General features: G+C 43.5%; 5 protein-coding genes across 6 annotated transcripts in view; 1 reads left to right on the top strand and 4 right to left on the bottom strand.

The window, feature by feature from the left end:
- Positions 1 to 13,897, top strand: part of LOC143418699 (uncharacterized) — a 20,762-nt gene extending 6,865 nt beyond the window's left edge. Inside the window, exons 2-9 of the mRNA XM_076884415.1 lie at positions 9,941 to 10,028; positions 10,290 to 10,417; positions 10,460 to 10,549; positions 10,939 to 11,107; positions 11,176 to 11,261; positions 11,497 to 13,241; positions 13,389 to 13,497; positions 13,883 to 13,897. Of these exons, the coding sequence (XP_076740530.1) occupies positions 9,941 to 10,028; positions 10,290 to 10,417; positions 10,460 to 10,549; positions 10,939 to 11,107; positions 11,176 to 11,261; positions 11,497 to 13,241; positions 13,389 to 13,497; positions 13,883 to 13,897 (2,430 nt within the window). The remainder of the gene's footprint in view (positions 1 to 9,940; positions 10,029 to 10,289; positions 10,418 to 10,459; positions 10,550 to 10,938; positions 11,108 to 11,175; positions 11,262 to 11,496; positions 13,242 to 13,388; positions 13,498 to 13,882) is intronic.
- Positions 13,898 to 38,937: 25,040 nt separating this feature from the next.
- Positions 38,938 to 41,848, bottom strand: LOC101474572 (acidic mammalian chitinase-like). The gene is made up of 11 exons (XM_004574480.3): positions 41,758 to 41,848; positions 41,644 to 41,670; positions 41,338 to 41,542; positions 41,147 to 41,203; positions 40,744 to 40,909; positions 40,427 to 40,551; positions 40,192 to 40,315; positions 39,923 to 40,105; positions 39,690 to 39,806; positions 39,462 to 39,594; positions 38,938 to 39,260 (listed from the first exon to the last, which is right to left on the bottom strand). Exons 1-11 carry the CDS (start codon positions 41,780 to 41,782, stop codon positions 39,004 to 39,006), a joined length of 1,419 nt encoding a protein of 472 aa, XP_004574537.3. The 5' UTR covers positions 41,783 to 41,848; the 3' UTR covers positions 38,938 to 39,003.
- Positions 41,849 to 61,939: 20,091 nt separating this feature from the next.
- On the bottom strand, positions 61,940 to 63,951 carry LOC143418700 (uncharacterized). Its single transcript, XM_076884416.1, has 7 exons — positions 63,770 to 63,951; positions 63,535 to 63,612; positions 63,199 to 63,353; positions 62,850 to 62,986; positions 62,679 to 62,772; positions 62,216 to 62,548; positions 61,940 to 62,137 (listed from the first exon to the last, which is right to left on the bottom strand). Exons 3-7 carry the CDS (start codon positions 63,235 to 63,237, stop codon positions 61,940 to 61,942), a joined length of 801 nt encoding a protein of 266 aa, XP_076740531.1. The 5' UTR covers positions 63,238 to 63,353; positions 63,535 to 63,612; positions 63,770 to 63,951.
- A 6,779-nt stretch (positions 63,952 to 70,730) lies between these two features.
- On the bottom strand, positions 70,731 to 75,623 carry LOC101474852 (acidic mammalian chitinase-like). Of its 2 annotated transcripts, XM_004574481.4 has the most exons (13): positions 75,598 to 75,623; positions 74,808 to 74,872; positions 74,608 to 74,667; positions 74,489 to 74,515; positions 74,180 to 74,384; positions 73,989 to 74,045; positions 73,586 to 73,751; positions 73,269 to 73,393; positions 73,034 to 73,157; positions 72,746 to 72,928; positions 72,513 to 72,629; positions 72,285 to 72,417; positions 70,731 to 71,924 (listed from the first exon to the last, which is right to left on the bottom strand). In XM_004574481.4, the coding sequence occupies exons 1-13, from the start codon at positions 75,606 to 75,608 to the stop codon at positions 71,677 to 71,679; spliced, it is 1,521 nt and encodes a 506-aa protein (XP_004574538.2). In that variant the 5' UTR covers positions 75,609 to 75,623; the 3' UTR covers positions 70,731 to 71,676. The 2 variants fall into 2 exon arrangements, with proteins under 2 accessions (XP_004574538.2, XP_076740563.1); XM_076884448.1 differs by lacking the exons at positions 74,808 to 74,872; positions 75,598 to 75,623 and adding an exon at positions 74,744 to 74,798.
- Positions 75,624 to 131,766: 56,143 nt separating this feature from the next.
- LOC101475341 (acidic mammalian chitinase) lies at positions 131,767 to 140,260 on the bottom strand. The gene is made up of 12 exons (XM_004574483.3): positions 140,212 to 140,260; positions 139,842 to 139,930; positions 138,147 to 138,176; positions 137,821 to 138,025; positions 135,464 to 135,520; positions 135,209 to 135,374; positions 134,612 to 134,736; positions 134,340 to 134,463; positions 132,665 to 132,847; positions 132,376 to 132,492; positions 132,127 to 132,253; positions 131,767 to 132,032 (listed from the first exon to the last, which is right to left on the bottom strand). Exons 2-12 carry the CDS (start codon positions 139,858 to 139,860, stop codon positions 131,824 to 131,826), a joined length of 1,362 nt encoding a protein of 453 aa, XP_004574540.1. The 5' UTR covers positions 139,861 to 139,930; positions 140,212 to 140,260; the 3' UTR covers positions 131,767 to 131,823.
- Positions 140,261 to 144,179: the final 3,919 nt, after the last annotated feature.

A 144,179-nucleotide genomic window follows, 5' to 3' on the forward strand; every position in this document is an offset into this window, starting at 1 on the left:
ACCTATAGCCTCAGTTAGAACTAACAACATCATATCTAGACCATTCTATCTAGGTAGAGGTACACGTCAAGGCTGTCCCCTTTCGCCTCTGCTCTTCGTCCTAGCAATAGAACCATTGGCTATTGTGATAAGGAACAATCAAAATATCTCTGGTATTAGAACAAATAATATTGAGTCAAAAATTGGATTATTCGCGGATGATATTATCTTAATGCTATCTAAGCTAAAGAGCTCAATTCCCCAGCTACTTAAAACAATTAACTCCTTTGGCAAGATCTTCGGTTATAAAATTAATGAATCCAAATCGGCCATCCTCTTCTTTAATCATTCTGAAAGAACTAAACCACCTATTCAAACAATGTTCCAAATTGCCAGAGACAGTCTTACCTATCTAGGTATAAAAATCACTCCAAAAATTAACGATTTGGTACAAGCAAATTACTCTCCTATTATCAACTCTGTTGTTGACTTAATCAATCGATGGTCTATGTTGCCAATCTCATTGATTGGACAAGTAAATATTCTCAAAATGAACGTCCTTCCAAAATTTCTATATCTCTTCCAAGTCATTCCTCTCAGCCCTCCAGATGACTTCTTCACAAAGGCAAAAACAATATTCATTAAATTCATTTGGAATAACAGACAAGCCAGACTGCGTCTTTCGTTACTATATCTTCCGTATGATAGGGGAGGTCTTTGTGTTCCAAACCTCAAATGGTACTACTGGGCTGCCCAGCTCTCCGCGGCCTCATGCTGGTTTTCAACAACAACCCTACCCTGGGTAAATTTACCCCCTTACCACTCAGCATGTACTTGTACTCTGCAAAGTATAAAGATCTGATGAAAGATACATCAAACCTCTTTGTTAAAAATACCATTCGTGTGTGGTTCGACGCACTCAAATTTAAAAATGAAATGCCAGCACTATCCCAATTCTCATCTATCTGGGGCAATAGGGCCTTTAAACCCGGTTGGAAAGATTTGGGCTTTAAAATGTGGGCCGACAGAGGCCTGTGTAAAGTTGCAGACCTATTTGACAAGGATACCTTACTACACTCAACAAAAATATAAACGCAACACCTTTGTTACTGCTCCCATTCCCCATGGGATGGACGTAGAGACCTAAAATTCATTCCAGATACACAATATAACCATCCCTCCCAAACAGTGGTCACAAATCAGTCCAAATGTGTGGTAGTGGGCACATCTGCCATATTGAGATAATCCATCCCACCTCACAGGTGTGCCACATCAGGATGCTGATCTGACATCATGAGTAGTGCACTGTGATGTAGCATAACTTAAGCAGCAAGGAAGGTGATAAGTAAATAGCATTAGCAGACAATTGAAGTTCTTTTTAAGCATACTTTATTGCTAGCATCTCCCTTTTACCATAAAACAATCAATCAGGCATGCAAAAATCCCACTGGCTTTATACAAGACTTTGCCCACACCTGACCTCGTTAGTCCCTACCATTGAACAAAATAGGTCAAACCAAATAATACAATTCTAAACAAAGAACAGGAATAAAGTCATGCATGAAACTGACAAACTCATTTACTCAACTAAATGGTTTGTAAAGTAAAACACTGCATACAATATAACTCAAAAGGCTACTTTAAAGAAAACAAACAATACTATACAAAATGAAAACCCTCCATTTGGTTACACCCAGTGATCCAATCATTGACCTCATGACCCTATATAAACAGGAAGTAGTGGGCGGCCCTTCCCATACACCCGTCTCACATACAGGACCTGAATGCACAACATGGACACCATGGTAAGTATAACCAAAGCAACATAAAGAAACATAATTTACTAGACATGTGCCTGTAAACAGAAGAAAATTCAGATGATCTGATGGTTAGTAGTGTTTGCTTTAAAACACATGCATGGATGTAAAGAATGTAACTACTGCTACCACAAACAAAACCCGGGATATTGTGTGTTAAGAGAAGTTACACCAGCACTGTCTAAATTAAAGCATTATGGCTGACTGTAAAATAACAGAACACAGAATAACAATATACGCAAGTGACAAATGGCAAATGAATTCTGTCCTAGCCACTTTGTCACATGCACAGGTGTACCTCAGACTGCCCACAACAAAAGGCCACCCTGGAATGTGCAGTTTTGGTTCACAGCAAAATGCCACAGATGCCACAAGCAATGAGGGAGCGTGCAATTGGCATGCTGACAGCAGGAATGTCAACCAGATCTGTCGCCCGTGCATTGAATGTTCATTTCTCAATCATAAGCCGTCTCCACAGGCGTTTCAGAGAATATGGCAGCACATCCAACCGGCCTCACAACCGCAGACCTCGTGTAACCACACCAGCCCAGGACCTCCACATCCAGCAGGTTCACCTCCAAGATCGTCTGAGACCAGCCACCCAGACAGCTGCTGGAACAATTGGTTTGCACAACCAAACAATTTCTGCAAAAACTGTCAGAAACCGTCTCAGGGACGCTCAACTGCATGCCCGTCGTCCTCATCGGGGTCTTGACCTGACTCCAGCTCGTCGCCGTAACAGACTTGTGTGGGCAAATGCTCACATTCGATGGCGTCTGGCACGTTGGAGAGGTGTGCGCTTCACGGATGAATCATGGTTCACATTGTTCAGGGCAGATGGCAGCTGAGAATGTCCCAGTTCTTGCATGGCCAGCATACTCACCGGACATGTCACCCATTGAGCATGTTCGGGATGTGCTTGACCGGCGTATACGACAGCGTGTACCAGTTCCCACGGATATCCAACAACCTCGCACAGCCATTGAAGTGGAGTGGACCAACATTCCACAGGCCACAATTGACAATCTGATAGACTCCATGCGACGATGTGTTGCACTGCATGAGGCAAATGGTGGTCACACCAGATACTGTTCTGGGTCCCCAGACCCCCAATAGCACAAAAAACTGCACATTCCAGGGTGGCCTTTTGTTGTGGGCAGTCTGAGGTACACCTGTGCACTACTCATGATGTCAGATCAGCATCCTGATGAGGTGGGATGGATTATCTCAATATAGCAGATGTGCCCACTACCACACATTTGGACTGATTTGTGACCACTGTTTGGGAGGGATGGTTATATTGTGTATCTGGAATGAATTTTAGGTCTCTACGTCCATCCCATGGGGAATGGGAGCAGTAACAAAGGTGTTGCGTTTATATTTTTGTTGAGTGTAAGTTCCAGAGAGACATTCGGGACTGCAACCTCCTCTGCTTCACCGAGACTTGGCTGAGCCCAGCGATACCAGACCACGCCGTGCAGCCGGCGGGGTTCTTTTCGGTTTACCGCATGGACAGGACAATGGAGTCGGGGAAGAAAAGAGGTGGTGGAGTGTGTTTGATGGTGAACAACAGATGGTGCAACAGCACAAACATCTCCCCACTCACACGCTCTTGCTCGCCCAATCTGGAACTTTTGATCGTTAAGTGTCGCCCTTTCTATCTCCCTCGGGAATTCACTGCGGTCGTTGCCTGCACTGTTTACATTCCGCCCCACGCGGACTCGGACACTGCCTTATGTGAGCTACATGAGGCTCTCACACATCAACAAACACTTCACCAAGCTGCCGCACTCATTGTTATGGAAGATTTTAACAGAGTGAATCTCAAACGGACATTTCACAACCTTCACCAGCACATCAACTGCCCCACCCGGGGCACGAGGACATTAGACCACTGCTACACCCCGTTCAAGAACTGTTACAAGGCTCAGCCCCTGCCGGCATTTGGAAAATAGGACCATGCCGCCATCCTCCTCATGCCTGCTTACAAACAAAGGCTAAAGCAGCAACCACCAATCAGGAGGGAGGTCGCTCGCTGGACGGACCAATCGGTGGCCGCGCTGCAGGACGCACTGGATGACGCAGACTGTGACATGTTTCGGCGCAGCTCTGATGACATCAACATGTTTACGGAAGCGGTTGTGGGATTTATCGGGAAACTAGCGGACGACACAGCAGAAAGAACTATCATCCGAACGTTTCCCAACCAGAAGCCGTGGGTGAATAAAAACATCCGCGACGCTCTGAGATCACGCACCGCTGCCTACAATGAAGGGCTCGTTTCCGGTAATATGGACCTATACAAGGCTGCGTCTTACAACGTGCGCAGCGCGGTCAGAAAGGCCAAGTGGAGATACGGGGAAAACTAGAGTCACAGCTCATAGTGCGACTCCAGGAGCCTGTCGAAAGGACTGCGGACAATAACGGACTATAAACGACCAGCTTCTTCAATGATGAATCCCGACTCTTCACTGGATGATGAGCTGAACAAGTTTTACGCTCGCTTCGACGCCGCAGCAATTAAAACAACAAACGGCGCTGCACGTGCTCTGAGTGCACCAGTGAAGACAATGCATTCATCATCACAGAGCATGCCGTGAGGAACACCTTCAGGAGGGTGAACACCAGGAAGGCAGCAGGACCAGATGCAATCCCTGGCCGGGTCCTTAGAGCCTGCGCTGATCAACTAGCACCGGTGTTCACGGAGATCTTCAACCTCTCCCTGGCCCAAGCTGTGGTTCCCACGTGCTTCAAACGGTCCATTATTGTCCCTGTTCCAAAGAAACAACAGCCTGCTTGCCACAATGACTACCGTCCAGTAGCACTGACTTCAATTGTGATGAAGTGTTTTGAAAGGCTGATGAGAGATCACATCACTTCTTCACTTCCTGCTACCATCGACTCACTTCAGTTTGCTTACCGGACTAATCGTTCCACAGACGATGCCATATCTCACCTGCTCCACACATCCCTGAGTCACCTGGACACTGGCAGAGGGAATTATGTTAGGATGCTGTTCGTGGACTACAGTTCAGCATTCAACACAATAATTCCCTCTAAGCACCAAGTTGAAGGATCTAGGACTCAGCTCATCACTGTGTCAGTGGATCCTCAACTTCATCACAGACAGACCCCAATCAGTGAGGGTGGGAAAACAAGTCTCCCCCTCCATCTCACTCAGCACTGGAGTGCCTCAGGGCTGTGTTTTAAGCCCCCTGCTGTACTCACTGTACACTTATGACTGTGTAGCCACATCAGACACCACCTCCATTGTCAAGTTTGCTGACGACACTGCTGTTGTGGGCCTGATCTCCGACAACATCGAGACGGCCTACCTGGAGGAGATTAGGAACCTGGAGACCTGGTGCCAGGAAAATAACCTCCTCCTAAACATCAGCAAGACTAAGGAGCTGATCGTGGACTTCACTACAAAGCAGGCGAGGAATTACAAACCCCTCATCATCAGTGGCACGCCAGTGGAGAGAGTGGACAGTTTCCGATACCTGGGTGTCCACATCACTCAGGACCTGTCATGGTCCTGCCACATCAACACCCTGGTTAAGAAAGCCCGTCAGCGTCTCTTCTTCCTCAGAAGACTTAGAGACTTCCATCTGCCACTGAAGGTGCTCAAGAACTTCTACTCCTGCACCATCGAGAGCGTCCTGACGGCAAACATCTGCACCTGGTTTGGGAACAGCACCAAGCAGGACAGACGAGATCTGCAAAGGGTGGTGCGCTCGGCAGAACGCATCATTCAATCAAAGCTCCCTGACCTGCTGTCCATCTACACCAAGCGGTGCAAAACCAAAGGTAGGAAGATTATGATGGACCTCTCCCATCCCAACAATGGACTCTTCTCACTGTTGAGGTCTGGGAAGCGCTTCCGCTCCCTTAAGCCCAAAACAGAGAGAATGAGGAGGAGCTTCTTCCCCCAGGCTATTCGAGCCCTGAACCAGGTGTAGGACTGGACTCTCCCACACACGTCACTATAAGACTGGACTCTCCCACACACATTACATCACCACACGCACTCTGGTTTTTCTTCATGCACACTTCCTATAATTTATAATCTCTTTCTGCTATTTGCACATTTTTTTACTGTAAATTTCTAAGTTAAATCTGTAAATTTTGTATAACCTGTAAATTGTAAGTACTGTAAAACTACTGTCATTTAATGGTCGGGCATTGCACAGCTACAAGCATTTCACCTCATGTCATACTGTGTATGGTTGTGTGTGTGACAAATAAAATTTGAATTTGAATTTGAGCTCATTTCCTGTGTTGATGTCTTCTGTTTGGACTTCTGATGGACACAGAGATGGATTGGAGAGTGGCCTGAGGCAGGTAGACTCAGGTAGGCCACGTCCTGCTTCCACAGCAGTGCCAAGATGAGCCATACCAGACTCTTTGAGGACAGAGATGGCAGGAGAAATGCATCAAATGCACAGGTATTGAGCACAGAGATTATTGATTCCCCTAATCTAATAGGCTGATGAAGGTTTCCATTTTTAGGTTTTAATAATAACCTTCACTCTTTTGGCCCCAAAAGATTCATCTGCATGGAGCAATTCGGCACATGAAGAGAGGTAAGAAGTCCTCTTCCTTTTTTTGGGTGGAACAGCTAGGCCCCTCCAGTTCTCAACTGCATCTTCATCAGCCTGGGGAATGTTTGTGGCAGCATCAGATCCCACAAACGGATGAGCATCCATTCTTATTTTGTCTTCTGCACTATGAGTCGTCATGGATCCTGAATTGGCATCTGTGACTTTCAGTGATCCCACTGTTGCCTCATCTTTGACCTTTTCTTTTACAGAACAAATCTGCATATTTCCCTCAATGAAAGAAAGATGACGAGCAATGAAGCGATCGACTCAAACAGGCAAGTTTTCATGTTTGAAAAGGCCATGTTTTATGTTTTTGAACTCAGCTTCAACAGTGGCTGAACTTGCTGTGATGCTGGTGCTTTGGAAGAGAGGGACCATTATTCCTGTCCAGAGTGGCAAGTAACTTGCCAGTCTTATTATATGAGGAATGATCTCAGGGAGAAAGTGAATATTATCTCTATCCCTGTTTTCTGCAGCAGGTGACCTGCTCTCCTCACATATTTCTGTTACCCACTGTCGTAGGTCAGTCTGGATCTCATCAACTGAATCCACTCTCTCACTTTCCTCTGTCTGTTCATCTGGAATGATGATGGAGTCTTGAGCAATTTGGGCTTTCAAGTATTTCTTGCACCTTTCTGAAGGAAGAGGGGCTCCAGAACTGTCATCACCTTCTGCCTCACTGAGGGCCACAACAGTGATAGCATGTAGGAGCTGTTTTGCATGGTCCAAGCATTGAGGCTGAAGAAGTTTTGCTAATGACCTGACAAAGAAATCTTTAACACGATGTGTTTTCTTCTTCAGGCAGTCCCACTGGCATATCATCTTGATGCAGTGCGCAACATCAACCCTGATAAAACAAGGGGGGAGTTTGGCAGACTGGGTTCCAAGAAGGACATGAAAGCATTCATTAAGGTAGGACTTCAGATCAGGATGAGGAGTGAAAGCCTTGACCAGAGCTCCCAGAATTGCCAGAGAAAAGTCACTCACAGCTTCCTTTGGCACAGGTGCACCTGCACAAATCCATTCTGTCAACCAGTTTGCGATGGCATTAACATCATGTTTCTCTGACAGCATTTGCACCACTGGGACACTGGGGCAATTGTTTTCTGTTAGAATGCCAAATCTGGAAGATATGGCCAGATTTGCCATTTGGTCTCAGCAGTCTTTTCACAACGGTTGCATCAAAACACAGTTGGGGGAGATTTTTTTGACAATGTCTTGTAAACATGCATCTGAGTTTGACTCCAGTAGTGACAGAAAAACCTGTCCAGTCCAATATCTCGGATGCTACCACTGTGAGGAACACTATATTTTAACAATTGCAGAGATGCAATGGGGTCTTTATCTCCTAATTCCAAGTCTTTTGTCTTATTTGGGTTTTCGCAAAGTGGCCAAATTTGTAAGGTGGCTTGGCTCAGGATCTCCAACATCCATCAGATCTGCTGCCCTCGCTGACCTCCATACAGCTGGTTCCATTCTGCCCTCACACAGCTCTTCAGCGATCTGTTCACGCAGGTTTCCAGACATGAACCGCTTGGAGTAGCCAGCAGGGAGAGATCTGTATTTCTCATGAAACACTGGAGCACCATTGGACTATTAATTGCTGGCTGTCTGTCACATGACATTTCTAACTGGCCATGACACTCCTTACAGTCGCCTCTAATGTCCAGATAATTATTGGTGACAGCTGGATGGAACTTTGCTCTTCGGAACACAAGTGTACATGCATTTTTGGTTTTGGAATGGTTAAAAAGCTATGTAGGGAATAGGCAACAATATGTACAAATAAATGAATATAAATCTAATTTGATGGATATAGCTTGTGGAGTACCTCAAGGTTCAGTATTGGGTCCAAAAATGTTTATTATGTACTTAAATGATATCTGCAGAGTATCGGAGATTTTAAAGTTTGTAATATTTGCAGATGACACAAATATACTGTGTTCAGGTGTGGAGTTGCCACAGGTTTTGGAAATGATCACACAGGAATTAACGATATTAAAGAAGTGGTTTGATATGAATAAATTATCATTGAATCTAGATAAAACCAAATTTATGTTGTTTGGAAACCCAAAGAAAAACATCGAAGTAGAAATATGTGTTGACAATGTATATTTAGAAAGAGTAAATGAAATAAAATTTCTTGGGGTGATCATTGACCACAAGCTCTGTTGGAAGCCACACATTACTTATGTTCGGGGGAAATTGGCACGGGGCATTGCCGTCCTGGGGAAAGCAAAGCATATGTTGGATCAGAAAGCACTGCACATTTTATACTGTGCTTTACTACTGCCATATATGAGCTACTGTGTAGAGGTCTGGGGAAACGCATACAAAAGTAACACACAAACAATAACTATAATACAGAAAAGGGCCATTAGATTAATAAATAATGTAGGGTACAGGGACCATACAAATGCACTCTTTGTCAAAATGCAAGCTATCAAATTCCAAGACTTGGTGAAGCTTAAAACAGCGCAGATAATGTATAAAGTAAGAAATAAACTGCTTCCCAAAGAAATCTGTAAATTGTTCATAGAAAGAGAAGGTGGGTATAACTTAAGAGGGAGATGGAATTTAAAAATACAAAGTGCTAGAACAACTTTAAGAACTATGTCTATCTCAATTGCAGGAGTTAAATTATGGAACAGTCTAACAGAAGAAATAAAAGACAGTCAAAACATAAAACAGTTTAAAGTAAAATATAAAAACCTAATTTTAAATAAGTATAAGAATGAAGAAAACGGGGTTAACCCAGGACGGTAATGTTGCTGGTAATGGTGTTGTGGTTCTTTTTTGTTTTTTTGTTTTTGTTTTTTGTTTTTGTTTGTTTGTTTGTTTTTCCATAACTTGTCTATCTGCAAATATACACATTCTGTATTTTTCATATGAAAGAAACTATACTGTGGTGGGGCTTGCTAATTTCTTGTTTTGATTTATGTATGTTATGTTTTGTTTTACTTCATATGTTTCATATGTTGTTTGTTTAATTTAAGACAAAAAAAAATTAAATGAATGAGAGGTAAAACTTGAGGGGGTAGGGACAAATAAGTAAATACTTCAGCCTACTCCTTTTCAAACAAATAATGGAATGATATTTTGTAATGATTGTGAAGGCACATGTTTGAAATGTTTGAAATAAAAATGAACTGACCTGAACTGAATTTTTGATCTTCTTCCATATAAGATCGTTGATGATATGAGTCCAAGTGCCAGGCTTCAAAATTGTGTATTCCCGTTTTTGGGTAGGAGAAAACTTGTCATTGTATTCAACCTTTTCAGGAATAAATTTAACCCAGTCCTCAAAAGGGACATCTAGTTCAAAACCTTGACAGTTTTCTTGTCCAGGAGAAATGCAATGTGAATCTAACTGTGAAAAAAAAAACATCACCTTCGCTCCGTTACATAATTGGCGTTGTTGACATAGGATACGGAGTCAAGAGCAGTTGGGTTAGTCAGGGGAATAGCAAAGATGATGTATATCCCGGAGCCCCGTGGCTGCCAAAATTTAAAGGACCTGATCAGAATGTGCAATATCAGGAGTGGAAGGAGCAGATGTGGGGGCTGCTGGGATCGCAGGATTTGCCTGAAGTGAGTAAAGTTGCTATTGTGTTGGGAGTGCTAGCAGGTGAGGCTAAACGTCAGGTCAGTGTTCTTGAAACCAGTGAAAGAGACCAAGTACAAAAAACTTTTCTTTTTTTAGACTCTTTATATGGTGATCGTGTCCCCACCCCAGTTCTTAGGTCACAGTTTTTTAGTTGCACTCAGAACCCAAGTGAAACCGTATCTTCATTTATTTTGCGGTTGAGAGAATTATACTGTAGGTTGCAAAAGCATGATCCAGATAATGTCCCCTCTGATGCAGCCCTGCGATATCAATTGTTGCTAGGATTGCGGGAGGGCCCTGTAAGTCAGGCACTGAAGGCCTATGTGCGGCGTAACCCAGATCAAGATTTTGCTGCCATACGCCAGGAGGCACTGCTCCTAGACTCAGAACATGTACAGCCCCAGTCTGAGGTAACCTGCCTGTCTGTAAATAAGTCTCATGCTCCTTTTAAGGTTGAACAGAAAGAAGATTGGAGACAGGTGTTAAAGCAGGAGATACTGGAGGATGTCAAGGCACAAATGAAGGGATTGGCACAAGAGCTAGTAAGGGAAATTAGAGGCTCCACTCAGCCAGCTGTAGCTACTCTTCCGCCTGCACCTCAGTTTAGGAGAAGATCGCGACAATCAAATGCTAGCTGGGATGCACAAGGTCGGCCTATCTGTCGGAGTTGTAAACTAGCAGGACATATACCTAGGTTTTGCCAGACCTCCATGTCTTCTCAGCCAAGTTTAAACTAGATGACCCTGCTGCTGAGGTCCGAGGGGCGGGGGCTTTTGGTTCACCTAAGGAATTAAGGGCCACAGAAACATTTCTTGGGCAGTGTCCAACAGTGAAGATAGTGATCGAGGGGGTGGAGCTTCAAGGCTTGTTAGATACAGGATCACAAGTGACTTTGATACAGGAGAGTTTGTTTAATGAGCATTTTTCCCAGGCTAGGCTTGAGAAAACTCCAACCGCCTTTAAGCTGAGAGCCGCCAATGGTCTGGGAATTCCCTATACCACCTATGCTGTCCTGGACATGGAAATAGAAGGTGTTAAGGCTCCTGGACGCGGGGCTGTGGTGGTAAAAGATGACCATTGCACGCACCCACTGATTGTTGGTATGAATGTTGTGACTGCCTGTTGGAATGTATTTAAGTGGCCGGAAAAGACTGCTCCTGTCCCACAGCAATTAACGAATCAACAGGCCTGGAGGACTGCCTTCGCAACATGCAGACGGATAGAAGCAAGTACAGTGGAGGACGGAATGGTGGGGTATGTACGGTTAGCTGGCCGAGGCAAAATTAAAGTTCCCCCAAGGAGTGAAATAATGGTGTGGGGCCGGGCTCAGACGGGTCCGCAAGGAACGGATTATTGTGCCCTGGTGGAGGCACTGCCTGAAACCCCTGATGTGGGGGTGGCGAGAACCCTTGTCATGGTAAGGGCCGGGAGAGTGCCAGTGAGGATTTGTAACCCGCACCCCTATCCTCTTTTTATAGGTCGCTAACAGAAACTGGGAAAGCTATCCAGCGTGGATGAGGCCAACGTACATGGCTCACAGGACCTGAGCCTGTCCCTTGGGACGGATGGTGTGGTGGAGGTGGCTCTGGTCGACAGTGGCGCCCCCACGGAGGAGGAGAGATTACCTGAGGAGATGAGTAAACTGATTGAAAGACCTGATCTGTCTGAACTGCAACAGGGCGAGCTACGTGCTTTATTGCTTAAATGGGAGAAGGTGTTCTCTAAAGATGACAAAGATTTTGGGAGGACTGACCCGGGGCATCATTGTATCCCCACAGGTGATCCAGCTCCCATTAGAGAGAGGTATCGTCCTTTGCCCCCTGCAATGTGTAAAGAAATGAGGAGTCTCTTGGCAGATATGATGGAAAAGGGAGTTATCCGGGAAAGCTGTAGCCCGTGGGCTTCACCCATTGTTTTGGTGAGAAAAAAAGATGGCACCTGGAGGTTCTGTGTGGACTACAGAAAATTGAATGCGGTGACGCATAAAGATGCTTTCCCCCTGCCACGAATAGAAGAGACATTGACAAGCCTTACTCGAGCGCAGTGGTTTTCCACCCTGGACTTAGCCAGTGGATACTGGCAGGTCCAAATGGACCCGACGGACAGAGAAAAGACTGCTTTTACTACCCCAGTCGGGTTGTTTGAGTTCGAGCGGATGCCGTTTGGTCTGTGCAATGCACCTGCTACATTTCAACGGCTGATGCAGCACTGTTTGAGTGGACAGATTGCAGAGTCTTTATTGGTGTACTTAGATGACATTATCATTTATTCACCTGACTTTTCGTCTCATTTACAGCATCTAGATGAAGTGTTTCAGAGGCTGTGGCGTCATGGGTTGAAGTTACAGCCGAACAAGTGCAAGTTCCTGCAACAGGAGGTGAAATTTCTGGGGCATGTAGTGGATAAGTGTGGTGTAAGACCAGACCCTGATAAGATTTCTGCAGTGATGGATTGGCCGGTCCCTGAAACCATCAGACAAGCCAGATCCTTTTTGGGCCTGGCTGGCTACTACAGACATTTTGTGTCCGGCTTTGCACGCCCTTTAAATGCAATATTGACAGGGGTCCCTGTGAACAAGAAAACAGACCGTCGCAAAGTGCAGTGGTCCCCAGAATGTCAAACAGCATTTGAGGCACTCAAAGCAGCTTTAACGCAAGCACCTGTTTTAGCATACGCAGATTACTCTCTTCCCTTTATTGTGTATACTGACGCCAGTGGTCGTGGGCTGGGAGCTGTTTTGGCCCAGGTTCAAGAAGGCCAAGAAAGGGTAATAGCGTACGCCAGCAGAAGCTTACACCACACGGAACGGAATGACGCCAACTATAGTTCCTTCAAGTTGGCGCTGTTAGCCCTTAAGAGGGCAGTTACCGAAAAGTTTAAAGACTATCTGACTGGTGCACGATTCGTTGTGTATACTGATAATAACCCTGTGACCCATTTACAGACTGCTCGCTTGGGCGCAGTAGAACAACGTTGGGTTGCCCAGCTGGCCTCTTTCGACTACGAGATCAAGTATCGTTCGGGTAAGAGCAATATTAATGCTGATGCCCTTTCTCGATTTCCCACTGTCCCAGCAGAGCACCTGGAGGGGGCTGGATCAGAGCGTGGAGTCACTTCAGCAGCCATTGAATTGACCTGTGAGGTAGAGGGGAGTGACTGGGCAGAAGCACATGCTCGTGATCCGGATATTCAAATGGTAAAGCAACTTCTGGAAGCCCAGGTCGCACCCACAAAGTTAGAACGTCAGACATTGTCACATGGTGTGCGACGACTCCTGCAGCAACAAAAAAGACTTTTTATTAAAGACGGAATACTGTGCCGTAAAGTGTTGGACAAATATACCCAGGAGACTTGTTATCATGTTGTGTGTCCTAGTTCCAGATGCCATGAGGTGTGGCGGAAGATCCATGAGGCTGCTGCCCATGCGGGGGTAGATCGAACCCTCTCTCGGATACGGCAGCGGTTCTACTGGGTTAACATGGAAGGGCAGGTACGTCAGTTTCATCTGGGTTGTGTCCCCTGTAGTTTACAGAAGGAGAGAGTAGAACCTAGGGCTCCACTACACCCTATTTCAGTCTCATACCCTTTGGAGGTTGTAGGCATGGATTTTCTGTCTTTAGGCCGGCCCACTGACACTTATCAAAACATACTTGTGGTGACTGATCTGTTTACACGGTTCGCTTGGGCTATCCCTACAATAAACCAAACAGCAGAGACTACAGTAAAGGCTTTGTGGAAGTATGTGATACAGCCGTTCGGTTGCCCAGGCTGACTCCACTCCGACCGTGGGTCTAATTTCGAATCTGCATTAATGAAACAACTCTGTGATACCTATGGTATAACTAAAAGCCGCACGACACCTTACCACCCTGCAGGGAATGGTAGTGTAGAACGTTTCAATCAGAGAATCAGTGACACATAACACTGGTGGAGCTTGGCGTTAGAGGGAGGAAGATAAAGCGCTAGTGACCAGGGACGCGGAGCGAGCGGTCCGACTGCTGCAGCAACAGGAGGCCAGATTACGCGTCTGCGGGAAATTAGAGGTGGCGAGGCAGGCCGGTGCCGATTGGCGGTTACAAAGAAGTGGCGGGCAGGGGGTCACGTGATGTCAATGGCGGAGTAGCTGTGTTTCTCGCCCGCTCCCGCAGCTTGGCATTTGTTTAGGCCTTTATATATGTCTTATTTGGTTGAAGTCTCTGTTTATTTCGACTTTTAAACTTCGTACGATGCCAAGTACCCAGAAGAAGCTCAACCTCGGGTCAAAACCGGGAAAATCCAGAGAAAATCACCCTCCGCTCAGCGATCATGCTGCAGCGGTAATGGCGGAGGCCCAGTCGTCCCCACTTCTCGGCCAAATGGACGCCGACAAATTGGTGGAGAGGATATCGGCGGAGGTGCTGAAGGCTGTGGAGGCCTCCTTTGAGAAGAAGATTGACCCAGTTCTGAAAAGACTGGAAACATGCGCAGCTAACATCTCCGCATTGGATGTTAAAATGAAGGAGGCAGAGGCGCGTATATCAACGCCGGAAGATGTTACAGCAGGATATGGCGCCAAGATTTCTGAAGTGGAGCTTAAGCTGGAGGCCGCTTTGGATAAGATTGATGACTTGGAGAACAGGAGCCGACGGTGTAACATACGTGTTATTGGGCTACCCGAAGGCAGTGAAGGTACCAACCCTGTGTCTTTTTTCAAAACGTGGTTACCGGAGTTGGTGGCTGTGAGTTTCAAGGGTGGCGCTGTTAAAATTGATCGCTGCCACCGGGTGCTTGCACGCCTCCCTTCCAGTGCCCAGCGGCCCCGCGCAGTCATCATAAAGCTCCACAACTTCCAGGATAAAGCACAGATCATGCAAGCGGCTAGGAGGAAGCCGTCCTTATTTCATAACAGCATTCCTATTATGATATTCGAGGACTTCTCCGCCGCTGTTCTGAAGAAATGCCAGGGATTCTACCACGTCAAACAACGCCTCAGGCTAATGGGTGTCCCCTTCGCCATGATGTACCCGGCTGTCCTTAGGATCAAGATCAATGGCCAGGAGAAATCTTTTAGAACTCCAGAAGCAGTCTCAGCTTACCTGGATAACGTGCCTCAAGGGGCGGGACCGTGCTCATCCTCGCCAATCCCTCGTCTCCTCCTTTCTTTTTACTTTTTTTTTTTCCCTGTTTATTATTATTGTTATTTTTTCTGTTTGTTTTCTTTTTTTTTTTTTCGGGAGATAATAACTGTATACATATAGACTATTTTATTTAGCCATTTATAATCCGAATCCTTGTTTTAGCTGTGGGCGGGCAGCTATTTCACGTTACTGATTAAGAAAAGACTCATACTCTGGTCCAGCATCTTTCTATGTCCAAGTTGGAAAGTTTGCTTGCGCCCCCCGCTGGGCGTTGGAGACCTTTGTCTGACCTCCATACTCTCTGGTTTCTTGACAGTTCTGTTTCTTGTAAATAGTTTTTTGTTAATTGTTACCAAAGCAGGACGTTTGTTTTTCTATGTGTATTTTACTTGCCACTGGTGTTGTAGAGCAGTGTTTGGGAGCCCTACATATCAGCTATGCTTTGGTCACCTGAGCGTGGTTCCATGCTTATTTGAAATATTGTATGATCTGGTCTGCAGGATTACTTTCAGATGGTACATGATGCCACTGCCGTGGGTCTGTGAGTGACCGTATCCTTTGAATCCTATTTGCCACAAACACGTGAAATCTCTTTGCATCATTATTCACGTATCCCAACACTACCTTGGAATCTGTCCAGAAGTGTTCTTCAAGATCACTTATCTCCAGTTCATTTCTTAACATTGCACTTGTTCTTGCAGCAACTACTGCAGCCGTTAATTCAAGTCTAGGGACAGTAGTGACCTTGGTTGGGGCTACACGTGCCTTTCCCAGGACTAGGGCACAATGAACATCACCCGTTGATGTTACTGTTCTTAAATAACTACACTCTCCGTAGCCTGTCACACTAGCGTCTGAAAAATGGTGTAATTCACACTGTGCAATGTCTGTGTTTGCAGGTAAGACATGTCTTTGAACTTTCACCTTTGACAGGTTTTGAAGATCTAGGAGCCAGGATTCCCACTGTGTGCTGAGATCATTTGAGAGTGGCTCGTCCCATCCAACTTTCTCTTGACATAACTGTTGCAGGATTTGCTTTCCTCTTAGGATGAACGGTGCCACAAATCCCAGTGGGTCATACACTGATGCTATTGTGCGCAGAATTCCTCTTCTTGTCATTGGGTGCTCTTTTACAGTTATTCTGAACTGAAATTCATCAGCAGAAACGCACCACTGAACACCAAGAGCCCTTTCCATTAATGGCTCTCCAAGTGCCAAATCTAAATCCTTAATACTTTCTGCACACTCTTCTCTCGGCAATGACTTTATCACATTTTCACTGTTTGATATGAACTTGTGTAATCTTAGTTTACCTGTGCTACACAGTTCTCTTGCCTCTTGGACTAGTTTTATGGCTTCTGACTCTGACATAACACTAACAAGTCCATCATCTACATAAAAGTTCCTTTGAATGAACCTTACAGTGTTTGGAGTGAACTTTCCCTCACCTTGCGTGGCTAGATGTTTTAACCCAAAGTTGGCACAGCCAGGAGAAGAAGCAGCGCCAAAGAGATGAACCTTCATTCGAAAGACTGAGGGTGGAACGCTTAGGTCACCATGCTCCCACCACAGGAAGCGTAAGTAGTCCTGGTCTTGAGGTGTTACATGAAACTGGTGAAACATGCGTTCCACGTCACACATTACAGCAACGGAGCCCTTCCTGAACCTACAGAGCACTCCCACCAAAGTGTTTGTGAGGTCAGGCCCTGTAAGCAGGTGCATGTTCAGCGAAGTGTCTTGATATTGTGCAGAGCAGTCAAAGACTACACGTATCTTGCCGGGCTTCTGAGGGTGGTATACCCCATGGTGGGGGATATACCAAACAGGTGTATTACAGTTCTTTCTCCGGCACTTTCTCTGCGTCACCACATGCTATCATGTTCGCCATAAAATTTGCATAGTCTGTGTAGTACCTTTGGTCCCTTTTGAATCTGCGTTCGAGACTACTTAAACATTGCATTGCACTTGGCATGTTATTGGGAAGATCTGGCCTGTCACCCTTGAAAGGCAGTGGCATTTCATAGTGTCCATCTAGCTTTTGCTTTATTCCTTCTTGTAGCTTTGTAATAAAGCGGACATCTTCTTGCAAAATGCTTGTCTCTTCCACTGCTCTCTCTGTAAAGTCTGATTCAAGTGCTTTGATTACATCTGGAAATGTTACTTCCTTTACTTGTGTCTTGCAGATGTAATGAACCTTATTCTTTAGTTTTGTGGGTGACTCAGTCTTTGGTATAACTTGTTTTACAATGATGCGGTGACTTACTCCAATTACATCATTACCCGTATCACATGAATCACAGTAGCTGATGATGCTCCAACCCAAATCTGTTCTCTGAGCGTATGGCTGGTTTTCTTCACCACATACGACCTCTCTGGGCATTAAGGCTTGTGTGCAGTTGTACCCTAAAAGGAGTCCTATTTCACAGTCCAAAGGGGGTGCAATATGTTCAGTGAGATGCTCCAAATGTGACCATGCCCTTGCAGTGTCTGGAGTAGGAATATGACTACGATTAGCGGGTATAAAGTCCCGTGTGTAAACAACTGGTACAGTGAGTTTCTTCTTGGAAAACAGTCCTCTTATTTGCAGAGCTTCAAGTTTTGTGCATGGTACAGTAGTTTTCTTGGATGACATTGTAGATAGATTGAGCTTAACTTGAGTTTTGGTTGTGTCCAAGTTATTTGCTACTTCATTAAGAATAAATGAAGAATCACTCTGTGTGTCCAGCAGAGCGTAGATCAGTACTTCTTTACTTGGCTCATTTTGTGTGGATACGTAGACTGGGGACTATTGCGGATGTCTGTGTGTTTTTACTTTCATGAGTCACTCTATTAGATGTGGTCTCATTGACTATGTCTTGTGACTGTGTTACCTGATGCTGGGTTTCCTTCAGTTCACTTACTTGTTGCTCTTTAGGTGGTTCTTTCTTTGCCTCTTGTCTTTGTCTTTCTTCATGCAGGCATGTAGGATGCCGTTTTGAGCATGTGTTGCATGTCATCTTGTTGCTGCAGTTCTTGGAGAGATGGCCACTATTTAAACAGCCAAAACATAATTTTTCACCTTGAATGAATTTGACTCTCTCAGCGACAGGTTTCTCAGTGAACTTATGACACTTGTGTAAGCCGTGTCCTGCTCTTTTACAAAACACACAAGAGACCATGCTTCTTTCAGTAGAGTTAGTTGTGAAGATTTTCACTGTATCTTGTCTCTTAGGAATGGGTGTAGGTTGAGGTTTTGTCTTTGGTTGGTCAAAGTCACTTTGTCTTATGGCTTGGTATGATGTAATGGGATTACATGCGATACTTGCCTCCATTGACAGGAATGTTACAAAGTAACTGAAACGTGGGAATCCTTTGTGCTCCAGCTGGTACTCTGTAGCCTTTCGGTTCCACCTGTTACTTAACCAATCTGGTAGTTTAGCAGCAAGTCTTTGATTCTCAATGCCATCATTGAGAATGTTCAGATTCTCATTATTAGTCATTGCAGATTGGCAGCTTTGTAAAAAGTCCACAAACTTTCTTAGCTCTGCACTATCCTTTCCTGTGACCTTTGGCCAGGTGTGTAACTTGTCTCCAACGGCCTTAGCAATGACAAAAGGCTCTCCATAACGTTCATTGAGCATATTCCATGCTGCCTCATATGAGTCTTCAGAGCCAATCAGAAAATAGCCATCTAAGGCTTCCTTAACACAGCCACCAACATACTTCTGTAGAAAAAATATCTTTTCGGCAGTGGGAATGTTCTTTCTCTCTATTAGAGTCTGAAAGGACGCCTTCCAATGCTTAAACTTAAGTGGATCCCCACTAAATACCGAGGGCTCTGGAATAGGCAGTCTATTAGCTGACATAGCTTCTGCCAAAACCTTTACAAGCTCACCTGTGCTCTCATAAGTGACATTTAACTCTCTTCGTGGTTGTAAGGGTTGATTAGCAGTATTCTTGGACTCTGTTACCTGTAAGTTTGCAGGGTTTAGAGTGACTCTTTCTTGCTTTACTGAAACGTAGTCTTCCTCATAAACTTGTAGTTTTGCCTGTGCTGCCTTGAGTCCTTTCAGATTTTCCAATCTTTCAATTTCTCTTCTTAAGTCCTCAACTGACTTTCTCCTTGCAGCACTTTCCTCTTGTTGTCTCTTTATCACAGCCACTTTCTCCCTTTCTCTTTGTAACTTGCGCTCAGTTTCCTCCTTTTCCTCCAGGAGACGTTGTGACATTGCAGCAGCTGCTTGCTCTGCGGATATGCGTTTGTCTTCTTCTTCAAGCATTTGCATTCTTTCTCTGTACTTCTCTTGTTCTGTCATTATCTGAAGCACAGCCTTTGTGGCTTCATACTCTGCTGCAGCTTCTTGTCTTTTGGAGGAGGAACCATTAGAAAGAACTGTATTGGCTTTAAATGGACTATGAACTGAGACACTAACAGAGCTAGAGGATGTAAATATAGAGCCTGCATCAGGCCATACAATCTCCTCTTGAGTTTCTCCTTTAATGTGACATTTGATCTTTTGCAAAACTACTGTAGTCACTGATGTGCATTTGTCTAGCTTGGAATGCATATCATGAGGTGGTCCATCCATTGCTCTGTATTCATCATAAATATCATTAAGCTCGGCTGCTTCTCTTTGTACAACGTTCATGTGACCTTCAAGAATGTCAGGTGGATCTCCTTTTATAACAGATTTTTTTGCCACCTTGATTAATGCTTTCCATCTGTCATAAATACTGTCAAAGCGACGTTGCAACCCTTGTAACCTTTGATTATGGAATTCTTTTCCTTTTTCTGTGAGCATGCGAGACCTTTCACTTCTACGTTGCTCTATTTGCACTGTTTGCTCTAAAGAGGTTTCATCCACTTGCCTTGCAGCTTGTTCTGCACTGGGAGCTTCAATTTCTGTCTCATTTGTGTCTGACATTTTGTTTTTCTTGTAATGCACTTATTTGTTGATGCAAAATCTCCCTTTAACTTGACTTGAGTAATGAATTGTGAACTTGGGTGCATTAATTCCCTTCTTGCTAACTTGTGATGCTGTTGTTGTCAGGCTTAACACAGTTCCTTATTGTTTCTCCTTCCTTGTGTCATCTTTCCAAACATAAACTTTAATGTCTGGCTTCTGGACATCTTTATGAAGAAGCAACTGTGAACTTGTGTGTCCATTAACATTTGCAGCAGCTTGGTCCTTGGTGCACTGGCACGATGTTGCCACCAGGGGGCCGGGAATCATGGAGGTCCGAGTTCGACTATCACTTCTACCTCTTCTTAAAGTCAATAAAGAGTTCTTTTACTGATGGCATGAAGTTGGCTTTAATGTTAGTTGTAAGATCTTGGGGTTGTCACAGCTTCACCTTGATCACAAACTACGCCACCGTCGAACTAAAACATAACATAAAATCCAATGAGATAGTAAGACGAGTGAAGTAAAGACATAAAATGATCTATATAACATACAAACATACCTCGCTGGCTGACCCATGCTTTGAGGCAGAAATGAGCACTTTACAGATACTTTTAAGAAACAACTTTCTCTGAATTAAATTGGCTTCTCTTGCTTCAACTTGCCATGCTCACACATCAACATGGGCGTGCATCTCCCTCAGGTGCACCAGTGGAACCAAAATGCAGTACAATAGTTCCTACATGAGAATTTTCACAATAAATGACCTAATGGCATATAAAATATGCATAGTGCAAAACAAAATACATTAACTGAAAGTAAGGCAGTAAAACTATTACTCTTGTTCTCTTCTGCTTGTTTTCTTTTTTCTTTCTCAGCAGGTGATCCAGGTGATCGATATATGCATTTTTTTTTCTCTGCCCGTTCTGTTGGTTTTTGTTTTTTGCCCTTCTCCCCCGTCCCTCTTCTCAGCTGTTTCTCTTTCCCTCTTTCTTTCTCCCCTTCTTTCCCCCAGTCAAGTCTGTCCCGTATTCAGCAAGTGAAAATAAAATAAACAATAAAAGGTGAATCAAATGGACCATTACGGCAAGGCTGGGATGGTCAATTTGGTAAAGTAAATCTGTTGGGCATCTTTGTTTGCCTTTAGACAACAATTCTGATGGCAAAAGAGCCAAACGGGACAGGCCAAAAAAAAAGAAGAAAAAAAAAAAAAAGAAATATTTTTAAATGATCAGCTTGAACATTTTTTTAAAGATTAATGCAACCCCTGAAGTTTCTCCAGGCCTGCTTTGGGACACCCTGAAGGCTTACACCCGTGGACTGATTATATCATATTCAGCAGGCCTGAAACAGAAAAATCAGATGGAACAACGGAAATTAGAAATGGAATTGCACGAACTGCAAGATAAACATAATGAATCACCTTCAGAGCAATTAAGGAATGAAATTCAGGTGGTTAAAACAGCTTTGGAGGCACTATTGACAAGAAAGGCTGAGAAATCTCTTTTCTTCATGAGGCAGAGGTTATGAGTTTGCTAATAAACCTAACCGCTATCTGGACAATCTTCTTCATAATAAGGGTTCTGGTTGTAATATCCCATGTGTTAGAGACTCATCTGGTTTACCTAAATATTTAATTATTAATGATACTTTTAAAACTTTTTATAAGCAGTTATATACCTCCCAGTTTAAATCAACATTGGAACAAGGTATGCATCACTTCTTCTTAGGACTAAATTTACCTAAAGTTACTGAAATCCAAAGGGATGATTTATGTAAACCTATAACGCAAAGTGAAATTTTGAAAGTTATTCAGATGCTTACAAATAACAAAGCCCCGGGTCCAGACGGGTTCACGGGGGAATTTTTTAAGAAATTTAGTACGATTCTGACTTCCCCACTGTATAAGATGCTTCTGCCCTCTTTTGAGGCAGGCACTCTCCCCCCCTCCTTAATGGAGGCTAATATTTCGCTAATTTTGAAGAAGGGGAAACCTCCTGAAGAATGCGCCTCCTATAGGCCTATATCTGTTTTAAATCTTGATTTGAAGATACTTGCTAAAGTCCTGGCTGTACGCCTTGAGCCAATACTACCTTCGATCGTTGAGAATGATCCAACTGGTTTTATACGGGGGCGGTATTCCACACATAGCATCAGGCGCCTACTTAACATTATTCAGCACTCGTCTTTGTTTAACCCTGAAGCTCTAGTCATCTCACTTGATGCTGAAAAGGCCTTTGACCGTCTGGATGGCCGTTTCTTCTTTTCACACTTCAAGAATTTGGTTTAGGTGACAACTTCGTTAAATGGATTCAGATCCTTTATACTTCCCCTCTTTCGGCAGTGATTACCAATGGTTATAGGTCGGACAATTTCAGTATCGAACGTGGCAGTCGGCAGGGCTGTCCGCTGAGCCCTTTGTTATTCTCCCTGGCTATGGAACCCCTTGCCACAGCCATTAGGAAGGATGCTGCTATTGAAGGACTCTGTTTGAACAATTCTCAACATAAGATTTCACTTTATGCAGATGACGTCTTAATTTTTCTAAATTCTCCTGCTCACTCAATTACTAGATTAGTTGCGTTAATTTCCCAATACGGCTCCTTCTCAGGCTACAAGATCAATTTTTCTAAAAGTGAGGCTATGCCCCTCTCTGTTCTAAATGAGGTTGATCCAAACATTTCTCAGCCTTTTCCTTGGTCTCCCTCCGGTTTCACTTATTTAGGGGTAAAGATTTCACCGAATCTAAAAGAAATGTATAGTCTGAACTACACCCCTTTAATTCAGACCATCAATCGCGATTTGGATAGGTGGTGCAGCCTCCCTCTGTCTCTCTTAGGTCGTATTCATCTGGTCAAGATGAATATCCTCCCTTGCCTCTTGTATTTATTCCAGATGTTACCGCTTGCTCTGTCAAAAAGGTTTTGTCAAAATTAAATGGTTCAATTATTTCTTTTATATGGCGTAAGAAAAGACCTAGGCTGAGATACAGTTTTCTGTGTTTGCCGGTTCAGAAAGGTGGTCTTGCCGCTCCCTCCTTCCCACAATACCTCTTGGCTGCACAGTTTAAATTTCTTACAGAATGGTTTATGGACGATCCGGATTCCATTTACCTCAGCGCTGAGTCCACTTCTTTAAAGGGTATCCGTTGCGGAACCTGCTATATATTTCCTCAGGTAAAGCCACAGTTCTAACACAAGATAATATGGTGCTAAAGAATATGCTCGTTATTTGGCGCAAAGTCAGGCGCCTGGAAGGATATTATAATTGTTTCTCCCTTCTTACTCCTATTCATGAAAACCCTGACTTCTTACCTGGTCTTCGGGCTGGTTTTGCGGACTGGTCTCAAAAAGGGATTAATACAGTGGGTGATCTTGTTCATGAGAACTCTCTTCTTACTTTTAATCAACTGAAAAGCAAGTTTGGTCTGACCAATAAGGATTTTTTGAAGTGCTTTCAGGTAAAGCACTATATTACTTCTAAATCGAAGGATTTTAATGGAGGGTTTGGTCTTTCTCCTATAGAATCACTCATGGTAAAAACTACCCAACTAAAATGTATCACTAAAAAGATTTATAACATTCTGTCTGATCTTAGAATGGATAATTCTAACAAAATCAAGGGCCAATGGGAATCAGACGTAGGCGCTATAGATGCTGAAGCTTGGGATGAGTTGTGTTGTCGTCCTTTTAAAGCCTTGGCATCTAATTCTATTTGGGAAAGGCAGTTTAAACTTATAAATAGGCTTTATATTACACCTGAGAAGAGACACATGATGTTTCCAGCTTTGCCTGGAAACATCTGTAACAAATGTCAGTCTGCTGTTGGTTCCTTTTTTCATTGTCTGTGGAGCTGCCCTGTTATTCTACAGTTTTGGAGATCACTCATAGATAAGCTATGTACTATATTTAATTGCCGACTGCATCTGGGTCCAAGGACTTGCTTGTTAGGACTAAATGATGAGCTACCTGCCGGCTTTCGCAGCAAAGATCTCCTTCACATACTGCTACACTACGCTCGAAAGTGCATTATGGTACTGTGGATTTCTGATAAGGCTCCATCTGTCAACCAGTGGCTACAGTCTGTGATATGTATTGTGCCAATGGAAGCCTTCTCTACAGCACTTAAGGACAAACCTTTCCTTTTCTATCGCATATGGGACCCTTTTTTGGGCCATCTGGGCACTCCCTCTGCTCAGAGGTTGAAATCGGGCTTACGGGATTTAGCCTGGCAACAAAGGGACGATTGTTAACCTTTTTCATTGTTTATTACTATTGGCTTTTTCTTTCTGCCTCCCACGTCCTGCTATACATGTAGATGCATCTTTGTCCTGTGTATGTATATGCTGGTGACTGCTGTTTTCCTGCTTTGCAATTAAAAGTTCAATAAAAAAAAAATAAAAAAAAAGAAGCGGCAGGCAGAGTTAAGAGCTCTGCCCACCCGGGGTAAGTCTTTTGACTTGTCCCCTTTTAGTGAATGAAAGCTGCCTAAAAGAGTAGTGACTCCCGCTGCCTCCCTTTCTTTAGTGCACCGAGGGCGCAGAACGCGGAGAGGAAGGCGAGGACGCCGCCGGGTTTCCCTCCTGCACCGCCTCACTGGATTTTTAATTCTTATACCGTGGCGGACGCCACTGGACTTTTAATGTTGTGTTTTATTGATTTTTATTGTGTTGTCCCCTGACCAGGGTTGTTTTAATTCATTTTACATTTTTAACTATTTAAATATAATAAATTATATTTTAATTATACAGTTTTTAATTCGTGTGCTTTCCCTTGGCGGCTCCACTGCTCTGTCCGTTTGGAGGAAGGTTTCCCTCCTTTAAAAACTCTGTGGAAAAAAAACATCACCTTCGCTCCGTTACAAAAGCAAACCACCTGAAAATTTTTAGCATTTTGTGTATCCCACAGATGTTGATTACCTTCTGCCAAAATTGTAGGGTGTGGGTTAACCAGGGGTTCCCCAGCTTTTCCAGCCGGCACATTAGACCCTTACCTGCCATTACAGCTTGTAGGGGGAATCGGTCCAACAGGCTGGACTGAGTGCCATAATAGTAATTCCTGAAGCAGGGGAGACCCAATCCTCCCTTTTCCTTGGAGAGCTGGAGGGTAGCATATTTAATCCTTGGCTTTCGGCCCTGCCAGATAAATCTGGAGATCCATTTGTCCCACTCAATAAATTGGTAATCGTTCACTTCTATTGGCAAGTTTCTAAAAAGATAAAGCAGTCTGGGGAGCGTGTTCATCTTGATTGTGGTTACCTGGGAGCTGAGACTCAAAAAGGGGACCAGATTCCATCTGTGCAAATCAGCTTTTATACTTGCAGATATTGGCTCGTAGTTTGCCTGAAAGAGCCCCAAGAGGTCCGCAGTCAAATATATTCCCAGGTACTTAATTTTGTAATTATCCCAATTTACTTTAAATTTCCTACGTAAAGCTGCAGAAGCTGTATAATTTAAAGTCATCACCTGTGTTTTTGAAATATTGACCTTATAACCAGATAACTTCCCCAAATCACTTAAAGTAGACATTAACTCACTAAAAGACCTCTCCGGCTCCCGCAGGTAGACCGGTACATCATTGGCAAACATTACCACTTTATGTTCAACTCCTGACAATGCAATACCCCTAATGTTATGATTTTGTCTAATCGCTTGGACTAATGTTTCTATGAATAAATCAAAGAGAAGTGGCGAGATTGCACAACCCTGCCTACAGCCACGTTCTAGAGCAAGCGGCTTGGAGAGATCACCATTCACCTTAATACAGGCTGAGGGTTGAGCATACAGACCTTGGATTACTCTAATAAACTTGTCTTGAAAGCCAAACTTCCCCAGAACCTTATACAGAAATCAGTCCAGTTTTCCATGTGGGAACAGCGTTTACACTGGAATCTGCCTTTGACGGCTTTTTTAGAGCAAATATGAATTCAGCAGTATAACTGACATACAATACAAAACAATACCTACACAACACACTAAGTACAGCCTCCAAACACGCTAAACATCACTAATGTCTCTTTCGCTCGCCCGCTTTCCGTTGCGGGTGTCACTCCTAAAAACTTCCCCTTCTCCCTAAACAACCAAATGTCACATGTTACCTTATCACTTTTTTTTGATTGGCTGACATGGTAAACTCTAACACCAATAGGGAAGTTTTTTTTTTCTCTTTCTTTTTTCACTCGCAAAGGGAGAGTGTTTGCTAGTCTGTAGAAAACGCCGATTTTACTGTTCTTCCCGCTGTAAACGCCACTGTTTTGTTCAGAAAAAAACATCGTGTGTAGTTTTTATCCTAACTCTGGTTTTACGTGGCCCATTGACACAATTCAAAAACTGGTATATAGTTTGAAGTCCACACTTTCGACCAGTGTTGGGAAGGTTACTTTTAAAATGTATTCCATTACAGAATACAGAATACATGCCCCAAAATGTATTCTGTAACGTATTCCGTTACGTTACTCAATGACAGTAACGTATTCTGAATACTTTGGATTACTTAATATATTATCATGCTTTTTACAACAACGTGAATGTACTATTGCTGTGTGATTTATTACTATTACTGAAGGTCCGCGACTCCGAACTGTAGTAAAGGGACCTCTGACTAATACGGCGGGGTCCCTGTCGGCTCGTAGCCGAAAAATAGCTTTACTTTGTTGTGTGGGTCAACTTTTCTTGCGAGAGACAGAGAGAGGCGTTGAAAGGCTGCTCCAACGAAACTTATTGTTTTCGGAGGAAAACACAAACACGGTGTACAGTCGAGTCTTAATAGCTTACTTACAACTGGGCTCGTCAGGCTCTCTTCTTGGCTGAAGTGGTTATTATTATATTTACATGCTTCCAGCTCCCGTTTTTCCTCGATGACAACTCCTACCTTTCCACTCCCCTTTTTCTCTCTCCCTCCTCGCGCTCACAGACCCATAACGTGTATGGCAGTCCATTCTCCCTGCAGCACGGACTACACTGCCCATGATGCTACATTCTTTAGAGCTATGCTTGTAGCATTCTGCCTGTTAGCTTAGCACAACAACAACAACAACGAAAAGGCGCTCTCTCACCCAGGAAACACACAGTCGCAGAGAGAGAGAGAGCGTCGCCCTGTAACCATGGCAACCGTAGCGCTGCCGCCTGGAACAACAGAACGTAGCTGTCAAACAAACCCAAACAGTCCTGACCCGCGACAAAATGAAACAGGAAAGTACCGCAGTGTAATCCATTTATTTCAACAAAGTAACTGTATTCTGAATACCACCTTTTTAAACGGTAACTGTAACGGAATACAGTTACTCATATTTTGTATTTTAAATACGTAACGGCGGTACATGTATTCCGTTACTCCCCAACACTGCTTTCGACCCAAGCTGAAATAGAGACTCTGAATCGCTGCATCTTGTAGCTGTGTCCTCTTAAATTGGTCATGGGATTTTGACACGCCCGGCGACCCCAGAGGGTTAAGTGGGAGGCGATAGAAATTAATTTACCTCTCATTACCGCTTTGAGCGTATCCCAAAGAATAGTTGGAGATACCTCCCCTGTGTCATTAACATCTAGATATTCTTTAATGTCTACCTTTAATTTGGAAACTATGGCAGGATCATTAAGGTTAAATTTCAACAATGTGGTACGTTTTTTCCTAGCCACCTGCAAAGATAGAGATAAGACTGTGGTCAGATAGATCTCTTGTTAATATGTCACAGTCCCTGACCCTACTTTAAACTTTAAACATGAAAAACTAGTCCAGCCTTGCATACACTTTAAATGAACCAGAGTAATGAGTGAAATCTATGGTAGATGCCTAGCGGTCCCTCCATACATCTATTATCCCCATCTCTACCATATAGGAATTGACTTTTCTAGTAAGTGCTGTTACCTAGTTGGTCGGGGTGGAGGAGTCTAGTTTAGGGTCAAGTCTAAAGTTAAAATCCCCCCCAAAGACAACTATCCCCTGAAAATCCACCATTAAATCAAACATATTCCTATAGAATAGCCAATCGCTCCCGGGGAGAGCATAAACATTTAAAATTGTGATTTCAGACCCCTCTATCCTTTCTGTTATTGTAACAAATCTGCCTTCCTCGTCACAGAGTTCTTAGATATGTTCATAGTTAAGTGTACCAGAGATAAGTGTAGCCACACCCGTCTTGTGTTTGGACTTAACGGAAGAGGAGAATACATATTTAAAACCCTTTCTTTTCAATCTCAAGTGATCTACTTGGTTCATGTGTGTCTACTGAAGTAGTGCAATCTGCAATCTGGGCCTTCTCCTTCCTTAGTTTGGACAGTATCTTATTCATCTTAATCACGTTCAGAACCCCGTTAACATTAAAAGAGATTACTTTCACTGACTCACTTCCCATAAAGATATATTAAGTTACCACAGCGCATAAACTCAATAGCAGCAGGCAACCCCCTCTTAAAACAGTAACAAGTGAAAAAAGTTAAGAATAAACAGAAAACATTTGAACATAACTGGATCTTGAAAGCTCCAAAGCTGGCTTCTGACAGTGGAGCACTTCCACTGACACCCTCACAACTTGAAGGGAAACCCCTTATTACTCCCTGAGTTAGGGGGCCTTCCACTGCGACGGCAGTCACAGCACGAGAAGCCCCACCCATTTTAGCTCGACAGTAACCATAATTCACCATGTTGTTGTTAAGGTTCACATAATTGAGGAAGGAGAGTACAAACAACCAGGTCCAGAAGATCTTGGTCAAACAATTGATTTTAATGAATACACGCGTGGGAAGACCAGTCTGTACGCAGACAGGGATTGATCTTCGACTTAATCAAAGCATACACAGATTTTTATACCATCAGGGTTTGAATTAATGACGCCCCTTCATACGTCACAGACAGAATATATACATACGTCAAATCAAAACCACAATGACTTTTAACACAGTTTAAAAGAACGTTGTCTTCGTCTTGATGGCAGGTACATCCTGTCACTGCTGGATGCTCTCTTGTCATCTTGACACCTCAGCAGCAGTTCTGCGACAAACTGCTCTTTTTGCAACCCCAAGCAAAACATGATTAAACTTCCACCTATAAATGGTTCTCTTTAACTGAGTGTGTGTGTGTGTATGTGTGTCGTCCTCAAATGCTCTCTCATCTCACCTGTTGCACTTCGGACCTTTTACCAGACCAGAGGCTCATCCTTATGTGTAATAACCTAACTGAAACTACATGTACTATGTTGAATAAATGTTTTAATCAAGAACTTCTACTAAGAGCTTAGTAAAAGAATATAAAAGTATAACAGACAATTTGAATAAGCTAGTAATTCAAATAGCCTTGTCTAACCTGCTCCTCAGAATAACTTAGACTCTGCTTTCACTTCTGCAAACTCTCTGCAACTTCCTGTCAGCCTGCAACTTAGTCTTTCTGAAAGACACACACACTGTTTAAACCTCTGAATACAATATCAATACTGTAAATTATATTATTAATGCAATGGTTTACTTACAGCTGGGCTCGTCAGGCACTCTTTTTGGCTGCAGTGGTTGTTATCATATTCTATCTCCTGTTTCTGCTCGGTTTCAACTCGTAATTTTCGACTCTCCTTTTTCTCCTTCCCTCACGCTCACACACACACAGTGGGGGGGGCAGTCCCACACGTTCTCCCTGCAGCACGGACTATACTGCCCGTGAGGCTACAGTCTTAAAGGGCCATGCCTGTAACACTCAGCTCATATTGCCTTTATATTAAATCAATTTGTGAATAATACGTTTTAAAAGATTTCTTCACATCAATGTGCAAGTAGAGGTGACGTAATTTAGTGATTCACCTGATTCACCTGATCCAGCCTTAACTATAAGCTTTTTCAAAAAAGAAAGTCTTAAGCCTAATGTTGAAGGGGCTGAAGGGTCTGCTTTCCATACTACTTTTAAATATCCTAATAACCACAAGTAAGCCAGCAGTCTGAAAGTTATGTGCTCTAATTGGGTGATATGGTACTATGAGGTCTTTAAGATGTCTGTCAAAGGACTGTAAGGCCAGTATGTGGAGTGGGCCCAAAAGCAGGCTCAGTTGAAAGCAGGGACGATTTTAGCCCATTTTTGGGGGTGCTTCATGTTTGCTGCCCTACAATCCGTCCTGCTCTGTAGTAAAATCAGCGACATTTGACTGTCCTGTTGCTCCCATTGAAATGTATACAGCCTATTTAAAATCTAAAACTTAACATTGTCCGTAGCCTGCTGTTGTTATCACTGTCCTGTTTGAAATGTAATGAGAGAAACTGGTTATTTTGTCACATGTGCTGATATTGAACCCAAGGTACTAACTAGCTAATTGACTGGATGCCCATTAACCTTATAACTCCTGGTGTGTGTGTGTGTGTGTGTGTGTGTGTGTGTGTGTGTGTGTGTGTGTGTGTGTGTGTGTACAGAGAGACAGGCAGGTTCATAATGGATATAAGGAAGTTTTTTTAAAAACAAGAGCCACGTTTAGGTAAAAGTGTGAGATCACATGATCTATCAATAAAGGATAATGTTGGATCATCCATCCATCCATCTTCATCGGCTTTATCCGGGGCCGGGTCGCGGAGGCAGCAGCCTAAGCAGAGAGGCCCAGACCTCCCTCTCCCCAGCCACCTCCTCCAGCTTATCCGGGGGAATACCAAGGCGTTCCCAGGCCAAGCGAGAGATATAATCTCTCCAGCGTGTCCTGGGTCTGCCCCGGGGCCTCCTCCCGGTGGGACATGCCTGGAACACCTCACCCAGGAGGCGCCCAGGGGGCATCCTTGTCAGATGCCCGAACCACCTCAGCTGGCTCCTTTCGATGTGGAGCAGCAGCTGCTCTACTCTGAGCCCCTCCCGGATGGCCGAACTTCTCACCCTATCTCTAAGGGAGAGGCCAGCCACCCTTCGGAGGAAGCTCATTTCTGCCGCTTGTATCCGCGATCTCGTTCTTTCAGTCACTACCCACAGCTCGTGGCCATAGGTGAGGGTAGGGACGTAGATCGACCGGTAAATTGAGAGCTTCGCTTTTACACTCAGCTCCCTCTTCACCACGACGGACCGGTGCAGCGTCCGCATTACTGCAGCTGCAGCCCCAATCCGTCTGTCGATCTCCGGCTCCCTTCTCCCATCACTCGCGAACAAGACCCCGAGATACTCGAACTCCTCCACTTGGGGCAGGAACTCATCCCCGACCCGGAGTGGGCACTCCACCCTTTTCCGGCTGAGAACCATGGCCTCAGATTTGGAGGTGCTGATCCTCATTCCCGCTGCTTCACACTTGGCTGCGAACCGTTCCAGTGCGAGCTGGAGGCCCTCACCCGATGAAGCCAACAGAACCACATCATCTGCAAAAATCAGAGATGAGATTCTGAGGCCACCAAAGCGAAAGCCCTCCGCCACTTGGCTGCGCCTAGAAATCCTGTCCATAAAAATTATGAATAGAACCGGAGACAAAGGGCAGCCCTGGCGGAGCCCATCACCCACCGGGAACGAGTCCGACTTATTGCCGGCAATGCGAACCAAGCTCCTGCAACGGTTGTATAGGGATCGAATGGCCCGTCGCAATGGGCCAGACACCCCATACTCCCGCAACACCTCCCACAGGACACCCCGAGGGACACGGTCAAATGCCTTCTCCAAGTCCACAAAACACATGTAGACTGGTTGGGCAAACTCCCATGCACCCTCAAGTATCCTGGAGAGGATAAAGAGCTGGTCCAGTGTTCCGCGACCAGGACGAAAACCGCATTGTTCCTCCTGTATCCGAGGTTAGACTAACGGACGAACTCTCCTTTCCAGCACCCTGGCATAGGGAGGCTGAGGAGTGTGATCCCCCTGTAGTTGGAACACACCCTCCGGTCCCCTTTCTTAAAGATGGGACCACCACCCCGGTCTGCCAGTCCACAGGTACTGCCCCTGATCTCCACGCAACATTGCAGAGGCGTGTCAACCAGGACAGCCCTACAATGTCCAGAGCCTCTCTCTGCTTCCTCCTCAGAAGACGTGTCAGTGGGATTAAGGAGGTCCTCGAAGTATTCCTTCCACCGCCTAACAATTTCTCAGTCGACGTCAGCAGCGCTCCGCCAGCACTATACACAGTACAGGTAGAGCACCGCTTTCCCCTCCTGAGACGTCTGACGGTTTGCCAGAATCTCTTCGAGGCAGTCCGAAAGTCTTTTTCCATGGCCTCTCCGAACTCCTCCCACACCCGACAGCAGATAAAGGATCTTTATCTGCAGTAAAGATCTTTTCATACATTGTATACATTGTACCATAAGCCAAGGTGTCTCCATTTTTCTAATTTTTTTAATAATATTTTGTACATTTCAAGGACTCTTCTATTTTTGGAGTGTAGTTTTTTATGTATCTTTATTATATTATACACACACATTAAAAGTGAATCTCTGTCCAAAAAATGCACTGTTTACTTTTTACTCACTGTGAGCATCATTCATTATTCTCCCGCAGTAATTAAGGTTAATGTCAATGGAAAATTGTACTTAGTAGTCAGTATAATCTTTTAATAATATAAGTTTACATATGGTAGTGATAGGATGTGCAATCCTTAATAGTCTGCAAAAGCTTTGCGTGCATTCCAGAGTGCTCTGGCATTCACACCCACATCCTAGGAGCATGGGAAAAGTCGTACCTTGTCTTATTGTTTTACGGTAGGATTAACGTAGCTATGTCAGTTTTAGTCTAAGTGCCCTTTTTTAAATATAGATTAACTGTTGGATTTTCCAGACCAGCAGGTTAAGTGAAGTCGTTTATGGGGTCACACTCTGACACACACACACACACACACACACACACACACACACACACACACACACACACACACACACACACACACACACACACACGCACACACACACACACACACATACACCTCCACATTCCAATGTAAGGAATAAACGCCCACTGAAGTATAAATAAAGACCAGGGCAGTCTCAGCGTGGCGAGTCTCTGAGCCCTCACTCTCTCGTGCGAGCGTTCTGGTGACTGCCCTTGCTAGCAAGAAAACTGTGTGTTTCTCTGTGTGATTCTCAGCTGAAGAAGTGTTAGAATATATTTCTTAACAGTTAGGATATGTTTTTTTTTTTTTTTTTTTTATTCCAATCCATTCTTCTTTGGCAGCATTTAAATAGCCATTATCAGATTTGATGATTTTGTTACAGACTTTTCAAAAAGTGTTTTGCTTTTGTTTTCACAAACGTGGGATTAAATTGTGTTAAAATGTACAAAACAGTGATGTCATGTTTTGAGAAGAGGACTCAGGCACAGAGAGACTTGATGAATTTAAGAATCTTATGATTTAATAAAGAAATTTGCAGACTTGCACAGAGAGGGTAAAATTATGATGACTGATAATGGAGATGAAGACAACAGACGATGAGGACAGGGAGGAACAGGGGTTTAAATGCACCAAGGAGACAGTCAGAGAGAACTCGGGACAAGTGGAGACATTTAGGGATGCAGGGACTGACAGAGACAGGGAAGAAGTCTCATTGTGACGAGTAAAGTTTGGGCACCTCTTTGGGTGCTCAGCACCCCCAAAGCTCTGATCCTAGAATCGCCCCTGGTTGACAGACTGGTTCACAATAATTTATTTAACTTAGGAGTTTCAACAATGAAAACATGGCAGAAGCGAGAGTCTCATGTGGGTCAGAGGGAAAGAAGGGTTGTTGCCAGGCAGAGAACACGGGCAGTAAGTAAATCTTGATAGAGTCAATCCTTACTTAAAAAGCAGCAAGGAGCTCTTGGAGGAAGCAACAGAGCTAATGTTCAGGTGAGTGGTGAGAAGGACTCTCAAGACAAGAACTGGAATTAAAAAGCTCCTCCTAAGCTCAGCTCTGCTGAGCCCCCCACGGTCCGCAGCGCTGTTGAAAAGGCTGTGGAAGTCCCTGTATTAAACACGTAAACCAGGGGCCCGTTCTTCGTACCTCGCTAAGTAGGTTAGCTGGATTAGATTGTTGACGATTTCGCGTGATCCTGGATCGTTCGGTTCCCCGAAGCTCATCCGGGACTTGCTGTCATAGCAACAGAGCCGTAAGCGTAACCCTGCTCGGGAGCAGGCTTACTTTATGTAAACAGGATTAGATCGCGGCCACGCAGGTATGTCCGCTTCATTTATACGAAAGCAACAGCGATATTCCACCACTGTTTCACCATAAATAAATAACATCAATGTAACTAAAGACAATGCAGCACCTGATCCATTTATTGATTTCACACAGATACATACAGGTCATTTCCTAAAAAAGGGAAATGTACTATTAACATTCTATTACATGTATGTTGTTATTACAGATGTAATTCATATTTCAGAGTAGTAATTGTAAATTACTTCGTGTAATCAAGATGAGAGACCACGGCTATAAAAGCGAAGGTGGATTTGGGAACCCTGTCGCAGCCATGTCCTGTCCGTATACGCGAGACACCCATTGCGGAAGGTGCAAGATTGATAAGGAGAGTTTTCAGAATTCAGCGTATATTGCGGGATAGACAGGATCCTTTAGCTCAGCGCGACAGTGTGCTCATAGAGAGATATCGATTTTCCCGTGAGGATATAATTTACTTAACCAACTTGTTGACGAGGGGGTGCAGGACCACCACCTGTCTTTTTTTTTTGCTCTGCCCTTTTCTTGGTTGCTGTTATAAACAAACAGATCATTCCAGGGTCTCTTTCCAAGAGACGAAAAGCAATATAAGTGATAAATATTACCATTCTGTAGAATATTCTTATATTGCACTTTTACTTGTTCCCATGTTCTAGTGGGTCCTGTTGTGGCTCTAATGTGAAAGAGGATATAATATAACATATTATAATATAATGTAATATAATATTGGATAATATAGTGTAATATAATAAATCTACCCTACCGCCTACTGGTGTTGGCCAGAGGGGCCGATGGCGCGATATGGCAGCCTGGCTTCTGTCAGTCTGCCCCAGGGCAGCTGTGGCTACAACTGTAGCTGCCTCCACCAGTGTGTGAATGTGAGAGTGACTGAATAGTGGCATTGTAAAGCGCTTTGGGTGCCTTGAAAAGCGCTATATAAATCCACTCCATTATTATTGTTATTATTGAATTACTTACGAGTTTGATTTGTCAGCAACTTTCTGCCAGCCCTCTCTCCTTGCTTTTGCAGCCTTTGCAGTGTTCCCTTGCGTTCTGATTAAACTCTGAAACTCCTGAAAATCCCTCACTCAAGAGTTCTTGCTCTGCTGCCGAAAAATACCGAGCACGCTCCGTCGACATTTTCGCCGACCAATCAGAGGGTTGCCGATCAATGTTTCCACTATCGATGCGTAGCCCCTTTTACGACACCCAGACGTAGAGACCTAAAATTCATTCCAGATACACAATATAACCATCCCTCCCAAACAGTGGTCACAAATCAGTCCAAATGTGTGGTAGTGGGCACATCTGCTATATTGAGATAATCCATCCCACCTCATCAGGATGCTGATCTGACATCATGAGTAGTGCACAGGTGTACCTCAGACTGCCCACAACAAAAGGCCACCCTGGAATGTGCAGTTTTTTGCGCTATTGGGGGTCTGGGGACCCAGAACCGGTCAGTATCTGGTGTGACCACCATTTGCCTCATGCAGTGCAACACATCGTCGCATGGAGTCTATCAGATTGTCAGTTGTGGCCTGTGGAATGTTGGTCCACTCCACTTCAATGGCTGTGCGAGGTTGTTGGATATTCGTGGGAACTGGTACACGCTGTCGTATACGCCGGTCAAGCACATCCCGAACATGCTCAATGGGTGACATGTCCGGTGAGTATGCTGGCCATGCAAGAACTGGGACATTCTCAGCTGCCATCTGCCCTGAACAATGTGAACCATGATTCATCCGTGAAGCACACACCTCTCCAACGTGCCAGACGCCATCGGATGTGAGCATTTGCCCACACAAGTCTGTTACGGCGACGAGCTGGAGTCAGGTCAAGACCCCGATGAGGACGACGGGCATGCAGTTGAGCGTCCCTGAGACGGTTTCTGACAGTTTTTGCAGAAATTGTTTGGTTGTGCAAACCAATTGTTCCAGCAGCTGTCTGGGTGGCTGGACTCAGACGATCTTGGAGGTGAACCTGCTGGATGTGGAGGTCCTGGGCTGGTGTGGTTACACGAGGTCTGCGGTTGTGAGGCCGGTTGGATGTGCTGCCATATTCTCTGAAACGCCTGTGGAGACGGCTTATGATTGAGAAATGAACATTCAATGCACGGGCGACAGATCTGGTTGACATTCCTGCTGTCAGCATGCCAATTGCACGCTCCCTCATTGCTTGTGGCATCTGTGGCATTTTGCTGTGAACCAAAACTGCACATTCCAGGGTGGCCTTTTGTTGTGGGCAGTCTGAGGTACACCTGTGCACTACTCATGATGTCAGATCAGCATCCTGATGTGGCACACCTGTGAGGTGGGATGGATTATCTCAATATAGCAGATGTGCCCACTACCACACATTTGGACTGATTTGTGACCACTGTTTGGGAGGGATGGTTATATTGTGTATCTGGAATGAATTTTAGGTCTCTACGTCCATCCCATGGGGAATGGGAGCAGTAACAAAGGTGTTGCGTTTATATTTTTGTTGAGTGTATATAAATAAAACTGAATTAAATGGAACTGATAGTGAAGTACTGGTTCAGGATTTGTCTTCAAAATGCTCACAATAATTTATCATTTATAGCTTTTTCTCTCTGTAGCACTAAAAGAACCATAGTTTTCCACAGCTGCATACCAAACAGATAAATAGCGCACTTAAGTAACACAATGTAGTATTTCATTCAGTGACATATATTATTATTATTATTATTAAACTAATAAAGTTTGACAATGAAAGTTTGATAATACCAACCATTGAATAAAATATCTTAAACCTTAAACTTGAAAGAAATGCCAAAAAACTAAAATTGCTTCCTCATACCCTTTTTTCTTTTGTGTTTTCTTTTTTATATTTATTATTTTATGTGATATGTTCTTTGTTTTGAAGTTGTTTCATCCCTGCAGGATCACTTAACATATTGTTAAAATTTTTCCTAGTTAGATCACTAACAAAAACAGGCATTCACCTGTTATTCAGAGGAGATGTGATTCCTGTCATGACTCATAAATGACTTTTTTTTCTGGACTGCTAAATCACTATCAGACTCTGGATTGAGACTTGCCCCTTTGATGTTGTGACTATACAGCACAGTTGTTCCAGGCTTACTGAAAACAATTACCATTCACTGCTCACGATATTGATAATATGTCTGTGAAGGTTCTCAGTCATCCAGGTCATCGTAGTCAAAGGAGCTTGCAAAGAAAAGCATCTGGACTTCTTTAAGTTGCTTGAAGACGTTTCACCTCTCATCCGAGAAGCTTCTTCAGTTCTAAGGTCAAATGGTGGAGAGTCCCAGATATAAACCTAGTGGGAGTTTCCCCCCACAGAGGGACAAAAGGACCCCCTGATGATCCTCTAATCGCCTGAGCCAAGGTGTGAAACTGGGTGTGGGTCCCAATCAGCCAGAGTTTCGGGTGAGTTCATTGTGAAACCTGGCCCCACCTTATCATTCCTGAGGTCAGATGGCCCAGGATGTGAGTGGGCGTTAAGGCGTCTGGGAAGGGATCTCAAAACTGGATTATAGATGGCGGAGAGTTGGTGTCGTAAACCCCCGCCTCTGTTCAAAGATGGTCGCTCACAGTGGACATAGATGGCTTCTTTCACTCCTCTTTCAAACCATCTGTCCTCTCTGTCCAAAATGTGAACATTGGCATCCTCGAAAGAGTGACCTTTGACCTTTAGATGCAGATGGACTGCTGAGTCTTGTCCTGTGGAGGTGGCTCTTCTGTGTTGTGCCATGCGCTTGTGAAGTGGCTGTTTGGTCTCTCCAATGTAGAGGTCTGAGCATTCCTCGCTGCACTGTACAGCATACACCACATTGTTAAGTCTGTGTTTTGGCGTTTTGTCTTTCGGGTGAACCAGTTTCTGTCTGAGCGTGTTGCTGGGTCTGAAATACACCGGGATGTCATGCTTGGAGAAAACTCTCCTGAGTTTCTCTGATACGCCGGCTACATAGGGGATGACAATGTTGTTGCGTCTGTCCTCCCTCGCTGGTGTCTGATCTTCTTTTCTGTGCCTCTTTGCTGACTTTAAGAACGCCCATTTAGGATAGCCGCACGTTTTGAGTGCTTCCTTTACATGTGTGTGTTCCTTCTTTTTCCTTCAGGCTTAGAGGGAACATGTTGTGCCCGGTGGTGTAGGGTCCTGATTACTCCAAGTTTGTGTTCCAGAGGGTGATGGGAGTCAAAGAGGAGGTACCGGTCCGTGTGTGTGGGCTTCCGGTAAACTTCGATGTTGAGTTTGCCGTTCTCTTCAATGTGCACAGCGCAGTCCAGGAAAGGCAGACAGTTGTCCTTTGTGTCTTCCCTGGTGAACTTGATGTTCTTATCCACAGCGTTAATGTGCGCAGTGAAGGATTCCTTAGAACTGAAGAAGCTTCTCGGATGAGAGGTGAAACGTCTTCAAGCAACTTAAAGAAGTCCAGACGCTTTTCTTTGCAAGATATTGATAATAGTTTTTATATAACAGAGTGAACTACTTCCATAAACATTAATCTGGCAGTTCAAATCGATTATGATATGATTATGATACAATGTCTATTATGTTACTATTATGTACACTCAGTTTCTGTGACTGAAATGAAATCCCATGAGTGTATATGTAGTTAATAAAATCCATTATATTATATATTACTGTTGCATAGATGCTTAACAATAGTTGTAAGAGGCAACTTTTTTAAATAAAACTTTTCAGAAAAAAATATTATATTTTATTATTAATAAATATAGCAAAATAATAAGCCAATTTGTAATAAGGTACTTTGAAGATTTTGTTTTGGAATTTGCAACCTGTATGAGACATTTAAACAAAAAAAATCATTTAGGTAAATGATTGTACGTATACAAGATGAGTTTAATGATGATGTTTAATGAATGATGTTTGCATCAGATTTAATACACACTGCCTTCACTCTTGGCTCATGGCCAGCCACAACACTTGCAACTGTCATGAAAGACAGATCCAGATCCACACTGGGAAACATGGGTCACGCCACCAGCACAGTTGTAAAAGCTGCTTTGGTCATCTGGGTTTGGGTAAAGGCCATCTGGTTTCCCATTGCAGAATCCCGGTCCCGGGGCATGGGTGGTAGTGGTTGTGGTTGTGGTGGTGGTGGTTGGAGTGGTGGTGCTCGCTCCAGGTTTTGGGGTGGTGGTTGGGGGTAGTGTGGGAAGCTCTGGAAAATACAAAGTTTAAATTCATGTTTATATAAGTCACTGCTTAAAATCAATTCTACCTTCTGAAAATATGCTTGTTTAGAAAATATTACGTCTTCATATCTAAATTTCACAGGTTCTTATGATACCAGTTGCACACTGTTTTTTTAAACATAGAAAGACTAAAAGAAATCATTGGCGTTAATCTGCTTTGGGCATACCAATTTCAAGAAGGTTGCGCAGATGAGAGAGCAGAGGATGGGGACCCTCCCCGCAGAATTTTCCTGCAAAGTCATCCAAATCAAGAGCCCACACAAAGGCCCCGCCAAACTTCTGATCTTTCAGGTAACGTACCTATTGGGGAAAAATTAAACAGAGATTGATATCACTACCTTGTACATACATAAATGTGTTAAACATAAAGAAATGATGCGAGTTTTCTCGCTTACCTTGGTTTCATAGCTCTCCTTGTTGTCAAATCCTACCCACTCATTGTTTTTGAAAGCATAGGGGACTTTCTGGTCTTCAATCCAGTTAATGGTGCTGCCTTTCACAAAGGTACAGATCTACAGCACAGACTACATGGTTAACATTTGTCGTTTTATAAATATCATTAGATATCAAAGCAACATATGCTATACATCATGAGGCAATCATTAAATTCCAGCCTTAAGAAATGTACCTCATAATAAGACCAGAATCCAGCTTCACGGGTGTATGGACCAGCTGATGCTGGGCCGCTAGCTGGAGCACCAACACCAGTGTTTGATGATGTCAGGCGGAAGGTACGACCATAAGATGCAAATCCCATCCTCAGCTTCTCCAGTGGGGTGCCATTGTCTCTCCAATATTTCATGGCATAGTCCTATAGAAGTTAAAAAATGTGAAGTTTGTGTTCATAAGAAGGTATGTCTCAGATTCCTTTTATTTCAGTTTTAACTGTTTACGTACAATGTTGAAATAGATAAGGTCACCAGCGTCAAATGATCCACGGTACAAAGGGCTGTTGTGTCCAGTGAATTGCTCCCAAGTTCCATGGAAGTCGTAGGTCATTATATTGATGAAATCTAATTCTCTGCAATAAGGAAATAAACATAAACAGTGACTTTCATGCTTACATTGCACAACTGTCAGATTTCTAAAAGTAGTAGATGAAGTAAGATGGTTTATAAAGCAGGACCCTCACTTGGCTATCTCAGCGATCTCATATCCAGCATCAATGGTTCCTTTTCCAGCAGCAACAGCAGCAGTTAGCATGAGCTGGGGATTGCCGGTAGCTTGGGCTTCAGCTGCAAAGGCAGCAACAAGTTCCTATAAAAGTTCACCACATAACAGTGTAAGAATGGAGTCCATGGGGTGGCTGTAGTTTAGGAGGTATAGCAGATCATCTACCGATTGGAAGGTTAGTGGAATCAGTCCATTTAGCATTTACCATTCAAGTATGATACAAACGAAACAACATCAATGAGATGTAGATTTTAAAAAATGGAGATCTATACCCACCCTGCAGAGCAGAGTAAACCTCTGTTTGTCCTCAGGAGGACTTCCACGGGATCCAGGGTACTCCCAGTCCAAATCCAGACCGTCAAATCCATGAGTCCTCAGAAATCTGATAGTAGACTGGATGAACTTCTGACGATTAGCTGCAGTAGAAACTGTGATGGAGAACCTGCAAAAAAACAAAAAAACACAAAAACCAAGTTAACATTTGATCTTTATAGTAAAATCTGCTTAGTGCTTTATGTCTTTAACAGGAGAATTGTGATTAATGTTTGCTGTGTTTAATAATGGAAACTTCTTTTTGATTTTGATTTGATTCAGACTGATGGTTTACACACAATATTTGGTTAGCTACGTACCATTGTCCTAATGTGAAATAATTTTCTTTCTTTAAAGTATTTCTTACTGTGTTGACCCAAAGTTCCATCCACCAACGGCCAAGAGAGTCTTCAGGTGGGGATTCCTGGAAACAGCAGAAAACTTGTAATATCATTAAAGAAACTGTAATATCTTAGTGGAAAACTCTTAAAGACACGATACGCTCAAGAGGTATTGTGTTTTGCTTTACCTCTGACCTATAGGATAATATCCACTTACTTGGTCTTCAGATCATTGAAAGACTTGTAGAGGACGTCGTCATTCCACTCGTAGGTAACCAGCTCATTGTTGTAGTTGATGATGGAGAATGCATAGATGAGGGTGGTGCATAGGAAAGGGTCCACATTTTGTGGCAGAAACTTTCCATCTCCAGGCCTGTACTGGGACCAGTTGGTGAAGTAGCACTCCATCCTGCTGGCAGATCCTGTGGCGGTGCAAAGTAATATTAATAAAGCACAGGTCCCAGTAGTGATACACAAGTAGTGATCAAAATGTCAGTTGTTTACCAAAGTAAACCCAACTTACCCAGCTGGCTTATCACCAGGCACAAACCTATGGAAATTTTAATATAAGAGTAAGCAAAATAAAAACTTGCATGATATACTTATATTACATAGATCCAGTAAATTCTTAAAATACCTGCTAGAATTGTGAGCCTGGCCATCTCAGATTCACTTCTTAAGAGTTCACTTAATAAAAATGAAGTTGGTTCTACAAATCAGGCAACACTGTAAGACGTATAAAAGTATATATAAATAAATAATCACAATTACGAGAGAATAACTTCGAGAGACTGTTCCCCTTGTTTACTCACCTTGAGACCAGACGAAATACCCAAAAAAGCTGCAGCGAAGGTGGGTCTTTTATACACCTGATTGTATTATGAAAACCAGGAAGGTATAGCACTCTTTCGTAAATCCAAGTCATAAATGGTTTCTTTATTAGGATGTGCTTTGATAAGAGAGTGCTCAGTCTTAGCCATAAGTAGACAATAATTTACTCTATGTGGTATTCTTTTTATGTATATGACCCTGGTGTACTTTAGGTCACTAGATATATCACATTATCATCAGTATTCAGTTAAACCAATCTTAGGACACAATAATCTCCTGATATAACCTTGTTTTGGATACAGAGCATATTGTTATGCTGTCATGGTAACCTTACCTGGGGAAATATAGGTATGCAATTTTATTTTTTGATTATTTTTGATTAAAATAAAGAAGAAAATAACGAAATGGATTATAAAACAATAATACACATTGAAATGCACAAAATGAAAATGTAAACTTTAATATTTCAAGATTAAAGTCAATCTTCAAAGTACAGTGAAGTGTTTATATAAAAATATTCTGCACATTTCAAGTTTATTCTGACAATACAAGAAAGAAAATCCTTTCTTACTGATTAATGATCTACTGATCTACATTATACTATATTTGCACACTTTGCATCTTGCACATCTTCATCCTGTCTTGTCTACAATATCCTGACCATAACTTGAACCTGGTATTCAATACCTACTGCACAATCATCTCACTTTACTGTAATTACACATGACCATTTCGTATTGTCTCTGTCCTGTCTTTGTTTATTGTACAAAGATGTAGTAAGTAATAGTACCTTTTTAGCTCTTAATTTCAATCAAAGCTTTATTCGTCACATTTACCCAAATTTAGCAATTTATTATTTATTTGTAATTCCTAGTTTTATATCTCTCTGAGATTATTTTTTTTTTATATTCTTATAAATGCACCATGGGGCTTGGGGCGAAATGGCATTTCGGTACGCTGTATACTGTGTATATTATTATACTGACAATAAAGACCTTGAATCTTGAATAATGCCTGGAAATAATGGTGAAGGTTTGAATTTCTCAAAATCTGTTTGTTTTTCCTTTAAATGGTCTGTTTTTGAGTTTCAGGTTGTTATTTAAAATAGATGTTGTCAGGATCTGACGGCGCCCTGACCGGTGGACCTGCCAGTGTGTATATTTGTGTGCGTGTGTATGTGTCTTCCCCTCCGGCTCCGCTGTCATGTGATATATGTGACATATAGATAACAAGGAAGACCTGAACAACAGCAAAAGATGTATTTGTTTTCCATGATAACTAATTTCTTTAAAAAGGGAAAATAAATCAATTCATTCAGGAATCTAACTAAATATCTAACCAAAGTATACTTATCTCTAAGTATGCTTTGGTTAGAAAGGTGGCAATAATCAAAAGAGAAGCTCGTAAACTCGTAAAGCTGTATTATGACATATGACATTTATTTCTTTATATCATATTATGGCATTTATATCTTTTGTTGAAGACTAGCCATGACCTTTGATCATCAACCATAAAGCAAAGCAGCAACAAAGTAATTCCTTCATATATATATATACACACACATGAGTGCGTACATGTGTGTGTGTGTGTTTGTGTGTGTGGATAGGTGCATAGGTATAACATAATATACCTACATAATAAGTAAATAAGTAAATCACAAACAAGTATTTTTTTTTTTAATGGCTCTCACCTATGGCAGTTCTTACAATCCATTCAAATAAATTTGATTCACTTCAATTCAATTTTACTTATATAGAGTCAGAATAATAATACTTATAATAATAATACATATGGTTAATGCTCCAAGAAAATAAGATAGTAACTAATTAAACTAAATAAAATAGTACAATATATTGTAAAGTTACAAAATATAGAATAGCTTTAATTATAAATATCCCAGTAGAGAGAGATATTAGGCCCCTTATGTCAAACAGAGTGATTTGTGGCCCCAATAAAAATGATTTGTAACCCTAGGAAGTAATAAAGGAAGTAATATAGGAAGTAACAAAAATATGATATTCATAAAAATATGATATTCATCAAAAAGTATGATATTCATCCAAAATATGCTAGTTCATAGCTCATTGCTTTTTTTCCCTCCAAAAAAGAACTAATTGATTATTTTTAAAAAAAAGTTTTTATAACTAATAGCATTATTTCATTTTTAAGCCATTAAAATACGTTTTTTTACTTTTTATGCTTAAAAACGCCATCTGGTGGTGGGTGTGTCTGGGACCGTGCTTGTGTCTTGGGTCTGTGCTTGTGTGTTTAAAAATGTGTTAAACCAGGGTAAAAGTGCTTAGTTAAACTTTTGCTTTGTAACGTTCAGTATGGCCAGACATACAGGTTGCATGCCTCGGGGGAAAACTTTATTTCAATTTATTTGCATTTGTTTAATCCGAACAAAGAGATTTAGAATCAAACTCAGAATCGCAAAAAACTCTCGCGATCCCCGAAAAACTACCCCAAGCATAAGCGCACCGCTGCGGCACACCTGCACCAGGGTAAACCTCCGCCTATCCCACTCCTGCTTTACAGGTGAAAATAGAGCAAAAGCACCGCTAGTCTTTGACTTTATTTATGTTCTGCTGTGTCTTACTTGCATCTATTTGAAAGACTGAGTGTAAACACAAAAAATATTTTATTTTATGTGCTGGGATGTGCAGAAAATAGGTTTAAATGTTAAACAAATTTCTTCCAGTCAGAGAATGTTGCATATAATTAAATTTTTGCTTGATGCATAAAGTTAAAAGATTAAAACTAATAAAACAAGTTTAAAAAAAAAGAGACTTTTCCATTTGATTACATTTTGTATGATGGATTATGCAGAAAAAGTAGATTTGGGCTGAAAGATCTATCGCTTTATCACCTCTTCAGGTTGTAAATCGTGTTTTTTAAAAAGTAACTAAGTAACTAATTACTTTTGAAAATAAGTAATGAGTAAAGTAACTGGATTACTTTTTAGGGGAAGTAATCAGTAATTAGTTACTGATTACTTTTTTCAAGTAACTTGACCAACACTGATTATGACCCATCTCACCGTGGTAGTTTTTGCGGTGTGCAAAAATTGATTAAAAGCGTACAGGATGAGACTGGTACAAAGATTAACGCGCAAACAGCTCAGCAGTTCCTGTCAGAGCAGGATGCTTACACCTTACACCGAGCTGCACGCCTGCGCTTTCCGAGAAACTGTGTGTTTGTCCCCAGACCTCTTAATCAATACCAAGCAGACTTTTGTGATATGAGAGCATTATCCGAGCATAACGATGGCTATCAATATTTACTTACAGTTATAGATATTTCCTCTAAAAAGGCTTATGCAAGAGTCTTGAAAAACAAAACAGGCGTTCAAGTCACTAAGGCTTTTGACTCTGTCTTAAAAGATAGCCAAATCCCTCAAAAGCTACAAACAGATAGCGGTATGGAATTTTTTAGTTCCAGTTTTCAATTTTTAATGAAAAAGCATGGTATAAATCATTTTGCTACAGGGAGTGATCTAAAAGCCTCAGTCTGTGAAAGGTTTAATAGAACTAAGTAAAGGAAGTAAAATGTATAGATATTTTACAAGATTTATTACACAGCTATAACACTAGTTATCATCGGTCCATAAAAATGGCCCCGAATCAAGTAAATTCAGACAACACAGCATTAGTATTTCAAAACCTATATGGCACTTCTTCTTCTTGCTGCAGAAAAAGCCCATGAAATTTAAAAAGGGAGGTCACATGAGGCTGTCTAAAGTTAGAGGTGTGTTTGATAAGCGGTATGAGCAAACATTCACCGGTGAGATATTTACTATTGACCAATGCATACCTGGAGACCCTCCTGTTTATAAAATCAAAGATTATGATGGGGAAGAAATTATCGGTAGTTTTTACGAGCATGAGCTGCACAAAATCGCTCTTGTCAAGGAAAAGCTCTATCACATAGACAAAATTCTCCCAAAGCGTAAACAGAGGGGACAGGTTTATTTCCTGGTCAAATGGAGGAACTGGCCTGATTTTGAATGGAGGAAAAAGGGTGATGCTGAGCAGAGACCTGATGACGTGATTAAAATGAAAATACGCGCCGGCTTTTATGAGGACACGTTGAGAGCAGAGATTGAAGCCTGCCTCAGGCGTATCGACTCTGATATTTATCTAAAATATCACCCGATTGTTAAAAAGTTTGAATTCACAGCTGGGGGCATATATCAACTTAGGTTTTTCCCGCCTCTCGCATATATGCTTGGTGTCCCAGCAGGTGTCTGGCAGCGATTCGAGCGCAAATTTGCCCATAACCTGCAGATATAAAGGCAGGGTGTTATCATCTATTCTGTTATTCTGATATAGCTGCGTTACAGCTCATGGGTGATAGCTACTCCCCCCTACTGCGTACGGAGATATCATCACCCTGTGCTTTAACAAACCAGACTACATTCCTGTGGCTCGCAAACACATCGAAAATATCCATATTGAAATCAAAACCGATCAGAACGAGCCTGTAAACTTTACCTACGATAAAACGATAGTCAAGCTACATTTCCAGCCTGTCAAGGATCTGCCATAACTCATAGCAATATGGATAATAATAGATTTATACGGTATTAGGAAACGCAGGCTGGTAACGGCCTGCCCGGCTTTTCAGGTGCGCCAGTAATTTACGGACGAGGAATAGCATCTATTTTCTCAAAATTGTTTAGATTTGTGACCCCGTTCATAAAGCAGGGCGTGAGCATCGCAAAATCTCATCTGAAAGCTGCTGTCAAAGGCTTTGCTTCAGATGTTGTCACCTCCTCACTCTCAAATTTGACTCGTTCGAACACACCAGAACAGCAAGAGGGCTCGGGGCTGAGCCCTCTAATAACGTAGACCCTTAAAACGGCCTCCGGGTCAGAAGCTGACAGAGTTTAAAAAGCAGAAGAAAACGGTGAAAAAGAGGCAGACTGGTAAAACCATCAGACGGACAGGACACAAGTCTAAAGCTGATATATTCTAAAAAACAACAACTAAGAAACAAACAGCAATGTCTTTACTTCACGAGAGATCAAGTGAATGCACCTTATAAAAACACCTTGTGTGTACAAGAGATATTGAATTGAGGATGAGGAAAATGATTTGACCTGATTACGGTAATTTACAGGGCATGGTAATGCTAAAGAATTCGCTGGCATGAAGTTTGTTAAATAAGTTTTCAGGCACGCGCTTGCAAGCGTGCTGCGGCTGAAAGGATCTACTCCTGTCTCTTCAATAAACCCGTTTCTGAACAATGTGGAACCCCGAGCTAGAATTTCAACATCGTTTTCACAGTATGAAAGGGCCTCTTTCATGAAATTAAAGGTGCCGGAGCTGACTGAATGATACCATTCGTAAAATTCCTGCCTGCCTTGGGTCGTCATCCATTCCAGACTATAAGCGGAGGGGGGAGGGTAAGGGCCTGAATAAGTTAGGTTTTGTTTCGAACTGAAACAATGGGGGGAAAAGCCTTTAATGCTGTCTGAAAAACCCATTGCTTTGGGTATAGCTGACAGTGGCAGTGTTGCCAACTCCTCAGTAAGGAAAATTGCTATTGGTTGTCCTAAAAGTCGCTAGAAGTCGCTAAATGACGTCATCACCTAATTTGCATAATTGGTCATGCTAATCTAATTGTAACCTACGTTGTTGGAGAGAGAAATAACATCGTGGAAGAGACATAAAGTGAGTAAAAAACGTCCTAAATGCATTTAGAGTTTATTTAGAACTACAAATTTAATTTCTTTTAGCAATTATTGTTTTTTTATAATAATAATAATGGATTGGATTTATATAACGCTTTCAAGGCACCCAAAGCGCTTTACAATGCCACTATTCATTCACTCTCACATTCACACACTGGTGGAGGCAGCTACAGTTGTAGCCACAGCTGCTCTGGGGCAGACTGACAGAGGCGAGGCTGCCATATCGCGCCAACACCAGTAGGCGGTAGGGTAAAGTGTCTTGCCCAAGGACACAACGACCAGGACAGAGAGCCCGGGGATCGAACCGGCGACCTTCCGGTTACAGATACGCTTCCCAACCCCCTGAGCCACAGTCGCCCCAGGGTTGGAATTTTAATGTCACAATTCCAACCCTGCTCCTTTACCCGGGCCTGGACCGGCAAGTGACCTGAAATAGGCGCTCTGGTGGAGTTACTTTGTGTGTGTGTAAGTAGTTTTAAACCTTGTGATCCACAAAACAGCATAAGAGTAAAAGAAGAACTGACTGCGTTACAGCACCCGCTGCTTGTTGAGAGTAAAAGCGATACGCGCTTTCACGTCTTTTTTTAGGGGTCTGAAAACTCGCTAAATATAGCGACAAAGTCGCTAAGTTGGTAACACTGGACAGTGGCATAGGGAGAAAGCAGGAGGAGTCAATATAGCGCTGATTAAAGTCTGGGTCTGCAAAGCTGCATGATCAAGTTTGGTTTTAAACCTTGCTTAACCATGACCCTGAGAATAATGTACGCGTCAAACCCCTTAGCATTATGAGCGACAAAGATAGAGCCCTTAAAGAGAAGGTGTCTAAAATGTGCGAGGAACTTTTCAGCACAATCCTCACCCTGACAGCTCCAAGAGCGATAGAAGCGAGCTGGTTTCGTCTGCGTTTTTGCCTTGTGCTCCTGTTCCTCCTTATGAGATGCCCTTAGAATTTGAGGGTAAGATAGAACATAGTTAATCATGTTAACTACAAAAGGGATAGTTTTTATAAAATAAGAAAAAAGTGAGAACCTAGAGAGACTGACCGTGATTGGATCTCAAAAGCCGGCGCCGTGAGTTTCGCCTGCCAGGGGGAGAGGCAGCATTGGCTGGGATGCTTCTCTGGGAGCCAGGGACACGGGGACCCAGCGCTGAGTGCAAATCTTGCCTATCCCTATCGGACAGACAGATATTTTTTTCCCCTATGGTCGCGGGAGAGAACAAGTGCCAGTGGGGATGGAACTGTGGCCGGAAGAAGAAGAAGAAGCCGACCGACCTAGCGTAGAGAGCAGGCCTTGCCTGTCGCGGGTCGAGAGATGGATGTTCTTGTCTGTGGATCGCTGGAGCTCTGGTGGAGAAGAACTCGGTGAGCTCGAAAAAAGAAAGTTGTCCAAATCTGAGATGTCTAAAAAAAAAAAAAAAAGTTTTCTTTTGTACAATTAGCTTTTAATACGGGGAACAAGAATGAAACAAACCTACCAATTCGATCGAGAGAATCAAAAAGAGAAGAGTTGAGCACGCTTATTTCAGAGTCTAAAAAAGAAATAGCAAGGAGTATTTAAAAACAGGAAAAAACAGTAAACATATAAGCATTATATGAACAAGAGTAAGAAAAATGAGGTACCGGATGAGGCCATGATCGCTGCTATAGAAGCACTTTTAGCTCCGAGTGTTAAACTCGAGTTTATATACATTTTAAAAAGTGTATTCCAATTGTTAAACAAACCCTATTTGCATGGTTCTTGAAGATGAAAAGCTTTTTTTGACAGAAAATGGTTAAAAGCAAAGGATGATTAACACTTACCGATTGATATGCACATAAGGAAAGAGACGCCAGTTGTTGAAGCGGTCTGGAGACAGGGGTCTTATGCGAAGTCACAAACAGTCTGAGCGGCGCTAGCTGTCCATGCTTCCGAAGTCAGACGTCTTGTGGGAGCGCCGTGCCAGTCTTAACCTCAACGGGGAATCATAAAAATCCAAGCTGCGTGCGATTGGCTAACCGGGGTGCGAGGGGAGCCGCCCCTTTGTTATGTGATTGGCAGCGGGGTGAAGTTAGGCGGAGTTGGTCTCCGGCGCAAATTTCGAACGAGGTAAGCAAGCATTCCGGAGCTGAGCCGCGGAGCAATTAACAAGGAAAAAATTGTGCGCTGGCTGTGGTTCTATGCGAGTAAGAGCGAGGTAGAACTTAGGCTGTGCGCTGAATTTGAGAGGAGCTAGTAAGAGGTATCGTTTTGAAGAAAAAAGACAAAGGACTTTTCAGGATTTTTCCCGTTTTCGAATATAAGGTTTTGGGTATAGGAGGCTGCTGCATTGAGCTGCGGCCGCAAGGTGGTTGGTGCCTGCCGTGGTGGTAATCCCCGAACCAAATGGTGGACACCAGAGGTGAAGGGAGCCACCAGGCTGAAGAAGGAGTCCTATCGGGCTTGGTTAGCCTGTGGGACTCCGGAGGCAGCCGACAGGTATCGACAGGCCAAGCGGAATGCGGCTCGGGCAGTGGCTGAAGCAAAAACTCGGGTGTGGGAGGAGTTCGGAGAGGCCATGGAAAAAGACTTTCAGACTGCCTCGAAGAGATTCTGGCAAACCGTCAGACGTCTCAGGAGGGGAAAGCGGTGCTCTACCTGCACTGTGTATAGTGCTGGCGGAGTGCTGCTGACGTCGACTGAGAAAATTGTCAGGAGGAGGAAGCAGAGTCTGGGGATGAGGGGAATGACCCGCCAATTTCCGGGGGCGAGGTCACTGAGGCAGTTAAACAACTCCTTGGTGGCAGAGCCCCTGGTGTTGATGAGGTCCGCCCCGAGTTCCTGAAGGCTCTGGACGTTGTAGGGCTGTCCTGGTTGACACGCCTCTGCAATGTTGCGTGGAGATCAGGGGCAGTACCTGTGGACTGGCAGACCGGGGTGGTGGTCCCCATCTTCAAGAAAGGGGACCGGAGGGTGTGTTCCAACTACAGGGGGATCACACTCCTCAGCCTCCCTGGGAAAGTCTATGCCAGGGTGCTGGAAAGGAGAGTTCGTCCGTTAGTCGAACCTCGGATACAGGAGGAACAATGCGGTTTTCGTCCTGGTCGCGGAACACTGGACCAGCTCTTTATCCTCTCCAGGATACTTGAGGGTGCATGGGAGTTTGCCCAACCAGTCTACATGTGTTTTGTGGACTTGGAGAAGGCATTTGACCGTGTCCCTCGGGGTGTCCTGTGGGAGGTGTTGCGGGAATATGGGGTGTCTGGCCCATTGCTACGGGCCATTCGATCCCTATACAACCGTTGCAAGAGCTTGGTTCGCATTGCCGGCAATAAGTCGGACTCGTTCCCGGTGGGTGATGGGCTCCGCCAGGGCTGCCCTTTGTCTCCGGTTCTGTTCATAATTTTTATGGACAGGATTTCTAGGCGCAGCCAAGTGGCGGAGGGCTTTCGCTTTGGTGGCCTCAGAATCTCATCTCTGATTTTTGCAGATGATGTGGTTCTGTTGGCTTCATCGGGTGAGGGCCTCCAGCTCGCACTGGAGCGGTTCGCAGCCAAGTGTGAAGCAGCGGGAATGAGGATCAGCACCTCCAAATCTGAGGCCATGGTTCTCAGCCGGAAAAGGGTGGAGTGCCCACTCCGGGTCGGGGATGAGTTCCTGCCCCAAGTGGAGGAGTTCAAGTATATCGGGGTCTTGTTCGCGAGTGATGGGAGAAGGGAGCCGGAGATCGACAGACGGATTGGGGCTGCAGCTGCAGTAATGCGGACGCTGCACCGGTCCGTCGTGGTGAAGAGGGAGCTGAGTGTAAAAGCGAAGCTCTCAATTTACCGGTCGATCTACGTCCCTACCCTCACCTATGGCCACGAGCTGTGGGTAGTGACCGAAAGAACGAGATCGCGGATACAAGCGGCAGAAATGAGCTTCCTCCGAAGGGTGGCTGGCCTCTCCCTTAGAGATAGGGTGAGAAGTTCGGCCATCCGGGAGGGGCTCAGAGTAGAGCAGCTGCTGCTCCACATCGAAAGGAGCCAGCTGAGGTGGTTCGGGCATCTGACAAGGATGCCCCCTGGGCGCCTCCTGGGTGAGGTGTTCCAGGCATGTCCCACCGGGAGGAGGCACCGGGGCAGACCCAGGACACGCTGGAGAGATTATATCTCTCGGCTGGCCTGGGAACGCCTTGGTATTCCCCCGGATACGCTGGAGGTGGTGGCTGGGGAGAGGGAGGTCTGGGCCTCTTTGCTTAGGCCCGCGACCCGGCCCCGGACAAAGCGGATGAAAATGGATGGATGGATGGTATAGGAGGGTTCCCTACAAGTTATTCTAGGGGTTTTTGTGCATTTTTTGGAGAAATACAGAGGTTTTTTCGGGAGTTTTTTCCTTCTTATTAGCCTAAGGGATGTGGTAGGAAACTGCGAGAGATTTTATCGAGTTATTCTAGGGTTTTTTTTGTTGTGCGTTTTTGGAGAAATACGGAGGTTTTTTCAGGAAGTTTTTTATGTTGGGAGCCGCGGTGCGCTTATGCTTGGGGTAGTTTTTCGGGGATCGCGAGAGTTTTTTGCGATTCTGAGTTTGATTCTAAATCTCTTTGTTTGGGTTAAACAAATGCAAATAAATTGAAATAAAGTTTTCCCCCGAGGCATGCAACCTGTATGTCTGGCCATACTGAACGTTACAAAAGCACAAGTTTAACTAAGCACTTTTACCCTGGTTTAACACATTTTTAAACACACAAGCACGGTCCCAGACACATGCGCTGACCCACCGCCAGATGGCGTTTTTAAGCATAAAAAGTAAAAAACTTTTTTTAATGGCTTAAAAATAAAATAATGCTATTAGATATAAAAACTTTTTGATGAATATCATATATTTATGAATATCATATTTTTGTTACTTCCTTTATTACTTCCTTTATTACTTCCTGGGGTCACAAATCATTTTATTGGGGCCACAAATCACTCTGTTTGACATAAGGGGCCTAATATCTCTCTCCCAGTATATTACGTGAAACTCAATATAGATATAGTTGGAATTGAAGTGCCTCTCCTATCATATTGACTTTATTTTTTCTGTGGAGGATGTACAGATATTAAGTGTATGCAAATATTGGTGTCACGGTACAGGGTCTGAGAACCAGAATGTGTAAACTCTGGTTTAAATTAATATTCTTTGATTTATTTTTATGAATGGTTCTCTTTATTGTTTTCTACTTATGTTATATTTATAGTTTCTAGTCTTTAGGTTTCTGCCTCTGCCTTCCCTCTGTTTCATGTTTCTCCTTTTCTTACTTGTTTCTATGATCCATCTTCCCTCTGTCTCCCCAGTCAGTCATGTCTCCATGTCAAGTCTGCGTCTAAGTGTGTGTCATGTTTCCTGTTTTATTTTGACAGTCTTGCATCCTGTGTTAGTGTGCTCAGATTTCTTTCCTCCCATCTCGTTATGTTTTATCTCTCTCAGCTCTGTATCCCATGTGTTTTTTTTTGTTTTTTTTTCTACCTGTCTCGTCCGGCACTGTATCAGACTTATTGTCTGAAGGCCAAGAAAAATGCCCAACAGATTTACTTCCCCAAGTGCATCATTACAGCTTTTGCCATACTGATCCACTTGATTCTCATAGTTTACTCAATGTTTATTTTTTAATTATTTTTTAATTTTTAAGATATTATGATTAAAATGTACAGAATCGGGGGAAAGAAAAAAGACAAAGAAAAGTTACATTGGGAAATGGCTCAACAGAAACATCTTGATGCATGCTCAATCATCCAGGTAAGTAAATCTCCAAAAGTTGATTCTGTTCATCTGGGCTTCACTTCACTTGCATCCCAGTCACAGAAGCGTTGGAGGTCGTTCGTAAGAGATTACAGGATGACCCCAACTTCAGCAACAGGACCACTCTCAGCATTGACCAAGTGTGTTTGCTCTTGGAACTGTGTCTAAATTCCACCTACTTCACATACAAGGGTCAGTTCTACAGGCAGAAACATGGGTGTGTCATGGGCTCCCCAGTTTCACCCATCGTGGCCAATTTGTCAATGGAAGAAGTGGAAAAGAGGGCTTTGCTATCCTACCCTGGAACACCACCAAGCCATTGGTTCAGATATGCGGATGACACCTGTGTGAAAATCAAATCTCAGGACGTACCACAGTTCACATTAACTCGGTGGACCGACGCATCAAATTCACCAGGGAGGATATGAAAAGTGGCAGGTTAGCCTTCTCAGACTGTGAGATTTCCATCAGTAATGGAGGACATCTAAAAGCTGACGTGTACCGTAAACCTACACAAACAGATCAGTATTTAAGGTTTGACTCTCATCATCCACTGGAGCACAAACTGGGCGTCATCAGGACACTACAACACAGAGCGAACACCATCCCCACAGACACAGCGGCTAGGGAAGCAGAAGAACATCAAGAAGGCCTTGAGTAAATGTGGTTATCCCAGCTGGACTTTTGTCAAAGCTGGGAAGGCTCCTAAAGAAAGCTCCAGCCGATCCAGGAGAGAAGGACAACCGCTGCCTAAACGCAAACCTGTAGTGATCCCGTACATGTCAGGAGTATCGGAGCAGTTGAGACGCATTTTCTCTAAACCCCAAAACACACTGCGCCAAAAACTGGTCCACCCCAAGGATCGGGTCCCCTGACACAAACAGAGTAACATGGTGTACGCTGTTAAGTGCAGGAGGATTGGCAGGATTTATACATCGGGGAAACCAAACAACCTCTGGCGAAGTGGATGGCACAACACAGAAGAGCCACCTCATCAGGCCAGGACTCTGCAGTCTATTTACACCTACAGGCCAGTGGACACTTTCAATGATGAGGATGTAACATCCTGGACAGGGAGGAACGCTGGTTTGAGGGCGGAGTCAAGGAGGCCATTTACGTGAAAAGGGAAAGACCATCTCTGAATGGAGGAGGGGCCTAAGGGTCCATCTGTCACCATCTTACAATGCTGTGATCGCAGCCATTCCCCAACTCTCTGTGAATGGGACTCATGGCCATTGATCATTTTTTTCTTTCTCTCTCTCTCTCTCTCTCGCACTTTTTTTCCGCTTCACTCCGCATGCGAGCCTTGTGCTTTGTGCTGGGCAGAGGGGGGAGGGGCAGTAGTTACAGTTGCAGTAGCACAGGAACAGAGCGGGAGGGAGAGGCAGAAAGAGTCAGGGACAACAACGTCACATTAGAAAGGTATAGTAATCATCCACAACTATTTTCTTTCTTTCTTTCTTTTTTTTTTTTAATAAACAACCTAGAAGAACACAAATAAACCAAAATAAACAAATATTCAAAAATAAACAAACGGGTGTGCCATCTAGTGTGTATATACACACACACACACACACACACATACACACCCATATAATTAGACATACATACACATACCTACATACATATGTATTCACCTATACCCTCATACATACTGACATATACATATATACACATAACAATTCAGAAATGTGGCATACATAATTACAGAGATTCAAACAAAATCGGGTCTCCTTGACAAAATGTAATGTTGCCATTTAACCCAAATATCACTAAATATGTCATATTGGAGTCTATTAATGAAGGTAATTCTTTCCATTTTAAACATCCCATAAACAGTCTAATGCCAGTCATTTAGTGATGGAATTTTCACACTAAGCCATTTCTTGGTAATAGTCCTACGGGCAGCCAGACTCAGAATACCATACAACAGCTTGGACGTTTTATCTACATTCACTGAGTATACAGTGGGGCAAAAAAGTATTTAGTCAGCCACCGATTGTGCAAGTTCCCCACTTAAAATGATGACAGAGGTCAGTAATTTGCACCAGAGGTACACTTCAACTGTGAGAGACAGAATGTGAAAAAAAAATCCATGAATCCACATGGTAGGATTTGTAAAGAATTTATTGGTAAATCAGGGTGGAAAATAAGTATTTGGTCAATAACAAAAATACAACTCAATACTTTGTAACATAACCTTTGTTGGCAATAACAGAGGTCAAACGTTTACTATAGGTCTTTACCAGGTTTGCACACACAGTAGCTGGTATTTTGGCCCATTCCTCCATGCAGATCTTCTCGAGAGCAGTGATGTTTTGGGGCTGTCGCCGAGCAACACGGACTTTCAACTCCCGCCACAGATTTTCTATGGGGTTGAGGTCTGGAGACTGGCTAGGCCACTCCAGGACTTTCAAATGCTTCTTACGGAGCCACTCCTTTGTTGCCCGGGCGGTGTGTTTTGGATCATGTTGGAAGACCCAGCCTCGTTTCATCTTCAAAGTTCTCACTGATGGAAGGAGGTTTTGGCTCAAAATCTCACGATACATGGCCCCATTCATTCTGTCCTTAACACGGATCAGTCGTCCTGTCCCCTTGGCAGAAAAACAGCCCCATAGCATGATGTTTCCACCCCCATGCTTCACAGTAGGTATGGTGTTCTTGGGATGCAACTCAGTATTCTTCTTCCTCCAAACACGACGAGTTGAGTTTATACCAAAAAGTTCTACTTTGGTTTCATCTGACCACATGACATTCTCCCAATCCTCTGCTGTATCATCCATGTGCTCTCTGGCAAACTTCAGACGGGCCTGGACATGCACTGGCTTCAGCAGCGGAACACGTCTGGCACTGCGGGATTTGATTCCCTGCCGTTGTAGTGTGTTACTGATGGTGACCTTTGTTACTTTGGTCCCAGCTCTCTGCAGGTCATTCACCAGGTCCCCCCGTGTGGTTCTGGGATCTTTGCTCACCGTTCTCATGATCATTTTGACCCCACGGGATGAGATCTTGCGTGGAGCCCCAGATCGAGGGAGATTATCAGTGGTTTTGTATGTCTTCCATTTTCTGATGATCGCTCCCACAGTTGATTTTTTCACACCAACCTATTGTAGATTCACTCTTCCCAGTCTGGTGCAGGTCTACAATACTTTTCCTGGTGTCCTTCGAAAGCTCTTTGGTCTTGGCCATGGCGGAGTTTGGAGTCTGACTGTTTGAGGCTGTGGACAGGTGTCTTTTATACAGATGATGAGTTCAAACAGGTGCCATTCATACAGGTAACGAGTGGGGGACAGAAAAGCTTCTTACAGAAGACGTTACAGGTCTGTGAGAGCCAGAGATTTTCCTTGTTTGAGGTGACCAAATACTTATTTTCCACCCTGATTTACGAATAAATTCTTTACAAATCCTACCATGTGGATTCATGGATTTTTTTTTCACATTCTGTCTCTCACAGTTGAAGTGTACCTCTGGTGCAAATTACTGACCTCTGTCATCATTTTAAGTGGGGGAACTTGCACAATCGGTGGCTGACTAAATACTTTTTTGCCCCACTGTAAATATCCAAACAAAAGTTCATCCCAATTAAAGGGGAGTTGCATACTAAAAATGATCTGTAACTCAGAATGAATAGATACCCAAAAGTGTTGATCAGTGGCAGGACCAAAACAAGTGGAAGTGTTTTATTCCTTGGGCCCCACAGTTTCTCCAGCAGCTAGAGTGATTAGAATAATGTTTACTTTGTGCAGGAGTAAATGGCCTGTATTTTATATAGCACTTTCCCTAAGGACCCCAAAGCGCTTTACATATCCAGTCATCCACCCATTCACACACGCATTCACACACTGGTGATGGCAAGCTACATTGTAGCCACAGCCACCCTGGGGCGCACTGACAGAGGCGAGGCTGCCGGACACTGGCGCCACCGGTCCCTCTGACCACCACCAGTAGGCACCAGGACACAATGACCGAGACTGTCCGAGCCGGGGCTCGAACCAGCAACCTTCCAATTACAAGGCGAACTCCCAACTCTTGAGCCACGATCGGAGTAATAAAAAACCCACAGAGCCTCTTCCAACCAAAACATCTCCATATATTAGAACTAGAAATTCTCCACTGAAAAGCACACTGCTGATACCAAATGTCATTTGAAATTGCTGTATTTGTTTCCCTTTCCCATTTTTTTTTAATGTAGGTAGTATTCCGCTTCTTAACCTCTTGTATACCCTTATACAGTCTAGAAATCACCTTGAGGCCGGGATCTGCCTGGTAAGCCTTGACAAATATACTCAAAACAGGTAGAGAGAAAAGATCTGTTCTCTTAGGTATAAAGTTATGTAGGTGATGCCTAATTTGAAGAAACCTAAAAAAAATCCGTTTTGCTTAACTGGTATTGATCTTTTACTGATTGGAAGTCCCTAAGAATTCCCTTATCGTAAAACATACAGTATGCCATTAAGCCTTGTCCTGCCCATTTTTTATATCTTACATCTAACTTATTGGGTAAAAAATCAAAATCAAAAGCGCACCATTTTAAAATCCTGGCCTCTTCATTCCAATCATTCTTATTAAGAAATTGTAACTAAAGTTTTAAAGGCAAGTTAATCCATTGGTTTCGTTGATTAATTTGTTTTTAATGAGTGTCACATCCCCTAAGCTTGCCTGAATGGGAAAACCTCTTAAGGCCACTGTTTCTGTTTCTATTTCTTTCCATCTCGCTTGGTAGTCTACATTACACCAACACACTAATATCCTCAATTGAGCTGAAATATAATAATCTTTCAAACATGGGAACCCCAACCCTCCTTTGTCTTTAGCCAACTGGATAGTTTGATACTTAATCCGTGGTTTTTTTCCCCTGCCATATGAACCTAGAGATTATTTTGTCCCATTCCTGAAATTATTTATCAGTTATTTCAACTGGGAGTGTTTGGAACAAATAAAGCATCCTGGGCAAGATATTCATTTTAACTGTATCAATACGTGATTCAAAATTTAAAAATGGTAATAAGTTCCATCTTTTAATATCCTCATTTATTTTATAACACAAAGGATTAAAATTTGCATTATATATCTTAGAGAGATCTTTAGTAATATTTACTCCAAGATACTTCATCTGCTCCGACTCCCAGTTAAAATTGACATTAGACTTAATTTCCTGATTTGGCTTATAATTAAAAGTTAATATCTGAGTCTTCGATATATTTAGTTTATAACCTGATAGTGAGCTAAAGGTCTCCAGAAGTGATAACAGCTTGGGGAAAGTAATGTTTGGATTTGTCAAGTAAATCAAAATATCATCAGCAAACAAGAAAATCTTATGCTCTCGACCCATGATCTTGACTCCAGTAATAGTATTGCTTTGTATAACACTTTGACTCAGGGCCTCTATGAAAAGAGCAAAGAGTGAGGGACTTAACGGGCAACCCTGACGTGTCCCTCTCTGTAAATTAAAAACATTAGAAAGCGCCCCGTTAACTTTAATTCTTGCCCTTGGTGATTTATATAGTGCTTGAATAATCCTGATAAACGATTGATGAAATCCAAACTTGCCCATGACTTTATATAGAAATTTCCAATTAACCAGATCGAAGGCCTTTTCAGCATCTAAGCTCATAAGGACAATCTGAATTTTATTTTTCCCAACATAATCAATAACATTATCTTGCGTTTCTCTCTGCTTAATAAAACCAGTCTGATCCAAGCTAATTATCTGAACAAGAATATTTTCAATTCTTTTGGCAAGGATGTATGTGAATATCTTATAGTCCTGGTTAAGAACACTATATAGGGCGGTAATTTCCACAACCAAGCTTGTCCTTTCCTTCTTTAGCTATTAAGGAAATAGAAGCCTCATTCCAAGATGGGGGGATTACTCCCGTCTTTAAAATATAATTGAATGATGTTCTCATCAAGGGAATCAATAACTCTTTCATTTCCTTATACCAATCTGATGGGAATCCATCCGGGCCTGGGGATTTATTAGGTTTTAATTTTTGAAATGTCTTAACTTCTCCCTTTCTAGGACCAGTATCTTCTTAGGAATGGTTTCATTTACCTGATAAGCATGAAAATGATCATGGAAACACGTTTCATGCTGAACCATAACAAAAACAGCTTTATCATCATGCAAAATTATCGAAGTTATCTTGCTGAAAACCGGCATGTTTTCATAAGTGCCTGTGCAAACAAAAAGCCCAACACGATATTCAACTCCACTACACTTTACCCAGTTTGTGAGATTGACAGTGTTCTGTAAATCAACATGAAGATATGGAGATATAATTTCTGAGTATTCTTGTGTTTCAAGTGAACGCATTTTAACTGGACCAGACTCAACTGCTTTTAAACTCATACATTCCCAATAATAAGCTAATGCAAACTGATGTTTCCTTGCAAGTGATACAGTCAAATTCTTAAAGTTCTTAACACAGTCTTTGAAAAATTTGTGTTTGGCTTCAAATCTCATGGTCCAGATATGAGTGAGAGGACCAATCTTTCGAATGCACCTTGGATAGTGGACCATGAAATGATGTTTTGGAATTAAGTTGTTTGATGGGTATAGTTCCTTAAAGAGTCTATGGTGTTCAATAATCAGGTGCTTTAAATACACAGTCATTCCTTCAGTGATAGAGTATGAGAAAACTACGTTTAGAATGTGCAACAACAAAAGCAACAAATGCCAGTGCAAATCATCCTCTGGTACCAGGTCACCAAATATCAAAGGTATGTTTGTGATCAAACAAAGTGTTTGTGATGCATTTAAACCTATTCCATACCCTGCACGATCCAGGTTAATATTCGTTGGTTTATTTCTCTTTTCCATATAGCCGTAATTAAAAGCATATATCCTATTTAACAAGCTATCTTTAGAGATGAAGTATTCGATTAAATATTGAAATAGCAACTTGACTTCATATTGACCAACCCCTTCCAAAATATCATGCATGATGTCAACGGCATAATTTTCCGCAATATTGAAATATTTTAATGAATTAAGTATGCTCTTTCTTTTTATGCCGAATGAAGATGTTAATGTTGGATCATCTACCAAATTATTATAATGTTGGTTATTCAGAATTGGTGATCTAAGAGTTAAACATGGGTCGTCCTTTGAGAAAACGAATTGAGCTGAAGACTGATCAATTAGGCAAAATCTACAAAAATAATTAGCTCTAAACGATTCCAAAAACCCAAGAATGCTATGCATCCCCAAGTTATCACCTGTAATTTGTGCCAGAGTACCAAATACAGGAAATTTAGCAAATGGAACAGCAATCCCACTCGTCTCTAATATTTTCAGGTCCTTTACTAGGGGCTTCAGGATTTCATCAATTCCATATTTTTTTGTGTCTTGTGCATAAAATAATGATACCAGATGAATGTTCATTAAAGCCGAATTCAGACTGGGAGGAAGATTTCTAAGGATGAAGTAAAGGCAGCCAACTTTGTGTATACCCTTTTTTGAACCTAAAGGACTTGCACACTCAAATTCGTCATAGTACAATTCCAAATTTTTAAATAAATCTGCAATGGCTGATCTGGAGGGACTGTCATTCGGTAATAGGGTCAATAATTGTTCCTGAATATTAGATTGCCAATCTCCCACAAATTCCTCTAAGTTCTGAACTGTAGAAAGAACTATTGTATTTGGTACACCACTTCCTAAAAGTCTGGCAATAATGGAGGCACACATGTCCTTGCTCTGATTTGAGAATGAAGGGCCTGCTTCAGAATTTTGGCACTGAGATGATGTGGATGGTGTTTCATCATTTAAGCACTGAGAACTACTAAACTGTTGGGTATCATGGTCAGAAGGGGTCTCATGAGGAACACATGTGCTAACAGTAGCATGTATCTTATTCAGATGTCTTCTAAATCCAGAATAACTTGAGAATTGTAAACAACATCCTATCTGACCACATTTTAGTTTCAAATTTTTGCCAGGATACATTCCATGAACTAGTTTTAAATGTCTGAACAAAAGTAAAGCTGTACCAAAGGATAAAGCACAGAGAAAGCAGGTCAACATTTTGAATGCATAACCTGGTTACAACTAATTCAACAGCTTTGCTCGCAACTCTTTGACTCTTGGACTTTCCACTGTTGTGCCTACATCAATATTGTACACAGTGGTCTGCAAAAATGTGTACAGGCTGGACAGAACGTCTTCATATTTCACACTGAAAACAAAGTGGCACTTGAACAGCTCATCAAATGCACCCAGTGATGTGCCTGACTGACATGGAAGAAGCTTTCGATCCAAGACTATGTAGAAGCTGAAAACCTGTGCTTTTGAAGTCCCTGTGGCCAGGAGATATGGCTGAGGGTTTCCTTCATTGTTCATGAGGTGATCCTCAAGGCTCTGGCAAGACTGAAACACAATAAAAAGCATCACTTTATAAACCCTTGGGTTAAGAAAAAGGAAAGGGGAGACAGAACTGAACTTCACTAACATATAAAAACTGATTGAGGGTATGAGCAGAAAATAAGTGATCCATTCACACATTATGCACACTGCTGCTTTTTTGATAACTTTTAAAAATGAAAACTAAAATTACTACACTAATAAAGTGTTACTTTAGGACACTACTTGGCTCATCAGCATCATCCATTTCTTCGTTCAAAGCAGATTTCAGCAATCTTTTCAGAAGACAAGTCTCTTTAAGGTCTCTGGCTTCCCTGGCAACCTTGTCTTTAAAACTGGTGTTCCATTTTTCCAGGAACCTGGAAGCAGTCTCTACTCCAAACATCACTGCAAAGTCCTGCAAAATCTAACAAAGGAGAAGTATGTCCATTAAAATCAATTTTTTTAAGTCAAGTATTTTTCAGATCCCCATTTGTTTACCTACCAGTCCTTTAGTGTCCAAAAACCGAGGAAACATCTGAAGAATGTTTGCTGATTCTTGTGGGTCATGGAGTATCTGCTGACGATAGTAGAATGTCTCTCTCATCTTCTGGAAGACTATATCTTGGTCAGTGGTGTGATGAAGAAGAGACATGGCTTCCATACATTGATCTCTTGTTTGCTGGTCATTAGTGAAACCAAACTTCCTTCGTGATGTGGGCCCTCCTTTCAGTTCCACTCTGTTCTGTGAAGCAGTGGGGGATTTGGATTGACGTTGCACTGTCTTGATATGCCATTCAAGAAAACCTTTGTTGCTCTGAATGTCATAGAAATGCTCCTACAGAAAGAAAGAAATTGCATACATTGTAGAGTGTGTATATATATTTATATATATGTGTAGGGAGAGAGACAGAGAGAGAGAGAGAGAGCAAGTCTTATTACACACTACAGTTACAGAGCAAACTCACATATCCCTTTTTGGAGTACGGATCCTTCAAAGATGGGAAGAGTGACACGATTCCAAGTGCATGAAACTCCTTCGTTGCTTTACTTACAGTTCTCCTGCAAAAGCAGAAGTGTTTTTTGATAAGATCCTTGCCAGTTTTAAAAATGAATAGAATAAACATCATTCCTCTTACCCTTCCTTTTCACGCATGTGAGCTACAATGATGTTCACCATTAATCGCCTGGTGGAATCTTTCAAACTCCCAGTTTTTTCATACTCATGGATGACAGTCACCCCTGCTGGTTTGGAAGTCAGAATCTGCTCCACTGTCTAAACACATTTGATACAAAGAACAAAAAATTGACAAAAAATGAGACTATTTTAACCCAAACAACAATTTCAATCTGTGGATTATACATATGAACTACATGAAATACTATATCAAATTATTTTTCTCTAATCTGTTTTATCTTCGTGTTTAAGCTTTTTCAAGTAATGACAACTAAAGAGTCAAATACAAGTCCATTAAGTAATGTATCTACATTTCTTGCATGTATGCTGTCCAATAGAGGCTGAACCATTTGAAGTCCGGCATCGCTTGTGTCACTGCTCTGACTGCTGGTGGTTGAGACAGACAATGTATCTGTTAGACTTGGAGAGGAGGGCTCTTCCACATGTTGCTTCAGGACAGTCAAATCTGAGGGTGACAAACAAAAATACTACAATATAAGGCATATACAATCAAAAATCAACTACAACAAAGCTACCATTTACGCACATAGGGCCAGTAAATTGTATGCTTTGATTAAATTATACTTTCTCCCAGGAGAACAGATGGTTATTTTGTATTTTATTATGGTAATATACAATTTACATACCACAAGGTGTGAGTGTCACATAGTGTGTTAGGTCTGAGCAGTCACGCAGCTTCTTGGATGATTCCGTTTCCAGGATGTCTGAAATGCATGTGATAAATCCAACTTACTGTTGAGCCATTAAAACAGCATTTTGTGATTGTTACCACAGGATATTAGACAAATTAAAAAAGGTTTATTTAAGAGTAACTGTAGAAATCAAATCCCACAAAATCTATCAGAGCATATATTTACTTACCTTCAGCTTCAGTATAGATGACAAAACACACCTCTTTGACTCCTGCAAGTTCAGGAAAGACATCCTCATCCACCTCTATACCCTGCTCATCTGTGACTTTCAGTGCTGCATTTTCTGGTATGAGAAACTTCTGCTGCACTGAAGTAAAATCATCACTTAGTTAATAACAACATTATCATTTCCTCTTTAATGACTTAGTACAAACCATAACCATAACCATGGGCGATCGTGGCTCAAGAGTTGGGAGTTCGCCTTGTAATCGGAAGGTTGCCGGTTCGAGCCCCGGCTCGGACAGTCTCGGTCGTTGTGTCCTTGGGCGAGACACTTCACCCGTTGCCTACTGGTGGTGGTCAGAGGGCCCGGTGGCGCCAGTGTCCGGCAGCCTCGCCTCTGTCAGTGCACCCCAGGGTGGCTGTGGCTACAATGTAGCTTGCCATCACCAGTGTGTGAATGTGTGTGTGAATGGGTGGATGACTGGATATGTAAAGCGCTTTGGGGTTCTTAGGGACTAGTAAAGCGCTATATAAATACAGGCCATTTACCAGGCCATAACTTACCTGCTCTCACAAAATCTGTGAAGCTGACTTTTCCAATTTGACATATTTCTTTGTCTTTCTGTGTTTTACTTTTATCAACATCTTGGCCACCTACGGAAAAAACCTTTACTAATATGAAACATAACATGTGGAAGAAGAAGAGGCTGTTTATGATAACTTTATGTGAACTGTGTATAACGTAATCCATAAACACTTTCTAACATTGAGCTAGCCTGTCCACACTAGCTACTGCTTAAAATCTATTTAGCTAGGCTAGGTTTAGCAGACAATGTGACTGCATGTTTGCCGCGTCCTTGTCTTTTCAGGTCTGGCGACAGGGTTGTGTGCATATCTGTGAAGCAGGACTAACTAACTTACGTTAATGGTACCTTGATATCCAGTGTTGGGTAAGTTACTTTAAAATAGTAACTTAGTTACATTACTAGTTACTTCTCTCAAAAGTAACTCAGTTACTTCAAGTTACTCGTTACTTTCAAAGTAACTAGTTACTAGGGAAAGTAACTTTGGTTTTACTCAGAATTCTCTTGTTAATGTGTTGCTTCCATAACTTTGCCAGTCTTCTAGCTTGCTTACTTGCCACAAGTGCACTGTGCCACCTACCAATAGAAAGGAAAAGATAATGTGCATATTTCCACGAGAGAAATCCCACACCTGGACCGTCATTGACTGCTGCCATGATTCTAGCCTGCGTCACAGCGTCATGTGTGCCTTTTACATCCAACACAAAAACTGCAGTCGTGGTGCTTTCGATTGTACTCAGAACTCGGAAATTCTGCCTTCTGAATAGGAAGATGTAGGTAACACCAGACTGCAGATGAGCTGCATACAGGGCTGGACTGGGACAGAAAATTGGCCCGGGCATTTTGACTAGAGACCGGCCCACCATTATAGGAAAAATCATAAAGCCTTTGAATGAAAATAAACACTGTTGTGACAGTGATGTACACTGTTTTGATGGTATATATGCATCAATCTATCAATCGTTTGTTGTAAGATTCAGATAATTATTTTTTAAAAGCTAGACATTTTAAATGAGAATAAGAAAGAAAAGTATTTCTTTGTGCCCCCCTTTCCCTGTTAATGCCCTACCTGCCCCCCTGGCCACACTTTGCTAGACCCGCCCCCGCACAGTTACCAGCTGTCAGCTACCTAAAAAAGGATCCTGGTGTTATTTGTCTCTCAGAAACAGTTCATAACTTCCCTTCAACTCATTCATGTCACCTAAAAGGTAAACCTGTTTCTCCATCACCTGTTCAGTTCTGATGATTCAGTAAGGACATCTCCTGGTTTCATCTTCATGTTTCCCTCTCACCACATATCCAAACCGACATCATGACCAGCAGTTTTTTTGCAGCTGTGGCTCCAGCAAACATCAGCTGATACTAGAAAGTAATATTAAATAAATTCTAACAACAGCTGATCAAGCTTAAATGTGCTGCTGTTGTTTAACGCGACATCCGCTGGTTTCCTCTTTCGGCGCAAAGTGAGCGATAAACAAACAAGAGAGAAAAGCCGATCAGCTGATCATTGATCAGTTTTCATGACTTAAGTAGAAACGGGAGAGGGAGGGGGGGAGAATGAGAGAAGAAGAGGCAGCTGTGCAGCAAAGACAGAATAACTCCAGCTTTGTGCCTTTTTCATTGTAGCTGAATTACGGGACAAACTGTTCCTTTTCACCTCAATAAGAAACGCGTAATATTTTCTCTGAATACCAGACGGGACGGTTGGCAACTCTAATAACTTATGAACAAAATAAAGTTCAACATCATTAACTTCATAACACCCACCCAGCTTTATAGAAACTCCGTCATGCTAGCTAGCACGCAGTACGGAAAAAGTCAGCACAACGAAAATAAACTCCACCTAAACTTGGTTCATATCTGACCCAGAGAGACTGCAGGTCATAACTTCTTACCTGAAGTTCAGTTCACACTTGGACCGGCGGCCGCCTCGGGTCTCTTTTCCTTCTGCGTCCCTTTTCCTTCATCCACCTGCTGGCCTCCACCACTTGCTAATGTTACTGAATCTGTGGAAGCTACGCGATAGCCACCACACGAAGTAACGAGTAACGACCCTATCTAAATCCCAGTAACGACTAACGCATTCCTGGTTTTGGCATAATAACTAGTTACCGTGCTCGTTACCACAATAATAACGTAGTTACTGTAACGCATTACTTAATAACGCGTTAGTCCCAACACTGTTGATATCTCATCAATGCAGGCTGCACCTCTCTTTGGTTAAATACGGCCATTACCATGAGTCTAAACACAATATTACTGTAGTTAGCTAACGTTAAATGAAACATTAGTGTTAAAAAAAAGAAATACAAATGAACGTTTTCATTGACAACGTGAAATGTGTATCTTCAAATACAGTAAGATTAGTTAGCTAACTTTTGACTAATGTTAGCCTAGCTGCTATCAACGAATCAGCGTAACATGCAGAAAACACGTGTAGTGCTAGTTAGTTAACTTTATATTTTACTTATGCATCCATGTAACTGAACATATATATATAAATAACATTACTACACTCACAGAAAATTCCAAAATAAATAAAGTATTTTTACCGAGGCGGCCGCCGGTCCGAGTGTCAGGTGAACTGAACTTCAGGTAAGAAGTTATGACCTGCAGTCTATCTGGGTCAGATATAAACCAAGTTTAGGTGGAGTTTATTTTCGTTATGCTGACTTTTTACAGTCAGTTACAATAACTCGTACTGCGTACTAGCTAGCATGACGGAGTTTCTATACAGCTGGATGGGTGCTATGATGTTACTGATAGTGAACTTTATTTTATTCATAAGGTTAGTTAGTAGAGTTGCCAACCGCCCCGTAAAAAACGGAATTCAGAGATGTAGTCAGAGAAAATATTACGCCTTTCGTATTGAGCTGAAAAGGAGCTCAGTTTGTCCCGTACTTTAGCTAGGATGGAAAAAGACACAAAGCTGGAGTTATTCTGTTTCGTTACGCTGCACAGCTGCCTCTTCTTCTCTCATTCTCTCCCCCTCCCTCTCCCGTTTCTACTTCAATCATAAAACTGATCAATGATCAGCTGATCGGTTTTTCTCTCTTGTTTGTTTATCGCACACTTTGCACCAGAAAGAGGAAACCAGCGGATGTCGCGCCAGACAGAACCAAAGTGTGAGCAGTTGTTAGAAGACGAACATCACCCATCTTGAACATCCATTGATCTGTATAGTGCACTCTATGTAGTATTTTGTAGTGTATTAATTGTAGGCTGGGATATCTAATCAATTTAAAGGTTTTTGAGCATTTCTGAGACCAGAGGTTTTGCTGTATAACTAGTCTGTCAAGCGGAATAAAGTCTGTTCTTTCTAATGTATATTCAAAGTATTTAATTCCTTTTCGACGCCAATCTGGGAAGTTAATCATATCATTGTTCTGTAGTATGTCAGGGTTGTTCCAGATAGGTGTACATTTGCATGGGATTAATGAAGACCTTTTTAGAAACTCCCACCATGCTGTCAGAGAAGAGCTGATGTTGATGCTTTTAAAGCATTCATGTTGTTTGATGTTTGAGCTGATAAATGGAAGGTCTGAAATCTCTAGATTATTACATAGTGCCTGTTCTGCATCTAGCCAGGGCTCATCTAAGAGGGCATGTTTTAAACATCCTGAGATCAATTGTAGCATATGTAACCCACATAAAAATAAAAAGAACTGCATCTATAACTAAATCGGAATCTTAAATTCCAACCGGAGCGTGTCCATGAAGGCATCGTGACGCGTCATGACGCACGCCACGCCGCGAGACTGCACGTGCCTGTTGTGACCAATCCTATTCGCGAGGCACTATTATATGCCTTCCGGGTTGTCGCCTCGAAACGACGCGGGGGAGAGGCGTTAGCGGATGGAAGCAACAGGTACGTGGGGTGAGCGCTTTTCGAGATTGTCATTTATTTTAATTCATTACAATGGTTGGATATGTATTTGTTGTATTTTCTCATGGATTTCATTGTGTACACTGGAACTAAAGCTAGCTTGGGAAATTTAGATGAATTTTGCTAATGGTGGTCTTGTGATTATAGTGCAGGCTAGTGGTGCCCTGGAGAGACCACAGCGACACCACTACTTTGGATGGTGAGCTAGGCCCAATGAGCCAGAACCCCAGCTATAACTTCCTGCGGTCTGGTAGGAGGCTGCTGCGGCCTACACTCTCCCCTCTTGGTTTTCAGTCCCCTAAATCTCACTTTCGAGATCTCAGTCTTGGAATCTTAGTGCTGATCATCATACTTCCAATTTCAACCTGTCTAGACTGTCATACGCGTTGGACTTATATCAATCGTGAAATAAACTTTATGGACATTGTTTGCCAGAGGTTGGACGAGGTTGCTGCACCGCTGTGCAGCGGATATTTTACAAGCTTGAATTATGTTTTATCTTTTCCTGTCTGCAGATTTTGTAAATATTGGTATTTGGTAATTGCACTTTATTTTCACTATAAATAATAACTGTAATCACAATATCTGTGGTTGTATGTTTATTGTACTTCACTCACCTCCTAGAGCCGAATCTGATATCTTCTGAATTAGCCCAACTACTCATAACCAACTTAAATTATTTTAGCTTATGTACTTGCTACACATAGTTGCTAAGAAGTTAGGCAGATCCTCCTTTATCCTTGATCCTCTGTAGCATTTTGGTGGTGCCGACTGAAGCCCCATACCCATGAGACGGCATCTAAGACTGAAGGTGTTCTAAAACAAAAACATCTTCAATCTTTCGTCTCCTTGAACTCCACATAACTAACCATTTGGACTTTGCAAAAGAGCACCAAGCACGGGAAATTGAAAGGTGGAAGAAAGTTTTCTCTGAGAAAAAATGTAACCTTAATGGTCCTGATGGTTTCCAACGTTACTGGCAAGACAAGCAGATCCCGCCTGATATGTTTTGAGGATGATGGTCTGGGGTGCTTTTTCCTTCAGTGGAACAATGGAGCTTCAGGAGGTGCAGCTGTGTCAAACAGCTACTGGCTATATCCACATGTTGCAGAGAGCGTCCCTCATGACTGAGGGCCCACCTCTGTATGGTAACAACTGGGTTTATGGGTTTATCAACAGGACAGCGCTACAGCACACAATGCCCACAGGACAAGGGACTTCTTCCAGGAGAATAATCACTTACAGAGGATTGGCTCTCTCTTGAATTTATGTAAGCATCTTGCACATATTCAACACAGTTGCCTCATGCTTTAAAGTTAAGTGTAACTGTATATTGTTCAACACACTTGGTGAAAGCAAACTTTGGTTAAATCTTCAAGGTACTAATCACAAAAATCTTTAACAATAAAAACAAAAAACAAAGCCCAATGTCAAGTCTATTTGATACTCCCTTTATGACAAGAAATTCTCTAGGACACAAACAAATAGTGTAATTCTTTGGTAAGTCTTTCCAATGGCCTCTATGTAGAGTTCAGTCATACAGTATAGGGTGATCCTGGATTTTTCTTTTAGAGCAGGATAGAGCAGGATGTATTCTCCATCTCCCATATCCATATCATGGTTGATTTCATGGTTGAGTCTTTCAGTTTTTTAATGGCAGCACCCAAGAGCTTCTCAGATGACCAGCTTGGTTCAACATTTAATGGTAGTGCTTTCCCTCTTATGGGTGTCTTGTCAGTCTTTGTTTTGTTCATCATCCCAGCAAAAAGATAGATTACATATTAGAAAAAATGATGGTGGTCACAGGTTGAAAACCTGTTGTCAGACAACAAAATAAAAGTTTTCAAATCTTTTTTAATAAAAACCTTCACTGTTTTCTTTGATTTCTTTTTTTTTCTTTTTGGATTTTGAGAGCATCCTCCTTTCAGGCTCTTTACCTTCAGGGTATTTGAACAAATGCTGAACAAATGACTTGGCTGAAAGGAGGGAATGAGAGGGAGATAGTAAGAGGCTCTTCATTAGTTTATCTTTGTATATAACTCAAAAGCAAACATGATAAAGTTAATACTGAAAAACATATGAATATAGTATACATAAAACACCACCTCTTCCCAGTCAGATCCACCACAAACACGTTTTTGCTTTCAGAAATGTAGATTTATCAGTCATATCACACCGGATGTCTACAATTTCCCAACTACAAACAAATTCTTTGATTTATGACACTATTTGCTTATACATGAGTACAGATCTGAAAAGTTCAAACACCAAACATGTGAACAAGTCTTGCCCTCTTCATTTTATTTTCTTACAAAACTAGTTAGACTTAAAAGATAACAGCCGGTGCAGAAAGTATTACCTCTTTAGTATTTGAGGTCTGCTGCTGTGGCAGCAGCTTTAGCCAGGACAAAGCTGTTTTTTTCCACATGAACAATGAAATTTGTTTTCAAACTTAAACCCACAGAATGGACAATGCATCTTGCCCTGAAAAACACAAGTTGTCTGAGTTTAGTTATTTATTTCACCTAAAGCAAAACAGCAGTCATATAAACCCTCATGTGTGTTTCAACAGATGACAGATTTTCAGGCTAATAGTGAACATCTAATAGCAAACCTATATCTATAGTATTTTCATTCCTCACAAATCTGAAAAATTCTCCACTTCTTTTAAGTGTCTCCCAGAGCAATGCTTAGCATGTTTTGGTGTTTATGTGTCCTTTTGCAGCGTTTTTCTGTTTGCTGGTGTTTTCTAAAGTTGCAGTCCATTTGGCCTCTCATGGCCACCGTACCTTCCAGTTTCAACATAACTTTGCACCAGTGAACCAAGTAAGGTTCATAAAGACATGGTTGAGCAAATTTCGTGTGGAAGAATCTTACTGAACTACAAAGAGTCCTGTCTACAACCCGATAGAACAGTTTTGGATTGAATTAGAGCAGAGCTTCTTATCCCACAGTGTCTGACCTCACAAATGTGCTTCGAGAGAAATAGTGAAAAGTTACCATAAATACACTACTAACACTCCCAGAAGGGTTGAAGGTTTTATAGCTGCAACGGGTGGGTCAGCATTGTATTAAACTTCTATGCATGTGAAAGCAGAAAAGAAAATAATTTTGGCAATATAGTGCATTTTGCAAGGTTAGAAACTCTAAGCAGTAATTAACACTTTATTCAAAGCTGAGGTGACCACTGTGACATTATTTTTGTTTTATTTGCTTTTTGTACGAGACAAAATCACTATTAGGCTGATGATGTCTGAACTGAGGCCTTCATTTTTGATGACGCGGGTTATACCCTGTTTATGGCAACTCTATCTATGTATCCAAGGACCCGAGTTATATAGGTGAATGAATGAATGTGTAGATAGAGGATACACTGATACACTTTAGTCCCTTTAATAGATGATGTTGGCACCAGATGTAATACACAATGCCTCTGCTCCAGGCTCAAGGCCAGTTACAGCATTTGCAGTTGTCATCAAAGACAGATCCAGCTCCACACTGCCCCACGTGGGTGTTGCCACCAGAACACATGTAGAAGCTGGCTTTGTCATCTGGGTGGGGATATAAGCCATCAGGTTTCCCATTGCAGAATCCAGTTCCTGGGGCATGGGTAGTAGTGGTGGTGGTGCTGGGTGGGGAAGTGGTGCTCGCTCCAGGTTTTGGGGTGGTGGTTGAGGGTAGTGGGGGAAGCTCTTGACAGTACAGATCAAAGGAATTATGTGTTATTGGTGGTTTTTCATTCATGTGTATCAATAAGCATGAATCCCTTAATGCGTAACTGGCTAAAACACAACCTCACCCTAACCCAACCCACTGTTGACCTATTAACATGAATTCTTCATTACTCCAATCGCTACATGAAGAACATTTACTGCCCTCGTACAAAAGTTTTACTAGTTCAAAACTGTATCGAACATATTTGGATTTTTATTGACTGTTGTAGTAACATCTTATCTAAATTACAGAGGTTCTTATGATAACAGTTCCACACTAATTTATTAAATATATATAGACTAAAATAATTAATCTATATGAATCTGCTTTGGACATACCAATTTCAAGAAGGTTGCGCAGATGAGAGAGCAGAGGATGGGGACCCTCCCCGCAGAATTTTCCTGCAAAGTCATCCAAATCAAGAGCCCACACAAAGGCCCCGCCAAACTTCTGATCTTTCAGGTAACGTACCTATTGGGGAAAAATTAAACAGAGATTGATATCACTACCTTGTACATACACAAATGTGTTAAACAAAAAGAAATGATGCAAGCTTTCTCACTTACCTTGGTTTCATAGCTCTCCTTGTTGTCAAATCCTACCCACTCATTGTTTTTGAAAGCATAGGGGACTTTCTGGTCTTCAATCCAGTTAATGGTGCTGCCTTTCACGAAGGTACAGATCTACAGCACAGACTACATGGTTAACATTTGTCGTTTTATAAATATCATTAGATATCAAAGCAACATATGCTATACATCATGAGGCAATCATTAAATTCCAGCCTTAAGAAATGTACCTCATAATAAGACCAGAATCCAGCTTCACGGGTGTATGGACCAGCTGATGCTGGGCCGCTAGCTGGAGCACCAACACCAGTGTTTGATGATGTCAGGCGGAAGGTACGACCATAAGATGCAAATCCCATCCTCAGCTTCTCCAGTGGGGTGCCATTGTCTCTCCAATATTTCATGGCATAGTCCTATAGAAGTTAAAAAATGTGAAGTTTGTGTTCATAAGAAGTTACCTGTTAAAGTTACAGTTATCTTTTAAATGAATCTTATTTCAGTTTTAACGCTTTACTTACAATGTTGAAATAGATAAGGTCACCAAAGTCCTGAGATCCACGGTACAAAGGGCTGTTGTGTCCAGTGAATTGCTCCCAAGTTCCATGGAAGTCGTAGGTCATTATATTGATGAAATCTAATTCTCTGCAATAAGGAAATAAACATAAACAGTGATTTTCATGCTTACATTGCACAACTGTCAGATTTCTAAAAGTAGTAGATGAAGTAAGATGGTTTATAAAGCAGGACCCTCACTTGGCTATCTCAGCGATCTCATATCCAGCATCAATGGTTCCTTTTCCAGCAGCAACAGCAGCAGTTAGCATGAGCTGGGGATTGCCGGTAGCTTGGGCTTCAGCTGCAAAGGCAGCAACAAGTTCCTATAAAAGTTCACCACATAACAGTGTAAGAATGGAGTCCATGGGGTGGCTGTAGTTTAGGAGGTATAGCAGATCATCTACCGATTGGAAGGTTAGTGGAATCAGTCCATTTAGCATTTACCATTCAAGTATGATACAAACGAAACAACATCAATGAGATGTAGATTTTAAAAAATGGAGATCTATACCCACCCTGCAGAGCAGAGTAAACCTCTGTTTGTCCTCAGGAGGACTTCCACGGGATCCAGGGTACTCCCAGTCCAAATCCAGACCGTCAAATCCATGAGTCCTTAGAAATCTGATAGTAGACTGGATGAACTTCTGACGATTAGCTGCAGTAGAAACTGTGATGGAGAACCTGCAAAAAAACAAAAAAACACAAAAACCAAGTTAACATTTGATCTTTATAGTAAAATCTGCTTAGTGCTTTATGTCTTTAACAGGAGAATTGTGATTAATGTTTGCTGTGTTTAATAATGGAAACTTCTTTTTGATTTTGATTTGATTCAGACTGATGGTTTACACACAATATTTGGTTAGCTACGTACCATTGTCCTAATGTGAAATAATTTTCTTTCTTTAAAGTATTTCTTACTGTGTTGACCCAAAGTTCCATCCACCAACGGCCAAGAGAGTCTTCAGGTGGGGATTCCTGGAAACAGCAGAAAACTTGTAATATCATTAAAGAAACTGTAATATCTTAGTGGAAAACTCTTAAAGACACGATACGCTCAAGAGGTATTGTGTTTTGCTTTACCTCTGACCTATAGGATAATATCCACTTACTTGGTCTTCAGATCATTGAAAGACTTGTAGAGGACGTCGTCATTCCACTCGTAGGTAACCAGCTCATTGTTGTAGTTGATGATGGAGAATGCATAGATGAGGGTGGTGCATAGGAAAGGGTCCACATTTTGTGGCAGAAACTTTCCATCTCCAGGCCTGTACTGGGACCAGTTGGTGAAGTAGCACTCCATCCTGCTGGCAGATCCTGTGGTGGTGTAATATTAATAAAGCACAGGTCCCAGTAGTGATACACAAGTAGTGATCAAAATTTATTTTCTTTAACAAAAAAGAAACAGAAAAAAAACTTACCCAGCTGGCTCATCACCAGACACAAACCTAAGAAAAATTAGAATGTAGGCAAAAGCATGATAAAATAAATGTCAGTGTTTACATTTATATTGTATGCATGCAATAAGTTCCCAAAATACCTGCTACAACTGTGAGCCTGGCCATCTTAGAGTGACTTCTTAATATTTCACTTGATGACTCTAAGAGAAAAAATGATGTCAGTTCTACAAATCAAGCAACACTATAAAAGCTACAACCTCCCACCCACCTACCCACCAGCAAAAAAAGAAAAGAAACCATGATTAAGAGAGAATAAGGGCTGTGCCCCTTGTTCATTTACCGTCAAACCAGAAGAAAGACCCAAACAGCCGCAACAAAGTTTGGCCTTTTATACACCTGATTGTTCTACGAACACAAAGACAATATAGCAGTCTTTCGTAAATCTAGGTCATAAGTGTACTGATTATTAGGACATGCTTTGATAAGAGATTGCTTAGTCTTAGCTATATGTAGGCAATAATTTACTCATTGTGGCACGTATATGACCCTGGTGTACCTTGGGTCACCGGTCACATATCATATCGTTATATAGTATATTACATACAGGGGGTAAAGTAAGTATAGAACATGTCACCAATTTTCTAAATAAATATGTTTCTAAATTTGCTACTGACATGAAATTCTTATCAGAATTCAATCGCTAACAACCCATCCGATCCACACACGCAAAGAAATCAAACCATAGATGTCCGTAAATTATGCAAAATAATAAGAAATAATACAGGGGGGAAAGTATTGAACACACACAGAAAGGAAGTTGCAAAAACAAAAACCAGTCAAGACACTCGCAGAAATCCATCAGTAACTTGAAAGCAATTCTGTCAAGAATTAGTAATTAGCTGGTTCAGTCCCAACTGATGGCCTATAACCTATAAGAAACACCTCATGATAGATAAAACCAATGAGCTCTCTGAGGACATACTGATAGCACTGGTTACAGAAGAATTTCTAGGCTACTGAAGGTTCCAGTGAGCACTGTTGGGGCCATAATCCAGAAGTGGAAAGAACATCGTAAGAAGACACTGAATCAGCAAGTACAATTGTTCCAAAGAAGACAATAAGTTACTCACTCCACCGCCATGCTCACTGCGTAAGACTCCAGTGTTGAAGAAAAAGCATGTTGAAGTACATTTAAACTTTGCTTTTGGATGCCATAATACACGTGATGTTTGGGTGTCAAAAAACACTGCATATCACCCCAGAAACTCCATAAGAACAGTGAAGTTTGGAGGTGGGAACATCGTGGTGTGGGGCTGTTTTTCAGCACACAGCAGTGGGACACTTAAACTGAAGAAAGGGTGAATGGAAAAGTGTATTGAAACATTTTTGATAAAAATCTGCTTCCATCTACCAGGATAATGAAAATGAAATGAGGGTGGACATTTGAGCAAGACAGTGATCCCACACACAGCCAAGGAAACGCTCAATTGGTTTCATGGTTATTCATTAATTAAATATAGGATGATATGATACCTGATAGAATTTTTGTTTTGGATACAAATCATATTGTTATGCTGTCATGTTCCAGATTAAAGTCAGTCTTAAAATGAATCATTGGAGGAAGTATTTATTCCTTTATGTTTTTTCTATTCATTCATTTCAACATTTTATTCTCATAATACAAGATAGAAAATAATTCCTACCTGGTTTATGACTGTGCTAATAATAAAGGTTTGAATTTATTCTCAAATAACTCTTGTTTTTACTTAACCCCTCTTCTTTTAGTTGGGTTGGAGGTTGTTAAAGTGGATGACCTTATTGTTGTTTCAATAATAAAGTTTGGTTGAAGGTTGGTGGTTTGATTCCTGAAAAGAAGCCTTCTTTTTTTTTAATGTGTGAAGTTTTGTAGACCCAAGTATACAACATGTGTATGTCAGCTTTGTGTCTTTATATAATATAATAATATATAAGATATAATAATAACATGAAAATTTGATGTCAGTTGTTATGGAAAATCATTAGTTTCCAGTTGTAACTGATAAATTAAAAAATTAAAGCAAATAAAGCACGATTATATCATAATACAAAGTACATCGATCATATGGGTGCATTTTGTGATGAAGTGAATGACTCCAATGACTGATACCTAAACATAATAGAAGAAGTATGAAAAATAATAATCACTCAATGTTTGTCAGCTATGTGACAATAATAAAAAAGATGATCATAAACTGAGAAACATCATGACATAACAATATAGAAGTGCCCATCTTCTAAGATTAACCGCGTTGATTATTTTATATCTCTCCTTTGTTGAAGACTGGCCACGACCTTTCATCATGAAAATGTTTCACAGCTAGTGCCATAATTAACATTTAGGTGATTTGGAAATAGGCTTGAGTGAATACACGTTATCCTGTGCAATAAACAGATTTACAATGGTGTGACGTTTGCGTGTGCTGGAACAAGTGATAAACCACTAACAAACTTTCAAATGAGTGGAAAGGAAAAAATAATACAGGTGATTCTGATCCCCCACCTGCTGCATGAATTTACATTGTCAACAAATCATTCTTGACTGTTTTCAGATTTCTTTTTTATTTCATAAAGTGTTTTGAAACAACAAAATATACCCTTTATTTAAAAAAAACAAAGAAAGAGATTTTCCTTGCTTGTGCAATCAGTTAGTGCTCACTCCTTCACATTATCTTATCACTTATCACTGTAAGATAACGTAAGGCCATCTATCTAAACATTATCCTTTTAGATGGCACAATATCCCCTGTGCTTTCCCTTACAAACCCTAGAATTTCTACAGTTTGCCTCAATGTTACACATAGTTTTCAGGGTGTGAAATAAAGTGTGCAAATTAAAATTAAAAGGGTGCTTAAAAATTAATCTTCAAAAAATAAAATAAAATACAAAACACAAACAGAACATATGATACATATTCTGTTTGTTCCATTTATGATTGCTTGACTGATAAACCTGCAACTTAGATTATACTACCAAAAATATTCGCTCATCTGCCTTTGCATGCATATAAATTTAAATGGCATCCCATTCTAAATCCATAGGGCTCATTATAATGTCAGGCCACCCTTTACATCTACATCAGCTTCAGTTTTTTTGGTAATGCTTTCCACAGTGTTAGGAGCATGTTTATAGGAATTTTTGACCATTCTTACAGAAGCACACTTGTGAGGTACTGATGTTGGACAAGAAGACTTTGGCTCACAGTCTCCACTTTAATTCATCCCAAAGGTATGCTATTGGAACGACTTCAGGACTCTGTGGACTTTTTCCACTCCAAACTCATTCGTCCCTGTCTTTATGGACATGGCTTTGTGTACTAGTGTGCAGTCAAGTTGGGACAGGAATGGGCCATCCCCAAACTGGTTCCACAAATTTGGGAGTTTGAGGCCCCAGTCCGCGAGATCTTCAACGCACACCTCCGGCAGAGCTTCAACAGCATTCCCAGGGAGACTGGGGACATTGAGTCCGAATGGACCATGTTCAGCGTCTCCATTGCAGAAGCTGCTGCATTGAGCTGCGGCCGCAAGGTGGTTGGTGCCTGCCGTGGTGGTAATCCCCGAACCAAATGGTGGACACCAGAGGTGAAGGGAGCCACCAGGCTGAAGAAGGAGTCCTATCGGGCTTGGTTAGCCTGTGGGACTCCGGAGGCAGCCGACAGGTATCGACAGGCCAAGCGGAATGTGGCTCGGGCAGTGGCTGAAGCAAAAACTCGGGTGTGGGAGGAGTTCGGAGAGGCCATGGAAAAAGACTTTCGGACTGCCTCGAAGAGATTCTGGCAAACCGTCAGACGTCTCAGGAGGGGAAAGCGGTGCTCTACCTGCACTGTGTATAGTGCTGGCGGAGCGCTGCTGACGTCGACTGAGAAAATTGTCAGGCGGTGGAAGGAATACTTCGAGGACCTCCTTAATCCCACTGACACGTCTTCCGAGGAGGAAGCAGAGTCTGGGGATGAGGGGAATGACCCGCCAATTTCCAGGGGCGAGGTCACTGAGGCAGTTAAATAACTCCTTGGTGCCAGAGCCCCTGGTGTTGATGAGGTCCGCCCCGAGTTCCTGAAGGCTCTGGACATTGTAGGGCTGTCCTGGTTGACACGCCTCTGCAATGTTGCGTGGAGATCAGGGGCAGTACCTGTGGACTGGCAGATCGGGGCGGTGGTCCCCATCTTTAAGAAAGGGGACCGGAGGGTGTGTTCCAACTACAGGGGGATCACACTCCTCAGCCTCCCTGGGAAAGTCTATGCCAGGGTGCTGGAAAGGAGAGTTCGTCCGCTAGTCGAACCTTGGATACAGAAGGAACAATGCGGTTTTCGTCCTGGTCGCGGAACACTGGACCAGCTCTTTATCCTCTCCAGGATGCTTGAGGGTGCATGGGAGTTTGCCCAACCAGTCTACATGTGTTTTGTGGACTTGGAGAAGGCATTTGACCGTGTCCCTCGGGGTGTCCTGTGGGAGGTGTTGCGGGAATATGGGGTGTCTGGCCCATTGCTACGGGCCATTCGATCCCTATACAACCGTTGCAAGAGCTTGGTTCGCATTGCCGGCAATAAGTCGGACTCGTTCCCGGTGGGTGATGGGCTCCGCCAGGGCTGCCCTTTGTCTCCGGTTCTGTTCATAATTTTTATGGACAGGATTTCTAGGCACAGCCAAGTGGCGGAGGGCTTTCGCTTTGGTGGCCTCAGAATCTCATCTCTGATTTTTGCAGATGATGTGGTTCTGTTGGCTTCATCGGGTGAGGGCCTCCAGCTCGCACTGGAACGGTTCGCAGCCGAGTGTGAAGCAGCGGGAATGAGGATCAGCACCTCCAAATCTGAGGCCGTGGTTCTCAGCCGGAAAAGGGTGGAGTGCCCACTCCGGGTCGGGGATGAGTTCCTGCCCCAAGTGGAGGAGTTCAAGTATCTCAGGGTCTTGTTCGCGAGTGATGGGAGAAGGGAGCCGGAGATCGACAGACGGATTGGGGCTGCAGCTGCAGTAATGCGGACGCTGCACCGGTCCGTCGTGGTGAAGAGGGAGCTGAGTGTAAAAGCGAAGCTCTCAATTTACCGGTCGATCTACGTCCCTACCCTCACCTATGGCCACGAGCTGTGGGTAGTGACCGAAAGAACGAGATCGCGGATACAAGCGGCAGAAATGAGCTTCCTCCGAAGGGTGGCTGGCCTCTCCCTTAGAGATAGGGTGAGAAGTTCGGCCATCCGGGAGGGGCTCAGAGTAGAGCAGCTGCTGCTACACATCGAAAGGAGCCAGCTGAGGTGGTTCGGGCATCTGACAAGGATGCCCCCTGGGCGCCTCCTGGGTGAGGTGTTCCAGGCATGTCCCACCGGGAGGAGGCCCCGGGGCAGACCCAGGACACGCTGGAGAGATTATATCTCTCGCTTGGCCTGGGAACGCCTTGGTGTTCCCCGGATAAGCTGGAGGAGGTGGCTGGGGAGAGGGAGGTCTGGGCCTCTTTGCTTAGGCTGCTGCCCCTGCGACCCGACCCCGGACAAAGCGGATGAAGATGGATGGATGGATGGATGGATGGATGGATGGATGGATGGATGGATGGATGGAAATTGTCCTACATGTGTAGGTATGCCAGAGCATTAAAAGTTTCTTTCAATGGAACTACGAGGCCGAGACAGATTCCTGGTAAACAACCCCACATCACAGTCCTCCCTCTGCCAAACTTTATACTTGGTACAATGCGGTCAGACAATTACCATTCTCCTAGCAATCGCCAAACCTAGACTTGTCCATTGGATTGCCAGACAGAAAAGGATTTAGGCTTGCCTACCACTTCAAAGCTGAGTTACTGTCATTCCCAAACACTTCCACTTTGATATAATACAACTAACAGTAAATTGTGGGATATTTAGCTTTTTTTTTTATTTCTGGACCCTGCTGCACAGGTGACATCTAACACACTGGGGTTTCTGAGAAAGACCCATTATTTCAAAAATGTATGTAGAGCCAGTCTGCATGCCTTCATTTACCTGTGGCCATGGAAGTGATTGCAACACCTGGTGGTGTCACCCTTCCAGCACTGTGTTTTGTAGATCTCTTGAACAGAATCATTATCACCCAGTTATTAAATGCTATATAAATGGCACTATTACTGGTAACAGAAGGCAAAAGGGTATGCATACAAAACCCCATATTACATAAAGCAATGCTTCAATGTAAAACGAATTCAAAATTTAAAACAAAATTTTATAAACACATAAAGATCAAGATCATTTTGATTTAGTCAAACTGAAAATGACCTTCTCTCTTTTTGCCATACACTGTAAATTCTAATTAGTTCCCAGAACTCAAAAAAGCTATGCAAACTCGTTCCCTCAACAAAATTGAGTAAAGTTTTACGTAAGATGACCAAGTTAGGGCAACTTACTCATTTTGAGTACACTGTACAGCCTTGTTAGTTCCCAGAAATCAAAAAAATTAAGGAAACTCGTTGCCTCAAAAAAACTAAGTAAAGCTTACTTAAGATGACTGTTAGGACAACTTACACATTGCAAGTCTGCAGTATTAAGAATAACTTGATATTTCTGACTGTACAGTACTAATTGTTTACCTACTGACAAACATTTCAAGTTCAACTAAATGAAAAAACTATTTGTGGTAACCTGAATATGATTAAAAATAATTAACAACACTTTTTGTAATGATGTTAAAATCAGCCCAACTTTTATTTTCAAACACAACAAAGTATAACAGCCAACATACTGGACACTGTTCTGCTGAGCAACAAACAGTTATATCGCCATCACTGTTATAATCTTACAATGAAACAAAGTCTCAGATGTAATTATTCTGAAAATAAGTTTAGGCCTACCACAACTTTGTTTTGTACTTACTTATATAATCAAAATAAAATATTTGTTGTTCTGTCACAAGTGCATCTCTGATTTAAACAACACATTTGTTTTCCATTCCAACACAGGAGCTGGAATGTTGTAATGTTTTAAGGATGCTTGTTTCCAGTCCAGGCATTACTGCTGAATGACTGTCATGGATTGAGGTGATCCACATGTAGGTGCAGAAGAAAGTCTTTAACTTCCCTTAAGTACAGTGGCAGTGGATGTGGGTTGGAGATGCAATGAGCTTGAACCTGCAGGCGACCATCTTCACTGACCACACCATCTGTGACGGAGGACTCATCTCTCCTGGTGTCCTGCAAGCAAACAATCATATTTTTTGGAACATGAACTTAATTGCTTTCTTAAAACATTTTTTTTCTGCATTTGGTATAAACAGACTCCAATTTGGACAATCTCAGGCTCCCTCCCCACGGAGAGGTGACACTGTCAGTCTGGATAGCCGTGACCCCCACCCAACACACAATAATGTCATGAAAGCATCATTTTAAAAAGGGCTATGCAAACATGGCCAATAACGTTCATTCTAATGATGTGCATTTGGGAACAAAACAAATTTTGCTGTTAGAAAACTTGCAGACTTCACTATATACAGTGTAGACCCTCTAAACTAAGTTTGGGGGATGTGATCTTTCAAGAAATGCAGACAAACTGTTGTTGTTTGTTTACTTCCACAGCATGTCTTGTAGAATTAACTGGAGTCACCAGCAACAGCATCGTGCAGTCATATCTCAAGTCTAATAACAGAAGACAGGAAAAGATCAGTACAGAAACAACTTCCCCAAACCAAAGCACAAATAAAACAATAAGTAAAACAGGCTGATCTAAAGTATGATTAAAGCTCAGCCTCATTAATATAAATGTCACTGACAGTTGCTAATATATTGGAAAACCAAAATACTTACTGATGTCTTTCTGTCCAACAGCAGGAGTGCTGGTCCCTCAAAGACAGCAAGAAGCAAGCAGAGGGAGAAAACACAGAGTTTTTTCAGAAGCTGATTTGATCCTTAAAGGCTGTGCAGTCATAATAATGTACAACACAGAGGGTCAATGTAGACCCCATACAACCAAATTAGACTAACACATATAGTAGTAAAAACACCATCTACTACTGTGTCTGAATGTGTGGTATTGGCACTGTCAGTTTAGGCCTAAAGAGATGTGTTTAAAAAAGACCACCTAATTTAAATATAATCATTACATGCTTGTTAAAAGCTAACTTCCAATATATAAAGTTTCTTATAAGCAAAATGACCAGATCTAACATATGGCAGTGTTCATATGTAACATAATGTTTCTTATGATTCAACTGTGGAATATAACTTAATTCTTTAGAAGGACAAGCTGTAATACTTTATTCTCAAGTATAAAGCCAACCTAGTCTTTAACCATTTAACAGGCCACTATTCTGGATTATAGCTTTCACAAAAAAACTTGTTTTTAAACACATTTTTTAACAAAATAAATACTATTGTTAATATTATTATTTAAAATGTAATTAAATAGAAAAGTCGGTTAAATATAAAAGCAGTTAAAGAAAGGCTAGATTTGACATTAATAGATGTCACAGATGTTCAAAAGCTGCCGCAAAGCAGTAGCGGTTATTGATACGGGCTACACGGGCGGTTGCCTGGGGCGGCATCATGGTGGGGGGCGGCATCACGGGCATCGGCAAAAAAAAAAAAAAAATGCTTGTACTCATGCGTCCCCGACGTCAGCCAGCGCATATTGGGAATGGTACAGGCGCCAATCAGTTTTCTATCGCCCATTTGCTGGGAGTATAGGGCGCCCTTTGTTTGCGAGGTGCGCCTGCTGCTTGCGGCACAGGGAGGAGAGGGCGGGGCGGCAGGGAGCAGCATCTAATAACCAACTCGCAAAGTTAAACAAAATAAAAACAAACCAACAAACACGAAAACACCAGACATCATGATACAGACTTATAATTTGCACCAATGTTTTTTCAAAATTCTGTACATGAAGAGTGAGTGCGAGAGCCCTCGGTGCGCCTGCTCGCTGCTGAAGTCAAAGTAAACTTTATTGTCATCTCCGCTACATACAGTCCAGCATATAGAGAGACGAGACGACGAGGCTCCAGCTACAGCAGTGCAAGTAAACAAACAATAAATATAAGAAGAGTAAGAAAATAAATATACTGTCATGGTCCTGGGCCATGTTGGCCCAGTGTTCTTAGTTTCCTTGTATGTTTGTATTTTGTTCCTTGCTTAGGCCATGTTTTCTGAGTTGCCCTGTTGTGTTGTTCCCTAAGTGTTCTCCCTTCATGGCTCTTACCCCCTGTGTGCCCCTCTGTGTATCTGTGAGCCCTCGTCTCTCCTTATGTTTTATTCCATGCTTCCCCTGCCCATTATGTCTAAGTTCTCCCCGTGCTCTCTCTTCCCCCTGTGTGCCCTCTATGTATTTATGAGCCCTCGTCCCCTTTCGTGTTTATTCCGTGTCTCCCCTGCCTGTTACGTTGGTGTTCTACTCGTGCTCTCTCTCCTCCTGTCTGAACCTCTGTACTTCCTGTTCACCTCTCCCGTCAGTGTTCAGTTCACCCCGCCCTGTCTCGTTATGATTATCAGTGTCACCTGTGTTCCCCGTGTGTTCCCACTTCCCTCGTTAACCCTCTGTGTATTTCTGTCTGCGTCTCCCTCTGTTCAGCGTGACGTCGTCCCTCATGCCGTGTGTGGATCTCCCTGTGTCTCTCTGTGAGTTCTTAGTTTGTGGTTTCCCAGTTTAGTTTAGTTTGTATATTTGTTCTGCCAGCGAATAAAGCTGAGTTTTGAGTTCATTCCCTCGTGCCTGTGAGTCCTGCATTTTGGGTCCTACTCCTGCCTGCCGCACGGCGATTCATGACAGTACGACGTCACCAGTAATGGATCCAGCGGACTCACCGTGGAAGCGCAGCTCCCGTTTTGACGGGACTCGGCTAGCGCTTGGAGGGCCTCCGTGCTGCCGCTCCTCACTAGCTGCTTACCCTTCGGTCCACTCACCTGCTTCCTCTCCGCGGACGCCCAGGTCTCGCAGAAAACGCTCCAGCCGGTCCCGGGAGGATTACTACGAGCCTGCAAGCAATCAGCTCACGCCTGCACAAGCCTTCTACAAGATGTTAGGGATTATTATCGTGCCGCCCGACTCACCCAGCGTTTCCACTTCACAGCAGGAGCCTGGGACTCTTCTCGACCAACCGCCTAGGGTGAGTGACAAAGTCCCCCTACATTCACCTTCTGTGTCGAGGGATAAACGTACCGTTTCCCCCAAGGCCGCTAACGTCGGCTTCATGAACTCTAGATCTTCTGTTCCTCCTGTTCCAGAAAATGACAGTATTTATTTTGAGAGCGATCGTTTCCACTTTGGTTCAAAAGACTGTGCTTCTGATGCTCCTTCGGACCCAGGAGTTAAGACTGTTTCATCTGGAACTGTTTATTCTGGAGCTATGTTTATTCAGTCAGCTGCCCGTCCGCTTTCAGCTCAGTCCCCTGCTCAGCAGCCGTCTGTAGCTCAGTCTCCAGTGTCACCTGCTCAGAAGCCGCCTGTAGCCCAGACACCAACTCCACCACCACCATTTTCGCCCCAAGCTCTGTTAGCCGCCCGGCCCGAAGCTCTGTTAGCCGCCCGGCCCGAAGCTCTGTTAGCCGCCTGGCCCGAAGCTCAGTCGCCACCTCCACCACATTCAGCCTCGCTTCCCATAGCACAGTCACATCCACAGCCTGACTTACTACAAACCTTATTTCAATCCTTAGCCCAGTCAATAGCTCAGTTGGTAGAGGAACCATCAGCCTTATCGACAGCTCAGTTAGCTCCCTCGCAGCCCTTCACAGCTCAGTTAGCTCCCTCGCAGCCCTTCACAGCTCAGTTAGCTCCCTCGCAGCCCTTCACAGCTCAGTTAGCTCCCTCGCAGCCACCCTCAGTGCAGTCTCCAGTGTCCCCAGTGCAGTCTCCAGTGCAGTCTCCAGTGCAGTCTCCAGTGCAGTCCCCTTTAGCACAGTCACCCACTCAACCACCAGCACCACAACCGTCACTACCTCTAGTTCATTCCCCTGTGGAGTCATTAACTCCACCACCTACTCCACTCTCACCACCACCGTTACTACAGACATCAGTTCAGGTCCCCGTGTGTCCGGCAGCTCAGGTCCCCGTGTGTCCGGCAGCTCAGGTCCCCGTGTGTCCGGCAGCTCAGGTCCCCGTGTGTCCGGCAGCTCAGGTCCCCGTGTGTCCGGCAGCTCAGCTCGCACCTGAACCTTTGGCCCAGTTCCCCGTAGCAGTGCGGTTTTTTAGCCAGCTTAACATTGAGCCCGGGGTCCCAATCCTCTCTGGCTCTACATCAGCTCCTGCTGGAAGCTCGGATGAGCTCATCCAGGACTCCGTGGCTCCCACGCCGCCATCTACCTCGTCCGCTGGGGGTTCCAGTGAGCCCGGCCAGCACCCCCTCGTCTCCGCTGGAGGGTCCGAGGGGCCCGTTCAGCCTCCTGTCTCCGCTGGAGGGTCCGAGGGGCCCGTTCAGCCTCCTGTCTCCGCTGGAGGGTCCGAGGGGCCCGTTCAGCCTCACGCCGCATCAGCTGGAGGGCCCGAGGAGCCTGTCCAGCCGCCATCTGCGACCGCCTCGTCATCGCCTGGGCCAGCCTCAGCCTCTGCTTCTGCTACGCCTGGTCCGGCCTCAGCCTCTGCAGCTCCGCCTGGCCCGGCCTCAGAGCCTTCGTCCTCGTCTGGCCCGGCCTCAGAGCCTTCGCCCGCTGCAGCCTCCTCAGAGCCTTCGCCCGCTGCAGCCTCAGCCTGTGCTTCGCCTGGTCCCGCCTTGACTGGTCCTGTGCCCACCGGGCCTCGGCCAGTACGCCTGACACTGGAGAGCCGCCGCCGCTGCCTTCCGCGCGGCCGGCCCCCCGAACTGCACCGTCATCGCCTGAGTGGCCGCCGTCGCCTTCCGCACGGCCGGCCCCCGGACCGCCTTCGCCTGAGTGGCCTCCGTCGCCTTCCGCACGGCCGGCCCCCGGACCCTCTTCTCCTGGGTGGCCGCCGTCGCCTTCCGCACGGTCGGCCCCCGGACCAGCGCTGTCATCGTCGCCGCCGCCTCCCGCGCGGTCGGCCTCCTGAACTGCTCCGTCGTCTCCTTCACCGCCGCCGTTGCCTTGCGCACGGCCGGCCTCCTGAACTGTTTCCACGTCGCCGCCGTTGCCTTGCGCACGGCCGGCCTCCTGAACTGTTTCCACGTCTCCGCCGTTGCCTTGCGCACGGCCGGCCTCCTGAACTGTTTCCACGTCTCCGCCGTTGCCTTGCGCACGGCCGGCCTCCTGAACTGTTTCCACGTCTCCGCCGTTGCCTTGCGCACGGTCGGCCTCCTGAACTGTTTCCACGTCGCCGCCGTTGCCTTGCGCACGGTCGGCCTCCTGAACTGTTTCCACGTCGCCGCCGTTGCCTTGCGCACGGCCGGCCTCCTGAACTGTTTCCACGTCTCCGCCGTTGCCTTGCGCACGGCCGGCCTCCTGAACTGTTTCCACGTCTCCGCCGTTGCCTTGCGCACGGCCGGCCTCCTGAACTGTTTCCACGTCTCCGCCGTTGCCTTGCGCACGGTCGGCCTCCTGAACTGTTTCCACGTCTCCGCCGTTGCCTTCCGCATGGTCGGCCCCCTGAACTGCTCTGTGTTTGGGTTATTTTCTTGGGCTCCGGTGTTTGCTGTGCCCTTCTTTTGTTTTCTGTTCCGGGCCCTCCGTCCTGGGCCCCCGCCGCCCGCCCTGGGTTGTTTTCTGTTTTGTTTTTCTGTGTTTGGGCTGTCTGGAGCCAGCCCTTGAGGGGGGGGTACTGTCATGGTCCTGGGCCATGTTGGCCCAGTGTTCTTAGTTTCCTTGTATGTTTGTATTTTGTTCCTTGCTTAGGCCATGTTTTCTGAGTTGCCCTGTTGTGTTGTTCCCTAAGTGTTCTCCCTTCATGGCTCTTACCCCCTGTGTGCCCCTCTGTGTATCTGTGAGCCCTCGTCTCTCCTTATGTTTTATTCCATGCTTCCCCTGCCCATTATGTCTAAGTTCTCCCCGTGCTCTCTCTTCCCCCTGTGTGCCCTCTATGTATTTATGAGCCCTCGTCCCCTTTCGTGTTTATTCCGTGTCTCCCCTGCCTGTTACGTTGGTGTTCTACTCGTGCTCTCTCTCCTCCTGTCTGAACCTCTGTACTTCCTGTTCACCTCTCCCGTCAGTGTTCAGTTCACCCCGCCCTGTCTCGTTATGATTATCAGTGTCACCTGTGTTCCCCGTGTGTTCCCACTTCCCTCGTTAACCCTCTGTGTATTTCTGTCTGCGTCTCCCTCTGTTCAGCGTGACGTCGTCCCTCATGCCGTGTGTGGATCTCCCTGTGTCTCTCTGTGAGTTCTTAGTTTGTGGTTTCCCAGTTTAGTTTAGTTTGTATATTTGTTCTGCCAGCGAATAAAGCTGAGTTTTGAGTTCATTCCCTCGTGCCTGTGAGTCCTGCATTTTGGGTCCTACTCCTGCCTGCCGCACGGCGATTCATGACATATACACTTTAGGACTCGGGGTAAAGGATCAATAACAATTTAAAATTTACAGTTTCATGATTTAAAGTCTCACACAACCCGTCGAAAGGGGAGGGGCCAGCTGCTTCCAAATAGAGCACATTTCATTTGTAATGTTGTAAATCAAAGCCCATTATGTATTCATGATTTGAATCCTGGGTTGTGTGAAATCCCAGAAATAAACCCTAGACAAAGTGAATCCATGAACTAAGGCGTAGGTCTGTTGAGTTTATCAGCGTTTTTGGATAAATAATAATACATAATACTGGTAACTTACTTAAATTGAGTTCTAATAACAAATTGATAAAAATTTAGTTCAGCCTACTTAATATTTTTAATTAAACACAATATTAGATTTTACAGTGTAGAAAAAAAAATACATAACTAGCATTACATACATTGTGCAAGTTCACAGCAATAACCGAGAGAATAGCCCAATGTTCAGAGGATTCTGGTAGAAGTAGAGAAGAAGACCTCTCTTTTAAAAACTGCTGTGACCACTGATGAATAAGTAGAATGTAAAAAGACCACAGGACAACAGAAACAGGACAAAACACAATCTACAAGTGAAGACAAAAATTAATGGCATGCAATTGTTGCATATAGACAGATGGCAACTGAAGAGAGGGAAGTGGAGAAGAAATGTTTATCGTATCATGAGAAGTGCAGCAACCTTAGAATATAGCAGCAAAACTAAGAGATGGTCAAAGGTCACCTGATCCAGGCCAAACTATAGCCTTTATCAAGTTTTAAGCTTAGTCTTAAAAGTACAGACGATGTGTGTCTCCTGAACCCAAAATAGAAGGACACAAACTAAAAGCTTTGCCTCCCCTTCTACCACTGGCAACTCAAGGAAACAACAAAGTCACTCAGCCTGCAGTCTGAGAGCAAAGTCCTCTATTGGGACAATATGGTACAGTGAGGTCTTTAAGATAAGGTGGGGTCTAATCAGTCACGACTTTGTACACTATGTGAGGAGAAAGTTCTGACACTTAGGAATGTAATGTGCTGGACAAAAACATAGTTTTTTGTAGTTTCACACCTGTACACTACCACAGTGGATTTTAAATTAGCTGTTAATATATGATTGGAGTACTGCTTTTCAGCTTTAACTCAAGGGGTTTTGCAGTTGGGCTGGCTATAGCCCAGGAGGTAGAGTAGGTCGGAAGGTTGGTTGGTTTGACCCCTGGCTCCCCCCACTGTTCATGTCAAATATCCTTGGGCAAGATACTAACCCCCGGTTGCTTTCCAATGCATTCACTGGAGTGTGACTGTTAGTTAGTAAGCACTTAAAATCATAGAAGAAAGTGAATGTGGCATGTTGTATCGAGCGCTCCGGTAGAGTAGAAAAGTCCTATATAAGAATCGGTCCAAACCAAATCACATCTTCTGCATCATCTGTCAAACATGGTTTTGGAAATGGTATGAGCATGTACGGCTGCACTAGTATTTACTGATGCGAGTGCTAATAGCAGGATGAAAGCTGAAGTGTACGGGGCTATACTGACCTCCTCAGATTGCCAAACTCAAAAGAACTCACAGTGCATCAAATGACGAAAGATTCAACCCACATAGCAAAAGCAACCTGAAAGTTTATCAAGGCAAAGAAATTGCCTCAATGATACCATATTTTTCAATGGTCAGTCACCTGATCTAAATTAAATCAGCACGTTCTCTGGTTATTAAAAACAAAACTGAATGCAGAAAGACCCACAAAGGAGCAACTGAAGGTGGCTGCAGTAAAAACAAAGCAGAGCACCTCAAGGGAGGACACACAGAATTTGGTCATGGTTATGGGTTCTGGACTTTAGTTATTGAGTACAAAGTGATTTCATCCAAATAGTAAAATACCCATTATATTTAAAATGATGTGAGTCTGTCCAATTAATAAAAAAAAATGTAATGTCTAAAAGTTCATGTAATACTTAAATTAAATTTGAAAGTCAGTTTAAAATTTTCAGCTTAAAATGTATCTCTTTGTTGACTGTGAAAAAAATGAAGAACAATGAACTGGATCATGATTAATGATACACTGGAGCACAAAGAAATTATTAATCCATTGATCAGGTAAGAAGTAAATAACAGAGTGACACGTGGCTTGAACATGTGATTGAAAAGTTTCCCAATCATCTGTCTTGGGCACAGACAGTCAACATTGAGGTCAGTCTAAGTCTTTGCTGCTGTTGGTTTCAAAGTGCAATCATTCAGAGATATTGTCATGGTCTGGGTGAGCAGCTGGGATTTTCCATCAGTGCCAGAGCACCCGTGGCTCCGCCCGTGGGCACGGCTTTCTCAGCTTCACGCATCTGGAGCCAATTGGGGCAATCAGGCCAAAGAGGGATTTAAGCTCTGCGCTGTCATCTCCTCCCTGCCAGTTCGTCAGCTACCTGATGTTGGTAACCAGCTCCCACGTTCATGCTGCTAATCTCAAGTTGTTTGACTCACGCTGTTTCTTGTCCTTCAGGACCTATTCTCCAGTGTCGACTGCATGAATGTCATGATCCAAAGCATACCATATCATCTGTGAAACACATGCATGTCTTTGGCTCTGGGACACTAGTGTTTATTGATGATGTCAAAGTCAAAGTCAGCTTTATTGTCAAAGTCCATATGTACAGTCATACACAGGAATTTTAAATTGCAAGTCTTCCATAGCAGTGTACACTAAAATATAAAGATAAAAAAAGGAAAATAAAATAAAATAAAAGTCTTATGTACAACACAATACCATACTATACAATTATTTAAAACAGCAGTGTCCAACACAATCATAGTGACTGTGGGCAAGTTTGTATGCAAGTGGGAGTGGGGCAGTCAGTGAAAAGGCAATGGTGGTGGGTCAGGTGGTGGTTGTATGTTTGAGTAATGGGGAGTTCAGAGGGAAAAGGTGAATGCAGGTCTGGTGTGTGTGACAGCAGGGAGTGAATTCAGCATCCTGACAGTCTATCAGTCTGCTGGTTCTGGCCTGGAGGCTCTTCAGTCTCCTTCCACATGGCAGCTTCTTCAACTGAAGAAGCTGTTGGATGGATGAGTGGAGTCACCTGTGGCGCAGAGGGCTTTCCGGATGAGGCAGTTGCAGTAGATGTCCTGGAAGGAGGGAAGAGAAGCACCCACGATCCACGAGCACCAACCCAGAAACCCAGCATCCAAAACCCCAAAACACAAACCATCCCAAAACAATCCACAATTAATGACAATAATAATAAGTAATACACCAAACACAAAATCACTGAGTCAATGGGCTCATGACCATGACACCCGAAGTCTTTGATGATTCCTTAGTCTTCTCCACATTCAGGGACAGGTTGTTGTTGCTGCACCACTCGGTCAGATGGTTAACTTCCCTCCTGTAGTAGGTCTCATTATTGTTGCTGATGTGATCTACCACAGTTGTGTCGTCTGCAAACTTCATATAAAGGTTGGAGCTGTGTGATGGTGTGCAGTCGTGGATCAGCAGAGTGAAGAGCAGAGAGCTCAACACACATCCTTGGGAAGCCCATGTATTCAGTGTTCTTGAGCCGGAGGTGCTGCTGCCGACCCATACTGCCTGCTGTCTTCCTGTCAGGAAATCTAGCAGCCAATTACACAGCGAGGTGCTGACCCCCAGCAGATCCAGATTGTGAATGAGTTGCTGGGGAATGATGGTGTTGAATGATCGAGTCTTTGGTGCCGGTGTGAAGTTCTTCTGGTAAAGAGGTGGAACCAACAGTGGTCTACAGAGTGGGCTTGTAGTCTGTGATGGTCTGCATCCCTTGCCACAGCCTCCGAGTATCTCTGCTGCCACTGAAGTTTGCAAAATCCTCCTGGAGTATTGCCTTTTTGCCTCTCTGATGCAGCGTGACAGGTTTGCCCCTGCTGTTCTTAAACTCATCTCATCCCCGGCTCTGAAGGATGCGTTTCTCACCCTCAGGAGCCTGTAGACCTCATCTGTGAGCCATGGTTTCTGATTGGTCTGGACAGTGATGGTGCTTGTCTGTGACATCATTGATGCATTTTAAGATGCAGCCAGTGACAGTTTCTATATATTCCTGCAGGTCTGTGGTTTTGTCGTGTGTGACGGCCTTTTTAAAGATCTCCCAGTCTGTGGTTGAAAAGCAGTCTTGCAGTGCCTCTGAGGACCCTTCTGGCCACACATGTATCTGCTTACGAACTGGTTTGGTGGCTTTGAGCAGGGGCCTGTATGCTGGCATTAGCATAATAGTTATGTGATCAGAGGCACCAAGGTGGGGGAGGGGAAGGGTTTTGTAATCTCCTATCTGGGTGGTGAAAACATTGTCCAAAATGTTGTTTTCTCGTGTGGGGAAATTTAATGTGTTTATGCAGTTTGGAAAGCACAGTCTTTGGGTCTGCATGATTGAAATCACCTGCTAGGAAACAAAAAGGAGCACAAGAGTCCAAACACACAAGAAAACAGTCCAAGAACACAGGAAAACGGATCAAAAACAAAACCAAATCCGAGCCCAACAAGAGACCATGAAAAGTTCAGGGGGCCGACCGTGCACACGGCAACGGGCAAACAGTTCTGGAGGCCGACCGTGCACACGGCAACGGCGGCGACGGGCAAACAGTTCTGGAGGCCGACCGTGCACACGGCAACAGCGGCGGAGGCAAAACCAATCAGGAGGCCGACCACTTGGAAGGTAGTGGTGGCCACTGAGCAGGTCTGGAGGTCGGCCGCGATGCCAGCGGCGGCGACGACGAACTCTTTCCGGAGGCCGGCCCCGAAGGCCATGATGCCAACTTAGAGGCCCGGAAAACAGCCGGCAGAGGCGAGGCGGAACGGGTCGAGTTGGCTCTGACGGTGGTGTGGCAACCGCAGCACCAGACGAGGCAGGACCAGACGAAGACGAAGACGAGGCAGGACCAGACGAAGACGAGGCAGGACCAGACAAAGATGAAGACGAGGCAGGACCAGACGAAGACGAAGGCGGAGCTGAAGCTGGACCAGGCATGGATTAAGACACGGAGGCTGGACCAGGTGTGGATGAAGACACGGAGGCTGGACCAGGCGTGGATGAAGACACGGAACAGGCTGGAGCGTTTTCTGCGAGACCGGGGCGTCCGCGGTGAGGAAGCAGACGAGTGGGCCGAAGGATAGGCTGCTAGTGAGGAACGGCAGCACGGAGGCCCTCCAAGCGCTAGCCGGGTCCCGTCAAAACGGGAGCTGCACTTCCACAATGAGTCCGCTGGATCCATTACTGGTCGCGTCGTTCTGTCAGGGCTCTGTGTGCAGGCAGGCGGAGAGGAGGATCCAAACGCAGGACTCAGACACTAACTTGAAACTCAAAAACCTCAGCTTTATTGCTGGTACGAAAAAAACCATGAAGTGAACATGGAATATGGAGAACAGAAACACACAGGCATAATCTGATGGTACGACGCGACACCCAGCATGGGAAAACACAGGGCTAATATACACAGGGTAGTAATGAGGGAATGGGCAACAGAAGGGAGACACACCTGGGGGAGATCAGGGCTAACGAGACGGAGCAGCTAAGCTGCACACACTAACATAAGACAACAACTTGCACAATAAAACAGGAAACAAGAATTACTAAACCAGATGCAGACATGACACTGAGAGACAGACTAGACACTGAACAGAAACTGCAACACACATGAGAACCCAAAACCTAAGAACTGATCCCTCACCAAGAATAACAGAAACAGGTCTATAATGATAATAATAAACAAAGCACCAGAACATCAGAAAACAATCCATAATGCAAAAATAAACCAAAACATAATAAACTCAAAATACTGGGTCCAACGGACCCAGAACCGTGACAGAAACCGCTCTGACCAAAGTGTTTAATGACATATGTCTGAATACAGACAGTGGAAAAATGTCAGTCCTAGTTTTACTGGATCTCAGTGCAGCATTTGATACAGTTGACCACAACATATTACTCAAACGACTGGAGAACTGGGCAGTTCTTTCAGGAACTGTACTAAACTGGTTCAAAACATACTTAGAAAACAGGAAATACTTTGTATCAACAGGTAACTTCACATCTGAGCAGACAAGTATCACATGTGGAGTTCCCCAAGGTTCCATCTTGGGACCCCCTCTGTTTAACATTTACATGCTCCCACTGGCACAGATTATAAAGAACAACAAAATAAACTACCACAGCTATGCAGATGACACACAAATATATATCACAATGTCACCAGGAGACCAAGGCCCTGTACAGGCTCTTGGTAAATGCATTGAGGAAATTAATGACTGGTTGTGCCACAATTTTCTCCAGCTAAATAAAAACAAAACTGAGGTAATAGTCTTTGGCGCCAAAGAAAAACGATTACAGGTCACCAGAGAACTTCAATCTATACATCTAAAAACCACAAACCAGGCGAGAAATTTGGGTGTAGTGATGGATGCAGACCTAAACTTAGAAAAACACATTAAGACAATAACAAAATCAGCTTACTATCACCTCAAGAATATTTCAAGGATAAAAGATCTGATGTCTCAACAGGACCTGGAAAAACTAGTCCATGCATTCATCTTTAGTAGGCTTGATTACTGTAACAGCATCTTTACAGGTCTACCTAAAAAATCAGTCAGACAACTACAGCTCATTCAGAACTCTGCTGCTCGAGTCCTCACTAAGACCAAAAAAGTGGACCACATCAGTCCAGCTCTGAGGTCTTTACACTGGCTGCCTGTCCGTCAGAGGATAGACTTTAAAGTTCTGATGCTGGCCTATAAAGCTCTAAATGGTTTAGGACCAAAATACATCAATGACCTCCTGACCCAGTATGAACCTTCCAGATCCCTCAGGTCATCTGGATCCGGTCTTTTATCAGTTCCCAGAGTCAGAACCAGACACGGAGAAGCTGCATTCAGCTTTTATGCTCCTTATATCTGGAACAAACTCCCAGAAAGCCTCAGATCAGCTGAAACACTCAGTTTATTTAAATCCAGGTTGAAGACTCACCTGTTCTCAGCTGCATTTGAATAAAGCACCAAATCCACACTTTTAAGCTTAAATTTCAAAACTTACATTTAACTACTGATTTTATCTACTGTTCTGATTTTATCTGTTTTGATTTTATATACTGTTTTGTTTGTTTGTTTGTTTGTTTGTTTGTTTGTTTGTTTGTTTGTTTGTTTGTTTGTTTGTTTGTTTGTTTGTTTGTTTGTTAATTAGTTTGTTTGTTTGTTTGCTTGTTTTAATCAATTTTAAATCATGCTTTTTATTTGTTTTTGTTTCTAATGTCTCTGTAAAGCACTTTGAATCACCTTGTTGTTGAATTGTGCTATACAAATAAACTTGCCTTGCCTTGCCTTACACCACTGCAATCAGGAAATATAAAATATTTAGGTTTTAATGTCTCTCCCAAGCTTGCAGATCTAACTAAATTAAACCATATCCCACTTTTAAAGAAGGTAGAAGGCGATCTGGCTAGGTGGAAATGTCTACCCATATCACTCATGGGAAGGGTTGCCTCTATAAAAATGATGGTCTTACCAAAAATAAATTATTTATTCTCAATGATCCCAACTAAACCACCACAAGATTGGTTCAGATCTCTAGATTCATGTATGTCCAAATTCCTTTGGAAAGATAAACCCCCACGTATCAGCTTAAAAACACTACAAAAGACCAAGGATAAAGGAGGATTAGATCTACCTAACTTTCAGCACTACTTCTTAGCCAACAGGCTTCAGTTTATCTCAGGATGGCTAAAACATACCGTCTTAGATGAACCTTGGCTAGATGTAGAACAAGCACTTTGCAATAATCTAGAGATCTCAGACCTACCATTTATCAGCTCAAACATCCAACAACATGAATGCTTTAAAAGCATCAACATCAGCTCTTCACTGACAGCATGGTGGGAGTTTCTAAAATTGACGGAGTCTTCATTAATCCCATGCAAACGTACACCTATCTGGAACAACCCTGACATATTACAAAACAATAATATGATAAACTGTTCAGATTGGAGTGGTAAAGGAATCAAATATTTAGAACATATACTAGAAGGAACAGAATTTATTTCATTTGACAGACTAGTTACACAATATGGAATCAACAAGAAAAGATTTTTAGAATATCAACAAATTAAATCCATAGTAAAAAAGAAATTTAAACCGGGTCAAGTTGAACTACAAACACCACCAAGTGTCGTTCAATTTCTTACTCTTAAAACCCCCAAATTACTATCCAAAATATACAGAATGCTTTCTAAAACAGATGAATCAATATCACTTCCTATTGCAAAATGGGAAGCAGATTTATCAGTTAACTTAGACCTAAACTTCTGGTCTCAGATTTGCTTAAAAACCTTTCATCTAATTAGAAATCCCAGTCTTCAATTAATTCAATACAAAATACTACATAGAGTGCACTATACAGGTCATCAGATGTTCAAGATGGGCTTTACGTCTACCAACAACTGCTCACACTGCCAAACCAATTCACCGGACAATTATATCCACGCTCTTTGGTTCTGTCCACCAGTGCAGAAGTTTTGGCGCGAGATATGTGAAGACTTATCAAAGTGTCTGAAATGCAACATTCCAACTTCCCCCTTAGTGTGTTTGTTGGGCAGCTTAGATAATGTCACTTCAGAAAAGAATATAGCCCATATGGTTTTCACTGCCCTATGCATAGCCAAGAAAACAGTCCTCATGAACTGGAAAAATAAAAATAATCTTAATTCTAACCAATATAGAAATTATCTATTAGATTACATTAGTCTTGATACAGCCTCTGCCACCACATCAGATCAATTTCTCTGGGCTCCTTTGATCAGCTCCATCACCTAGTGGGGGTGGGGTGTCATAATCTGGTCCCACCTTCGCTGTTGTGATTGGTGTGGGGGTAGGGACAGGCTTAGGGTGTCGTGGGGTTCCCCAGGAGCATCTTCCTTGGGGGGCTCAATCCGGGGTAGCGGTCATGGCCTATTAGGGGCTCTGTTGGCTCTTAGGTGATGGTTTCCTCGTGGTAGCCTGGCTGCCCCTGGGTTGGTCCGGGACAGGCGTGGGATTCTGGGGGCGCTCCGTCTCTGGGCTGGGGCCCCGTTTCCCTGGCGGGTTGCGGAGTATGGGGGTGCCTACTGGGGTCAGCGGGGGAGCTGGCGGGCAGAGGGAGGTTTTGGAGTCTTCTCACACCCCCGTTCTCTGTGGCCTGCTGGTGCGGGGGGGCAGGAGGAGGAGTTGGCTGTCCGAATTGGGTCTGGAGTGTGGGGCCTCCCTACTGCTGCGGAGTCGGGGCGGTCTGCTTCTCCCCACCGCAGCGAAAAGGGTAACACCACCTGGGTCTGGGTGCAGTTTCCCCCTCCAGGGACAAGGGTACCTAGACCCGCTTCGTAGAGTACGCTTGGGGAGTGTGATCGTGTGTACAGCGTCTCTTTATGTCTGTCTCCACGTTGGTTGAGTGTGGAGTAAGTGCATATGAGAGCATGAGGGTGGGAATGGATGTTTGTATCTGTGTGTGCCTGTATGTCTGTGTCTATATGTCAGGTCGGGTATCAGACACCACCTCTCTGGGGACATCTCAGGCCCTCCAAGGTATGGAGGCCTATCTCCCCCCACCACTTCCCCTGCCAGTGGCAGACGCCCTCAGACATCGGTGCGTTGGTGGTCCTTTGTGTCCGGGGGTGGGTGTCCAGGTACACACCGGCTCACTCCTTGGTGACTGCTTATCGGGGCCTGGAGCCTGGGGCTCGCACGGGCCACTTCGGGTGTGGGGTGCCCTCGGCTTCTCGGCCTGGAGCTTGGTTACTCTAGCACAGCTGGCTGCTGGCGGAGCTCACGGGCACATCACTGCAACCCCCCCTGGCTTCTGCTCTGCAGCTGGTGAGTGACCCCTCATCTGTAGCCTTGCCGGAATGGTAGAGCGGTCTGCACTTGATGATCATAAGCTCCAGCAGAGGTGAACAGTGTTTGCAAGCCACGACAGCATCACAACACCGGGCATTGTTGATGTGAACACAGAGTCCTGCTTCGCTAGCCTTGACCCCTTCGGCGAGAGCTCTGTCTGCTTGAAAGCATGTTAGCCGGTCGAGTTGAATGGAGCTGTCGGGAATGTTATTATTGAGCCAAGTTTCCACAAAGGCGAGGACACAACACACTCTCACTGACTTCAAGGTGGACCAAAGTAAGCATACACAATCTAGCTTGTTGTCCAGGGAGCGCACGCTGGACAGTACGATGGTGGGAATAGCAGGTTTGTTTGGATTAGCCGCTGGCCTGCTCCGGATGCCTCCACACTTACCCTGCTCTCTCCTCTCGCACAGCCTGAGACGTTTCCACTGTGGGCGAGACCTTGCGGCAGGGATCACTAATTGTAGATGCCTCCGAAGCAGTCCGCTGTTCCTCAAGAGTGATTGGTGGCTCTTCCGTGATTAGAAAGTTAGTGGATTTGCTTCTCTTGATTTTGAGAAGGAGCTCATGACTGTAACAGTGTTGTGAAAAACAAGAAAAAGAGCAAAACAAAGACCCAGGAGTTTATTAAAGCAAAAGGTGGAATATTCTTGAATGGCCAAGTCATTGACCTCTTAACCCAATTGAGCGTGCATTTTACTTGTTGAAGGCTTGAAACAGAAAGACCCACAAACAAACAGCAACTGAAAGCCTCTGCAGTAATAGCCTGGCAAAGCATTATGTAATGCGGAAGGCTTTAAGAACCAGGGGACCCAAGGGAGGGTATAAAAGAGGAAGTAGCAGCAGGTCTTCCTCTTCTCTCCTTTGAAGTTATGAGTGGCTGTGAACAATGGTGATTTGGGAAGTGAAAAGCCTGAGAAGATTTAGTTGCCTGCTACACAAACTGTGGTTATGTATCTCTATAGCAGAGATTCAGGTAATCTGAGAAGACACTAAGCAAGTTGTGCAGCAAACATAGTAGTCAGTTGCAGGACGGGCTTGTGTCACAGTTTTTTCCTCTTTCTCCTTTTCTGTTGCATTTTCTCCCTAGTTTGTTTCAGAGCAAGGGTCACCTTTTAAAACTGATTTTCTAAATTTAGTCTGGGTTTGCATTTATGTTAACTGAGCCGGTGCAATATTAGTCTATGTGTAATCTCTGAGCTGGGTCTCGTGCCTCATGAGAATCAGGTCTTATGGTGGATGGATTTCCTGTGTTTTAACATAAATTGATTGCAGTTATACCAATTATTGCCTTGGGGAAGCACTTAGTGCGTGGGATAAGTGTTCTTGTGAGCCGTATTTATCTGGGTGGACTTGTTTTTTTTAAAGCAACGAGCACCTGTTTTCTTCTGGTGAGAGCAAGCTACCAGGTGATTGTTACATTGCTGGCAGATTGCACGATTAAAGGTACAATGTTGGTCGTTAGTGACCTTTTAATTGTGATATTTTAGTTTCATTGCAGACCTTTTTTTTTCTTTTAAAATAATAAACTTTAATGTATCCTGGCTGATTCTGACCTCTTTGCCACGTTTATTCTGGGTTCATTCCTTTAAGAGCTCTGGGTCTGAAAGTTTGTATAAGTAGTATAGAGGCCCTTGGCAGTTATTGTGTGGTTTCGATCACTACAATTAAAAAGGAGGAAACTGGTGAAGGAAACATCTGGTGATGTCCATGAGTTCAAGACCTCAGGCTGTCAGTGCCAGCAAAGCGTTTTCAACCATGTATTTGAAATGAGCCAGCCATGGGAAGAAGGCTATTCTGTGAGCCACAGTCCACCATGAAACACCTCCCCAAACATGAGTCCCAGAGGTGGGACCAAGTCATTGTTTTGCAAGTCTCAAGTAAGTCTCAAGTCTTTATCCTCAAGTCTCAAGTCAAGTCTCAAGTAATGTCAGGCAAGTCAGAGTCGAGTCTCAAGTCACTGGTGTAAAAGTCCGAGTAAAGTCACAAGTCTGAAATTTTGAATTTCAAGTCCTTTCGAGTCTTTAAAAAAAAAAAACGAAAAAAGCATGTTGCAGTTTTATGCTAAATGTAAATATTAGACCATGTAATTTTTAAATCTGTGTTTTTCTCAACACATGACAAAATAGTGAACTTAGAAAATATACACAAATTGTGAAATTGCACCTCTTTAAAATGCAGCTCAATTAAACCTAGCTCCAAGAATAATTTTCACCGACAGTTCTGAGATAAGCTGCATGTTATTCTTGGATGCGGTTGTAGGACCGGCTTTAAAATCGCATGACAAAAATATCATACACATTAAAAAAAACTGCATCACCAACGTAGCCTGGACAACATTTGCTAGTTAGATGAAGTCAGCTATCTCATCTTAGCATATTTATATGCATATTTATAATCAGAATCAGAATCAGAATCAGAATGGGGTTTATTGCCAAATGTTGAGCAGGTTTACAACATTAGGAAATTGCTGCGGTGCTTCAGTGCAAACATGCTGTCATAAATAGCACTTAAATAGACATGGAAAAAAATAAAAGTAGGGATAAGAATTAAAAGTGCTACGTGGAAAGATATGTGCAAGAGATATACATGAGATATATACATGAGAATAAGAATTAAGAGTGCTACGTAGAAAGATATGTGCATGAGATATACATGAGATATATACATGAGAATAAGAATTATGAGTGCTACGTTGAAAGATATATACATGAGTGCAGGTGGTGATCAGTGCCAAACATGAAATGATGCAGTGAACACAGCGTAGGGTCATATGTTAGTGGTGGGAACAGTCATATGGTTATTGTTCATGTGTCCAACAGCAGAGGGGAAGAAACTGTTCTTATGGCGAGAGGTTCTGGTGCGAATGGACCGGAGCCTCCTGCCTGAGGGGAGCAGGTCAAACAGACTGTGTCCAGGGTGAGAAGGGTCAGCTGAGATCCGAGCTGCACGCCGCAATGTCCTGGAGGTGTACAGGTCCTGCAAAGATGGGAGTCTGCAGCCAATCACCTTCTCAGCAGAGCGCACAACACGCTGCAGTCTCTGTTTGTCCCTGATAGTGGCTCCAGCGTACCACACGGTGATGGAGGAGGTGAGGATGGACTCGATGATTGCAGTGTAGAATTGCATCATCGTCCGTGTTGGCAGGTTGAATTTCTTCAGCTGCCTCAGGAAGTACATCCTCTGCTGGGCTTTCTTGATGACGGAGGTGATGGTGGGCTCCCACTTCAGGTCCTGGGTGATGGTGGTACCCAGGAAGCGGAATGAGTCCACAGAGGTGATGGGGGTGTCAGTCAGGATGATGGGGGGGAGTGGGGCTGTGTGCTTCCTGAAGTCCACAATAATCTCCACTGTCTTCTGGGCATTCAGCACCAGGTTGTTGTGGCTGCACCAGGACACCAGACGTTCAACCTTCCTCCTGTAGGCAGACTCGTCCCCGTCCGAGATGAGTCCAATAACGGTGGTGTCATCTGCAAACTTGATTAGCTTGACAGACTGGTGGGTGGAGGTGCAGCAGTTGGTGTACAGGGAGAAGAGCAGAGGAGAAAGAACACAGCCCTGAGGGGAGCCGGTGCTGATGGTCCGGGAGTCCGAGACATTCTTTCCCAGCCTCACGTGCTGCTTCCTGTCCGTCAGGAAGTCAGTGATCCACCGGCAGATGGGATCAGGCACATTCATCTGGGAAAGCTTGTCTCGGAGATGGTCTGGAAGGATGGTGTTGAAGGCAGAGCTGAAGTCCACAAACAGGATCCTGGCGTAGGTTCCTGGGGAGTCCAGATGCTGCAGGATGAAGTGTAGGGCCATGTTGATGGCGTCGTCTACAGACCTGTTGGCTCTATATGCAAACTGCAGGGGGTCCTGAGATGGGAGAGAACTAGGCGCTCAAAAGACTTCATGACCACAGATGTCAGAGCCACGGGTCTGTAGTCATTTAGTCCAGTGATCCTAGGTTTCTTGGGGACAGGGATTATGGTGGAGGACTTGAAGCAGGCAGGCACATGACATGCCTGCAGTGAGGAGTTGAAAATGCCAGAAAACACTGGGGCCAGCTCGTTTGCACAGTGTCTGAGGGTGGCAGGAGACACACCGTCTGGGCCGGGAGCTTTCCGAGCATTCAGACTCTTAAACTGCTTCCTCACATCTGCTTCATGAATATGAAGAGTTGTGGTGGGAGGAGGTGGTGTGAAATCCTCTTTTGTGTGGGGTGAGGAGGGGGGTGTTGTAGGTGAACGGTTTGAAGGTGGTGATGGCTCTATGTAGGGGGGAGAGGTGGGGGAATTAGTGTCCAAAGTGTCTCTATTGTTGGGGCCGTTGGAGGTGTGAAGGCTGCCTGATGGCTCGTCAAAACGGCAGTAAAAGTCGTTGAGGGTGTTGGCTAAGAGCAAGTCATCAGTGGAGTGGGGGGTTTTAGGCTTGTAGTTGGTGATATTCCTAAAACCTTTCCACACAGAGGCCGAGTCATTCTCTGAGATCTGCTGCTGCATCTTCTCAGAGTGCTGATGTTTAGCAATGTCCACTTCTTTAGTGAACCTGTACTTGGCCTCTCTGTAGCAGTCCCTGTCTCCGCTTCTGAACGCCTTTCTCTTTTCCAGCCACAGCTTTTTGAGTTTAGGAGTAAACCAGGGTTTGTCATTGTTATAACTCACCCTGGTGCGTGATGGCACAATGCTGTCCTCACAGAAGTGGATATAGGAGGTGACAGTGTCCGTAAACTCGTCCAAGCTGTTAGAAGCAGCCTTCAATGTGTCCCAGTCTGTGGACTCCAAACACGTGCGAAGCTCCTCCACAGCCTCGTTGCTCCACAGTTTTTTAGTCCTCACGACGGGTTTGGAGAGCTTCAGCCTCTGTCTGTACGCGGGGATCAGGTGGATCATGACGTGGTCAGAAAGTCCGAGTGAAGCGCGGGGCACCGCGCGATAGGCCCCGCTGATCGTGCTGTAACAGTGGTCTAATGTCCTCTCCTCTCTGGTCGGGCATTTAATATACTGCTTATATTTTGGAAGCTCATGGCTCAGATTGGCTTTGTTAAAGTCCCCAAGAGCAATGATGAGAGAGGCCGGGAATGTCCGCTCCGTGTGGAGAATCTGCTCCGCGAGTGCGCACTGAGCTGCCTGCGCATCTGCGTCTGGCGGGATGTAAACAGCGGCCAGGATGAATGAAGCAAACTCCCGCGGAGAATAAAACGGTTTGCAGTGGATAAAAAGATATTCCAGAGAGGAAGAGCAGTGCTGAGCAATCACTGTCACATCTGTGCACCAGCCACTATTGATGCAGAAGCAGAGACCTTTGGACTTACCGGAGAGAGCGGCCTGCCGGTCCGCGCGCAGCAGATGAAAGCCCTCCAGCTTGAGCGTGCAGTCTGGGATGTTCTCACTGAGCCACGACTCCGTAAAACATAAGACACAGGAGGAGGCAAAGTCTCTGTTCATGCTTTTCATCAGGGCCAGTTCGTCAATCTTATTGCCGAGTGAGCGTACATTAGAAAGGAAGATCCCAGGAAGAGCAGTTCGCAGTCCGCGTCTCCTCAAACGCACGAGTGCGCCGGCTCGCTTCCCTCTCTTTCGGCGTCTCGCTTTCCTGGTCAGAGTCAGCAGTAAATCTGCCGCAGATGCGACAAATATTGGAAATAAATCCACAGGCGTTGTAGTCCTGTAGTTAAGGAGCTCTTCTCTGGTGTACGAGTATCCAGAGGAGTGCCCAGACACAGAGAAAATGCACAAAAACAAAACAAAAGTAATGCACTGAAGCACCAGGGCGACCATCCGCGGCGCCATCTTGGTCTTGGTCTTTTCATACGGTTCTTGGAGTGAGTGCATACACTCATGAAGTTTAGTAACTTCAGGTCACTGCAACAAGCCCAGGTACAGTTTACCGATGGATGGGTACAGGACCTTGAAATGCACCGTGTAGAAAGTAAAGACCATCGTACGTATCATAAGTTTACCAGTCTCACAAATCGTCGTCATGAATACACATTCGTTAACCGTTTATTAATAGGACCTTTGAGCTCAACGGTAATTAATTAGCAGTGGAAATAATCTCTGGTACGCATTACAGAAATGTAGCAGTGACAATAATATTGTATGCTGTAATCGTACTGGGCAATTAGTGATACAAAAAACCTGTTTTATCCTGTGAATAAAAGTATATGTTTTTGTCAATGTACCATAATAACAGAAGCGAAACGCAATATTGTGTCAGGACAATTCACTATTTATGCACAATAAATAAAGGAGCATAGCGCCACAATTTCTGTTCAGCGCCAGACTTGCTTGTAACCTATATCACCAATTATGTTAAGAAAAATGACGTATTAACGACTAAAAAACTCTGACCTTCGTGTAAATGCTTGGAGCAGACTAACCTGTGAGCTGGAGGGTTCTGGGACGTTATATTTGGTCTTTGAATGGCTGCAATCCAGGCCACCCGTCGCCTCTTTGTTACTTCGGAAACATGGCTTGAACAATTTCTCTTCAACGACATAATCCGATAACAACTGATCTCTTTACCCGTCGGCTTCCCGTGGCTGTCATGCGACCGGCTATTGCAGTTAATAATACAACAGCTTCTTGACATTTTTGTGTTTCTTTTTATCGCTGTGTGACTGATTTCAATTGAAAGCCTGCGTGCGTTAGTACCTCTTGCCACGAGTTCCCAGAATCCTTTGCGGTTCTACCCCGGAATGACATCACATTTTCAATCTACATGTACATCTAATATACATGTTAAATTTTATATTTGGGGTGAAATATCAAGTCTTTTCAAGTAAACCGGTTCAAGTCCAATTCAAGTCCCAAGTCATTGGTGTAAAAGTCCAAGTCAAGTCACAAGTCTTAGAACATTTTTTCAAGTCAAGTCTAAAGTCATAAAATTAATGACTCGAGTCTGACTCGAGTCCAAGTCATGTGACTCGAGTCCACACCTCTGATGAGTCCTCCATGAAAAGCAGCTTTTCCTTGTTGCCGTCATGGCTGCTACAGAGCACTGGTGGGCCCGTTTCCCTGGGTCTTAAAATTGCAAGGCAGCAGACAGTGCCATGCCTTCGCTCCAAAACGCTGATGATAAAAACAAAGCCCTTTTCCACGTTGCCGCCGTACAACAATCCCAGCCACCGTGGATGAGTCGGAGGGCCCGTGGAGTATCGGTGGGCGAGCGGGGGAAGCCACTGGTGAGTCCATGACAGTCGCCTGGACACCAAAGCTCCGGGTAGCCAGGAGGATGCGATCCTCCTCTTCTGAAAGGGAGCGGTAATCCTGCGTGGCCAATAGCGGGGAGTTGGCAAGTCCAGCACACACCTCAGCCGGCAGCTGTCAGAGGAAGAGGTGGATGAAGAGGAATCCTCCGTCATCCGTGCCCAGTAAGGACAGCATGCTCTCCATGAGCTCGAGAGCGGTACCATTGCCCAGGCCCGCGAGGGAGAGGAGTTTCTCGGCCCGCTCAGCATCAGAGAGGAAGTAGCTGCTTGAGGCGGTGTATTTACCTTGGGCGGGGGGTCCCAGAGGAGAGTCATCATGCAGCGGGTGGACAGTGGATCAAGCGAGGCCACCACATGGTGGTATTTGGTATCATCAGCTGAAACTCCACGAAGAGCGAACTGAGCTTTTACGTGCACGAACCAGGAAGGAGGGTCGTAAAACCAAAAATCTGGCTGCTTAAGTGCCACAGTAAACGCAGCCATCAGCGGAGGTGGAAGTCCGGTGGAAACCGATGCTCCCAAGCCGGCGCTGGCTTCATCTTCAAACCTTAGCATGTTCGCCACATGGGTCACCAATGTGGCAGTATGTAAAGACGACAGGAGAGGTCTCAGTAGGTCTCACTACAACTTTATTAACCAATTCACCAGAACTCCACATACAAAAATCGCCAAAATCTCCACCCCAACACTTCCCTTAAACTTGGGTGTGAGTGGAGTCACCTGGTGGTCCGCCACAGTATATATGATGAATTCATCAAATCCCAGCCTCTAACAGAGTGCGCTGAATCTGAGCTTTGAGTGTCCAGTATATTCTAATCAGTGCAATTTAAGCATTCACTGCACCTACAGTATCTACACCTGTGTGGCAAATGTGTGGTAAAGACACAGATAATGAAATTTAATTATTAATACAATATACACGATGAAAAACAAAGGATGAAATTGATTCAGTTTAGTACTTTTCTCTGTATGCTCTGTGATTATAAAGGCCTTAACTACTTTAAGACCTCTATGAAAATCATTTACAGTATATATTACAGAATTTAAATCACTGCTGATAGTCTGGTTGTTTATATTTTCACCTTTTTGTGTCTGTAGGGCTGTTTGATGACGATTTGGACTCCTCTGGGAGATGAGGACACCCCCACATCTGTTCCATACTGCAGCCATGGATGGTGTTACAGCTCGGAGTCAGCTTTGGGGCATCAGACGCACACACAGAAAACCAGCACCTGGACTTCATGCAGGAGAGACGGCCTCAGTGATTTAGATTCATAAGCCAGTGCAAACATTTCTGGCCTCTTATCACTTAGATTTCTTTATCTTAAAAGTGAATGCATTTACAGCAGGAACTCCACACGTAGCCATCAGAAGTTTGGTAGCATGACTACTGTAAAGTTTTGTAGGGTCCTTGTTAAAAATCACAAAAGCACCACACCACATTTGTCATATATAGTTCCATTTTGTACAGTACATTGTTGAAATTATAAACTATATATTCCAGTTATCCACTTATCAGTAATTTTTGAGTAAATGGATGTCACCAAAAAGTTGATTCTGTTCAGGACGTAGCAATTTCAGTGGGAGAAACGTTTCGTCACTCATCCAAGTGACTTCTTCAGTCTCAGCTGACTGCAGGTTTCCCCAATCTTATAAACAGTACATTTGCATAATGACTGAAACTAGCCCACTGAGGCTGGGAGGTCAGTTCCTTCATCATAATTATGCAAATTGCTGTGGCTGTGGCATCAGCAGTTTTGGCTTGTGTAAAAATTACCGTATGATTAGCACACATTTTTGCACACACTGGGCAAGTCATTTACATAAAGTGAAAAGAACAGTGGGCCTAGAATTGAACCCTGAGGGACACCTTACAGTAAAGATAGGGTGACTTGGTATTCTTTATTTGCTCGCATTGTTTTCTATCTGATAGGTAAGACTGTATCCATTTAACAGTGAGATTACTAAAGTTAAATGTTGACAGTCTAGACAAGACCTTAAGAGGATTCACAGTGTCAAACGCACGCTTGAAATCAAGAAAAACAGCCACAACATAACACAAAACAGTTACCAGTCCTAGAGTTACCAGTGCTTGTGGAGAAGAGGGTTTGAGCCAAGTTCCCGAAAGTCCCATGAAATCAACATTTGAATTAAAGAGAAGATGTTCCAGCTGTTCCCTCTTAGGGGCCATGCTGCATATGTTCAGATAGCCACCTAGGAGCCCTTTGTCTTTACACTGTGGATCCCATATAGTCCTAGCTTGATTAAGAGTCCGAAATAACTTACACGATCAATGCTTTTTAAAGACAGGGTTCCTCTGTATACACATGGATAGTAAGTCAACTAAACCTTGTTGACTTACTAGGTTTAGTTGTAATGGGGACCTGCAGCAGTGAGGTGTTAGCCCTGGAAACTGCTGTAGCCCCGGTAGCAGTGATGGTGTTAGCCTGGGAAACTGCTGTGGCCCAGGTAGCAGTGATGGTGTTAGCCCTGGAAACTGCTTTAGCCCCGGTAGAAGTGATGGTGTTAGACCTGGAAGCTGCTTTAGCCCCGGTAGCAGTGATGGTGTTAGACCTGGAAGCTGCTTTAGCCCAGGTAGCAGTGATGGTGTTAGACCTGGAAGCTGCTTTAGCCCAGGTAGCAGTGATGGTGTTAGACCTGGAAGCTGCTGTAACCCCGGTAGAAGTGATGGTGTTAGACCTGGAAGCTGCTTTAGCCCTGGTAGAAGTGATGGTGTTAGACCTGGAAGCTGCTGTAGCCCCGGTAGAAGTGATGGTGTTAGACCTGGAAGCTGCTGTAGCCCCGGTAGCAGTGATGGTGTTAGACCTGGAAGCTGCTTTAGCCCCGGTAGCAGTGATGGTGTTAGACCTGGAAGCTGCTTTAGTCTAGGTAGCAGTGATGGTGTTAGACCTGGAAGCTGCTTTAGTCTAGGTAGCAGTGATAGTGTTAGACCTGGAAGCTGCTGTAGCCCAGGTAGCAGTGATGGTGTTAGACCTGGAAGCTGCTTTAGTCTAGGTAGCAGTGATGGTGTTAGACCTGGAAGCTGCTGTAGCCCAGGTAGCAGTGATGGTGTTAGACCTGGAAGCTGCTTTAGTCTAGGTAGCAGTGATGGTGTTAGACCTGGAAGCTGCTGTAGCCCCGGTAGCAGTGATGGTGTTAGACCTGGAAGCTGCTTTAGTCTAGGTAGCAGTGATAGTGTTAGACCTGGAAGCTGCTGTAGCCCAGGTAGCAGTGATAGTGTTAGACCTGGAAGCTGCTTTAGCCCAGGTAGCAGTGATGGTGTTAGACCTAGAAACTGCTGTAGTCCAAGTCCAGGGTTTCGCTCAACATCGCCAGCCAGAAGTATTATCATCAGGAAATTCACAACCCCAAGGAATGATCCAAATACCGTTTTAACACGTTTACTTTGGGCATGCCCACAATCCAGGATTCTTGCATAAAAGATGCTGGCTCCTCTTGGCTGGGTGGAGAGTTAAATTAACCATTTTCCATGGATACGTTAAGCTCAAGAGGAATTCAAATTCAAATTCAAATTCAAATTCAAATTTTATTTGTCACGTACACAGTCATACACAGTACGATATGTAGTGAAATGCTTGGACAACTGCTCGTGACCTAAAGAAAACAAAAAAGGAAAAGGCTATGAATAAGATAGGAAATAAATATGAAAAATTAAAAAGGGTAAATTTAACTAGGAAGGAATAAAATATAAATTAAGGTTAAAAAGGTAGAAAGACAAGAAAAGAATAAACAAACATGGCAAAATCCAAGGGTTTTTGATAAAAACATTTTTTAGCAAACACACAGGACCTGCCAGACTCTGTGGCTGCACCCTGGTGGCCAAGTTGAGTTCCCAGTTTTATCCTTTAAAAATGTAGCTTTCAAATAATTTCAGTTTCACTTCTCACCAGTCAGTTTCAGTTCTACAATTCAGTTTTTTGGGAGTACTTAAATCACGCTGCTGTTATTGTGTATATATTTATTTATATTTCTTCATACATTCTTATATAGTTCTATATTGTGTATTTTGTTGTACAGTTATTTTATTTTCAACTTTAATTTATATATTTTATCTTATTCTTTCCCAGTTAAGTTTACCCATCATTCTAATTTGTGTTGTACAGTTATTTCCTTTTTAACCTTAATTTATATTTTATTCCTTCCTAGTAAAATTTACCCTTTTTAATTTTTCATATTTATTTCCCTTTTTAATTTTTCATATTTATTTCCTATCTTATTCATAGCTTAGACTAACTATTCCATCCATCCATCCGCTTCCGCTTATCCTTTTCAGGGTTGCGGGGGGCGCTGGAGCCTATCCCAGCTGTCATAGGGCGAAAGGCGGGGTACACCCTGGACAGGTCGCCAGTCTGTCGCAGTAATGTCAGTAATGCTTTCGGTCCTCTGATAAAACGGAGTCCTATAAATCTGCACTCAATTACTCTGGAACTGGAACCGGATGTAAGTCCCAAAAAACAGTTTTTTTTGTGTCCTGTCTGGCACTGTAGCAATCATAATTATTGTCTGAAGGCCAAGAAAAATGCCCAACAGATTTACTTTCCCAAGTGGGCCTTTTGCTATACTGGTCCACTTGATTGTCATAGTTTATTTGATCTTTATTAGTTATTTTTATTCTAAGTTATTGTAATCAGGCCAGATTGGACTCGGGGACGGGAAAGAAAAACAAGAAGAAAAGTTCAGAAGAAAGTTAACAGAAGGAGAGGGGAAGAAAAAGGAGAAAAGACAATGAAAATCTGCTTCATCACCTTTTTTTTTTCCTGGATCACCTGTTGAGAAAAAAATAAAACAAGCAGCAGAAGACGAGAGCAATAGAATAAACAACATCACGATGATCTATGGGAATATAACAGTAAATACTAAATATTAAACATTATCGTGCAGCACGTAAGATCGACAGCGCACAGTGTGCTTTGAGGTAGGAGCCAAAAAGGGTGTAGTTTGTGGGTGTGATCACCCGTGTGTACACCTGTGAGCATGGACGCACTTGTTTTTAAAAGGTTCCTTCATGTAATGATCTGCTAGAGGGTGTGGGGGGGCCACAGCCCCGTCCTCCAGGGCATGAAGCAGGTATGGAGGAGATCAAAACTCCAGACATCCAGAGGCCCCCAGAACACAAGAGACCAAGGAAGACCAACAGAGGGGCAGCCGCGCCACTGTCCCAGAAAGAGCTGAGGAGAGTCCCAGATGAGGGCTCACTCAGCAGCCGCGGAGCAGAAGCCGGGGGGGGGGGGGTTGCAGTGACGTGCCCGGGAGCTCCGCCGGCAGCCAGCTGTGCCAGAGTGACCGAGCCCGAGGCCGAGGGCACCCCACACCCGAAGTGGCCCAAGCGAGCCCCAGGCTCCAGGCCCCGATAAGCAGTCACCAGGAGTGAGCCGGTGGGTACCTGGACACCCATCCCTGGACACAAAGAACCACCAACGCACCGATGTCTGAGGGCGTCTGCCACTGGCAGGGGGAGTGGTGGTGGGGGGAGATAGGCCTCCATACCTTGGAGGGCCTGAGATGTCCCCAGAGAGGTGGCGTCTGATACCCGACCTGACATATAGACACAGACATACAGGCACACACAGATACAAACATCCATTCCACCCTCATGCTCTCATATGCAATTACTCAACACTCACACAGCAGCAGGAAGGCCCCACACTCCAGACCCCAGTCGGACGGCCAACTCCTCCTCCTGCCCCCCCGCTCCAGCAGGCCGCAGAGAACGGGGGTGTGAAGACTCCAAACCTCCCTCCGCCCGCTCATTGTAGTGTTGATGCATGCGTGTTCTAAGGTGCATTTAAAACCCAGGAGGGCATGGAGCTACCTGCCAGAGAGCAGCAGGTAAGCGCATAGTCCCTCCTGCTAGCCCTCAATGTCTACGTGTATTTAACCTTGAGAGGTGGCCAACGACGCCAGGGGTGAGGTGTACACCCTGATGGTCTTTTGGAGTCCGTGTAGCGTGCCCAAACCCAAGATCCTATATGTATGTGTAATGAGAGTGTGAGTAATGTGAATGTCTAAGTTGTGGGATAAAATTGAGGCACAGGCAGCCAGAGGTGGACAAGGGGGGGGGGCTCCCCTTCACCCAGGTGACACACCCCTACTCCAAGGCCCTGCATGTGTGGGTGGTTGTGGCGGAGCGGGAAGAGGGAGGCAGCTGGAGATGGGGAGGGAAGAAAGGGAGGGGCAAGCAGCCCCTCCCTGGGGCCAGCTCCCCCGCTGACACCAGTAGGCACCCCCATACTCCGCGACCCGCCAGGGAAAGGGGGCCCAGGCCCATCCGGACCGGGGCCCAGTACAGCAGCGCCTCCCGGCCCCACAGAGCCCTGGGCAGCCCACCCGACCCCACCACAGAGAAAACTGCACCCACCCCACCATCCACTCATCTTCCAGACTACATAAGACAATAGACGCCCAGGCTGAGATCTTCCTCCACCTCTCCTGTATCTCCCCCTCCTGCAGGATGAGTTCCTGAAGAGAGGAGAGCTCCTGCAAGATGTCGCAACCTCCCCTACCAGTCGAAGAGCCCCCCAGGTGGCTCGATGCACTGGCGGCACCCTGCGCCAGGGCTGAGCCCCCATACACCCACCCGCCCACAACCCCAGCAACACACCAACCAGGACCCAAGCCCCCGAGGCCCAGCCAGGGCCCCATCCTGGAGACGGAGCACCCCCACAACCCCACGCCTGTCCCGGACCCTGAGAAGTGAAATCTTTCCTTCCCCTCACCTCTACCAGAGGTCTGGGAGCTTGAGGATCCGGTACAGTATCTTTGCTGTTCCTAGGACTGCGCTCTTCTGGACAGAGATCCCTGCCCCGAGTGTGCCGATTACCATGGGGACCACTGTTGTTTTCATCCTCTACATCTTCTCAAGCTTCTCTGTCCCTCCTCCCTTGGTGTTTTCTTTTCTTTTTTTTAAATTTAGTTTTTATTGACATTTTATTGACAGTCACTGTACAGTATCATGTGCATCAGCTTCAATAATTTGTTACATCCACCTACATGTTTTTTAACAGAAAGTACATAAATACAAAAGAAAGGAAGAAGAAACAAACATGAACACTTGGGGAGCAAGATTTAATTACCAGTAATATACATGATATATTATTTAAGGTTAGCGAAGTCAAAATCAGGCCTGTGTGTTATTATAATGTCCATTCATTTATTCCAACATGATACACACAGGTCCCTCTTGTAATTCACATTCTTTGTCATTTTCTCCATCCTGTAAATGTCCACTGCGACGTCCATCCACATGTTCAAAATTGGACTCCCAAAGTCAAATAACTTCCAAATATCTCTTGTCTTGCTACATTTATTCCCTTCCAATAAGTTTAAATAACATGACAGACCTAGAAAATATGATAATGATTTGCATTTGTGTTTCCACAATTTCTCCAGCAAACAGGAGGGCTACCTTCAAAGTGAGAGTTTTGGTAAGGTGTAAATTAATATCTTATCAGGCTTTTCCAACCACGTTCCCTCCACCTTTTTGAGCTGCTACATTTCCATTGGTATGTCTATATTGTTGTCCACTCTTCCTCCGTCATATCTATTCCTCCCTCCATTTCTCATTTTTTGTTCATGTATAGCATGTATAGTTCATGTGCAGCGTTCGATACTGTCGACCATAATATCCTATTAGAGCGATTAGAACATGCTGTAGGTATTACAGGTACTGTGCTGCAGTGGTTTGTATCATATCTATCTAATAGACTCCAGTTTGTGCATGTAAATGGAGAGTCCTCTTCACACACTGAGGTTAATTATGGAGTTCCACAGGGTTCAGTGCTAGGACCAATTCTGTTTACATTATACATGCTTCCCTTAGGCAGCATCATTAGAAGACATAGCATACATTTACACTGCTATGCAGATGACACCCGGCTCTATCTGTCCATGAAGCCAGATGACACACACCAATTAGTTAAACTGCAGGAATGTCTTAAAGACATAAAGACCTGGATGGCCGCTAACTTTCTGCTTCTTAATTCAGATCAAACTGAGGTTATTGTACTCGGCCCTGAAAAGATTAGAAATATGGTATCTAAGCAGATTCTTACTCTGGATGGCATTACCTTGGCCTCCAGTAACGCTGTGAGGAACCTTGGAGTCATTTTTGACCAGGACATGTCCTTCAACACACATATTAAACAAATATGTAAGACTGCGTTCTTCCATTTGTGCAACATCTCTAAAGTTAGAAATATCCTGTCTCAGAGTGACGCTGAAAAACTAGTTGATGCATTTATTACTTCCAGGCTGGACGACTGTAATTCATTATTATCAGGATGTCCAAAAAACTCCCTGAAAAGCCTTCAGCTAATCCAAAATGCTGCAGCAAGAGTCCTGACAGGGAGTAGAAAGAGAGAGCAGATTTCTCCTGTTTTGGCTTCCCTTCATTGGCTTCCTGTTAAATCCAGAATTGAATTCAAAATCCTGCTCCTCACATACAAGGTCTTAAATAATCAGGCCCCATCTTATCTTAATGACCTTGTAGTACCATATCACCCTATTAGAGCGCTTCGCTCTCGCTCTGCAGGCCTACTTGTTGTTCCTAGAGTATTTAAAAGTAGAATGGGAGGGAGAGCCTTCAGTTTTCAGGCCCCTCTTCTGTGGAACCAGCTTCCAGTTTGGATTCAGGAGACAGACACTATCTCTACTTTCAAGATAAGGCTTCAAACTTTCCTTTTTGCTGAAGCATATAGTTAGGGCTGGACCAGGTGACCCTGAATCCTCCCTTAGTTATGCTGCGATAGATGTTGGCTGCCGGGGATTCCCATGATGCATTGAGTTTTTCCTTTCCAGTCACCTTTCTCACTCACTATGTGTTAACAGACCTCTCTGCATTGAATCATATCTGTTATTAACCTCTGTCTCTCTTCCACAGCATGTCTTAATCCTGTCTTCCTTCTCTCACCTCAGCCGGTTGCAGCAGATAGCCCCGCCCCTCCCTGAGCCTGGTTCTGCCGGAGGTTTCTTCCTGTTGAAAGAGAGTTTTTCCTTCCCACTGTCACCAAAGTGCTGCTCATAGGGGGTCATATGATTGTTGGGTTTTTCTCTGTATCTATGAAGCGCCTTGAGGCGACTTATGTTGTGATTTGGCGCTATATAAATAAAATTGAATTGAATTGAATTGAATTATAGGGTCGAGTTTGGTTTCATGTTTATAAGCCCTCTATACAGATCAGAGAATGCTTCTATCTTTGAGCTGTATGCCCTTTTAAATAGGTCTAACAGCTGTTTGCTTAATTCAGCCTTAAATTTGATCGTTTTTACTGACAAAATGCCTCCTCTGTAGGTATCTATAAAAATCCTGTGTTTCTAATGAATATTTTTCTTTTCAAAACTGAGTAGTGTACCTTACATAAAACCCCTTAAACCTTTATTTTTCCTATCTTTGACTCTAGTGTCCAATTTATTTGGAGCAAAATGTGTATCGCATGCACACCACTTAAGATTGTGTAACCTCTGTGCAGATCTGTGATATTTTGCTCGGCTAAAAGTTATCAAGGCTGACGAAAGCTTGGTTTTGCATTTGCTGGATATTGATCTGAAAACTCTTTTCTTGCTCCGTCACGACTGACTTTTTAGCTAACGTAAGCTAAAGTGGCAGTGTCTGGTTTTGTTTTTGACGCTGTCGCCGGTACGAGATTCCGGAATGGCACCACTTACCTCAACATCCAGCTGTGAAAGCTGCATCAACCTGAGCCAAAAAGTGATCGAGCTGGAACAAAGGATATCCACGCTATACCAAATCCAGGGGGCTGAATGCGAACTTGACACGATCCTCCTTGGCAAAGCTCAAACCACCGCTACTAGCGCTGAGCTAGCCGACACAGTGCACCATCCAGCTGCTGTGTCCCAAGATCCCACCAACAGTCAACACAGGCTCTCAACTTGCGTCGCTGGTGCTTCTGCCAAGGACGAGAACTCCTGGTTTCAGCTAGGGGCCAGACCCAAGGCTCTGGTCAGCTCCACTCCACTCCAACCAGCGCCATGGACCATGGTTGAGACGCGTGGTGGCTGCAGAGGGGGCAGGAGGATCCGTCTCTCGCACCCTCACCCCTCCGGTGCGGTAGTATTGGAGAATAAATTCAATGTCCTGGATCCTGTGGACTTTCCTCCTCTGACCGCTAGCCCTCGCCATCCCGCTGTGTCGCTGAGGTCTGCGCCATCTCCACCACTACGCCCCCGGAGCCGCGGCGGGCAACCCGACGCTGTGGTGCAAACTCACCGCGGAGAGCTGTGCTTTACCCCGGCTCCTCGGAGAAGAGGACCCACGGCGCGGCTACCTGGGAGTCACTCACGCAGTCCGGCTGGCGCATCTCCATCTGAACACCCCCGGTGTCACGGCGCGGGCGTCTCAGATGGCCAACAGCCCTCGGTGGCACCTCCTCTCTCCACGCTGGTCCTCGGGGATTCCATCGTCAGGAACGTGCGGATGAGGGGGGCGCTCACGCTGTCGTTCCCGGGAGCCACTGTTGTTGACATAGTGGACAGAATTCCCAACATTCTGGCATCCCACCCACAGGTTAACCGGCTCATCATCCACATCGGCACCAATGACATCCCCAAACAGCAATCTGAGCTGCTGAAGTTGGACTTCCTCCAACTCTTCAGCCTCCTTGGTCAGTTGCAGGTGAGTGCTTTTATCTCTGGGCCCACCCCCACCTGTGGCAGATGGATAGGCCGTTTCAGCCGGCTGCTCAGCCTTAACACCTGGCTTTCCTCTGCCTGTATCTCCCACGGCGTGGGTTTTATTAACAACTTTGATGCCTTCTGGGAGAGGAGGCATCTTTTTGGGGCAGACGGGCTCCACCTCAACGCCTGGGGACGCCGTTTGCTGTCCGCCAATTTGGCATTTGGCGTACAGCACTCCCGCACATCGCCACTGTCTGCCACTGACTGATGTTCCCCTGGTCCCAGCTCCTATATTTGTTCCACTTTTAACAGTAATACACAAAACTCTGGACTAGGACCTCTCTCTCCCACAGTCAACACAATACCCGTCATAATCACAAACAGAGAGCAACAGAATTATCATAAATCCAGTAACTCCAAAAACATTAATAACCTCCGGCCTCTTCAAAAATATCAACATCCATTCAACTCTATTGTCAATAATCCACCAGTCTCAATCAGTATGGCACTTTTAAATGTACGCTCTCTGTCGAACAAGTCTTTTATTATTAATGATTTAATTTTAGATAATAAACTTGACTGTTTATTTTTAACTGAAACATGGCTGGGCTCGGATGCACCAGTTGTTCTCACTGAGGCCTCCCCACCAAATTTTAATTTCTCTTTTTCTATTAGAAGTGGTGAGAGAGGTGGTGGGACTGCATCTTTAGCCAACAACACACTCACCACCAAACAAATTTTATTTGACTATTTTACCACTTTTGAATTTCATGCTATTGTTTTTAGCAGCCCTCCAGTTTTATCTGTCACAATTTATAGACCACCTAAAGACAGCGCTGCTTTTATCAAGGAATTCTCAGAATTTTTAACAAACATACATTCAAAATATAATATGATAATTTTAACCGGTGATTTTAACCTGCACATAGATAATCCTTCTGATCCTGCAGCAAAAGAATTCTTAAACATCCTTCACTGTTTGGATTTTATCCAGCATGTCACGCAGCCGACTCACAACAGAGGACACACTCTGGACCTGGTCATCACCCATGGGCTGTCCACCAGCGTGTCCTCTGTTGTCGACTTGGCTGTCTCTGACCACTACTGTGTGTTTTTTAACATCACCGGTTTTATTCAGCGGAAGACCTCGGTGCGAACTGTGAGGAGGCGCTATCTAACCTCTGAAGTGGCTGCAAATTTTACCAGGGTTTTAGTCAAATGCCCCCCTGTGATTCTACCTGCACCCTGCGATTTGATTTTTAGTTATTTTAACAGCAAACTGAAGAAAAGCCTTGACTCCGTTGCTCCACTCACCACCAAAAAGATTAACGTAAAACATGCATCACCCTGGAGAAATGAAGAAGTCAAAAAACTCAAAAGAAATTGCAGGGCAGCAGAAAGGAGATGGAGGGAAAATAAAAATACTATCAACCATCAAATATTTTCTGAGCAACTTAAAATGTACAATAATACATTAAGGAAGTCAAGAAATTCATACTTCGCCAAAATAATCAGTATTAACAAAAATAATCCCAAGGTCCTCTTTTCCACCATAGATCATTTATTTAACCCTGATTTTAACAGCTCCCAAAGAACCCCCACAGACTCGCTCTGTGAGCAGTTTGCAGACCACTTCAGGGGAAAGATCAGCGCCATCAGATCTGATATTTTATCTAATCGCGATATGATTGTAAACACATCTGAGGGCTCGATTGTACCTGAGGAGACACTGGACAGCTTTGTCCTGGTTAATGCTGAGAACCTTCAGAAAGTTTTCTCCACAGTGAGACCCACCACATGTCTTTTAGATCCAATTCCTTCTTCACTCTTTAAAACACTTTATGGATTTTTTGAGGCTGAGCTTTTATACATGATGAATTGCTCTCTTCAGTTGGGTGTCTTCCCTGCTGCCTTTAAAACGGCGGTGGTGAGACCCCTTCTGAAGAAGAGCAATTTGGATTGTAATGATTTTAATAACTACAGACCTGTATCCAACTTACCATTTTTAAGTAAAGTCTTAGAAAAACTTGTTTTTACTCAGATTACTGATTTTCTCAATGATAGACAGATCCTGGAGATATTCCAGTCTGGATTTAGGGTGAACCACAGCACAGAGACGGCTCTCCTAAAGGTTTTAAATGATCTTAGATGTAACTGGGACGCCCAAAAGCTCTCAGTCCTGGTGCTACTGGATCTAAGCGCAGCCTTTGATACAGTAGACCACGCTATTCTTTTAAACAGACTAAAACACATGGTGGGCCTCTCTGGTGCTGTACACAACTGGTTCACTTCCTGTCTCTCTGACAGAACTTTTATGGTGAGTATGGATACATGCTCCTCTAAGATCCATAAAATGACATGTGGTGTGCCTCAAGGGTCGGTTCTAGGCCCTGTACTTTTTAATTTGTATATGTTGCCTCTCGGCAGTGTCATCAGGAGGCATGGAGTGAACTTCCACAGTTACGCTGATGACACGCAGCTGTACATCTCCGTGTCTCCTGATGACACCAGACTAATGGATGCCCTTTTTAACTGTATCTTGGATATAAGATCTTGGATGGCAGAAAACTTTTTACAGCTTAACCAGGACAAAACTGAAGTTTTAATTGTCGGTCCTGAGGCTCAGAGAGAGAAACTCTTGTCTAAATTAGAGGCATTTTCACTATGTCCTTCGCTACAAGTGAAAAACCTGGGTGTTATTTTTGACTCTGAGCTTGGTTTTATCCCACATATTAAACATGTAACCAAAATTGGATTTTATCATCTAAAAAATATAGCCAGAGTCCGCCCTATTCTCTCTCGGGCCAACACGGAGATGCTGATGCATGCTTTTATTACCAGTCGCATTGATTACTGCCCTGCTCTCTGGTCTTCCTAAGAAGAATATTTCAACTTTACAACTCTTGCAAAACTCGGCAGCTCGTGTGCTGACGAAGACCAGAGGGTGGGCCCACATTACACCGGTTTTAGAATCGCTGCACTGGCTCCCCGTGTGTTTCAGGATCGATTTTAAAGTTCTTTTATTGGTTTTTAAGTGTCTTAATGGTCTTGGGCCTTCTTATCTCTCAGATCTGCTTTTACCATACGAACCCTCGCGGACCCTGAGGTCCTCTGGTACTGGCCTTTTGATTGTCCCTAAAGTCAGGACACATACTCACGGAGAGGCAGCTTTTCAGTGGTATGGTCCTCGTCTGTGGAACAGCCTGCCGGAGGAGCTCAGGGCTGCAGAGAACGTACATGTTTTTAAGAACAGGCTCAAGACCCACCTTTTTAATTTAGCTTTTACTTAGCGTTTATTTATTTTTTATGCTTATTTATTCTATCCTGTTATTCTATTATTAATTTAGGCTTTACCTAATATTTATTGATTTTATTCTTATTCATTTTTTAATCTTCTTACTCTATTTATATTTATATTGTATCCTGTTCTTATTTATTTTATCATTTTACCCTGTATATATCGTATTGCGTCATATATCCAGTGTTTCCTCGGAGGGCGCTCTCTGCACCGGGGCTGTTATTGACCGTGGCTGCTGGGTCTCTGGGGTCCTCTCAGCCTGGTTGGGGGGCTCCTTGGCCTCCCTCCCGCTGTGTGCCCAGCCCGGAGGCTGCGGTCTTGACCGGCTCCCGGTGCAGACGGCTCTCTGTTATAATGTTTCCTCACTTGGCTCATGCGAGCCCAGCCCAATTTTTACTCTTTAAGTGTGCGCGTGTGTGTATGTGTGTGTGGGTGGGGGTGGGGGGATATATGTGTATTGAGAGTGTGGGGAGTGAGTTGGAGGGTGGGGTGGGCTGCTTTTAACTATGTAAAGCACTTTGTGCTACATTTTTTCTGTATGAAAAGTGCTTTATAAATAAAGATTGATTGATTGATTGATTGATTGAAGATTTGTTATATCTTCTTCTAGTTTATACTCTTTCATTACTATTTTCCAAATTCTAAAAGTCAGCTTGATCCATGGATTTTAATAGTTTTTATAAGGTCTTGCAGGCTACTGTCTGCTATAACAGCTTGTATCAGAATGGAGGTCAGGCCCTCCTCAATGCCTTTCCAATGAGCATCATATGGCTGTGTCCCAATTCAGGGTCTGCACGCTTGAAGTATGCATTTCAAGTGCGGTTACGTCACCGCCACGGGACGACAGCTGTCCCAATTCGAAGTGTACTCCAAATGCGCCGTCGATTTCCCCAAATATCAAGCGTGGTCCGGTGCACGCTTCGTGGTCCCATATATCCCACAATTCATAGCACGGCGGTGGGTGTGGATAATTTTGCCTCAAAATACAGCAGAAGGGAGCAGCCGAAGAGTTTTTTTTTTTCCAAACTTTATTGAACTTATAAAGTGAACAGTCAGTCATTCCAGTTCAGTTTGTACAGTAGACATACACGGCAAATAAGAGTAACAATATACAGTACAGTGAAATAAGAAGGATAAATAAATAAAGGATAAAAAAGAAAAAAAAGGGGGGGAATGTGACAGACTTCATAACAACTTTGTACTTCTTGTGACAGCTCATTCGTTAAACATTTCTGAATGAATTTCAATCAATGATAAACCTTTTTTATTGGAAGTTAATTTAAGAGAGTTTAAGTAATATTCAATTTCAATCGAAAACAAATTAAATGATGGGGTTGAATTTTGAAATTTACATTTATGTATGTGGAATTTCCCTAATAAGATGGAGCGGCCGAAGAGTGAACTGTCAAAAGTACTGAATATGACGTCACTTATTTATGTGCGAATGTGTAATAATTAAAGTCAGTCATATATTCACAAACACAACAAGCTGAAAGTCAGTGATATATATATATATAAAAAACACCCAGCACGCCCCTGCGGGCGGTTTATCCTTCAAGCTCGGGTCCTCTACCAGAGGCCTGGGAGCTTGAGGGTCCTGCGCAGTATCTTAGCTGTTCCCAGGACTGCGCTCTTCTGGACAGAGATCTCCGATGTTATTCCCGGGATCTGCTGGAGCCACTCGCCTAGCTTGGGAGTCACCGCACCTAGTGCTCCGATTGCCACAGGGACCACCGTTACCTTCACCCTCCACATCCTCTCGAGCTCTTCTCTGAGCCCTTGGTATTTCTCCAGCTTCTCGTGTTCCTTCTTCCTGATATTGCTGTCATTCGGAACCGCTACATCGATCACTACGGCCGTCTTCTTCTGTTTGTCTACCACCACTATGTCCGGTTGGTTAGCCACCACCATTTTGTCCGTCTGTATCTGGAAGTCCCACAGGATCTTAGCTCGGTCATTCTCCACCACCCTTGGGGGCATCTCCCATTTTGACCTCGGGACTTCTAGGTTATACTCGGCACAGATGTTCCTGTACACTATGCCGGCCACTTGGTTATGGCGTTCCATGTATGCCTTGCCTGCTAGCATCTTGCACCCTGCTGTTATGTGCTGGATTGTCTCTGGGGCATCTTTACACAGCCTGCACCTGGGGTCTTGCCTGGTGTGATAGACCCCAGCCTCTATGGATCTTGTACTCAGAGCTTGTTCTTGTGCTGCCATGATTAGTGCCTCTGTGCTGTCTTTCAGTCCAGCTTTGTCCAGCCACTGGTAGGATTTCTGGATATCAGCCACCTCCTCTATCTGCCGGTGGTACATACCGTGCAGGGGCCTGTCCTTCCATGATGGTTCCTCGTCTCCCTCCTCTTTCTTGGGTTTCTGCTGCCTGAGGTATTCACTGAGCACTCGGTCAGTTGGGGCCATCTTCCCAATGTATTCTTGGATGTTCCTTGTCTCATCCTGGACTGTGGTGCTGACACTCACCAGTCCCCGGCCCCCTTCCTTCCGCTTAGCGTACAGCCTCAGGGTGCTGTACTTGGGGTGAAACCCTCCATGCATGGTCAGGAGCTTTCTTGTCTTTATGTCAGTGGCTTCTATCTCCTCCTTTGGCCAGCCTATTACCCCAGCAGGGTACCTGATCACGGGCAGGGCGTATGTGTTGATGGCCCGGATCTTGTTCTTACCATTCAGCTGACTCCTCAGGACTTGCCTGACCCTCTGCAGGTACTTGGTGGTTGCAGCCTTTCTAGCGGCCTCTTCATGGTTCCCATTTGCCTGCGGGATCCCCAGGTACTTGTAACTGTCCTCTATGTCTGCAATGTTGCCTTCTGGTAGTTCAATCCCCTCAGTTCTGACTACCTTCCCTCTCTTTGTTACCATCCGACTACACTTCTCCAGTCCGAACGACATTCCAATGTCATTGCTGTATAGCCTGGTAGTGTGGATCAGTGAATCGATGTCTCGTTCACTCTTGGTATACAGCTTGATGTCATCCATGTACAGGAGGTGGCTGACAACTGCTCCGTTCCGTAGTCGGTATCCGTAGCCAGTCTTGTTAATGATCTCACTGAGGGGGTTCAGGCCTATGCAGAACAGCAGTGGGGACAGAGCATCTCCTTGGTAGATCCCGCACTTGATGGTAACTTGTGCTATGGGCTTGGAGTTGGCCTCTAGTGTTGTCCGCCACATCCCCATTGAGTTCCTGATGAAGGCTCTTAGGGTCCCATTGATCTTGTACAATTCTAGGCATTCCAGTATCCAGCTGTGGGGCATTGAGTCATAGGCCTTCTTGTAATCAATCCAGGCAGTGCACAGGTTGGTCAGTCTGGTCTTGCAGTCTCGGCTGATTGTTCTGTCTACCAGTAGCTGGTGTTTTGCACCTCTGGTATTCTTGCCAATTCCTTTCTGTGTCCCGCTCATGTATTGACCCATGTGCCTGTTCATCTTAGCCGATATGATGCCTGACAGGAGCTTCCATGTAGTACTGAGGCAGGTTATTGGTCGGTAGTTGGAGGGGACCGGTCCCTTCTTGGGGTCCTTGGGGATCAGGACCGTCCGGCCTTCAGTTAGCCATTCTGGGTGTCTCTCGTTAACTAGCAGCTGGTTCATTTGTGCTGCCAGACGCTCGTGGAGCGCAGTCAGCTTCTTCAGCCAGTAGGCGTGAACCATGTCGGGCCCTGGTGCTGTCCAACTCTTCATACTGGAGACCCTTTCTTGGATATCTGCCACTGTGATGGTTACTGGACCCTGTTCAGGGAGGTCGCTGTGGTCTGCCCTCAGATCCACTAGCCACTGAGCATTGCCGTTATGGGTTGCATCCTTCTCCCATATGCTCTTCCAGTATTGCTCCGTCTCCAGCCTTGGTGGTGCTGTTCTCTTGCCACTGAGAGTACACCTTTGCTGGTTCTGTGGAGAACAGCTGGTTTATTCTCCTGCCTTCTATCTCTCTGGTGTACCTCCTCAAGCGGCTGGCCAAGGCTGTGAGTCTTTGCTTGGCAGTTTCCAAGGCCTCAGGTATGGACAGCTTGCTGTATTTCTTAGGCACCTTATTTGTCGCACCTTTCTGCAACTCTGTTAGTTGGCTAACCTCCCTAGCCTCCTTCTCCATGGAGGGTACTGCCCCTTGTGGCTGTTCAACTTGTAGCCAAGCATCTCACTGATCACTGACGCCGTATTGTAGATCAGCTTGTTAGCTCGTCATATTGCAGCCACAGAAATTCTTTTGTCCATGAAACCATAAAGCTGCACTTTCTTTTTGCCTTATAGTCTGATTTGTCATAACTTCTCCGTTTTGTGGTAAGCTTTTCTTTGGCTGTCACTTCTTCACCCTGACCTGTCTTATTTGGCTCAGCAGAACTGAAATGCTTTTACACACTCACTCACATAAGCTCAGCGATTCTCTGCGCGATCAACCTCTCACATGTTTAAGCTGCGGGAGATTTCACTTGTCATGTTTGCATAGTAAGCTAACGATTAATAAGACGATGTCAGAGGAATTGGTGCACAAATTATCATCACTCACAGATCAGTGCTGTCGCTCTCTATACACAGTTCGCACGATTGCAAAGTGAAAGCAAAAAAACAAGCGCAAATTCAAACGCGATTTCAATATGTCACATATTGACAGTGGCTCACCGATGCCAATGACATAATTACCCAGCTACATTTCTGAAAGAATGCAAAAGCATTGACATATATTTTTCCTTCCTACAATAGCCCGACGGGCAGGGCAGAGATAGATTTTGGTAGCCCGACTGAAAAAATCGCTAGCTCCAGGACGTCGGGCTAGCGATATTGCAAGCCCTGTATCTGATTGAGGAATCACTCATCTTTGGAAAAGAGAGTTTATTACAGAGAAATGTCTCTTTCCAAAATAAAAGCTATACTATCCGCTTCTTCTGGGCTATATTCTCAGCAGCATATTAAACATATCAGGTCTCCATAAGGAGAATCCTGTGCTAACAGCTGTCTAAATGACTCGGCTAAAGTTTGTAGCATGCTTGTTGTTTTTGTCTTTGCACTAGGATGATGTCGGTGTAAATGTGCAGTCATATTCGTTGTGTTCCCACTAGTGCTTTCAGGTTAATCTCGTTGAAATAACCTTAACGCCACAACACGGCAAATCTCCGTTAACGAGCTACCCTATACAGAGGGGCTAGACGGCCAACACGTTAATGAGCTAACTGCGCTAACACACTAGCTCCCACCCATGTAATTGAGCATTGCATGGCACATCCAACATACTGTTTTACTTTAGTCCATGACTCGCTTACCTTCAGGGTCATACGTCACATGAAAACCAAAATAATTCCAAACGCCAGATCTGAATGAGGGTGGGGAGGTCCACTTCTGTCTCGCTAGCTTGCCCTGCGCTCTTCCTTCTGACCATCCTGTCTGTGTTGAGTGCTCAGTGAATCTGCGTTCGACTACTCTGCCTAGGCTGCACTCTCGAGCCTAGGCGGAGTAGTCAAATGCAGATTCACTGAGCGCTCAACACAGACAGCATCGTCAGAAGGAAAGTTGATAAAATAAATTACAAATTTTGTATTGTTCTTTTTTTTTCTCCCCTTTGGTTTTCTTTCATTCTTTCCCCCTGTCCTATCCCACAGTCATGTCTGTCCCGTTTGCAACTGAAAATAAAATAAATTCATAATTATAATAAAGGTCAATCAAATGGACCAATATGATGATCCACTTAAAATAAATCCTCTTGGCATCTTTCTTGGCCTCAAGACAACAATTCTGATGGCTATAGATCCAAACGGGACACAAAAAAAAAAAAAAAAATTGAAAAAAAAAAATTGAAAAAAATTGTATTGTTCGATACATATGCGTACCGAACCGAAAGCACTGTATCGAACGGTTCAATATCGATACGAATATCGTTGCACCCCTAATATATATATATACACTCAACAAAAATATAAACGCAACACCTTTGTTACTGCTCCCATTCCCCATGGGATGGACGTAGAGACCTAAAATTCATTCCAGATACACAATATAACCATCCCTCCCAAACAGTGGTCACAAATCAGTCCAAATGTGTGGTAGTGGGCACATCTGCCATATTGAGATAATCCATCCCACCTCACAGGTGTGCCACATCAGGATGCTGATCTGACATCATGAGTAGTGCACAGGTGTACCTCAGACTGCCCACAACAAAAGGCCACCCTGGAATGTGCAGTTTTTTGCGCTATTGGGGGTCTGGGGACCCAGAACCGGTCAGTATCTGGTGTGACCACCATTTGCCTCATGCAGTGCAACACATCGTCGCATGGAGTCTATCAGATTGTCAATTGTGGCCTGTGGAATGTTGGTCCACTCCACTTCAATAGCTGTGCGAGGTTGTTGGATATTCGTGGGAACTGGTACACGCTGTCGTATACGCCGGTCAAGCACATCCCGAACATGCTCAATGGGTGACATGTCCGGTGAGTATGCTGGCCATGCAAGAACTGGGCCCTGAACAATGTGAACCATGATTCATCCGTGAAGCGCACACCTCTCCAACGTGCCAGACGCCATCGAATGTGAGCATTTGCCCACACAAGTCTGTTACGGCGACGAGCTGGAGTCAGGTCAAGACCCCGATGAGGACGACGGGCATGCAGTTGAGCGTCCCTGAGACGGTTTCTGACAGTTTGTGCAGAAATTGTTTGGTTGTGCAAACCAATTGTTCCAGCAGCTGTCTGGGTGGCTGGTCTCAGACGATCTTGGAGGTGAACCTGCTGGATGTGGAGGTCCTGGGCTGGTGTGGTTACACGAGGTCTGCGGTTGTGAGGCCGGTTGGATGTGCTGCCATATTCTCTGAAACGCCTGTGGAGACGGCTTATGGTTGAGAAATGAACATTCAATGCATGGGCGACAGATCTGGTTGACATTCCTGCTGTCAGCATGCCAATTGCACGCTCCCTCATTGCTTGTGGCATCTGTGGCATTTTGCTGTGAGACAAAACTGCACATTCCAGGGTGGCCTTTTGTTGTGGGCAGTCTGAGGTACACCTGTGCACTACTCATGATGTCAGATCAGCATCCTGATGTGGCACACCTGTGAGGTGGGATGGATTATCTCAATATAGCAGATGTGCCCACTACCACACATTTGGACTGATTTGTGACCACTTTTTGGGAGGGATGGTTATATTGTGTATCTGGAATGAATTTTAGGTCTCTACGTCCATCCCATGGGGAATGGGAGCAGTAACAAAGGTGTTGCGTTTATATTTTTGTTGAGTGTATACATGTATATATACACACACATATATATATATACATACACACACACACACACACACACACACACACACACACACACATATATATATATATGTGTGTGTGTGTGTGTATGTATATATATATATGTGTGTGTATATATATATATCATAATAATCTGACAATACTATATTGGCCATATTATATTTACATTACCACATTGAGTTAACTTTAGTCTCATGAACAAAATTAGCTAATTGTTATTTACTAACTAATCTTAAATGACTGTTCAGCACAGAAATGAAGCCCAACAATCATGTTTTACAGTCCCGTGGTCTCAGCCTCAGATACTCAACTAATCAAAGTGATGTCATGACAAAAATGAATGACCAACTGTGGAGCAGGGAAATTATTTTACTGCTATTGTTAAATAATCATCATCATTACTATAATATAATTTACAGTATTGATATTGCATTCAGATGTTTAAACAGTGTGTGTGTCTTTCAGAAAGACTAAGTTGCAGGCTGACAGGAAGTTGCAGGCTTTGCAGAACTGAAACTGAAAGTAGTCTAAGTGCAGGTTATTTTGAGGATTACATGTGAGGATGAGCCTCTGTTCTGGTGAAAAGTCAGAAGTGCAACGGGTGAATTGAGAGAGCATGTAAGGTCAACACATACACACACACACATTAGTTAGAATCATTTATAGGTGGAAGTTTAATCATGTTTTGCTTGGGGTTGCAAAAAGAGCAGTTTGTCGCAGAACTGCTGCTGAGGTGTCAAGATGACAAGCGAGCATCCGGCAGTGACAGGAAGTACCTGCCATCAAGACGAAGACAACGTTCTTTTAAACTGTGTTAAAAGTCATTGTGGTTTTGATGTGACCTATGTATGAAATGTATCTGTGACGTATGAAGGGGCGTCATTAATTCAAACCCTTATGGTATAAATATCTGCTTATGCTTTGATTAAGTTGAAGATCAATCCCTGCCTGCGTACAGACTGGTCTTCCCATGCGTGTATTCATTAAAATCAATTGTTTGACCAAGATCTTCTGGACCTGGTTGTTTGTACTCTCCTTCCTCAATATGTGAACCTTAACAAACAAAACATTTTTCTCCTTCATTTCTGTCAAACAATGCTATATGTAACGTGTCTCGCGGTTAGTATCATGGTTGCTAGGCAACCTGAACAGCGCGACGAAGCGTATACCGTCCCATTTCACAAGCCTCTCACTTCCGCACTTCTCGTACTTATAGTACGCACCGTACATAGTACGCGTAGTGTGCGTACTTCAAGCGTGCAGACCCTGAATTGGGACACAGCCTATGAGTGATTACACCAACATATAATTGGTGTGCCATGCTGCCCAATAATAGTCCTTGAGAGAAGGAAGGCCCCACCCCCCTTTTCATTTAGCCAATTGTAAGGTTTTAAATCTAAATCAGGGCCTTTTACCTTGCCTTTTATGTATCTGGACAAAATTTTGTCCCCATCATTAATTTTTTTCTGGCTTATTTCTTTTGGCAGTGTTTGAAGTAAATATAATAATTTGGGTAGTATATTCATTTTAATCAAATCTTATAAAATAAACTTAGATATGGGATTAAGTTCCATATCTTCCTTTTCTTTTGTATTGGTAAGTAACTTCATTCTAATAATTCTGTGAGATCCTCTGGTATATACCTTCTCATGGATATTAATACCTTTTATTTCTTTGTTTAGCCTTAAATATTGAGCAAATGGTTCCAAGTATGGTTCCAGCACGGTGGCACGGTGGTTCGCACTGTTGCCACACAGCAAGAAGGTCCTGAGTTCAATTCCAACATCAGGCCGGTGTCTTTCTGTGTGGAGTTTGCATGTTCTCCCCGTGTTTGCGTGGGTTCCCTCCGGGTACTCCAGCTTCCTCCCACCGTCCAAAGACATGCAACTTGTGGGGATAGGTTAATTGGAAAATCCAAATTGCCACTAGGTGTGAATGTGCGAGTGAATGTGAGTGCGAATGGTTGTCTGTCCCTGTGTGTTGGCCCTGCGACAGACTGGTGACCTGTCCAGGGTTTTCCCCCGCCTCTCGCCCTATGACAGCTGGGATAGGCTCCAGCGCCCCCCGCGACCCTGAAAAGGAGAAGCGGATGGATGGTTCCAAGTATAACACAAATAACAATGGTGAACATGCACTGCCCTACCTTATTCCTCTTATCATCATAATACTGTGTGATAAACAGCAATTAATTTTAATCCTAGCCCTGGGGTTATCATATAGTGAATGTATTATCTTAATTATCATTTCATGTAAGCCAAATCTAAACAAGACTATATTTAAAAAAACAAAAAAAAGCTCCAGTTCACTGAATCCAATGCTTTTTCTGCATTGATACTGATTACCATTGCTTCTATTTTATTTTTTTAAATGTGGTTAATAATTTGTACATGATCTTCTATTAGGCACTCTCGAATAAAGACTGTCTGGTCATTATGTGTTAGACTAGGTAAGAACTTTCTCTAATTCTTTTAACTTATTTTGTAAGTTTTCTAATTTCCTATTTCTCATCTTTTTCTTATAAGAGGATATTGCTATGATTTTCCCTCTCAGGACAGCATTTAAGGGGTCCTAGGGGAAACTAATAACCATTGTTGTTAGTTTCCAAGTAAAGGTGGATCTCTTTCTTAATCTGTTCTTTAAACTGAGGATCACTGAGTGTGCTCGAATTTAGTTTCCAATTGTTGGATTTTGGTTGCAGGTTTAAATCAACAGTCAGGTGCGTGGTCACTTAAATCCATTGCCCCAATTTCACAAGTGTATATTTTATCTTTGTCTTTCCTGAGTGTTATAAAATAATCTATTCTTGTGTTTAATGAGTGGGGTGAGGAATATTAAGTATAGTCCCTTTGATAGGGATGTACGTTTCTCCAAGACCAACCTCCTCAAATAACGTATTAATATTCTTAATTAATGGCTTTGTATTCAGTGCTTTTCCATTACAAATGTCTAATTTTGGTTGTAGATGTATATTTAAATCTCCTCCACAGATTAGAAGACCTATGGTCTCGTTGATAGCATCATATCAATGACGTTCTTAAAGAAATTGATGTCACTTCCTGGTGGCTTATATACAGTGTTGGGGAGTAACGGAATACATGTACCGCCGTTACGTATTTAAAATACAAAATATGAGTAACTGTATTCCGTTACAGTTACCGTTTAAAAAGGTGGTATTCAGAATACAGTTACTTTGTTGAAATAAATGGATTACACTGCGGTACTTTCCTGTTTCATTTTGTCGCGGGTCAGGACTGTTTGGGTTTTGTTTGACAGCTACGGTCTGTTGTTCCAGGCGGCAGCGTTACGGTTGCCATGGTTACAGGGCGACGTTTTCTCTCTCTCTCTCTGCGACTGTGTGTTTCCTGGGTGAGAGAGCGCCTTTTCGTTGTTGTTGTTGTGCTAAGCTAACAGGCAGAATGCTACAAGCATGGCCTGGTAAATGGTAAATGGCCTGCATTTGTAGCTTTTCTGCTACAAATGCTACAAACAGCTTTTCTAGTCCATAGGACCCCAAAGCGCTTTACACTACATTCAGTCATCCACCCATTCACACACACATTCACACACTGGCGATAGCAAGCTACATTGTAGCCACAGCTGCCCTGGGGCGCACTGACAGAGGCGAGGCTGCCGGACACAGGCGCCACCGGGCCCTCTGACCACCACCAGTAGGCAAACACGGGGTTAGTATCTTGCCCAAGGATATTTGGCATGCAGCCAGGGTGCAGCCTGGGATCAAACCACCGACCTTCTGATTAGTGGCTGACCTGCTCTGCCACCTGAGCTACAGCCACCTGTAGCTCTAAAGAATGTAGCATCATGTTTAGTGTAAACCGTGTTGCAGGGAGAATGGACTGCCATACACGTTATGGGTCTGTGAGCACGAGGAGGGAGAAAAAGGGGAGTGGAAAGGTACGAGTTGTCATCGAGGAAAAACGGGAGCTGGAAGCATGTAAATATAATAATAACCACTTCAGCCAAGAAGAGTGCCTGACGAGCCCAGCTGTAAGTAAGCTATTAAGACTCGACTGTACACTGTGTTCGTGTTTTCCTCCGAAAACAATAAGTTTCGTTGGAGCAGCCTTTCAACGCCTCTCTCTGTCTCTCGCAAGAAAAGTTGACCCACACAACAAAGTAAAGCTATTTTTCGGCTACGAGCCGACAGGGACCCCGCCTTATTAGTCAGAGGTCCCTTTACTACAGTTCGGAGTCACGGACCTTCAGTAATAGTAATAAATCACACAGCAATAGTACATTCACGTTGTTGTAAAAAGCATGATAATATATTAAGCAATCCAAAGTATTCAGAATACGTTACTGTCATTGAGTAACGTAACGGAATACGTTACAGAATACATTTTGGGGCATGTATTCTGTATTCTGTAATGGAATACATTTTAAAAGTAACCTTCCCAACACTGCTTATATATATTTAGCAACGTGACTGGATTCCCCTCAATATTTTCCCTTACTAAAATAAATCGCCCCTCCTTATCACTTATCTCAAATAGTTTTTCAAAGTGTAGTTTGCCTGACAGAAGGATAGCCAGTCCTCTCCTTCGTCCAGGCACTTGGTATTTTTCAAGCTTCTCATGCTCCTCCTTCCTGATAGCGATATTACTTGACTTAGCTACATCTACCACTACAGCCATCTTCTTTTGCTTGTCGACCGCTAATATGTTCAGTTGGTTAGCCATTGTCTATCTTTATACGTAAGTCAAGCACCCTGGGGGTTGTCTCTCATTTTTTGACTTTGGGAGTGGCAATGTCATACTCGGCATGGATGTTCCTGTATACTATGCAGCTACTTCGTTATGGTGTTGCATGTATGCTCTGCCTGCTAGCAACTTGCAGCCTGCTGTTATGCACTGATTTCTCACAGAGGCATCTTTATATCGCCTGCATCTGGGGCTTGTCTGATACCAAAAGTAAATGGACAGTTGACTCAATGACATAATGAAGGAATTGCCCAAACCTGCCCATGAAATAGCCTTTATCAGTTAGTTAAGAAGATAAAGTCCTGGAGTTGATATAAGGTGCGGTGTCTGCATTTGGAAGGTTTTCTGTAAACAGACAAAAGAAGCTCTACATGTAGCTGAAACAAGCCATCCTTAAAACAAAAAAAAATACATCTGACAAATTGCTACAATATTAGAAGTGGCAAAAACAGCTTGATGATACATCCTGGAAAAATGTTACATCCTGAGAAAGAAGGAAAGCGCAACACAAAAAGACCTGGGCCTCCACAGAAGATAACAGAGGTGGATGATCACAGAATCATTTCCATGGTCAAGTGAAACCCCTTTACAACAGCCAACCAAGTGAACAACAAAAACTGATTGCTGCCTAAACCTAATAACTGACTGGGCCACCCTTTTAGCAGCAGCAACTGCAATCGAGGGGGGGTGCATCACTTTTTCAAACAGGGTCATGTACGTTTGTATTTTCCCCCTAATAATAATAAACAACCCTAAAAATGTTGAACATTTTGAACATTTGTTCAGCGATCTGAGACATTTGAGTGTGACAAACATACAAAAAAACAAATAGAAATCAAGAAGTGAACAATTTCTCACGCCACCGTATATTCTGTTCCTGCTAAAACCCAGGATGTTTTAGCATGAGCTGTGAAAAGATCTTACTGAAACATTACCGATTGCCTTAAACATTTATTATGTTGTGCTCTGTAGTTTATGTTTCTGTGGCTCAGGGCCAGTTGCAGCACTTGCAGGAGTCCCAGTAGATGAGGCCAGGCTGGCAGCGGTGCAGGTAGGTGTTTCCCTGGAAGCACTGGAAGAAGGTGGTTTTGTCAGCTGGGTTTTCATATAACCCATCAGGACGGCCACGGCAGAAGTCAGCACTTGGGTCCCTAGTGGTGGTAGGGCGTGGAGTGGTGGTGGGCTTTGGCGTAAAGCCTGCACAATGAGACATGAAAAAATATAAGTTGCACACAGCAAGAGATTTTTTAAAATCAAATCTAAGTTAGTGAAGCTAATTTACAGTAATTACCCATCAACATTCTGAGGTGGTTGATAAGAGGATATGTGCCAGCTGAGCAGAAGTATCCACTGAAGTCATCCATATCCAGAGTCCACACATGGGCGCCTCCCAGGTTGTTGGCAGTCATCCATTGAACCTACAGGACAGCAATATAAGGAAGCAAGAACTCTTAGAATAATTACAGGTACAATTCAATAGAGCACAACAAAAATGAATAAAAAGCATAGCTCTTCCTGTTTTAGCACAGAAATTCTTTACCTTGGAAGAATAGCTGCGCTTGTCATCATAGCCTAACCAGGAACTCCCATAGGTGGCATATGGAACCTCTTGTTCAGAGATCCACCCAACACTAGCAGTATTAATGAAGTCACAGATCTGATAAGAGGGACACATAGACCTACATCAGATAACAGTGAATTTGTGATAGTGATACTCTATAGCTGTATATAATTGCCCACAGATGTTAGTCAAGGGTAATAATAGATATTTTGAGGAATAGATGACTTTTAGCATATACCAATCAGAGCTTTTTAAGAACCTTTTGTACCTCATAGAAGGCCCAGAATCCAGCAGTTTGAGTGTAGGGTCCAGGGTCTGCAGGGCCATTAGCTGGTGCTCCCAGGCCATTTGCCCCACTGCTAAGACGGTAGGTTCTTCCATAAGTAGGGAAACCTAGCAGCAGCTTTCCAGATGGTGCTCCCAGGGATATCCAATAGAATACAGAGGAGTTCTACAAAAAAGGAAAGGAAACTTCATTTCAACTGTAAATCTGTACCAAATTCTTCAGAATTTATTACTTCTTTACCAGCTTTACCTGTTTCTCTGAATCTCCTTTAGAGATCAGTTAGACAGAGAAGCTGTAAGACATACATATATTTTATATATATATATTTTTTTTTTTCTTGATTCTGTCCACGAAACACTTTCATAGCAGTTTCCACAAGCACTGCATCTGTACGTCCCCAGTCTCTTCCTTACCACTCTTCTATGAACTCTGTTCTTCAACTTCCACAATTTAATCATTGGCACTACCTTCACCTGTTTCCTCTTCATCTCAAAGTCATCTTATACAACGCTATCTAGTTCTGCCTGGCTAAGGCAGATAGGACACCACTTTGCAGTGTCCTATCTCTTTCTGTAACTTCTGTATAAGATGCAGTCCACCTTTATACACCTTCCTCCACTCATATGCCACCTTATGTTCCTCCCTCTTCTTGTTATACATGTTCCCTACAGCCATTTACATCCTTTTTGCAAGACTGACTGCCATCTGTCCTTCTACATTTCTCTCCTTAACATCATACCTACCCAACACCTACTCATCACCTTGTCCCCTTCACCTACATTTCAACTGAAGTCTGCTCCAATCGCCACTTTCTCCCCCGAGGGGGCATACTCCACCACTTCATCCAGCTTGCTACAGAATTCCTCTTTCCTTAATCATTAATCGAATCTAGTTTAGTTCTAGTTGGACTTCAGTGCAGCAATCGGTAGCACCGACCACAATATTTTACTAAGAGATTAGAACATACCATTAAAGGAACTGTGACGCAGTAATTCAAATCATATCTATCTGAAAGCAAACGAAAAAAACAAACAAACAAACAAAAGGTTTTTAGTGGCCTAATCAAAGTCAGGCCTTAAATCCAAATGACCCACAAATGTGGCTGAATTACAACAATTCTTTAAAGAGTAGGCTGACCTGGGCCTCCAGGTGAAAGAGTCATTTCTAGTTACTGCAAATGCTGGAGTGCAGTTTTGGCTGCACAATCAGGTGTTAGGTTTAGAGAGCAGTTACTTTTTTCAGGTAGGTTTCGATAGCTTTTTTCTCTGAATGAATGAAATCATCATTTTAAAACTATGTCTTGTATTTACTCTGATTATCTTTGTATAATTATAACATTTGTTCTCATAATCCGAAACAGTTAAGTGTGACAAATGTGAAAAAAAAACATGTTGCCATTCAGTTGTGTATTACTGTGCTACTTTGTGTTTCTGTGAGACTGTCTAGCACTAGTACTACAAAATGTTGGTACTGGTCACTAAGTGCAGCAGTACTGTACTTAGTGTTTCCAGTTTTTTCTCATCAGTATGAAAAATCCTTTTTTAATTTCACATTTAAAAATGTTTTTTTTTTTTACAGTTATTATGAAATCAGTATTCATTATTATTCATCCACATGAACACAGTGAAAGATGTAGATGTGTTGGTGTGTTTCTTACTATATTGTAATGAATTTGTGAACCAGGGTCCGCAGAGCTACTGTAAAGAGGGCTGTTGTGTCCAGTTACTGCCTCCCAGTGTCCGTGGAAGTCATAGGTCATGATGTTGATGAAGTCAAAGTGTCTGTTGGGTTTTTATTGAACAGTAAATGTAAAATGGGGTTTTGTGTCATTTGAAATGAGTAATAGTGATATATCTATTTCAGTACACGACACCTACTTTATGGATTGGTGTTACTTTGTTGAAAATGCGCATACATGCTTAAACTTACGGTGCAATCTTGTTAACTTCGTATGCTCTGTCAATGGTCTGACGGATTCCAGCAACACTGGCCGACAGCAGCAGCTGACTCCTCCCGCTGTCTTTTGCATCATCCTCAAAGGCTTTGGCCAGCTCCTATAGACACACCAAACTAAAGCAACTTAGATCCAGTTAGTTTCATCGGTCACACCCTGGCATCATTAACAACAGAGGAGTTGAATCAAGAAACCGTATCTAATGCCATTAGGTATATCAGTAGCACAAACAGACCAAATACTGTAATATGATCATGTATTGATAGATTTTAATGTGTCCGCACTGTGCTAGTCTACTGCATTAAAAGAAACAAACATGCAGTATGGCCTGGGCCACATTTTATTTAATGTCTTTGTGAGGTTTACTATATGGGCCCTACATAAAGGTATATAGACTCTATTTTAACAGGATTGGCTGACTTTTCTGGTAACAAAATTGCAATGCACTAGTTAATGACAGATAACATATAATAACATTTAAGAAGGATAAACATTACAATACAAAAATAATACACCATTATAATACATTAGTATTGTATTGAAAATTTAAGGACAATGTGAGCTGTGTTTACCGTGACCAGTAGAGTAAATTTCTCTTTGTCCCCCACTGGGCTGCCATTGTGTCCAGGATATTCCCAGTCCAGGTTTAGCCCATCAAAATTATGGGTGTGAAGGAAACTGATAACAGAACTGATGAAGGCTGCACGACTCTCAGGTCTGGCAACCATAGCAATGAATCTGGTGCAATGCAGGGAAAAAGAACTGTAATAAAGGAAGGTTTTTGAAATAGATACGAAAATATGAGAACTGGTGTAGATGGAACTCACGGGCTGACTCCATTGACCGTTCCTCCAACAGTCAGCAGAGTCTTCAAAGCAGGGTTGCTGGTAATAGAGAGGCAGAGAAAAGACAGGACCTTAAATAATTCAAGAACACTTTACCCCCATTTATACTCCCGATGACTGTGTATTTCACAGCCATGGGTTGCCTGGAGAATTAATAATGGCTTATGTCATACAGTTATATATATATAATATTCTTAGCTATAATTTTATTTTATTTTTTGCTCAACATTTTAATGAGATCTGAAAAAGGATTCTGCACATAACAGAATCCTGAACAATCCACCGAAAAGGGCAGAAGCAGGTTGGAAGCCCTGGCTGGTTGCAGTAGGACTGGGTGATAATTATAGAGGTTTTCTGATGCATTTAGATGGTACACCATGATAATGATAAATATTGTGGTAGCTCCATTTAGATAAAATTGAATGGGAAAATCTGTTTTTGCTCCATTTGGTGGTTAAATACCTGATAAATACAGATGCTGCTTTAACACACTGATGCTCACATTCTGTCATATTGCCAGTATGTCCAGCTCAATTACTTGCTTTCTACAAATAGATCCTACTGTAATCCAAGCTTTTTGTTGCACACTTTTTCTCTGCCATCCTTTTGAAATCTTAGCACCACTTAATAGCTAACTCGGATTGTAACTTAACTTTTGCCATAATCAAACTACTGACCTGATACTGATGCAAATGAAAAGAAAATCTGTCAAAAAGTGGCACTGAGGCTTGATGTTTCTGGGTCGAGGGTTCTAATTTGTCACTGGTTTGACCTTTGCTTGATGTTCTTCATCCAAAAACATGCTCGTGTAGTTTAAGATCCTGGAAAGACTCCTTTGTTTATTATAAGTTATTTACTTTCATCCTAATTATTTCTAAATAATGAAAAAATGTTGGGATGGGATTAGAGATCACAGATACAGTCATGGTGAAAAAAATGCACTTCTGTTTCTTCTAAGGTTTGACATATTTGGACATAATAAAAAAATTTCTCTTAACAGGTGTTAAAATTGGATGAACACAACATGAGATTAACAACAACACTTCACATATTACACCATATCATCATATAAAACACAAAAAATCTGAGCCAAAGTGCAGAAGTGGTGTGTGAAAACTAGGTGCACTCCAGGATTTAGCAATAACTGCATGATGTCATCAGTCTCTCACATTATTGTGGACTAATTTTGGCTCTTATTCACTATTTCTTTGCAACTTTGCATGAATTCATTGAGGTTGCGAGTGTTTACGCACAGCTTTCTTAACCTTTTGAATTCCAGGGCTATTCTGAGGCTCCTGCTTGAAGATGACATGCCCAAAAAGCGCTTTGAGCGCTCTGGGAGAGTAGATAAGGACCACAGAAGAATCAGTACATTTACCTTAAATGAACTGATTAAGTCTCACCAAAAAGAATCAAAATATGGACATTACCTGCAGAAAGATCAATGCTACTGAAATGAAACAGAGCAATGTTGCAGAGGTTTAATTAAATATATATCTAGTGTTTTGCAATTTGGTACAAATGGTACCATCTATGAAAGTGGAAAGTTCTTAGGTATTGAATAGCAGTTATTGGTGATCATAGAAATGGTTTGTGAGGTTTTACCTGAGATTGTAACGTTTCTGTGGATACCATACATGTCTACATTTAAACAACAGACCTGGTGGCACAGCCCATGAAAGCAAATGTTCCCTCTCTGCTCCCAGTACCAGGGGCATCAGGGTTCAACAGGTTAAGGTCCGGCACAGAACTGTAATCAGGTTGAAGTCTAATCTTTGAAAAGCTGATAGAGCACCATTCAACCATTCTGTTGTAGACTTGCCTTCGTGCTTCATAATTGACTGTATAATGCTACATAGTGGAGTTCATGGTTGACACAATGACCAGGTAACCAGAATCTGTGGCTGCAAAACAAGCCCAGATTATCACCCCTCTACCTCATACCAACTGTCAAGCATGGCTGAGCTTGGTCTTTGTACTAATACGCTAAAATGCTTTTGTCAAACGTGGCGCCATGCATTTTGGCCAGACATTTGCACTTTGGTCTTGTCTGTTCAGAGAACAATGATCAAGAAGTTGTGGTTTGTTCAGATGCTGTTTTGCTGAGCTAAGTCATGCTTCCATTTTTGTTTTACAGAGAAGAGGTTTCTTATTTCTCCTCACCCAACCAAACAACCATACTTTTGATTTGCAATTACTCACCTGCCTCCAACTCAGCCTATCTCTTCTGTAACATCAACCATCTCTTAAAGTGGGTCTACTTTCTCTTTACTGTGACTGTCGTAGTTGTCTAAATTAACATTGGTGCCCAGTCTGACTCTATGACTGAGCAAACTCACACATTCTTGAGGCTGTTGAGGCTGCTGTACAGCTGCGGATCATTCCACTCAACGGGGCTGATCTGGTTGAAGCTGTTAATGGTGGCCAGAGTGTAGATGACATGGGTGCACAGGAAGGGATCGATGTTGTCTGGAGTGAATTTGCCAGCACTTGGTCTGTACTGGGCCCAGTTGGTCATATGACACACCAGCTTACTAGATGAAACTGAAGGAAGACACATTCGGTTTTCTCTGTAACCATCATGGTGATGAGATGACTCGATCACTAAATACAAATCAGAAACTTTATTGTCATTGTCACGAGAACAACGAAATGAAATACTTACCATTATGTAGAATGAATAGAATGCCCAGAGCTGAGAAAGAGATGGAAAAAAAGTAAATCAGGTTACCTAGAAACTATAAAACTTAGAGACAACATAGAATACAGAAGATCATGTCACAAACTCCATCCATCATTTTTCTGCTGCCTAATCGTGTCAAGGTTGCAGCAGTCTAAGTAGCAGTACAAGCTGAGATGCCAGGACCTCTCCCTTCCCTGTCACTTCCTCCAGCTCTGTGTGGGAACACCGAGGCTTGTCAAGGGAGCTGACAGATTTAATCTCTCCAGCATACCCAGGGTCTGTCCTGAAGCCTAGATTCCTGCAACACCTCACCTAGGAGACACCAAATAGGCATCCTAATCAGACGCCTAAATAACTTCAATTTGCTCATTTTCATGTGGGTGTCATGATCCTGGGCCATGTTGGCCCAGCATTCTTAGTTTTCATGTATTTTTGTATTTTGTTCTTTATTTAGGCCATGGGTCCTGGGTTGCTCTGTTAAGTTGTTCCTTATTTGATTTCCCCTGTGTATCTGTGAGCCCTCGTCTCCCCTCCTTGTGTTTTATTCCATGTTTCCCCAGCCTGCTATGCCTGTGCTCTCCTGTCTCTCTCTCTCCTCCTGTCTGCACCTCTGTGTACTTCCTGTTTTACTTTGACAGTCTCCCGTCAGTGTTGTGTTACTCCTGCCGTGTCTTGTTATGATTATCTGTGTCAGCTGTGTTTCCTGTGTGCTCCCACTTCCCTCGTTAACCCTCTGTGTATTTATGTGCATGTCTCCCTCAGTTCGGTTTCGCGTCGTCAACGTCTCCTCCCCGAACCTCTGTGCTTTTCTGTGTTCCCTCGGTCCTCAGTTAGCATTCCCAGTTTAGTTCTGTTTCTTTGTGAAGCCTGCAATAAAGCAGTGATTTTGAGTTCAGCTTTTTGTCTCCGTGAGTTTTGCGTTTGGGTCCTCATCTGCCTCCACACAGCCAGTTCATGACAGTGGGGGACTAGGGACTCTACTCTGAGCCCCTCCCGAAAGGCCTCCAAGGTCCACACCCTATCTCCACGGTTGAGGTCAGACACCCAATGGAGGAAGTCTATTTATGTCACATTTTTAACTCTTTCTTTGAGGCAGTTTTACTCACGGACAGAGTTGAGAATAGGAATGTAGCCTGACCAGTAAAATGAACAGCATCGCTTTCATGCCCATCTGTCTCTGCCTCACAACAAACATGAACCACTGCCAATGCCAGACCAATACGCGTCTCAATTTCCCACCTTGAGAAACTCATCCACCCCAGGGGGCCTGCCACCGAACCCCCCCCCACAATTTTGTTCAGTTATGGCTGACCAGACCCAAACTAAACTTATCTTGTAATACTTGTCAGCTGCCTCCAGTCTAATAACAGGATACTGTTGGAATACTGCGCTCCGAGTCACACTCCTCAGTCTTTATGTTATTGTCCTGAGCAGGAAAATGAAGTCCTCAGCTAGGACACCTTCCACCAGCTCATGTTGGGACTACAAACAGGGGTCATACTCTGAACCGTTCAGCACATAAAATAGTCAAATGTGGTTTGTTTCAGCCAAACCATATTTAACCTGTACCTCTCAAACTACTAACTTCTCCTTATGCTCTACTTCTGAATAAATAAACAAAGGACAACTATTGTATAAATGGATGAATAAATGAATGTAATATTTAATGAAATTTACCTATGAGGAGTTTCCCCATGTTGCTTTCAGGTTCCACGGGTTTCCTTTCGTAGAAGTGAACTTCCAAATGAGTGAATCAGTTTCATTCACTGGCACACAAGTAACAAAATCAGACTTTAAGTGCTGTCACAGAAACATTTTTTGCTAATTAACTAGCTAAGCTTCACTTGAGCAAAATCTTACAGACTGCGTTTTACAAACGGACAAAACTTAGATTAAACTTTGATGCACTTGTAACAATTAATTATTAAAACATACATAATAAAAAAACCTAATAACTAATTTATCTTTAATTTTAGGCTTACATGTAGCTACTATAAAATGCACTACAAGCAACCAAACCAGACAAAAACAATGATGATCTCATTACCGTTTGACAAGAAGAACTGAAGCAGATTTGAGAGCTTGTTTGAGTGGGTCAGATTTATATCATCCTAATGACTAATAGAAGGTGTCAAAGTGCAGCTGATAAGAGCTCAGAGTGGTGGGAGTCTGATGTGCCTAATAATCCCCCACCCCCACCCCCTTCTAGTAAGACCTGCCAAGCCCAGTTAAGAATTTGACCCAATTAGATAAGTAACTGATATCGCAATGATAACTTGCCCTACAGTTTATTACAAACTGTAGGGCCTTGACCCATTGTTGTGATCTGTACGCTCGAGTGGGATGGCCTTCGTTGTCCTCCAGGAGGTTTGCTCACTGGTGCATCTTTATTTATAAGGCCCTGCTTGGACAAATGCCCACCTACATTTGCGATCTGCTCACACGGAGAAGTACTGTTTCTTACAGCCTGCGTTCAAGCGATCTTTTATTGCTCAATGTTCCATTTGCCAGAACTGAACTGGGAAAGAGGGCTTTTACTTATGCTGCCCCTTTCACATGGAACATGATGCAAAAAGACTGGAAGATAGCAGATCTTATTTCATTAAATGCTTTTAAGTCCAGATTGAGAGAGCCAGAGAAAAATGTTTTTAAAATGTAATTGTTATTTATAATATGTATGTAACTTTGTAATTTCAACGTGTTGTCACCTCTTGGCCAGGACTCCCTTGCAAAAGAGGTTTTTAATCTCAATGGGACTTTTCCTGGTTAAATAAAGGTTAATAATAATAATAATAAACTGTAATCAGCTTTTACTTAGTCACTGGAATTTACCAATGATCATCAAACAAACCCTACAATAATACACTGCTCTATTATTGTAGAAGTACAGTGACTTGAGGCAACTTTTGTTTGAATTGAATTCAAAACTATTAGCTTTCATCTCCGGGTGAGCATGAATATCCACAGCAAAGACATGAGAGCTGTAGTTACACATTACAAATTAATTCAAAGTAGAGTTAAAACAAGGATAGATTTATATTAAAAGTCACAAAATACAGCTATATCCAGCTGTATATAAAGTAACTACATACAGTACAGTTAGCTATCCTTAACCTTTAAGCAAGCAGCCTAAATATGAATTTCTTAAATGTTTGAGCAGCAGTGGACTATGCATGAAATGCAATCACTGGAATCTGCTTTGTGTTGACGTTTCTCCTTGTGTATGTCACTAATCAGGCACAACATTAAAAATATCTGCTTAGTGATCTATAGGTCTGTCACTAAAACAATTCTGATCAGATGATTATCAGAACTGAATCTTTCACAGCAGAACACTGCACAGTAACAAGATGCTAATCTACATCTATCATGTTATCGGATGATCGTGGCTCAAGAGTTGGGAGTTCGCCTTGTAATCGGAAGGTTGCCGGTTCGAGCCCCGGCTTGGACAGTCTCGGTCGTTGTGTCCTTGGGCGAGACACTTCACCCGTTGCCTACTGGTGGTGGTCAGAGGGCCCGTTGGCGCCCCAGGGTGGCTGTGGCTACAATGTAGCTGCCATCACCAGTGTGTGAATGTGTGTGTGAATGGGTGGATGACTGGATATGTAAAGCGCTTTGGGGTCCTTAGGGACTAGTAAAGCGCTATATAAATACAGGCCATTTACCATGTTATATCACACCATATTTCATTATTAGTTAGCAGAATTTACTGTTATTAATTCACAAAGATACAATATACGCTGATTACAGTTAGCATTGCAATATCAGTTACTAATCTGATTGGTCAAATTCTTAACTGGATTTGTAAGATCTTACAAAGAGTTGGGGTGGGACTGATGGGAATCCAGTCTGAACTCTTATCACCTGCACTTTGACATTGACATTGAGATGATAGAAATGTGACCACATCAAACAAGCCCTGAAGTCTGCACAACTTTAAAACCACTGATCATCTTGTTACAGTTTGTGTTCTGTTGTGAAAAATTCTGACAATCATCTGATCAACATCATCTTAGTCTCACAAAGCAGATCTATACAATAATACGCAGGTGGTTTTAAGGTTGTGCCACAAGCGAAGGGTCACTGAATGTCAGTGAAAAGTAGATCCCAGTGATCACCATTACTAAGAACATTACCTCAATGTAGAGTCAACTACTGCTACACATCAAATATTTATAAAATTAATATTTAGACAACTTGTTTAAAGGTTAAGGATAGCTAACCGTGGCTGCATGTAGTTACTTTATATACAGCTGGATATAGTTGTATTTTAGCTTGTATTTTTAGTACAAATCTATCCTTGTTCAGAAACCTACTTTGAATGAGTTTGTAGTGTGTAATTACACCTCTCCTTTGTTTGCTGTGGATATTCATGCTTACCTGGGAATGAATGCTAGTAGTTTTGAATTCAATTCGACTCAACTATATAGTATAGCCAAACACTCACCTTTACGTAAATAAATTTTTTTTATAAAAATGAATTAAAACTGTAGCTCAGGTGGGAGAGCAGGTCAGCCACTAATCAGAAGGTCGGTGGTTTGATCTCAGGCTGCCTCCTGCATGCCAAATATCCTTGGGCAAGATACTAACCCCGTGTTTGCCTACTGGTGGTGGTCAGAGGGCCCGGTGGTGCCAGTGTCCGGCAGCCTCGCCTCTGTCAGTGCACCCCAGGGTGGCTGTAGCTACAATGTAGCTGCCATCACCTGTGTGTGAATGTGTGTGTGAATGGGTGGATGACTGAATGTAGTGTAAAGCGCTTTGGGGTCCTTTGGGACTAGAAAAGCGCTATACAAATGCAGGCTATTTACCATTTACCATTTTAAAACTGATAATACAATCTGGGGTGTGTGATATTACTCATTACTGCTCTTGTATTTAAGTTGGCAGGTTTGGTCACACATTGGCCTTAACACACTGGGTAGCATTAGCAATTTATAACAGCTGGTGTTGGGTTTGTTTTGTTTTCAAGGAAATGCATGACTTTTCTCCTGTATCTCAATTTGAGTGAATATTTAAGATTGGATCCATTGGATTCACCCAGGAATGGTTTAGGAGTGAGAAGGAACGATAAAGGAATAGTTCACTCAACAGAGCTCTGACTGTTTGTCAGCCTGGCTACAGAGCTGAAGAGAAACCTGGGGTTGTTCTTATTGTCTTCAATCAGTGATGAATAGTAAGATGTTCTGGCTTTGCAGAGGGCTTTCTTATGAAGCAGCAAACTATTTCTCCAGGCTAAATGATGATCCTCTAAATTTGTGACACGCCATTTCCTCTCCAGATTACGAGTCATCTGCTTTAGGCTACGTGTTTGAGAATTATACCACGGAGTCAGGTACTTCTGATTAGAGACCTTAGTTTTCACAGGAGCTACAGTATCCAGAGTCGTACGTAGTGAGGAGGTGAAATTATTAACAAGATAATCGACCTCTGTTGGAGCAGCGTTCAGATAGCTGCTCTGCTCTGTGTTGGTACAGGGCATTGAAGATGATAACAGTGGGTGGATTATATTCTTAAACTTAGTTACAGCGCTTTCAGAAAGACATCTACTGTGATAAAGTCTACTCTCCACCGCTGTGTAATCAATTATTGTAAATGTAAATGTTATCAGGAAATGATCAGACAGGAGAGGGTTTTCAGGAAACACTGTTAAATGTTCAGTTTCTATGCCATATGTTAAAACAAGATCTAGAGTGTGATTAAAGTGGTGGGTGGGTTCTTTTACATTTTGACAGAAGCCAATTGAGTCTAATAACAGATTAAATGCCATGTTGAGGCTGTCATTCTTAGCATCTACATTAATGTTAAAATCACCCACAATGGGATGGCTGTAGCTCAGGTGGTAGAGCAGGTCAGCTACTAATTGGAAGGTTGGTGGTTCCATCCCAGTCTGCATGCCAAATATCCTTGAGCAAGATACTAACCCCATGTTTCTCTCCGATGTATACATCGGAGTATGAATGTGTATGAATGTTAGATAGGGAGCACTTAACAACTTAGTAAAAGTGAATGGGTGAA

Source organism: Maylandia zebra, linkage group LG5, assembly GCF_041146795.1.
Source record: "Maylandia zebra isolate NMK-2024a linkage group LG5, Mzebra_GT3a, whole genome shotgun sequence".
NCBI classification, from domain to species: domain Eukaryota; kingdom Metazoa; phylum Chordata; class Actinopteri; order Cichliformes; family Cichlidae; genus Maylandia; species Maylandia zebra.

Excerpts from the sequence above, each read along its gene's own strand:
- LOC101474572 (XM_004574480.3), bottom strand. The coding sequence starts at position 41,782 with ATGGCCAGGCTCACAATTCTAGCAG. Across the intron at positions 40,552-40,743 it reads GGTTTACTCTGCTCTGCAGG|GAACTTGTTGCTGCCTTTGC; the intron begins GTGGGTATAGAT and ends GAACTTTTATAG. Across the intron at positions 39,261-39,461 it reads GCGCAACCTTCTTGAAATTG|AGCTTCCCACACTACCCCCA; the intron begins GTATGCCCAAAG and ends TGTATTTTCCAG.
- LOC143418700 (XM_076884416.1), bottom strand. The coding sequence starts at position 63,237 with ATGGTTCAGCCTCTATTGGACAGCATACATGCAAGAAAT. Across the intron at positions 62,773-62,849 it reads CACATGCGTGAAAAGGAAGG|GAGAACTGTAAGTAAAGCAA; the intron begins GTAAGAGGAATG and ends CTGCTTTTGCAG. Across the intron at positions 62,549-62,678 it reads CGTACTCCAAAAAGGGATAT|GAGCATTTCTATGACATTCA; the intron begins GTGAGTTTGCTC and ends TTCTTTCTGTAG.
- LOC101474852 (XM_004574481.4), bottom strand. Across the intron at positions 74,668-74,807 it reads GTCTTTCTTCTGGTTTGACG|AGTCATCAAGTGAAATATTA; the intron begins GTAAATGAACAA and ends TTTTTCTCTTAG. Across the intron at positions 74,046-74,179 it reads TTCAATGATCTGAAGACCAA|GAATCCCCACCTGAAGACTC; the intron begins GTAAGTGGATAT and ends TGCTGTTTCCAG.
- LOC101475341 (XM_004574483.3), bottom strand. Across the intron at positions 135,521-137,820 it reads CTCAACAGCCTCAAGAATGT|CAACCCTGCTTTGAAGACTC; the intron begins GTGAGTTTGCTC and ends CTCTATTACCAG. Across the intron at positions 132,254-132,375 it reads AGCGCAGCTATTCTTCCAAG|GTTCAATGGATGACTGCCAA; the intron begins GTAAAGAATTTC and ends GCTGTCCTGTAG.